The 114,903-nt window shown below is 38.8% G+C and overlaps 1 protein-coding gene across 1 annotated transcript; it reads right to left on the minus strand.

Moving 5' to 3' along the window:
• Positions 1–22,979: 22,979 nt before the first annotated feature.
• LOC148072703 (PDZ domain-containing RING finger protein 4-like) lies at positions 22,980–89,870 on the minus strand. The gene is made up of 8 exons (XM_087797103.1): positions 89,582–89,870; positions 46,543–46,796; positions 41,409–41,511; positions 34,549–34,647; positions 31,439–31,501; positions 29,657–29,758; positions 28,131–28,259; positions 22,980–25,562 (listed from the first exon to the last, which is right to left on the minus strand). Exons 1-8 carry the CDS (start codon positions 89,648–89,650, stop codon positions 24,102–24,104), a joined length of 2,280 nt encoding a protein of 759 aa, XP_087653229.1. The 5' UTR covers positions 89,651–89,870; the 3' UTR covers positions 22,980–24,101.
• Positions 89,871–114,903: the final 25,033 nt, after the last annotated feature.

Genomic DNA, 114,903 nt, shown 5'->3' on the forward strand with positions numbered 1-114,903 from the left:
GAAGTTTGATTGCATTTTTTAAAACGAGTTAACGTTGTATTTAACTGCTATGTCCTGTATTTTATCCTTTTATCTGATTTGACTGAATTGAATCTATTGTAGTGAGCTGCTCTATTGTGAAATGTTGAAGTGGTTTTTCACACAAATGTTTTCTGACAGAGGTGTTGAACTCTAAATAAATAAATATTATGAAGTCTCAATAGAATGATTTAAATGCAGTGCTAGCTTGAAAACCTATTATCTATATTGAGGATTAATTCAGTGGAAAGAGCACGTCAGTATTAGAGGAAATCAATGATGGGTATATTGTGAGCAGTAATTACTCTCCTTGTCGCAGAGATGAATATTCCCCAGAGTTGGTCTTAAATGGAGTTAGAACAACTCTCGGGTCAGGAAGGTTAGGACCTCATTGATCCGAAGGATCATTTACTTGAGTGAAACGAAAGAAAAGATCTTCGAAACCTTCCTAAGTTAATGAATGAAACCAGAATAAAGAATGCAACTAAGAAATTATTCTGATGGATTTCACATTTTTAGAGCAGAAAGTTCAAGTTAGTCTTCTCCTCTGTGACTCATCAAAGCATTTGTTATCTTTCTTTCATGTCACTATTAAAACTTTATCTCCTTCATTGACATTTAAATCTCAACAGATTTTCTCACCTAATCAAGATCAGATTTTTGGAAAAGCTTTCCAAAGAAAGAATTTGGAATGTTTGTAATGAAAAAGGCTGTGGTACAATTTGAATTCCAAAACATTTAATGTAACCCTGGCCAATAGATCAATGTTTTCAACAGCATTTCTACATGAAAACAACAACGCTTGCTTAAGTCATTCTCCAAATGTTGTACCAGTATTTCAGAGAAAAGGGAGCCGTACCTAGAGCCTTCAGCGTTTCACAAATAATCTCATGCCACCCAAAGGTACTGGGGTTAGTTAGTGTTGACAGCTCATCTTCAGCCTCATATTGAAGGTGAATTATAAACTTTTAATGTCACCAACATGTCTTGCATTGATATGTTTAAGTGGGCAAATCACTCAATAATATATATTGTTTTTGAAATGAATACCTTTCCAGCATAAAAATAACTTTACGGATCTGTCTATTCTAAATGAATGAATGGACCTACTTTTAAGTCGCTTTAAGGGGGTCTCAAGACTTTTATGCTGTAAAAATGCAGCAAAAAACATTTCAAGTAGCAACAACTTGTGAGCAATTGATTGGTCTTTAGCAAAAATAAGTCCACAATTTCCTCTTTCTATCCAGCTGTATGATATCTGTTTAAAGCCTCACACCGGCAAATCAAACCTACCAGAGAAATTGTGGGATCACAACTTCACTATCAAAGGTCCTTTAGTTGTCTTCTGCACTGAATGTTCAAACTGATGGATTATTACTCACAAACAAGCATTTTGTTTGTTTCAGATATGCCGGCGTCTCTGAAAGGGACAAAGTAATTTGCTTGTTGGCACAAAAGCAACCTTTCAACTCATATGCTCACCTCACATAGTACCTGGGGAAGGAGCAGAATCAACAAGCTCGTCTGCATTTGCATATAGATTGTTCTTCCGTATTAAAGCATTGGGAAAGAGATAATCCAACTTCTGTGTCTGCATTCCTAAAATCGGTCGGCCTCACAACTCCCTGATCCTCGACTGATCAGGATGCAGAGACTTGTGCCGCAGACGCAGTTTTAAATGAGATAATTAGATTATTGTAATGGACGCACACTCAGGAATGCTATTTGAGAAGTTACAAGTGTGATTACGGCTAATATTTTAAGAAGACGCTTCCAATCTCAATCTGCGGCTCAGCCTAATGTTTTGTTGTGATGCTATTTGTACGTCAACTTCTGTTAAGTATCAGAAATATATCCCCTATTTCAGCTTTTCCAGGATGTTTCAGGATTGGTCAAATAGCCCGTCTGTAGCAGTGAAAGACTCATGTAGGCACCATTTCCGCCAAATGTGTTGCATTAAGTCACTGCAGGAGAGCTGTGCTGAGCATGACTGGCGGCAGGTGGGGGAGCAAGTAGAGCACAGACCACCTGTAGAGCTGTGCTGAGAGTACAATCACAAAGTTACTGTAGCGACTTTAACAAAAAACAGTCCAGGTTTTAAGGCAAAAAGTGTTACAGTTTGACAAAACTTCTCCACATTTCTAGTGGTGTGTTTGAAAAAATGATCATTCATAAATCATTTTCTACCACTTATTCACTTAGCTTTGTCTCGCAGTTTCTACAATCTAGACGCAGCTGATGCATTTGTTTACAAATCCTGCTACACATTTGCTGATCATTAACTGTGGCTGGACTGTTGCAAAAGTCACGTGCGCAAAAGAGCATTTTTTTTAACTTGTGTGAAGTTTGTGATGCTTTACTTGTCAGTTTTTATAGATTTGAGCGTAGTTATTCTAAATTTCACATTTACAAATCCAGTTACACATTCGTAAATCGAGGTACACGCTTGTGGATCTCTGTACAGTTACATGTATATATTTGCAAATCATTTCACTCATTCACAACGGTTAAGCACCAGAAATAGCTCCATACATCTGGATATAAAAATATATACATAAAAACTGAAAACACAACACTGAAGTTAATCCAAAAAGCATATCTTGTACAACCTCTAAAATAAAGTACAGAATCAGGCTCACTTATTACATATTATCATTAATGCAATTACAATGAACCAGTAAACAAACAGTGTCAGATTCATTTACAATAGACATTGAAATGAAGTGTATTGATTCCAAGAACAAGCTTTTGCATCGTTGTGGCAGACAATCTGTAATTAAACTAAAGCTGTAAATGCCGGTTTCTATCCACATTTTAAATACAGTCTGCTGACTCTTGATGTCATTTCAAGTGCTCTGCTGGGTTGTTTGATTATGTTCTGCCCTCTAAATTGATGTGAGAAATAGGAGATTGAGTGTCTGGGAATGGCTTTAAAGTGCCAAAAACTAAGAGAGAATTTTTAGAGACACTAGAATGTTTTAAGTGAACATTTAATATATATATATATATATAAAATGTTTTTGCCATCAAGTGTTTATCTGCCATCAAGTGTTTATCTGCTGAATGGTCCAGTGTAATGTTTCATTTTTCTAGTATTTTGGTTTTACTAATATCTGGAATTTATATCTATGTTGACCACTGCTCATGCAGTGCACAACTTTGTATTAAAAATACAAGGAACATATTCATATTATGTATTAAAAAATAAAAAGTATAAAATAAGTTAACAGGATTTATTTCTGTCCCCAAACATAATAACAAAGCTGGGTGAAAGTTGTGACACTTCCAACATCCTTCCTCAAATTCAATTGCCATGCATGAATACTAATACACTATCTTTTGATGTTGTGGAAGCCGTTCTCTATTATTATGCCAAGTATTTTTAACATTCAGTCGAGGCTGCAATCAAATCCCGAGATTCTATTTAATATGTTCTGTGCACAATCCTCATGGAGAGGAGATATGACGGTTGTCTGGTGACAGAGGGAAATGAACCATCCTGCGTGTTACTAGAATTTTACAAATTTAATTTGGGAAGTCAATCATGTCGGCATCACCGACAATTTACTTGTGATTATAGGGATGAATCCAGTGATTGTTTCTAATCATCAGTTGTCGTGAAATAGAGAACAACGGTGCAAAAATGTGATGCAGCTGTGATGCATATTGGCCAGACATTAACATTAAACATTGGGGTTAGTTTTTAGCTTAAAGAGCATCAGAAGTGTTGCTAAAATTTGAACAAAAAAAAAAGTTTTAGAATCCTGATATCTGATTTCGGGACAACGTGGACAATTAGATTCACTGTTTCACTAATCATTGTGTTGAAATACTGGATCAAGTGGCACCTGTGAAATCAAACTTGACTATAAAGAAAAAACGGTGACCTTGGACAAATGATCTCCTCAGTCTGAAGAGACTTTGTCGAAAGAAAAAGTGAAAGTCCACTAAACTTGAGGTGCACAGACTTCTGCTTAGGGATCTGATGTCCTCATACAATGAGATGATGGAAACTGTCAGATCTGATTACATTCAGAAACTGGTAGCAGCAAATAAGAAAAACCCCAAACTGCTTGTTTGACTTGATAAATTATGTTGTGTGGCCTGCTGCTCCAATCACCCCTGTCTTCTGTGAAGCTGACAGCAATGCTTTGATGAGATTTTTCACTGACAAAATTAAATTGATCAAAGAGAAGATTGCTTCCCTTTTGTGTGGAACCCCTGCTGTCACTGAGCTTGTCTCCACCTTGTGGTCCTCTTTTAACATTGTAATTCTGGACGATATTTTATTATAAGATGAAACCTTCCTCTTGCTCGTCAGATGTCCTTACATGTAGGCTCTTTATTAAAGTGTTTAATGTAATTGGCCCCTGTGTTACCAAAATGGTAAACCTCTCCCTTTCCACAGGGTTTTTTCTCAATGCATTTAAACATGCCATTGTGGAGCCTTTAGTCAAAAAGCCAGGCTTAGACCCAACTGACCTCAGTAATTTCAGGCTCCCATTCTTGTCAAAGATCTTGGAGAAGGTGGTGTCTGAGCAGTTATCGTTGTTCCTGGATCATAGCAACATCCATGAGAAGTTTCTTTCTGGCTTCCGCAAACATCACTCTACGGAGACACCCTTACTGAAAGTGTCCAGTGACATCATGATGTCGGCTGACTCGGGTAAATTCACTGTCCTGGTTCTCTTGGATCTGTCCTCAGCCTTTGACACAGTTGATCACCAGATCCTGCTGAGAACACTGAGGGATAAAGTGGGACTGTCTGGGTCTTTGTTACAGTGGTTCTCGACATACCTTTCTGGGCGCAGTCTCAGTGTATCTCCAAAATAAGGTCTGAATCTTGTAAGGTCCTTTATTGTTTTTGCTGTACTTGATTCCCCTCAGTAAAATCATTGAGAGATTTCCTGATGTTTCTTACCACATTTTTACTGATGACATCCAGCTCTACTGCTCTTTTGATCCAACTGAGCCCCAGAGGCTGAATAGCTTAGTCAATTGCTTGCTAGAAATCAAACAATGGCTGAGTGAAAACACTCTACAGCTAAATGTGGACAAAACTGAAACTCTTGTGATTGCTCCTGATGATAAGGTTCCAGGGTTGAGTCAATACTGATCCTGAGGTGCTGCGTTTGAAAAAGACATGTCTTTAGTACAACACTGCAGAAAACTGACCAGAAACTGTTTCATTCAACTGAGAAAAATCTTTAAACTTAAAATGTTGTCACAACACGAACTGGAGCTTGTAATCCATGCGTCTGTGTCTTCTCGTTCAGACTATTGCAACAGTTTATTTTTCATGTCTTAACAAGAAGGAGCTGTCTCGCCTGCAGTTAATACAAAACTCTGCAGCCGCTCTAGTAGAAGAACTCGCATTTCTCCGATCCTTAAAACTCTTCACTGGCTGCCAGTTTCTTTCAGGATCAATTTTAAAATTCTGGTTCTTACTTTCAGAGATATTCATGGTCAGGCTCCTCCTTACATCAGTGATCTGATCCAGCCTTACACCTCAGCTCGGGCTCTGGGGTCTGTGGATCAGAATCTACTGATGGTTCCTCGCACACGGTTCAGGACCAGAGGAGAGAAATCTTTCCAGGCTGTTGCTCCTAAGCTTTGGAACGATCTTCCTCTCTCTTTGCTCTTTCAAGAAACATCTTAAGACGTTTTTATTTGTTCAGGCTTTTCCTTGATTTTCTGGAATTCCTGTGTTGTTCTCTGTGTTATCTTGATCTTTTAAGTATATACAGTATTAGTATTAGTATTGTTTTGATTGTTTAAGCGCTTTGTGAGCCTGGTCTGGAAAAGTGCTCTATAAATATAAATTACTTACTTAATTCAAGAAAAATCTTATTTGTTCAGGATTTTCCCTGATTTTCTGGGACTACTGTGTTTGTCTTATGTGTCTCGGCCTTTTATAGTATATCGTTTTAACTTTGCATTGTTCTTGATTGTTAAAGCGCTTCGTGACCCTGGTCTGAAAAGGCTCTTTAGAAATAACCATTACTAACTTACTTACTTATAAAGTAATTTTTTATGTTTCAAAGTTGTGTTAATGTGATTAAATGCTGCTTTTCATGTGTATTAACATACATACTGGTCAATCAGTTATTGATATTAGGGTTATCAATGGTAGAGCCGACTGGTTTCTAACCAACATCTATCCATAGTTTAGGTGTCTATTTAAGAATCCACATCGATACTCTAGCAGTTAACCATAATTCACTTGGTGCTCTTGACGATTTGCTTAGGAGACAGTTGTGAGAGACTGTATCCTCCACAGCAGTACACCGACACCTGCAAAACAGAAGTATTTGTTCATTTGTGTGCAGGATTTTCAGCCACCAGATCGATACTCATCATACCACCAGGCCATTTCTCTTCTGTTCAGAGCAGATTGAAGTGACACCAATTTTGATCCCTTTTTTTTTGCACCATTTGCTAACCAATGTTTTTTCTGCGTTTCATTGTTCTAACAGAATGTAACTCTGTTTTCTGGTCTGTTCATCATCTGTAGCCATTTTGACCACTAGTCTAAACTAATAAATAGATGTTTGTTAGCTATACCTAGATATATTAACAGGCGTTCTTTATATGGAAGAAAATAAATGTTGAATTGACATTTAAACATCCTCACTGCTCTCAATCTGTCATGGGTTTGTTGGTTTAGCTGGGGAGGACACTTGTTTAATTTCGACAGGTGCCATTTCCCATCGCTCATGCAGCTGCCAATGAGCCTGTGTGCAAACATTGAGGGAGGTTTCATATAGGAACAGCTGGTGAGAGCTGGAACACGAGCCAGTGAACTAGCAGGGCCTCTGCTCTGCGGTACAGGGACTTGGTCATCCTCGGATTGGATCTCCTCTGGGATGGCCTGACAGACTCTCTGTCTCAATTCTAAAGCCTGCTTCATACCAGAACCACCTGCGCCCTCAAGACTTCATCACCAGAGCGATTTAACTGGGCAAATTGACATTTTCATGGACATGTTTTGACAGGTGGAGATAGAGTTAGCAATTTGTGGTGAGCATCAAGGTCTAATACTTTTAATACCAAAAATGAGTTTTTTTTTATTTTTATAACCATAAGAGACTTATTATTTCATTTGCTGAAAGTAGAAAATAAAACTTTCGATCAGGGGTGTGATTCAGATTTATATGACCACTGCTCTCGTTCTCTGTTACATTCTATATTTTGACGAGAGATGTACAAAATTCATACACCACCCACGTTATTACTTTATTAGCTTTAATAGATCCATTCTCTTATTCTTTCATCAAGTCTGAGATTCATTAAACACCTAATGAAACTTTTATACTTCTGTCATTTGAAAGGCGAGTAATATGGCTTTAATCTTATTTCTTCCAGAAACTTTATCTCCAAACGTCTTGTCATGAGTTGTCCCTAATTAAAAAAATATATATATTATCTATTGTCATATTTTATCTCGATGATATCGCCCCTGTGAACCACAGAAGGTTATTTATGTTGCTAATCTTGCGTTTTTATGAGTTAACTTCCTCCAGGAGTGCTCTCATAGGAAGCGAAGAGTGAAAGAGACGGGTGGGAGATACTGAAGAACCGGAAGTGGCAGCAATGCACCAAAAGCTTAATTTCATCCTCTGTTTTAAAAGAAGAAAACGATTATTGTTTGATTTTGCTTTCAAATTGCGCGGCATAAATGATGAGAGAACTCACAGAGAAATACAAATAATGCAGCTTTTAACATGAAGGTGATCATTCTGGTTCTTGAAGTAAATACAGATGCTCCGTGTAAGCTTGGCATCAATTAATCAATAGTGATACTTTGGAGATGGCAGCGTAAAGAACTGACTTAAAAGCTTTAGGAGGCTAATTATTCATATGATTTACTCAGGGATTTATATAGAAAAGTGTAGTTTTTGTTTTGCTTTATTTTTTTAAATTATTTTTCATGGATTTCTACAATAGGTGTTGTCGAACAGTTTCAGTTTTAAGCCAATGTTTATGTATGTTTTTATTGTATGTTTTGTTACTGTCTCTCATTATGTGGTCCTTTGTTGATGTGTACATTTTGAATTTCACTACATATAGGACCATGTATCTGTTTTGCTGAAAAAAAAAAAAAGCTTTAAGAGGGAATAAAAGCACTTGACTGTACTGTGGGGTGATTATATTTTTAGAAGCACTGCCACTATATCAATACTATATACAATACACAAATATTTTCGAATTAGTTTGTGCTGCTTGTATACAAGTGCTCTCTTTATTTTGGAATAATGGTAATTGGTTGTGTTCAGCCTATAACAATGTGACACTGAAGGGAGAAAGTTGAGCTTCAAGACGTAAGGATGGAGGATTGGTGAAGAATTTTTTCTGCACTAATGAGAATGTTTCTTGCTCTTTTTTTTTAAGCTACTTTCCTCAGTATGCATTTTAGCTGACTCCACATCTACCTGACATCACTGCAGTCCCTCTTCACTTCCCTCCGTTGCGACATGCACAGACTAACAGCAACGCAAATGAACCGTGCTAAAAGTTACTGATAATAAATCAAAGCTGGCCTCATTCGAATGGCCTTGCCTGTTTAAGCCATTTCCCAGACTTGCCGCTCGTGCTCCAGTTTTTCCTCAGCCTCAATCCACTCTAGACAAATCACTGGCTCGACTGGAGGTCCTGGCCAGGTGCACCACCATGCGATGTCCCAATAAAGCGGCAAGAGTCTGGGGATCTGGAAAAGAGATTGGGCAGCAGGAAATAGGGCATGTTAGAAGATGAGCTTATAGGGTTTTGGGGGTGTCTCCTTGCAAACACAATAGCTGTTTGTTTCCATTAGGGGACCAAAAAGTCTATATAGCCCAATGCTAATGCTCCGCCTCATGGCTAAATCAAAAGCCTTTTCTTTAGGGGGTTGAATGCGTCTGCGGAAGCACCAGGCGGCGGCTTCCTGACGCCAATAGAGGGAAACTGGTAAACAAGAATTAAATGCTGCCTAGTGTGCTCCTCGGCTGCCGGCGTGACATTTCTGCTCCGTGAGATTAATAATGAAGGAGATTACAGGCACCTCAATGGGGACACACAAATGAGACTAAACCCGGCAAGATTATTAGAAGGCTGACAGCCCATGTCAAATAACGGAAAGCTCCAGACAGCTGTTGTAAAATTAATATTTTATGTCATTTCATCGAAGGCCCCACGGAGGGATCATGAGGATCAGGTTTGCTTAGTATCGATAGAATTGAAGGGCTTGTGAGCGGAGAAGTGCGGGATTGTTGTTGTGCCCTGAGTGTTTACAGATGTGTGTTGTTTATGCATCTCATTGAACTATATTAAACACTTAAGGTGGGATTCACAGCTGTGCCGAGATTTTGAGAAGTGGAACTCATATTTAAGCAAAATACAGGGGTGAACGAGGGCACGTACAGAGGGTAACGTTTGGTTGATTTGCTCTGCAGGCTCGGTAATTCTCAATGACAGGACCTGGTGAATTGTAAGCCTTCAAGATTCCCGAGCCTCCCTGGCATTTGAGCATGAAGCTGGATGTAAATATCTGGTGACGGCAGCTGATGCATGGTTGTGTCAGGCTCCGTCTGAGTGTAGCTGAAGGTCAGTCAGTGTTGCAGCACAATGTTCATCATGATGAGATGTTTCCATTGTGGCGATGCCGGATAGAATTGTCTCCGCACATTTGCTGAACACATTTCATTTCCTCACACTCTGAACCCCATAATGCTCTCAGCAAAGATGCAGCGGGCCAGAGAGTGAAAGATGATGGTGGCGAGAAGATTGTGTGCTCGTCTGTTGCAATTCCTAGTGCTATGGTTCGAATGTTATTTTACAGTTTTAAGATACAGATGTCAGTAAACTAGTGTTAAATTACTCTTAAATATAATAATAAGTTAGACAATAAATTATATTGAAAAACATACCTGGACACATGCACAAACATTTATATATTTAAGATACTTTACATTTTACAATTAAACAAATTGAATGTTAAAGTTATTACCTCAAAAACAATACAAAATAATACAAAATCCTGATATTATACCAAGACTAATATTATGTGGATAACTTGTTTTCTGTTGTATGTTATGCAAGGATAATTCTTCTTGCTTGTTCCTGCAATCCCAGACACATCACATTATTTTATTTTATTCAAAGAACAAGATCAGAGTATGGATGAAAAGTAGGATGTGACTAATAATTAAAAATAATAATACTAAAGGTTTCCTAAGAGTTGCAGGAAAACGAGTCAGACGAAGAGCTGTTGTGTATTGACTATTTCCGGAGTATAGACTGTGTTTGTTTTGTTGCAGTAGTTAGGAAAGTTTGGGGACAGCAATAATGGATGATAACCATTTACATAGTTTGCTCTGTTGGTTCACACCTCTTAGATGTGTTTATCCACTGTGAAGCCGGGACAGGCTGAGCAGAATAGAAAGGTCACCATCACTCTCCTTTTTAATTTGTTTAAAGCAGCAGAATCACAGACAATAGAAGAGCATATTGAGTCAGCAGTCTTCTGTTTTATAAAGCACATATGTGGCCCTGGTTCTGTTAAGCAGGAAGTAATATACAGATGAATGACCAACAAGGACATGCTGACTACAGCTGTGTTTACTATATGAAAATGAACTTGTACTTTTATTCATTGTATTATGTTTTCCAGACTGATAATCTGCTAATTAAATCCCAATTCAACAATTATCTGATCTGTTTGTGTCTCTGCTACACAGTTGTGTTGACAGCGTTTATACATGATCATCATCCATCAACACTTTCTCAATGCTTTGTGGATTGTTTTGTTTCAGCATCTTTATTGCAGCAAATATACTGTTAGCTGTAAGTGAAGGGGCCACACAAATCTTGAGTTTATGTTCAGGCTGAAATAATTCGACAGTAGCCTGAACGTCTGGAGCTCTCCACACACACAAACGCTTACAAACATAATGCTATCACAAGACGCATCTGCACATTCCGGAATATCCGTCTTCTGAATTTTATTTCCCGCTGCTGTAAAGTCAGATGAAGGTAGATATCACTCTGTTTGTCACAAGATACTGAGTATTTTTGACAGCTTTATGACTCAAGGGTTATTTCCCATAAATGTTGTGATGGTTTTATGCATCAGGTTTGTCTGATGATGATCGGGTTTTCCAGTTGTCAACCAAATGTATGTTTAGAGGCAGACGAAAAGAGGATGTAGATATCCTGGGAAATCAATTTTATGAGTGTATATTATGTAGGTGATGACTTCCCTTCCACTGCCTGTTTTACACTTAATAAGAATCAACCCTTAGACAGACTGTTGCAAATGTAACATCCTTTAAAACTCACTGTATAACCATTTCTAATGTATATTAAAAAAAACATTATTTGTGATGAATCAACTGGAGATTAACCTATTAAATCCATTATAAGCAATTATAAGCAAAATTTCTTTTGCATTTTCAATTTGTTACACAATACTTTCTATTTAATCTGTAATAAAAACATTGTTACAAACAAGTCTAAAACGATCCTGTGAAAAACAATTGAACATACAATTACTTGTTACATGTTTTAATTTAGACTACAGCTTTACATATGAAGAAAAAAAATACTAACAGTTATTCATTTAATATATTTAAATGAAACTTATGTATATTTTTGGTTTTCTGGAGTTATTTTCCTTATGCTAAATAATCATCTTATATAAAAGCCGAGGACATTTAAATTGTTTTTAAACTCAAGATTTTTGGCATGCTTTCAAATTTTCACATTCACATTTTTATTCGTCAATTGTGCTTCTATAATTGTTCTTAAATGATAGTACAAGACTTACTTACTTCACAGCTGTGAAATTCCAGGTCAGCATTTATCATCCAGTGGCCAGACAGTGACAATCTTATATATACAGCTGTGTTTTTCCAAAAAAGAACAAAAATAACCATCAGGTATTCAGGGCTTGGATTTGGAGTAAAAGCTTTATTAAAATCCAGCACTGGCTCAAATATAATAATTTCATATGTTGCTGTGGCCTTTTCTTCAATATTGTCATCAATATGTTCTTCCGACTGAAACCTTTGTGTTGGGAAATTTCATGTCTAGGCTTTTCTTTGATTCACATCAGAAAGCGGCAAACATAGGAAATTAAACAGGACGCTGATATTTGAAAGAAATACTGAGCCCTTCGGATCATTGGTGGAATTAATCCAACGGCCAACAATGCGAACACACATGAACGGCTATCAGGTCCCACTGTGTTTCAGATCATCAAAAGAAATATTAGCTGAGCTATTCAGCCTGCACTGTTGAATGAAATCCAATTTATAATGTGCCTACAAGACCCTTTTTATAATAATATGAGGTGAGCATGAGCACGTGCGAGGATGAGATACGGCCACAGCTGAAAATATGGGTATTAGAGAAGGCGACCATTCATGTGCACCCTACATTACACCCCGAAAAAAAGGCTTACTTTATCAAATAATGGGATGTTGAATGAGGAACACAGACGACGGCGGCTATAAATCCTGCCATGACATACACTCTTATCTAGTCTTTTTAAACCTCATGATAGATGTCTGACAGATAAATTAAATATCAAATTAGCACAAAGGTTTCTATTATTTTAAAGTAGAAATGGTGTTTGCTCTAGTTTCAGTGGAGCCATTTCTCACTTTCTAAAAACTGAATACATTCTTTAGTGCTGCATATTTTTATGTCATGAAGCGAATGCCTTTTTTGAACAGAACAATAGCAGTAAATTGATGCAGCGGCTCTGAGTGGCGTAGATGCTATGAGGAACTCACCGCTCACCGAGGGTGGCAGGATCTTATTGTGTTATTTTGGAGTCGACATACAGGCGGTTTTCAAAGTTGTCGGATAAACTAACTTCATTTCAATCAGGAGAAACTTATACACTTTAATCTGAGAACCGATTGAATCCTTTGGGTGAAGTATAACTGATTTCGACAGTTAGATGCGGAAGAAAGAGTGAATGCAGGATTGATTGGAGAACTGAAGCACCAGATGTGTCGTAACTTATTTTACAAGCTACTTGGGAAGAAGTCTGGATCATCTTTTTGGGGCTTTTATTTCACAGGGTAGAGCTTTGACTGAAATTCTGCATCAGGATGTATAGGCTGTTGAACTGCAGATCATCAGAAGGGGCAACCGGTTGAAGCATAATTATGGACCGATGACTTTACTAATTATCGATATTAGTTATGGTCTGGTGAAGCTTCATGGAGCAGTGTCATGTTGTTTAGAGGTCAGTGGGTGGCGGCATCACTTTAAAAATGATGTGATGTTTCATTAGAACAGTTGTTCAAAACAAAAGGAAAACAGTGCAGAGACCGGCATCTAGTTGAGTCTGAAAAAAATGAAACTGCTTCATGAAGCTTCATCAGACCATCACTAATGGATATAGCGTCTGTGAGGTCATCCATCTGTTACTGAAACACAGTTTTAAAGTCTGAATTGGTGGCCATCTTGGAAATGCAGTCTTTTGGTTAAGCGGCAGAATCAGGACGTGTTGAATTACGTACGGGTTTAGTTGAGTCTACAGTATGATCACCTTGACCTAGAGACAACAAAAGGGATACCCCGAACACATTAGTTTTAGGGAAGAATCGCAATAAAATAATTGTAGCCTTTAATTAAGTAACGGTTGGAACTTCTGCTGTAATGAGGCTTGTGAAGGTTAATGTCAAATGTCTAGTCAATCAAATTTAGAACTAAGAAAATATAATAATTATAATGAAGAAGGGGAAAACTTTCTAGAGGCAAAGAGGATTGTTTTGCTACAATTTTAAGCCCATTAATTGGGCTGTTTGACACTTTGCTCTGGCCTCAGAAATCTTTTATGACATTTTTATTCTCCAAGTACAACCGCCGGCGACTTGGAACCAGATTCATGGCAAATACATGTCGACATTTTGTCATCACATAGTCAATCATGAAAAAATATTCAGCTCTTCCAGTATTATAATAACTTGTACCGTGTAGTTCACTAAATCTCATTTAAATATGTGTTTTACTTTTAGCCTGGAGCATCTTTCATCGATACGTGCGGAGCATTCTGCTAATTTTACATTTTTTATGGGATCGCTTTGTTCTTTTGAGCCCCCGTATCCCCCTGGGCTTAATAGAGAAAGGAGAATAGGGCACACCTGAGGCTTCTGACCTCCAGTGGTTTCTCATTATACCACTGTAACTTACAGCATAACTGCAGCAGCTGAAGGTGGCAAAGCTGAGTAGCTTTCATATTGTATTGAAATAGGGTTTTCTACTAGAGTACTGCTTTTGAACTGTTTAAGTTTTTGATAGCACAAAAAGCATTTACCCATTTTGAGGAAGCCATGTGTGAATATATTTCTGTTGTGTTGTTTTAATAGTGCCTGTGAATCATGAAGCAAAGATACCTTCAACCAGATAAAGCTAATACATGGTAGTAATGGGCTGATGAAGCTTCATGAAACAGTGTCATTTTGGTTAGAGGTCAGTAGGTGGCGCCATCAGTTTAAAAAAGGTGTCATGTTTCATTAGAACAGCTGATCAAAACAAAGGGAAATAGTGCAGAGACCGCCATCTAGTCGGCTCTGGAAATAATGACACTGCTCCATGAAGCGTCATCAGACCATCACTATTAAATGATAATAGTTGACCCAGAGCTCATCATCATCATCATCATTCCTCAAAAGGTCATTTAGCATGAAAATAACATTTCTGAGAAGATGAACTTGAATCAAAAATGAGTATTACATTTTAATGTTTCATCTTCTGCTGGGTTGTGTTTGTGAGGCAGGAATAGAACATTCATGTGTGATGTTGCGAAATACATAAGTCAGGATCCTTGGCTGGGCTCTTAATCAACTTTCCCACTATATTCTAGTAGTTAGTCAACTTATACTAAAGTTAAAAAATGATTTCCCTGTTTAAAACTGGGAATGACTTGAATTTTTGTTATAACTTATAACCTTCCTTAAAAAAAAAGAAAGAAATGTATATGTCAACTTTGCTGTCTAAATTGTAAAGTTTTACAGTACTTTTATTACTTTTTCATTAGGTTCACCAAAATATTAATCTGGTGTTTCAATAGAGCAATATGATAGCTGCATTTTTGGCTCATTGCACAATAATAGTGTGAGATATTTGGAGTTCAATATAACTCTAAATATTTGAGATATTTGGAGTTATATTGGCATATAACACTCAGCAGAGATACAGCAAATTAGTTTTTTTTTATTACAACCTTAATTCTGACTTGAATGAGAGGAGAGGTGTGAATGTGGATGGGTAGGATAATAAAAAAAACTCCAAATAAGATACACAAACCCTTTAAACATTTACTCTTCTTTTTTTTCTACACAGAGAATTCAAAGCAAAGTGACTGATAGTGATTTGTGAAAAAACAACAACATCATCATTAATCATTTGTTTCAGAGGGAAGGTAAAACACAGACCAAACAAAGATTATATTCCATCATTTAAGGAACCAGAAATGGACACAAAGTGCCTAAGTTAAATGAAAGTAATTTGGTCGACTGGCAGACAAACAAATATATCATCAGATGTGTAGCTATAAGTTGCTAAAACCTTATCACGTCTTCCTCTTGAGTCTCAATTCACTAAAAACTACTGAAGAAATGAAAGCTACTTCCTTTATCACATGCAGTAACTTTTTTGTGTGTCGGGTCATATTCCGACAACACTTTCCATCTCAGTAGTAATTTGATCAAATGTTTGACAACCTTGGAATCTCACAGGCTATTGAGGAAGTAAACTAGAATTTGCACAGCTATTTTCCCCCTAAGCTCATTTTGCCTTGGCTCATTTTTATGAAAGAAAAAAAAGAATATTATTATGTTCTGAGTAATCATTTACTATATTATCATATTTGTTTTGTAATGCCTTACACTACTGTCACAGAAAAAGCATTATTTTACTTGAAGTCACTTGAGCAACACTTTTATCTGACATGTAGCGTTTATGAATTTGTCTTTTTAACTTGTTATTGGTTACGTGGAATAAAACGATGATTTCAAAATGAACCACAAGAGTTTTGGGTGATGACTTCGGGGAAACATTTTCAGTTTGTTACTAAGGCCAATGAGACGTAGTTGTCCGAAAAGTCACCTTCATGCTCAGAGATTCTTTCTAAGATTTCTATTGTAGGAGCTGAGCTAAATTGTGTGGCCTGTCGTCTGCTTCACCCTCAATACTTTCCAGATCCACTTGTGAAATATAAAGTGAGTTACTTCATCTAACAGGCTGGCTCTTTAATGAAACTTTATTTGATGTATGTATCACTAAACTCTCATGAAATATAACCTCTGAAATATCAGCCGTTACATTTATAATCCGAACTTTGCTGCTAATGAGGCGAAGAGAGCTCGAGAGTGAATCCACCAGTGTCGTGTGTGTGTGTGTGTGTGTGTGTGTGTTGGTGTGCACCAGTGTGAGAACTGCTGACAATATCAAGTCACCCCAAACTTTTCTTCATGACCCCAAAAGGCTTTCTGAAACAAACGCAGTAACCTCCATGACTTCACGCCTCCAGTGCTGACTTTCTTTTTTCATTATGAAACCCAGTGCTGTCAAACGGTCTGCAAAGTGGTATGAAATCAGTAGCTATGAATCATAAAGCCTGCACAGACTTGACTTACCATTGGTAATAAAGAATAACGGCACACTTTCAGCCTCAAGGTCGGCCTCTGTGAGCAGGAGGCGGCTGCCATTGAATCACATTTGCTCGCATCCATTAAGTTAGTTCTATAGGAACACTAACTAATCAGAGTTCAACAAACACTGTCTAGCATGTGCCTCTTCACGCTGCTGTTATTGACATACAAGGCTTTATGTCACTTGTCAGAGCACAAACACATCCCTTTTGTGCAGCAGATGTTTATAAACAGTATGCTTTATCCTTCTGATACCCTAATAGGAGGACATTATACAGTATTTTGACACACTGTGAATGTGAGAAGACATTAGAGAAAGACTTTTCATTTAAGACCCGCTGTAATTTATTTCAATCTGTTTTTCCAGTTTAAACGTCCTCTCTGATAATCAATAACTTACTATGTCGTAGTTGTAAATGTTGTAACCAAAACACGTTCTTGCTTCAGATTCGATAAGAAGGTATCTCTCAAAAAACTTTAAACTCAGTCCTTCCATCTTCTACCACTTATCCGGAGTGGTATCAACCAGAGCAAAGAGGCAGGAGTCATAGTCTCCTCAACAACATCCATCTTTTCCTCACTTCCAAGATGTTTTGACTGAGAACCATGGTCTTAGATCTAGAGTAGCAGATTGTCAACCCTCATCTACAGTATACATCTTATTACCAAATTAACCAAACCATGATTCTGTCGACTGTGATTGAGGAGAATTCAGTGCATACAAATTATGAACAGAACTAGCGATGAAGGGCAGACCTGGAAGACTCCAACCTTCACTGGAAATCTCTTAACCTATAAAGCCTAACATGGTCTAGCACCAACATACTGTACAATAAAGATCTAATACAAACTTACCAACCCTCTAGGACCTTACGATCCTTAAACTCAGATCTATTAGTTATACCACAAATCTTTAAGTGTAGATTTGGAGCCAGGGCCTTCAGTTTTCAAGCCCCTCTGCTGTGGAACCAACTACTGGCTTTTGTCTGGAGGGCAGACACCCTCTCTATGTTTAAAAACAATCTTAAAACCTTACTTTTCGATAAAGCCTATAATTAACCTAACTGTTTATCTTAGCTGCTATAGGCTGAGAATGCTGGAGGAGTTTTAGACACCGAGCTCTGTACATCCTTCTTTTCTGCATTACATTCATCACCTGTGCAGTTTAAACCCACACTTTTTATTTCTCTCCCGGAGCCCCAGAGCTCCACTCCAGAGCTGCTGCTGATCCAGGATCTTCACCACATTATCAGATCCCGTTTTCTCTTCAGCACCTCCATGGACTCTTCTATACTCTCCTCTTTTCTCTCACTCTATCCTCCCTCACTCTTCTCCTTATCCATCTGTCTACCCCCCCATCCTTCCTCCCAGCCGGTCAAAGCGGCAGGCCGTCAACAATGAGTCTGGTTCCGCTCGAGGTTTCTGCCTTCTAAAAGGAACTTTTTCCTCGCCATAGCTCACTGCACACTGTTTCGCTTCTTGCTCTCTGTTGAATTGCTGATATCTGTTTTTCCCTAATCAACTATAATAATAGTCTTACTTCAACTGTAAAGTGTCTTGAGATAACTTTGTTATGATAAGACACTTTAAATTAATTGAATTGAATTGAATTGGAAATGAGTCGGACAAAAATTTTAGTTTTTTTACCCATTATCTCAGAGCCCCCCCACAGGATATTCAAGGAACACACTCCAATACCTTCTTGAAGTCCACAAACAGAATAGAACTGGTTTAGCAAACTTCAGACGAACATTCAAAAACGCCAATGAAGGTTAAGAGCATTTATCCATAACTGGAAACTAAACTATATTACTCCTCATAGGTTCTACTGTGGGATGGACCTTCCTGTGTTTGGAACACATCCCCACACGTCCCTAGTCTCAACTATCTTTGCATCTTCTCTTTGTCTTCTTGTAAAACCTGACATGTACTGACCACTATGATTCATTATTAGATTGATATTTGGCAGCAATAGTTGAAGAGACATTAGCAAAGTGGTCAAAAAGACAAGACTTATACAAAAGTAACTACAGCTCTCACCCATGGTCTATAAACGTCTATTAAACTAAGTCTTCTTTTGGTCCCAACAATCTTTAAAGGCTTCATTTGTTCTAGAGTGACTTTAGTCGAGTGCTACAACTTGTACAATCACTGTAAATGAAAAGTACTTGAAGAAGCCACATTTGTGTCTACTTAATGATCCCTACAGAGGTGCTATTACCGCAGAGTCATTACTCACCAGGCTCTGCAAGCGTGCTGCACTTTCAGTTCACTCACCTGCAGAAAAGCCTCGGAGCACTGAGGAGCTGATCTCTGACCAGTTGAGCCTCCTGGCAAGATTCTCATTATCCACTGTGCAGGTGTTCAATTACCCAGAATGCAACTAAAAGGATGTGCATCAGTTGGATGCTGAACTTTATGTACCACTGCAGAATTACTTCAGCCTGAAGTTTTAATGAGAGGTATATACAATTAGACAAGTGATCCGGCCTTGTGTTTCCTGGTTGTTGCATGATGAAATACACACGACCGTTAAACTGATGAGCCCACCATGACTAATAAAAAAGCCTCATCAAGATTCACAACTTCACCGACAATAAAGAAACACCAGAGAGGGAAGAAATCAGCGTTTCATTGTGTAATAAATGTAAAACCGACACTGTATACGGACTGCAGCACATAATTCATTAATTCTCAAGCGAGACAAGAGTAAATCATATTAGAGCCTTCTAGACGCACACGCTGACCTGCAGCTTATGAATACAGAGAGACTTTGCTGCAATCCTAATGTGGTTCATCGAGAGGGTGAATGTCAGATTGCATTTGTACAAAACATTGATTTGACACAGTTGACTGAGCTCTGTTTCACTGTCACCTTGTTCATTTGTTGTTGCTGTTTAAAGAGTACGCCGGCTCCCTTCTTTCTTGCTGTGCCTCACGTGTACTCATGCGTTACTTGATAGTTAAAGTCAACCACTTGTTCGGCACACGTTGTTTATTTCGGCTAATAAGAACACAATAATGAAACACTACTTTGATCAGCACGGTATCACACATGGTAATATGAATGACATCAGCCATTGGTTATGAATATAAATTAATATTTTACGAATTATAAGTAGCCTGAATATACTGAAAACAAGTGTCTAACAGACGGTTGTGTGGACATGGCCCAACAACAAAGGTAGGCACAAATTTCGTGGGCTGGATCAGTGGTCCCAACTAGTGGTCCCCACCCCAGTCCTCGAGGCACAAAAAGAAAAAATAATAAATATAATTTCTTATGAAAAATATGTTATTTTCCCTGAAGTAACATTCGATTGTGACTCAAGGACAAGTTTTCTTAAAAAACAGACCAGTTAACTTGTGGAAAATATGTTTTATATGATGGTTTGTCATGAATATAATGCCCACATCTAACCGCTAAATAACATCAACAAAAAAAGGTAAAATTCATATAAAAGAAATGATGAGTCAGCAACAGGCCTACACTGGTCTATCCTCATTAAGATGGTCCCAAATAGAGTTTGTGTTTGACAAATTTCTGCACGTTTACAGGAACTTACATTAAAGTACGTTACTTCAGAGAAAATGTTCTTTTTTCAAAATAAAACACCTTTCAGACAGTAATAATCAATACAACAGGAATGACTGTTAATTATGTAGTTTTTTTTTCTAAATTTAATAAAATTTTAATTTTCAAAGTGTCAAATAGGTGTCAAAGTTTTCTCAAGACACTATACAACACCATTACATGGGAAAAGAAAAACAGGTGCTGGAAAGTCATAATTCGCAACAGTGGTGAGGAGACAAGGGGATTGAGAGAAGAAGAGAAGATAGAAAGAGATTTGAGAACAGTGTAGAGCAGAGGCAGCCATGAGTGATGAGAGGGCCAGGGTGATGATCCTGGATCCAGTGGCCCTGTAAAGGCAAAGTGTAGAAGATGCATGATCCAGCGGCATGTTCCAGATGTGCTGAGAAAAGGGTGGAGGACAAGGACTCCTGTAGAGAGGCCCAATAACAAATGCTTTATATACCGGTACTGGGCCCTGCCCCCGTGGTTAGGAACCAGTAAATTAGAGCTTCTTGTCAAAATTAAAAGATTGTTTGGAAATTTAAGTTTCTCTCAAAAACAGTTCTTGCAGTTGCCTGTTTATTCTGTTACTCCTTTGCACTGGATAATCCAGACGACTCACGAGCCACACTCTGAATACCGTAGATGGTTGTGATGCAGAACAAGAGACGAAACAAATGATTTCTCTTCTGTGGATATTTTCTGGCCGCACGATCTGATCATTTCATTTATCTTGATACACCTTGAGAGGGTTTTGCGTCCGGCTGGAATTTGAAGTGCTGACTTTAATTAGCTAATAAGTCATCATCTCAAGTATCCATGATCAGGCATCCTGGGAAGTTGTTAATGAATCCTCCTGAAGGATGATCTGAGTTCTGCCAGCATTAGTACATTTGCTTTTTATTAGGTAAAAAAATAAGCTGAACCAATGAGAACACATTTTTAGTTTTGAATCAAAGTTTGTTTGCTTCAGTTGAGCTAATGCTACTTAAGTTAAGTGCATCTTAAGTGCTGATTGTACTTTTTTTGAAACAACATTCATTTTGAGCTCACTTTCTGTCCACAACATACCAGAGTGTACAGGCGGTCGTGTGAATATTACACACCATTACACACCAAGGGATGTAATGATTCATGCTTTGGTTATGGTTCACTTATGTACTCATATTGGTCGGTAAGATTGAGATTGTTCAAAGACTGATATCACTTCCCTGAAAAAACATGAGAACATCATTTCAATGTTGTGTTAATACACAACATATCCACACAAATGTAATGAGTACATGACTCAGTTATGGAGTTTGAGGAAATATTAAGCGAATACTGTCAGTAAAAGCCTGATGTCCTTCCAGCTGGCATGGATGAATCTGTAAATAATATCTATTGCAATAATGATCTATTTATTTCATCGGTGCAAACTTCGAACAGACGCACTACATATTGCACATTGACTCACAAGAATTATTTGCAATAAGTCCTTGAATTATGTCCTGAAATATACACAGGTTTTCTTTGACAAAGCTTGTCATATGTGTATGATTTGAAATAATATATAGTAGTCAACACAGTACAGTACACAATGGTTGGCAGAGATGAAAAACATTACACAAAGCTGTGATACAAATATCTCCCTTGATGAGGTTTAATTTAAAACATTATTTTGTGTTGACTTGCACAGAATCTTCCCTTTAACTGGAGGATGCAATTTTAGGAGACCCATGTGGTGCTCAAGATTGAATTTACCTATGTTGCTAAACAAGACTTATGCTAAAACTGAGAAAAGTAATTTGCAGTTAGAAAGATTTGACATTGTTGAAGGACACAAACCCCCAAATATGTTTCTTTGTGTGACAAAACGGTACAAATAAAGCTTACTCACAATCAGACACCCTGTGAGTTTAGGTGAGAATAGGAATGTAGTTTACCCGTTGACCTTTAGCTCAGCTCTTCCTGCATGTAGACATTGAACCAAGATTGAACATCCCACACCTTTAACAAAAGAACATTGCATGTTGCTAAAACCGACTACTCTCCGATATAAGAAGGGTCGTGGGTCCTCAGTTGTTTTAAGTTTGCAGAAAGAAAAGCAAAGCAGAAAGAAATGTGAAGTTTAGCTGCTGAAGGACCATTAAAGGTTATCAGACAAAAGCCATAGCAGGGTGATGGTTGTGCTTGTGGATTCGTCGGAGATGAGCTGTGGCTATCTCACTGGCATTTCTGTCACTATTGGTATTCGAACTGTGGGGCGGCAGCGACAAATGCCATGGCTGTCACGAGCTCAGCTTTAATTACACCTGGCCCGGTGATACAGGCTCACAGGAAATCAGAAAAGTACCAGTATCCAGTACTTGTGGTACAGCCAGTATATGCTTCTCAACGTAATAGTCCAGATGATTTATTGTCAAAGTCAATTATTTACAAAGAAAAAAAGTTTTTATTTATCTGGTGCATTGGTTAAAAGTCAACATTAACTTCTCTTCAGTGTTTAAAATGTTAAATCTGAATTAGGTTAAATTTGTTCACTATATTACTCATGTGTAGTATCAATATTTCATATTATAATTGTCATTTAACCATTCCACGCCTCTAAGACACAAGAAAATAGTACTTTGAAATAATGGATGTTGCTCAAAAACATACCACTACCAAATACTGCAATATAAACAAAATATTCTTTAATGATTGTATAACATCTTGAATATTATAAGTTAAATGTTGGAATAGAAAAACAACAACCAACATTTTACCAAAAACCAATAATTTATTTCTTTTCACCATCATAACACATTTCAACTGGATACAAATTTGTCAACTACTCATTACTCAAAATTAGACATTGACCCAAAACAAATACAGGAATTTGTTTAAAATGTCAAATATACAATACCCAGATGGTCAGGAGGATGAAATAAAACCTTCACTGGCTGAGTCCTGCTCAGTGGCAACAATCCTGATGGTTTGGTAAAGTAGATGCCGACAATATGAAGTCATCAGCATGTGCTGGAGTCTAATACTGAAATTACGTAATTTCGTAATTGGACAAAAACACATTTCGAGTCACTTTTTCTACTCTGAGTTGTTTATTCAGAACCCCTTAATTTCCACTGTTTTTGTTTTCAGCACTTATGATGATTTTGGGACATCACATACTTACAATACTCTCGCCAGAGATTGATTCTGCTACATTCTAGAACACTTTGAAGTTTAATTCAAAGCCATGTTTTGGGCGAAGATCCAGTAAATAATGAAAATAGAATGAATTGTTTTCAGCTTCTCCTAGCTACCAGAGTCATGGAGCAACAGAACATTTCTAATCTTGAGGATGGCCAGTCGATTGCCTTGCAGAGAGACACAAATGGTCAAATAAGAATGACATACATGTTTTGGAACTTTTGGATTTGAACCTTGGATAATATAATTGAAGCACTGTACCGCATTTTATCACCATTCAAATATGTTATAACCATAAAAAGATTATCCTTTCATTTCAATTTCTAGTTAAGGACCAAATAAAACTGTATTTTCTTCCAAATTGTCATGATAACATTTGTGTTTATGGTTCCGTTGTCATTGAGATACAAAAGAATATTCGTCAGATGGATAGTTATGATACAAATAAATAAAAAACGGTATACAGTATCAAAATAATTGTATTGCTCGATTCCATAGAAAAACATTTTTTCAGTTTTGTGTTGTGGGAAAACAACTGTTAAAATGAGTAAAATGCTGCGATATCACTGACAAACTCTGTACAAAATGCTTTTCTTGAGTTACAAATGTGAAAAATATTCCTGTCATCCTCATAAAAACGCCACCTTGAACGAGGCAAATATATTCTACCAATCAGGTAGAGAGTGTTTATCTTACACAGTAGTGACTGAGAGGAAGGCATTGTGTACTTTGGCCCCTTCAGGAGCTTTGGTACCATGAGTCATCAGCTCCTGGATGGTCATCCAATTGTCCAGAATCTTTTTGTTGCGCTTCTTGTTCATCTTCTTGTGGCTGAGCTCGATGATGCTGACCTCCTTGCGCCCTTCGCCGCTGCTCTGAGGGTTCTCTTTCAAGCTCTCCAGACGACTGCGCTGCATGAACTCTCGCCTCTGCCTCTGCTCCTTGGCTCGGACCAGATGCTGCTTCCTCTCCTCTTTGCTCCAGTATCTCCCCATCTTCATTTCGCTCATGGCGTCGTCGTCCGTGGTCATTCCTCCGCTGCGCTCCTCCTTGATCTTCAAGGCTCGCTCCCTGAGGATCTTGTCTCTCACCGGCCTCTTGGTGATGTAACGTGTGCCGTCACTGCGGATCTTCACCTTCCACTCCATCTTGGGCTCATTAGTGGGTCCCTGGGGTTCCTTGCAGACGCTGAGAAGGCTGAGCTGGCTCTGTGCGTACTCCACGGCCGAGCGCTCCTGGATCAGCTGCATGTAGCTCTGGTAGTGGCGGGCGTGCGCCGGGATGGTGGCTTGTCGTTGCTGGGCACTGTGTGACGGTGAGAAGTACGGTATTTGGGAAACTAGAGGTTTGAGTTTTTTCCTCCTCTCCTCGTCAGGTAGGATGGTTTGGTCCGACCCGGAGGGGTTGCTGTGGTCGGGGCTGCTACTTTTGCCGGCGAGTTGAAGGAGACACCCGGGCGTGGGGCTCAAGTTGATGGAGTGGCCGGTGGCGAGACCGCTGCAGAGATTCCTCTGGTTGGTCACGCTCACCATCCTCTGCATAGAGTGTTCAGGGGATCGGTCCATCGCCAGAGGGGTACTCCTCGAGCTCTCTGCAGTGTTGTAGGCACTGGAACTGTCTTTGTCAGATTTCTCAAGCCTCTCATTAATGTCCCCTAGCTTGGTCCGTGTCAAGTCACTCCGGTGAAGGCTTTGGGTTTTGGTAGAGGGAGCAGAGAAGCCTTTCGAGGGCGACTGCTTCCCCTTTCGTAGTTTGTGCGCTTGCATGATGTTCTGACATTCAAGCTCGATGCTCCTCAGCTCTTCGTTGAGCATCCGGAGCTCGTGCTGGACCCCCCCCTGTTCCCCGACGCTGCACTCGATGGTGCTGCGGCGGCTGTAGAACAGGTCGTATTCACCACTGTTGCGGATTTGACACTTGAGCTCCAGGAGTTGCTGGAAACTGTCGCCCTCCATCTCCTCCTCGTCCTCCTCCAGCCGTGTCGAGCCCGTGCTCCGGTGAGTGTCCCTGTTGTCTCTCAGGCACTGAGACAAGCGCTTCTGGATCTGGGCCAGGACGTTATTCTCAGAGTTCTCCATTCTTTCCCTAAGGTTGAGTCCATTGTCCCGGTACTTGTGGAGTGTGGAGCAGGTGGGCTTGTCGTCTTCTGACCTCTGCAATGAAACAGAAGAAAATAATAAGTAAAAATGTGTGAGCTATAAGGATTCTATGAAATCCCAGCAAAGTTTAACTAGGAATATAAAAGAGTTGATCAAATACTTGTCTGTACTTTAAAGAATAAATCAAAAACCAGACGGACATGGCTTGTCAACCAATTTATGATCCATATAAAATGTGGGGATATGAACTTCAAAGTGTACTTGAGCAGATACCGTTATGAGGGCGGTTCAAGATGGGGTCGCCGCTCGGCTGAAACAGATAGAGTCTGAGCACATAAGTCTTAAAAATTCCCTTTTTTCGGTTTAATTGAATTTTTTATTTGTTAAGGCAGGTTCTTTCAACTCCAGACGGGTACCTCTGTTCTTGAGTTTAAAATGGCTGATGTAACAACTGGGTAGTCTGGTTACTGATTTTAAAAGTCAGAACAAAAATATCTAAGGCGGACAAAAAGACATTCTTCTTTACGTTTGAATTTTTCTTGACATTTAAGTAATGAATGTGGACTTTGACAATTATGGGAATCATCTCTTTAATGATAAGGAGTATCTACATTTAATTTGTCGTTTTTCAATATATTACAATATGTTATCACACTATGAGCTGTCAAAGTCAAACACTTTTATTCACGGAAATAACTAAAGTAAAAAAAAAAGCTGCGGTCAGTGGTTGGAAAAATAAACGTTACTAACAAATCATATGGATACTCGTCCACCATTCTACACACATGATGGATGCAGATGAAACATTGTTCATGGTCCAGATAAATATTACCCCGCAGTTTGTATCATAATCTGGTCTGGTAACTTTCATAAGTCTCCAAACATCATTTGTTTTAACCCTTCTGTTATCTCAGGGTCAAGGTGACCCGAAAACAAATGTCTTTATGGTATCCCTTGTGTTGTCTCTGGGTCAAAGTAAACAACCTCCATCACTGCATATTTATTTATGGAAGCCAGGAAGGGTCATTCATCTTGACCCTGAGATAACACAATAGATACCACAAACACATTTGTTTTCGGGTCACCTTGACCTCGAGATAACGCAAGGGTTAATAATAGTTGAATTAATTAGGAAGAATTACTTTTGTCCCACATTTTTGCCAGCAGAAGTAAAGTACTACCAAGCTCTCAATATGCAGCAAACATTACATTGCACACAGTCTTGCGAATGTGACCTGGAGCTATTTTGTATTCCATCAGAATATGTATCCTGCTTCACTGGGCAGTGCATATAGAAGGACTGAGATGCTTCTCCAGTGCAGCAAAAAAAATAAAATAAACACATTTTGGAATAAATTAACTTAAAGTTAATGTTTAAATGTTGGTTGTGACTTTAAAGCTGGGATTTACATTTACACTCATGACATTATTGTTGATTATATGAAACATTAAGAGTGTTAGTTCACCCTAAATTCACTCATTTTCTACTCACCCTCATGTCGACTAAGGGTTGGCATTCTTTTCAGAATAATATGTTCTCATATGTCAATTTTAAAAAGTGACTGGCGCCCAAGCACAAACTTCCTTAAAAAAATTCAAATAAACCTCTATACTTTTCATATGTAATGTCCATCTTGATGAGAAAAAATGTAATGTTTTAGGCTTGTTTGTGGCAGATGTTTATAGAATAACAGGAAGTAGGAACAGAAATTAGACTCTGGAAGTGGTCAAGTCTTTTTGGAGGAAGTTCCACCCTGGGCGCTCAGTGGCTACATTAAAATGAAAGTTAATTTTAAACTGTAAAAAAGAACAGATTTCTCAGAAAATAATCCCAACCCTTAGGCGACATGAGAGTGAGTAGAAAATGAGTGAAGTTTGAATTTTGGGTGAAATAACCCTTTACTTTAAGCTGGTTAAGTTTCCAACCCAATAACTCCGTGGCTAATCCACACCAAGAGCATCCTTCGGTCCAACAGTGACGTGGGTGCAGCTGGCTGTGGATGATGGTTCAGGGACAGTATATAAAGTGAATAATAGTGTCTGCTTCATTCGGAGGAATATTGTGTGTTAAATATTTCATTAGCACGGGAGGCCTAATGATTTTCCTTGTCTCTGGGCTCCGCGCTATCAAAGTTTAAATCCTTCACATTTGGGAAACAACAAACAAGTCACTGTTTACGATGCTACGACTTCAAACAATCTGCAACATCAGTTGTGGAGGTTTTGTGTGGAACTCTTGTATACACAGTTATTACTTCTGGGATTGCTCCTCTTTGCTTTCCAGTCTTTGAAGTGGGATTAATATGCATCACTGTCGGCCAACAATCTTTTTAACAAAAGAGAATTCTGAAACATGATTATTAATATTTGGAATGGAAATTGACAATCTTTTCCCTCGTCATGAATATTTCCCACTCAAGGTCAAATCAGAAAAGTTTGATGCCGTCTTTTTTTTTTGGCAGAAGTCTATCCTCTGTTCGGGTGAATATTGACTTGTGAATAATAAAAACGGTGATTCTGAGATAAGAGCTGTGTATTCTAGTCCGTCAGACAGCGAGAGTTCACGTGTTGCTCATATTCTCATGAATGCAGTCACCCACATACTCGTCTCTGCCGTCTGACCTGCTCGTGCTCCTGCTCCTCCTGCAGAGCTGCCAACTCCAGCTCCTCGCGCTGCTGCTCCTCCAGCATTTCCATCTTCAGCTGCTCCAAGAACTCGCTGTGCTCATCGTCCAGCCACGCCTCCTCAAGCTAGACGAGTTCAAAAGAAACCATATAGATTCAGAAAACAATTTATAAAATTGCACTTATTTCTCCGGGTGTCTTGTATGTGACACCAAAACCTAGCCTCTATAGGAAGTCTTGTCAAATGAAACATCTTTCACAAGGAGGGAAGAGTTTAGGTTTGTTGGTAGCAAGAAGTAATCTCTTTCTGTTGTACAAAGTACAGCAGTTGCTCCGCTTCATTTTAAGAAGCCAATAGAAGCCAATACTTGTAAGTCCTTGTATGACAACATTTCCTCTTAGTCAACTGCCTTGGGTTTGGTTGAAGCAAGCTACATCTTAACCCTAGTGTTATCTCAGGGTGACCCAGAGGTCCGAAAACAAATATGTTGTGGTATCCCTTGTGTTGTCTCTGGGTCAAGGTGAACGACCTCCACCACTGCATATGTATTTATGGAAGCCAGGGAGGTCGTACACAATACCATACACATTTTTCTTTTCAGGCCACCGGGTCACCTTGAGATAGCACAAGGTTTTAAGTCTAACTTTTTAAAGACTTTCATCACCATTTCATAATTTTGATAAGTTTAAATAAAAAAGATATTTTTTTCACATCCCACAGATTTCTTTGGCAGAACATTTCCTGAATTTGTTGCAACAAAATTCCTGAAAGGATTTTTACTATATTGTTTTTAGTAAATACAGTTTTTTGTCAACACTTTAAACACACAAAAATAGACTATACAAATGGGAAAATACTGGAAGAATATTATATATCATCCTATCTAATTTTTTACATTTATTCAACAAATTAATCTTGACATTTTTTCAGTTAAAATGTCATGTGTTGGTTTTAACAGGTTTTTCTAATACACCTCTTGTGGGCAGTGTGTTGAATAGAAGAGCCAGTCCTGAAAGAAGTAATTTGGTGAAATAGTTCTGAATCTTGACCCTCAGCACTCTTTTATGTCGATGTTTTTCAGGAGCAGTGCCATGACAAGAGACTGGTCCTCATCTTTAAAACATATCTCCCTAATAATAACAATTTTTAGCCAATATACTTGAATAGGCAAAGACGGCCACCTTTGACCTAGTCACTCTGCACCATTCGTCATCTTCTGGTGGGCTCGATGGGAGCTAAATGGAATCCATATCTCAAAGCTTCAGATTTTACAATTACAACCCGTCTACTATTGCTGCTGGCTCATCTGCACCGCGGCAGAGTGCCTTACTTATATCGGCCTTGGGCCTGAACTCACTTCACATTAGCATGCCATTAGCTTTTATGGCGTACTGTTGGAAGTCAATTACAGTGGCAATACATAAAGATAAAACATGATGAGACGTCTCAGCGGTGGGGATGGAAAGAAGAGCACAGCAGACGGATACAGTAAACTCACTTATATATATAAGTCCCGTCTCACCTGCATCTCCGGTCTGGCCACCAGCAGGACGATGGTCCGACACTCGTCGTTGGACAGCGCAGCCATCGCCTCCTCTCTGTCCTGCACATCCTGGCCGTTGATCTGAAGATGACAATCATAAATAAATCATTGGTGTGCTTGAGGTGGAAACGATTTCCAAAAAACACAACCTCCAATACAAACACTTTAAAAAACCTGTAGAAAACAGTTTGGGTCGAAGGGGTGATTTCTCACAGGTAATTGTTTGCTCCTCGTGCTCCTATCTAATGTGAGGCAGGACCCGCCGTGATTATAAATGTGCCACTGGCTGTGGGCAGAAGCAGCTGTTGTGTTGACCAAGTATACGACTATGTACATACATCCAGCAGTACAATTAACTGCCCAGTGACAGGAAGCGTCCATCTTTTTGCTGGCAGAGTAATGGCCCTGTCACCGGCGGATAATAGCGCTACAGTACTGGTCTGCCTCCAAAACTCACACATACACTCTAATAACTCAAATCAGGAACACATGCTCCATGTTGGCCGGCAATTAAAGGAACAGTGCTTCCTCAAAGAGATTCATTTCTTGAGCATGTATTCCTCTCTACACATGCACAGGATTCATAAAACTGAAATTCTTGACCGTACATTGTGTATTAATGTCGTCTGAAAATGTACAAACAAGCAGAAAATGCAAATCGGTTTGGTTTGTACTTTGTTGTCTTAGCGTAAACTGTTGTTTGTTTTATTACTTTCCTCTTCGATTCTTGCCAACACAACAACTTTTGAGCTTGTAGTCTCCTGTTTCTTTATTGTAATTACCTCATTGTTAAAGTGATATAAGTAAAAATATAAGATGAGTTTGTTTTTGGATTAGTAATTCTTGTTTTAAACTACCACAAGAAGGTTATATGATTCTCCATGTTTATCTATCCGTCATCATGATGATTATTAACATTTTATTTGAATTTTTGCTAACGTGCCAAGGAACAGGTGATTGCATTTAGTAGTTATTTGACACACATAAACAACATCACTCCGTCTTTAGTCCAAAACAAGCTGTGCTTGGGTGTACTGTGTTGTGCAGGTGAGTACCAGAGTTCCTGCCCCTTGCTTTCCCAATGGACTCACTTAGTAGTGTAACGATATTTCAAATGCTAAAAATTGTACCCAATTGAATCGACAAAATAAATATATGGCAATTATTTGGTTACCAAAAAACATATTGAATCCCTAAATAGATGTAAATGATCTGTAAAGTGCTTTTTTAAAATCCAATTTTTGTAACATAAATGGTTCAGCTCATCAGGAGATCATGATGCATCAATATCATATTATATAAGTTTGAAAATACTCCACAAGCTATGATACCATTAGTACCATGGGAGAAATGAATGGAAAAAAACCCAAAACAAGCTAATACATGTATAACAATAAAATGCACCAACACAGTAGTACACTGCAGATGTAATTGTTTTACTTGAATCTTAATGTATATATTAATGACAATACATTGACCAGCAGAAGGAAGCAGAGAGCCATTGAACCATAAGATCTTGTGGTGGGACTCTTGAAAAACCCCCGAGTGCTCAGTGTAACCATTAGGACTGCCAGGGGGGCATTTCTCCATCTCTAACAGACACAGCAAGGGAGTCTCCCCCTGGCCCCCTTTAATATGGGGCCATTAAAAATGTATGTTTTCTCATGCTGGGAGAGTGAGGTTCGCTGTGACGAATTAAAGAATCGTCTTGGTGTACAAGATATTCTTGAGGGATCCACTAGGGGGCTTTTGCAAACGTACCTGCAGAATACGATCTCCCTCTCGGATTCGCCCGTCTTTGGCAGCTATACTGTTGGGACAGACCTGAAGGGAAGAAATAAGAACAATTTAAGTCTGGATAAATGTTTATTTTAATTGAACCCCAGAAGACCCAAGAGAGTGCGAAGAAGCTTGATATCTAAAGATAGAAGGTAGAACATAGAAGCAGACACTTCTGGTAGTGATAGTCTGATAAAGCTTCATGAAGCAGTATCATTATTTCCAGAGCCCACTAGATGGCAGTCTCTGCTCTATTTTTTTCTTAGTTTTGAACAACTGTACTAATGAAACATCACATCATTTTAAAACTGATGGCGCCACCATATACATGTAAGGTGTCGACAAGAACAGCAGCCTCTCCAGTAGCTTCGCAGCAACAATCAATAACGATCAATAATCTTACTCATTTTTTATTAATATTCTTTATTATAATGTTTTCGCTGGATACTTTTGAACATGGAGAGAATTCTCTTGTTTATTCAAGAGAGGATCTGCTGTCACTGAAGTCAATGGCACGGGCTGGAGATCTTCATAATATCCCAATGGAACTTCAGCGGCGGTATCGTGGATGTAGAGCTGCCAAGAGAATAAAGGCTAAGCTAACGGACAATCGGAGACATCACAGACCATCTATCCCCATGATCACGATGGGGAACGTCAATTCAACTCCGAGCTAAGTCTCGTCCAGAAGTATGTAGTAAGACGTTACTGCCATTGTTGGATGCATCAGGGACAACAGCGAGGACGAGTACAGGAGTCTGACACATGACTTTGTGGACTGGAGTGAGGAGATCACTGGACAAACAACTGTCCATCATGGATGATGACAGTCATCCTCTGAACACTGTCATCGGTGAGCAGAGAAGCAGATGGAGCACGAATGCTCCTTCCCAGATGCAACACTAATTGACTCAGGTACTCATTCATTCCTCGTAGTCTGTTTGGGGGCAGGAGTGGAGTGAAAAGATGATATCCCATGTTAATCTTTGTATCCTTTGTGTTTGTTATTTTTTCTTTGATCTATGTTCTTTATATTAAGACTCAGATTGCGTAATCTTGGACTTTCTTATTATTACCCTTTTTGCTCATTCTTGTTTAAGAATCTGTGTTGCTGTGTGCTGGCTGGAAAAACAATTTCCCGAAAGAGACCTCCAGAGGGATCAATAAAGTTCATCCATCCATCCATCCATCCATCCATCCATCCATCCATCCATCCATCCATCCATCCATCCATCCATCCATCCATCCATCCATCCATCCATCCATCCATCCATCCATCCATCCATCCATCCATCCATCCATCCATCCATCCATCCATCCATCCATCCATCCATCCATCCATCCATCCATCCATCCATCCATCCATCCATCCACCCACCCACCCACCCACCCATCCTTCATGATTGCATCACAAAGCGACTGGATGTGAGAGATCAGTAACATCCCGCTTAAAAACGATTCATCTCACTTCATTTGAAAAATGTATATGTTGCCGGTGAGCTCATCTGTCATAACCGTAAAGGACTAAAGTTTGTCAGGTGAATCTTTCATCTGCGCTAGTAAAGCCAGGGCGTTAGGGGAGGATGACGAGCTTTGGTGCTACATCATGGTCATTGTCTGGACCTGAACACAGGGACAGAAAGCTCTTTTAATCTGCCATGAATTATATGTAGCTGTGTTTTCAACATCGTGAGTTACAGGTGCATCTCATTTTAAGGAATAAAATAAATACAAACTATCCTGCTTGTTTAAAAAAGAGGTTAGTGGGAACTTGTGACAACTTTTCATATCCACCAGGTAGCTATTAAGAGAAAAAGACTGCAGCTTAAAAAAACTGTTTAACTTTGACCTTCTATGTACTTGACTCAGTTTGTCTATTCTCCTGCAAGATCAGAGCCCCCATTACCTCGTCTAACACCTCCTGTGTACAGTGACATTCACCCCCTCATTTCAATGCTGCACACTTCCCCTGGGCCTCTTTGCAGAGCAAACTCTTAAAAAGAATCACACAGCTAAGATTTATATTCTGCTCAGCTCTTAAAAAAACACCTTTCAGGGGCTCAGTCATCTTCAAACGAATGTGAGAGAAAGTTGAGGAGAGAATTTTCTACGCTTGCAACAAGTGAATGGTTTTGGTTGGTAGTAGAGGAGACGCTTCTTTTCTATTAATACATTTGACTGACTGTGATTGGTGATGTAATAAACCGCTGGAGACACAATTAAAATGAAGACACAATTCTTAAGCAAATATATCCATAGTGAACATATTGTTCTTATATGTTTCCTTACATTAAAGAGGTTGAAAGAAATGCTCCAGAGCTGCTTGTACAGCGGACCATCCGTGGGCATGACCAAAGCACTTCTTTCATCAACAAATCAACAGAAATCCCGAGCAGACGTATTACCTCAACAGTACTTCTTTTGGTCAGATGTTTCTGCGTATATTTGATCCAATTTTACTGTAAAAGCTCATCACCGAGCTTCACTTCCCAGCATGTTGCTATGGTAACATGCTGGGAATATAATAAACTCGATTAGTTGGGGCGTATTTTGATATTCTGAGTTGCACTTCACATCGACCTTTCTCTTAAAAAATGAGGAAATATTTGCCGACATTGAGAACAAATGTTCTATTTCAAACGTGTGCACAAAACTTCTTCACAGCCTCAAGGAAACTCTTGAGATGGCAGAAGATTTTTCAAAGCTAATTATTATTATTATATCTCGCCCTCACGTCACCCTTCTGACAACATTGTCAGAGCTTTCACTGCACTTAAAACACATTCTCCCCCTTCCTAGTCTCCTACATCTGCTCTTTCCAGCCGAAGAACGCGGGAGATAATGAAAATAAAAATGGATGTGCAAGGATCAATAGATGGACAGGGATTGAAGTGGTTGTCTGTTTTTCAAGCACATAGTGTTGCATCAACTCCATGAAAAGTTCAACATGAGTTTGATTGATTGTTACTGTTCATTTATTCAGTTCAGTTTGGTTTGTTCTCCTAATCCAACGAAACACATGCAGTTTACAGACAGAATGTTGTTTATACAAAATCATTAACTCGACAAGTTCTGGTCTGACTTCAACTCACCTCGCTCACATAGATGGCCACGTCTTCTTCCTCGTCTGTCCGATAGCACAGAGTCAAGCCCAACTTCTCTTGGCTGCTGAGTCGACACAACTCCACTTCCTGAAACAAAACAAAAAATATATATATATGAATACAATGCAGCCTTCATTTTCTCCACAACCCACAGAGGGAATCATCCTAAGAAAATTAATAAATGTATGAATAAATGAAATACTTTTTGGTCTAATCACCAAGTGATTGTATTTTAATGTGCTAAAAAAAACAGTCATATACTAATCTGTACTCGTAACACAAACTCAGTGTAATTTTATCATCATACTAGGCCCCTTTTTAATTTGTTTCATTAGGTTTGGAGCCATCTATTAAAAATGTCAATGTCTTTGCTAAAAGGCTGTCATCGGCCTTGGATGCCATCAAACTCACTCATTAACTCGCTGAAGGAAGGGACATGCAATTCTCTTTGAAATGGCTTCACAAATTCTGTGCAGGAACAGCAAGAGAACGAGATTAAAGACCAGGTTTGGGACATGCCGGAAATGCAGAGGAAGCTCCCTCAATGACTACCAGTTAGTTGGGGAGCTCTAATTGGATCATGTTTTTCTGATATGAAGTTGTTTATTTTTTCCAGGCTTAATTTTCTCTGTGGAATAGAATTTCCAAACAGTCATTGAGCCTGAATCACAAACTTTATCTGAAGTTCAGGAGTTTGGAAGTGTTTGATGATGAAAGTCATTCCGCCGCTTGCAGCTCTCCATCAGTGGGCTTTTGATAAATGTCAGAGGACCTCAAGTTGTTTTTTTCTTTTAAGCTATTGCCAAGTATGTAGAAAAATTCAGCTATTAATAAACTTCGAATATGCAAATATGACTGGATAAAAACATTGGATCCAGTATCATGAGCTCCCACAGTGTCCCAGGAGCAGAGCTCAACAGCGTATTGAATTACAAATAAGCAACCCTGAAATCCCATTGCATCAGAATCACTAACAGGAATCATTAACAGCACCAAATAACATGTAACGTCCAACACATTGAAGCCTGACATTTGTCGAGAGATATAATCATTGTGGGTTAACATTTTTCTTTACTCCTGGACTTGTCAGTCAGGGTCATAGAACATGTTTACATGCCATAGAACATGTTTGCAAGAGGTCCACTTGAACTGACACATGCCAACAATGGATCAACTAGTGTGAGCTCCTCATGTTAGTCGTTTGAATTCATCCTCTCGTTTTTTTATTCGTAGATAAATGAGGATAGGATTGTTAGGTGTAAGGTTTATCTTCTGGCTCATTCTTACACTACAGAATGTGATGCCAACTTGATAGAAATTCACCAGTTTCACCCTTATTTCCTCATCAATAATTGTAACTGCATTGCAGCTAACTTAAACCGATTTGACTGTCCAATCCTTCAATTTCTTGCTTAAAAGATAACATCGATTTACGGTTAATCCCTAAACAGCTAATTCTAACCGAAGCAAAGATAAGCGCCATCATCTGCGAACAGGGTGACACATATCTAGGCAACTGACTTCTCTGACAATGTAAAATATAATGGAATATATATGAATTGCCAGGTGCTTTAATTGAAAGGTCAATTGTTCAAAACTGGTCTGATCGATAATATGTCAACACAGTATATCTGAAATCCCAACGCAAAAAAAGAGATGTAGTTGTGCCAGAACTAACACTGCCCAGCCTGGGCTCCATCCCCAAATTGTGGAGCGTATCGAGGGTATTGGAGGAAATCAAGTGTGAAATGGCCTCTCCTCCCAAGGTCTTCATTAGAGCAGAAACACAGCGACTCTCAGCAGTAGGAGTGAGCTGGTTGAGTGGAGAGGACAGAGGGGTAGAGAGACGAGACCACAGCAAGAGCCCTGGTGGGGTTTAGGAGGGGTCTGACGCACAAACAGAGAGATTCATTTCCCCTCTGACATATGTTGCTTCGATGGTTACACTTGTCAGATATTGCAAGACTGGAAGGGAAGCAGAAGTATGGACAGGGGAGGGTCTGGAGGGGGGGGGTCAGAACTACCAAGTCCCACCTGGTGTTTCGGTCATTCTGCTATTAAAAATGTCTTCCAATTCCCAGGGATGTGATGAATAAAAATAATTAATTACTGCACGAATTCAGCCTTGATCCTACACAATGCATTGTTCCGCACACATGGGTGTCCTCCTCGTGGACCCATCAGTAAGATGATGAATCATCGCCCTACTGCCAAATTCCATTTTCCTACGGGACCACCCTCTGCTGGTAGTGTCTTATTGACCTTGTTGTTTCTCACTGGTGTATCATTGGAACTAAAGTCAGTATTTGTATATTTGGGTAAAGGTGACGAAACATTTTACTGTTGGCGTGTTAGAAAACATCGATACAGGGGTATATAGCTATATTCTTTTTCCACGATTGTGTATCTATATTTGAAAACATTTTTTATTTTCAAAATTGGTTTATTTCTTACATTTTTCACAATAGTTCTTTTGTGGTTAATTGTTCAATAAAGGGAGTGTAAAACAAAAAACAATTCGTTTTTTATTTAAAATTTTCAAAGCCATCATTCTTGTATTGCAGTTAAACCTCAAGAATAAAGAAGGCATGACAAATCATTGCATGCGTAACTGATTATAACCTCATTTTCTAAGGAGACAGCCTTACTGAAAGTGTCCAGTGACATCATGATGTCTGGGTCTGTGTAACAGTGGTTCTCATCATACCTTTCTAGGTGCAGTTTCAGTGTATCTGCCAATCAGGTTTGAATTGACGCATCTGTTGTGTGGAGTCCCTCAGGGTCCTTTTTTGGTCCTTTATTATTTTTGATGTACTTGATTCCCCTGGGTAAAATCATTCAGAAATTCCTGATATTTTTTTACCACATTTTTGCTGATGACATCCAGCTCTACTGCTCTTTTGAGCCCCGGAGGCTGAACAGCTTAGTCAATTGTTTGCTAGAAAAATCAAACAATGGCTGAGTGAAAATACTTTGCAGCTAAATGTGGATAAAACTGAAACTGTGGTTATTGCTCCTGACGATAAGGTTCCAGGGTTGAGTCAGTACTTCTGATAAACCTGGGTGTTGTATTTGACAAAGACATTTATCTAGTTCAACACTGCTGAAAACTAACCAGAATCAGGATCAATTTAAAAATTCTGGTTCTTACTTTCAGAGCTATTCATGGTCAAGCTCCTCCTTACATCAGTGATCTGATCCAGCCTTACACCCCAGCTCTGGCTCTTAGGTCTGACGATCAGAATCTACTGATGGTTCCACGCACACATTTCAGGACCAGCGAAATCCAGGTTGTTGCTCCTAAGCTTTGGAACGATCTACCTATCCCTCTGTGCTTCAAGAAACATCTTAAGACACTTTTATTCGTGCAGGCTTTTCCCTGATTCTCTGAGACTCCTGTGTTTGTCTCGGTGGTGTCTTGACCTATTAGGTATACATTTTATTAGGGATTGTTTTGATTGTTTAAGCGCTTTGGGACCCTGAACTAGAAAAGCGCTTTACAAATATTACTTACTTACTTTTGGTAAATAGTTTATCGTGTCATATCTGTGACGATGTGAATGAACTGAATATAAACAGTGTGTCCCCACAAAACACAATGAAAACCTCAGGACTTTTGTCGCGTGGGATTGTGAGAAGCGAGTGCAGCATTTGAACTCTTTACCTTAATATATATTGAAGTAAAAAAATCTAATCATCAAAGCAATTGGAATATTGTTTCATGGTTAGTTGATTGGGCAGAGCTATGAATTTCATTTGTGCGGTGGAAGAATAAAGCACCACCTTCAACGTTTCTCCTCCACCCGATGAGATTCAGGATTTTAATAAACTTTCGGGGAATCAGCATCAAATCCTGGAAGATTAGTGCGTGAGGACTGCGAGTAGGAAGAAAATCCAATCATTAGCTCAGTTAAAAATGTTCCTAATGAGCAATCACTTCTGTGGTTGGTAGAGATACCATTAACGTGGCACATATCCTGATGCAACGAAGCAGTCATGGAGGTAATGGGAACCACGGAGACAGCGCACACTTAGCATACCAATTTGGTGTCAGAAGTTGTGGGATATGTCGGTGGGATATATTGTAATCACCTGCAACATTCGTGCAAAGCATCTTGAAAATAAACTGCACAGATCGAGCAGATGCTGATCTTGTTCCAGGTTTTCTCTGATTAAGTGAGACATAAAGCTCGAGGCTTCTTAACGACAACCGTGTGTTTTACACGAAACACACACACACACTATCATTGTTGTTCTGAGACTCACTTGCGGAGAGAAAAACATCCCCCTCGCTCAGGTTGGTCTTCTAATCCAGCAATCTCTCTCCGTGTCTCAGATTTCCTTTTTTCAAACTCGAGCTCTCTATGACGAAATGGCTTTACTAGATTGGAGCTGACAGTGAATTAATGACCACGATGCTGTGATTTCTGGGAGGGATTTGTGCGCCTCATCAAAGCACATGGGTCGCTGTGATAATAATCGCCTCTTTTGATTAGCAGTAATTGAAAACGCAGTCAAACGCGTGTAGATGGCTGCATGTGGCAGAAAGAGAGGACAGACCATCTGAGCTGGAAATACTTCATTTCACCAAAACTCGGTGGAACTAATTCGAGACATGGAGACATGGTAGCGAACAGGCGGATGTTCTTCAACATCAAGGCCTCTAATATATGATGACTGTGTGGTGTGAAATTCCTGCTGTGAAGCCTGGCACAGCCATTAATGGAGTCAAACATCAGAGACAGTTCAGGTCAGGAGGAAAATGCTCATTTCTTGTCTTTACAAATCAATTAACTGAGCAAAACTGTGATGTAAGACCTTAAAACGTGTTGGAATTGAGTTCATAGATGACTGGGGAATCATCTGTCAATCAAAGAAATCTTTGGAAACAACATACCATTGACTTGAAAGGCAACTAATGTGTTGATTTAAGGGTCTCTTAAATTGATCCTGGGCCTTTCTGTTTGTGCAAAACTGTCTTTTAATTGAATATTTAAATTAGAAAATGTGCTTAAGCCCCGCCCTCTGAAGATCTTTATAAACAGTTATTACTTTAAAACGTCATCATGATGAGAGACTTACTGCATCTTAGAGAGGAAGAATTCAACAATTAAATCATGTAAGTAAGTCAGGAGAGTTGCCTTTTCGCGTTAGTTGCCCTTTAAGACAACAATTTACAAACTATACATAACCATAACTATGCACAACCTCCTCCCTAGTCATTTTATTTTTTTGCCACTTACGATTTTTGCCCGCTTTTTGTAATTATATAATATAAGCTTTATAATAATATAATAGCTATAACTTTTTTAGTGTCGTTCATGAAAATGAATAGTTCAGCATGAAATTGGTAAAAAGCAAAACTAATTATGTAGTGCAGTATTTGTTTTCAGCTCTTGCTTGTTTGATTCTTGCACACTCCTTACGGTGACCCAGCCTATTTAGTAACCCTTGTGGTGTCTCTGGGTCAACGTGAACCAAAGGCCTGAAAATAAATGTGTTTGTGATATCCCTTCTGTTGTCTCTGGGTCAAGGTGAACAATCTCCATGGTTTCCAGAAATATATATACAGTGGTGGAGGTTGTAACTAACCTAACTATTGCTCAAGAGGACCAGAAAAGATTATAAAAATATATAAAAAGTTTTCCACTGTAAAATATTATTTTTTGTATTTATATACTGTATGAATGTATGGTTTTTTATTTCTCTGTATTTCTTTCAAAACTGATCTGTTATATCTTATCCTTTGAACTTGGACTTTTTTTTTTAATACCATAAAAGTCATGGGTTTGTACGTGACTTTCAACCAAGATGTTGTCCCTCACGTCATACACACATTGATTTATCTTAACCTTTTAAGTATATATTTTATTGAGTATTGTTTAGGCGCTTTGTGACCCTGGTCTGGAAAAGCGCTCTATAAATAAAAAATACATGCGACACATAAAGTGTATGACTTTATTGTATATAAATGATTAAAGTAGCAACAGATTAGGTCTGACTTTCCTAGTCATGATACCATTCTGCTCTTCTTCTCTTTTCTAAAAAAAATCATACTGACCATTGCAACCTAAAATATATGTTTCATCATGATTAAATCACTTGAGAAAAGAGAACTGTTTGTTTCGTTCACCAAGCATGAAATACAGCATCCGTGTAGAACATTGTTACAGTAACATCGTTTTCGCAAATGCCGATGATGTGTAAGTGAGAATTTCATACATTACATTTGTTTTCATTTGACATGTCTGATCCACATGAGCGCACAAAATCTTTTCAGGGTGTAGCGATAGACTCGGTGAGAGGAAGCATTTGAAAACAATTCCCAATGAAACGAGTGAGCAAAGGAGCACAATAATCATCACGCATTGTACCCGTGTCTCTCAATGACTCGGATATAAAGCACATTAGATCAAAGCGAAGACTGGAGATGGTTTGTTTGTCGCTTCTAGTCACTGTTGCTTCAGATCTCTCGCAGGTGTTGGTTCATTATTCTCCCTGGTGCATGGATGTTACACCATCCCTAACAAATCGTGCCTTATTTTAGCTCGGATGAATACGAAGACAATTCTCATCAACTCTGTAAGGAAGACAGAGTATTTTCTGTGATACTAAAACTTGCACTCATGAAGATGTAATCTGAATTTGTATCAATAGGGGGAACTTGGGCTTAGTTAAGGAAAGCATGATTGGTTTATAGAAAACCAGAGTTTGACTGGTTATACCAGGTTTTAACCGAGGGTTTGTAAAAACCTGCTTCCCAAAAAAATTGCCCCATGTCGTTTCATCATACTGTAAGACAACGATTGTGTCCTGTGAACATGCTCACACAAGCGTGTGGATCTCACCTCGTACTCAAACTCATCTGCTCGGTCCCCGTCAGCTGGCACAGGAGAGAAGTAGTCGGTCCCTTCATAGTAGTCCTGGTCCATTGTGTGGAGAGAATGACAGCTGTCAAGGGAGAACAGGAGACAGAGAAACAAATTTGGGCGTGAGTAAGATCCTTATAATTGTCTTTCAAAAGCGTTAAATACTTCAAGTGACAGGATTTGCTCGGCTTTGTCTTGACTGGAATCGGTTGAATAAAGGATTTGTCAGGGGCTTTTGACTGCAGCTGGAGTGTGTGCGATAAAAGGGAAGACCCTTGTTAATAACAACACAGCCACATCATTTCGCCTCCTTCTCTCGACAGACAAAAACCCACCCACATTGTACAGCGCCACTCCATTGTGGCTCGCGAGGGTCCGGGGGAAGCATACAAGGCATTGTAGCGTCTTCGGAGATAGCAGAATCTGTGCCACACAAGATAGTGGCAGCAGACGAGAAGAACGGAAACCTGTTGTACTTCAGGGGGAGTCTGATGACTTTAAACGCACCTCAATCTTTCACTGACGGAAGCCGATTGGTTGATGTCACAACACTTTATTGATTCATGACAAAAACCAGGGAACACAATTACACATTTACAAGCAGGAAGAGTCACACAAGTAGCTATAAAAGCGTGTTAGAATTTTGCACCTGATATCAGATGAAGAGCCGAAAATAAGACTTTTATGGAACAAATTGATTAAGTTTCATGTCAGCCTGTGGCTGTCGGCTGCCAATAGAAGGTTTTTCATTGTGTCCCTTACCTTTTTTATAGGCCCATTCGCTTTAATCCTCTTGTAAACCATTCATGAGGTACATTTGTGAGCAGTTTTACTCGTGCCAGAGGCAATGTTTACTATATTTACACTCGTCAGTGGCTTTAAGCAGAGAGCAGGTGGATCGCTCCTCACACCCCAGGCACATAAAAGATGATTTTTACAGGCATTATTGATATTAACAATCATTTATGCCTGACATTATAAAAGAGCATTTATATCCTTGGTTTTAACCATGCTGTAATAAGGCGCCTGCAGTTTAATACGACAGTAACCCTGTAATAAACTGGCACTGTGTCTGTTGGTGCCTTAAAAAGCACTAAAAATCATGGAACAGTAAAACAAGAAAATATAGTTGGATGACATTTTTAACTTGACTAGCTCAGCTATTAAGTTATTTTCTTTTATTGCTGCTCTTCTTAGATACTGAAAACTATTGTTTGCAAATACTATCGTATCTTTTTTCTTTATAGACTATGATCTGTCAACCCAGTAAAAGTCCAGTGTGAGCTACTACAAGAACATCTCTGTATATACAGTACAGGTCAATAGTTTGACCAGCAACAAGCTAAACAAGTCTACTATCTGAGCTATGCCGCTCCTAAACTTGATTCTGTTCTGACAGGTATTTTGATGCATGACGGGAAGTTTCTTTTTTAATAGAAGGTATAAAAATTAAGATTGAACAATTCCATATTTTCTTTTGAAAATAACGGATTTCTATATTCTCCTACATTCCACTATCTAAGCAGTTGTGGGGAAAAAACTGTCTTCAAAGAAATGAAAAATAAAAACTACTGTGTAACCTAAAATGTTTTACTTTTTTTTATTCCCAAGAGATGGAACCTAGATATTCCTTTTCCCTCACAGTTTACTGCTCCTGTGAGATGAACCCAATACAAACTAAAATGTCAGATGTGGAAATAATGAAGCCTTTTTTCCCCTTTGTTGTTTTTCAGGAAAATCTCTGGCTGATGCTTTCAATTCCCAAGATTGTCTGCAACACATTTTTAAGCTTCCTTTCAACAAAAGCAGTAAAAATATCTCACTTTGAGATATGGCCGTGCGTGCAGTCCCTGAGAGATGCACGACTATCTGCGTACATCACGGCTTGTTTGTGGAAAATCCTCTGATTACTAACCCACACTTTACCAGCTCACAAAAGACTGAATTTGAATAGATAACATTAAACATAATGAGACATGTTTTCTCTCAGTGGCTCCTGCCTGACCCCTCTTTCTAAGAAATTATTTAGAAGTTGACAGTATAATTTACTATTTCTGAATGATTTGATTTTGTTCAAGTACATTTTAAAGATCTGTCCAGTGGCTATTGTACAATCACAGTTTAAGGTTATTAAACAGGATAGGATTCGGTTTAGAAAATCGAAATAATTCAACCCCCACAGCAAATAAGGTTTATTGGCAAAAATGTACAAATTAGCAACTATTTGCAATAAACAAATCAAATGAGAACAATTCAAATGGCTCTCCAAATTAAACAAAAAATTCCACTTTTAATGACCACTGCCAGAATTATTCAACCCCCTGAATAGAATTCCTCATGACAGTAGATATTTGCAAATCAGGTGTCGTTTCAAGCTCCCCTGATGCAACCAATAAAGGTCTTTGTTAGTTGCACCAGGTGAGCTTGAGATAAAACACCTAAAATACCTATTGATGGTGATGTTGTATTGCATGTTAGTAATATGGTTAAGTCAAGAGAATTGTCCAAAAAGTTCAGAGAATAGATCTCATATAAACAAGGAAAAGGTTAAAAAAGATAGTAAGGCAACTGAATGTTCCTAGAGATACAGTTGGAAGCATAGTTCGTAAGATTAAAGTGAAAGGAACACTGGCTACACTACCTGGACGTGGCAGAAAGAAGAAGTTATCAATGGCTGCTACCAGTGACCTGCAGCAAGACTTGGTGCAGCAGGCACTGAGGTTTCAGTGTCCACAGTAAGGTGCGCAATAAATGCTGAAAGGCTCCATGCCCGAATTCCAAGACGTACACCACTATTGACCCAAAGCCACAAGAAAAGTCGGCTCCAATTTGCTCAACACTATATTGAAAAGCCAAAGAGGTTTTGGGATTCTGTTATGTAGAATGATGAAACAAAACTGATGGAACTTTTCAGGCCTATGGATTAGCGGTATGTCTGGAGGAGGAAGAATGAGGCATATGCGGAGAAGAACACCCTGCCTACAGTGAAGCATGGTGGTGGATCAGTGATGCTCTGGGGCTGTTTTGTTTCCTCTGGCACTGGAAACCTGCAGCATGTGGAGGGCAAGATGGATTCTATCTAATACTCTCTAAGTATCAGGAAATCCTGGGAGAAAATGTCATGCTGTCTGTGAGGAAGCTGAAGCTTGGACGTCATTGGACCTTCCAACAGGACAATGATCCCAAGCATACCTCAAAGTCCACCAAGGCTTGGTTTTAGAAGAAGTCCTGGAAGATATTAGAGTGGCCATCACAGTCGCCTGACTTGAACCCCATTGAAAATCTGTGGTGGGACTTGAAAAAAGGCTGTCTCAGCACGCAAACCCAAGAACATCAGTGAGCTTATTCCCAAGGAACGCTGCCAGAAGCTTTAGACTTGAGACTTTAGACTTTCCTTTATTGTCATTGCACAGAAAACACAGAAGTGAAGCTGGCAATGAAATTTTGTTGCTTGGCAACCGTTAAAAACACAGCAGAGAGATGTATATAAAAAGTATAAATATAAATATTAATAATTTAAAAATAGCGTAGTATATACAGAATAAATAAATAACATCAATATTGCATATAATAATTAATGTATATAACGTATAAATACAAATAAGTTAACAATAGTGCTAATATGTTATAAATAGAATAAATACATAATATTTTAAATAGTGCATAGTTCAAGTTATATTTAATTCAGCAGTCTGATGGCCAGAGGAAAGAAGCCGTTTCTAAATCTTTCTGTTCTGCAGCGGATGCTGCGGAACCTTCAGCCAGACGCCAGGAGAGAGAACAGTCCATAGAGGGGGTGGGTGGGGTCAGACAGAATTCTGTCTTTCTTGTGTCTGTGTGTGGCTATGCATCACGTTTGCAGCAGGTCATAACAGCAAAAAGGTGCTTTACTAAGTATTAAAGTTCCTTGTCATGGAGCGGTTGAATAATTTTGACACTGCAGTGGTGATTAAAAATTAGATTTTGTGTTGTATTTGGAGAAACCACTTGTAATATTAGTTGTGTTGAGCTATCTAAGTTGCTCTTGCTTGATTTGTTTATTGCAAACTGTTGCTAATTTTTACATTTTGCCAATAAACCTTGTTTGCAGTGGGGGTTGGATCATTTTGATTGCAACTGTATGTCTGTGTTACAGTTTCGGATGAACAGGCGGATCTCAAAATGGAAACTGATAAGTTGATTTATAGGTTTCCTCATTTTCACCTCTGTCTGTCCACCTTATTTAGGAATTTCCTGTCAGGACTTAACAGCAATTCAGCCACCACCCTAAAGTGATATTTCACCCAAATTTCAAACATCTCTTATTTTCTATTCACCCCCATGTCGACTGAGGTTTGGACTTATTATATTATTTTAGAAGTCCGTTTCTTTTTAGAGCTATGGACGAAAAATGTACATCAATTTCAATTAAGTGTCTGGTGCTCTACTGACGAACTTCCTCCAAAAAGACAAACTTAAAATCGTCCAAGTACCTCCATACTGAAGTATTGTTAGGGGAATTTTTTTTTATATTTCTACCTTTGAGTACTTTGGAGTACTTCCGGTGTTATTCATATTCTTTTCTATTTTGCCACAAACTATCTTGAAATATAGAACTATTACATTTTTTTGGAAAATCTTCTTGTCAAGGCTTCAATACAAGCTGACAACCACGAAAAATTCCACGTATGTATGAATCTTGAATCTTGAACATTACAGACGAGCAGTATGGAGGTATTTGGACGTTTTTAAGTTTGTCCTTTTTGGAGGAAGTTCGACATCTTTTTGCAGGAAAAATAATTCCAACCATTAGTCGACATGCGGATGAGTAGAAAAATTGATTTTGGGTGAACTATCACTTTAACATGTCTTTACGATCCATAATAATAATTCATGAACTTCAGTGGTTTTCCTTCCCTTCTACTTTGAATAATTGTTTGAATCTCCACTATTTCTTGTCCGACATGTGCTGTGTCTCTCATCTAAATGTGTCAAGAGTCAGTCCAGGAAGTCTTTACGATGCAGAAATGACCAGTTGTAAGATGACGAGCCGTCCTATAGATCTCGGGGATAGGGCCTGAAAGCCGCCATTATGGGCAACTCGGAGTGGAGTGTAAGGAGGAGCTGGACTCACCTGTCAGAGAGCAGGAAGGGACAGACGTCAGGCACTGGGGGGGTCGAAGGCCGCAGCTTTGCCAGCGCCATAATGTGTTCGAAAGTGATGTCCGTCTGAGTGCACACATCAACCACATGGATTTCCTGAGGGGGGCCATGCGGTCTGCCACTCGGGGTCCGCCTGATGACCTGAACCACCACGGGGTCCTTGGCAGGCCGGAAACTTTCCATTGTTTCCTCATGACTGGACTTGGACAATTCTTTTCCATTCACCTGAACAGAAGAGAAAACAGTGACTTTTAGGAGAATGACTTAAAAAGAGGAGTTAGATTGAGGGCATGCTGTCACAACATTTGAAGCCAACACTTTTGAGCTGGTCTGTCAGGGGGAAATAGAACAGCTTTTTTTTGTGCTGCAAGAACAAAGCCCCAGTGGTGTAGAAACAGGAGTCAAAGGAGGAAGGTAGAATAAGTTCAGTGATGGTGAAAGGTGCAAACATAAGACAGGGATTCAAGATACTCGCTGTTTAAAAGTTTCAATAGAAACTAACTCTAAAACCCTGATTGCCTCATGCCATAGTTTTATAGTCCAATAAGAGGAGAAAATGTTTGAAAAAGCCTCCGATATGATCTCATCTAAAAAAGACGGTCCATAAAATTTCTACTGCAAGTTTGGTCGTGACATGATTAAACAGATGAACACGCTAGTGGCCAAAAATGTTGCTGCAATGTTTTCTTAATGTTGCATCAAAGCGTTGGATCCACGGAGTGAAGTGAATATCCGAGCAGATTGAAAACCATTTGCGCTACAGCTGGCACATATAAAAGAAAAATCATTGCTTCATTTAGCACCAGTAATTTCTGCTGCCAAACCCTGTGGCGGCAGAATACCTCAGAGAATATACTTCCATACGAGGAAGAGAGCGTGAGATCATAATTTGGAAAAAGATTAAAAGTAGGAGAGAAATAAGTGGAATAATTGCACTCGCTCTTTAATTCAAACATATTTTAAGGGGATGTTTTGCTTGCACTGCAAATTTAGGTCATTTTTATTCACGGCTGGTCATGAAAGTATAAGCCGCAGAAGAACATTTAAATCATAATCTTCTGATAACAACAGATATGTATAGTATATGTTGGTTTATAAAAGATTCCGAGATATTATTTAGGATCTGTTGACTAGACAAAGAGAGAAGGAACCGACAAAGCAGCAGGAAGACTCCCAATTTCAAAATTAAACAACTTCCCGAAGGAGACCTCCTGAGGGATCAATAAAGTTCTACCTACCTACCTACTCTTACAGTAAAGTGTCTGAACAAATCTAGTCAAACTCTAGCCTCAAGTTTCGAGTGGCAATAATTGTATTTTTTTTATAAAGAAAGATTTATTTAAATTGCTTTAGAAAAAGTGAATGGGCCACTCGCTCTTTAAACCAACATTTTGAGAGGAAACCATCTTGTTAAGCAGAGAGATGATTCATTATTAAATGTCAGAAAGACACTACTTCAGAATCAACGTCTCAGTCAACTTCATCAATTTGATAAGAAACATGTTAATTAGATCACCTTTTTTCACCTTAGTGACCATTATGAGTCAAGAAATGTCTTCTTTTTTAAACTGTGACTGGTTAACGTTATAGTCGTTGGGTTACAGTCAAAAATAACTTGAAATTGAAACTTAGAATATAACAAATACACGTACAAAAATGTATTACATACATCTTAGTGAATAAAGTTGACACTAGTCTCAATACATTGATGCTAGTGCTGAAGAAAAGTTTGAAAAGCCTCAGATCCATGTTTTTTTAAGACATATATATATATTTTATATAAAACAAAAGTCTAAATTATTCAGTATGGCTTCATAGCTAGATACATGTTCAAAGTGCAGGCACTAAGATTGACTTCTTGCCATACAGTAAAATAATAAGAACGTTCACAACACCTTCATTTACATTATTTAATTATAAGGGATAGAAAATATTAAAACTGCTGAGAACAACATACATCTGTATATTTTTATATATTATTATATTTTATATCTGTCATGTTGGTGGAACCTGAATGATGGATAAAAAATTAATATATGAAAAATAACATTGTATATGAAACATTATTAAGGATTAATACTGGCAGAACAAGCAGCTCTGTTTGTGTCTTGTATATGGTTAATGTAATGTTTGAATTTGAAAGATTGAAATTCATGTGGTCACCCCTATGATTTTGTCCCCTCCCTTAGAAAAATGTGTTGCTCATCTGTTGTTCAATCTCATCTCTTGAGATCAATTTGAGATTCTCATATTCATATCATTCTGTGATCATTTGCTTCTCAATTAGTTCTCTAAAGGGACCCTTAGGAGCAAGAAATAATCGAAAAAGACACCAGGAAGACAAAGGAGGTTGAATTGAGAAAACCATTGGAGCGACACTTGAGAAGCAGGATAAACAGAGGAGATCTCATTATTGTTTCTCCTTGATCTCAATTATGTCTGATAACCTTTGAATGAGAATTAAAGAGAATAAAATAAGATGAATCTGAGACTGTTATGAGGCAAATCTGACTATTAAAACTGAAGTACTAAATCTCATCTGGAGCTGGGATCAAACCCACAACCTTCTACCTTCCATTGGCCAACGGCTACAACACTCCATACTTGTACTTTAAATGAGAATGATAGTCTTGCAGTGAGCACTGTGCATCACCTGATCCAGGCTGTATTTGAAAAATACAAGAACAAATTAAGAATACAATTTAAAAATTCATTATCTTTAGTAATTAGAAATGACAGTAAAAACAATACTAAATATTACAAAGTTGAAATACTTGAATTCCCATCCATACAAATGAGAAACCACTGATTTGGTCACTAGTTTCATAATAGTGCAAATCTAGTAAAGGGCTAATATCAAGTAAAGTGTACATTTCTAGTAAACAAATGTGAACCATTAGAACTATGGCATTAAACTAACTTTTATTTTGAAAATAATAAACAGGCCTGCTCTGGTCCTGCATGTGTTGACAAAGGCTTTCTTGAGCTTATATTGAGATTCATTTGAGAGCTTGCACTCTCAAGAGAAACTGAGAACTGAAATAGTGAGCAGTGAGAGACAGTATTTCTCACTGAGATATAAATAAGATCAAATTGAGAAATATTCAAAGGTGGCACAGTATGTCTCATTTCTACCTAAATTGAACTCATTTATATCTAGGAGATGTAAATGTGACATGAATAAGATCTCATCTTCAATTTTGCTTTGTTGTGTGCTGTTCTAGTGTGAATACCTTATTTCCATTCTTTGTTTGGCTTACCTTGTGCCTGTGCATGTTTTTATCTTGTGAGTTTTTATCTCAAGTGTGTCTCTATTGACTCTTAAGTTATTCAGTCTTCCTGAGTTTGATCTCTATATTCTTCATATTGTGTTTTTGGTATAACCCTTTGGTCTTTGATATGAACCCCTGTGATCTTGGATGCTTCTTTGTTGAACTGGAATCTTTTTTTTTTGTTCTGCCTTGTGAATAAACCAGTGAGTATTTTCAGTCTTTGCTTGTTGTTTGGTTGCATCACTCTGTGTTCATAATTTACATCTTGAATAAAAATTCTGCAAAGTTCTTTGTTTCTAGAAAACTAAAACTAAATGAAGTAGCAAGTGAGACTTTAACATGTTAACAATAAAAGCCTCCAAGAGCCACTTCCAACAGTCCATATCCATGAACAGGTGAGAGTCTACATGAGCCTCCAAATGAACAATAAAGTCATAGAACCACACAGAGAGTTTCTATTCTCAGGGAAAGATATTTCACCGGCGCTGCTGAGTCTTAGTACATTTGTCACATTTTCTGAGAGAAATCCGCATGTTTGGAGAAGCGCTGCAGCAAATGGAGCCTGAGTGCACTAAATCCTTCAGAATTTCTGGCTCAGCGTGGATGTTTTATTTTGACTCGTTAAAGTTACTGCCTGCATACATCCCTTATCTGAGATATATACGACTGGACAGATGGTGTCCTTTAAAAACGTCCCCTTAGTGCAGCAGGGAAATCATAGTGCCTCGAAATTTAATGCCACAGGCGTGGATCAGAGGTGGAGGGAAAAACCTGGTGGTATCCTTTCCGCTCTCTGTGAACTCTTATAAAACCCTATCACAATATTTTTACCATGATTCTTTTTGAACAACAGACAGGAAGTGTGGAAGATGAACTTTGATCTGGCCTCCATAAACCTCCAACAATGACCTTCCAAATCCTGTTACTTTTCTGCATCAATATACTGCAATAATACAATCTATGTTTTAACATATGATGACCAAGCTTTGGAGTTTGAATTAGACTTTAATATAACTGATATATGATGATACTAGACATTGCAAAATATGAATCGGCTAATGACACTTGAATAAAGTCACGTTGTTTGCTCCAGTAACGGCATTAAAACAAATGTCTTATTATGTCATGAAACAGTTACAAGAAGAGTTTTATGTTTAAGCTAAAGTTAGCTAGACTGACTTCACTTGTTGTAAGATTACATTGTAAAGTTGTTAAATGTTGAATCCCTGATGATCCACACTCAACAACAATCATTTTAAAATGTCTTTAAACTCACTTACAAATCTGCATTTGTCACCGCTGCCTAAGAGTTTATTTATTTATTTTATCTTTCTGCTTAATGCCCCATGAACAGAAAATAATCACATTTTGAGTGAAACAATGGACAATGGATACCTCACCACAGGATGAACACAGCACTATATCCTGTAATCCTCTTTTTTCACTAGTGAATGTATGACAATTAAAAAGAAAATTGGAGTAAATAATGGTAGTGTGTCAAACACAACAAATGGCTCATTGTTGTGTTGTCCAGAAAGAGTCTTTACTCTGACGTGCTACAATGAACTTTACCTTTATCCATTGAGTTCATTGCAATTTTCAACATTTCAATTGCGGCCTTAGTTTAAATCTTGTAATGAGTCAAAGTTTACTTTTAAATTGATCATTTATCACCAATATCTTTGTATGGCCGACTGAAACGTTGCTGTGAGCCAAAGATTGCTTACTAGGATGAAAGCGTGATAATTGTTTTTGCCCTCAATATAATTTTTATAGAGCCCAAGAACATACTAAAATCATAAACTGCTTTATAAGCTGTACACAATGTCCAGCACAGATAGTAAAACAGGCGATTAATACAAAATTAAATCTACTATTCAAAGCATCTTGCATGCATTCATTAAATAACAGCTGTTTACATGAACTTGTGTGACATCTTAATTATAAATATTGTCATATCAGCGGGAAACAGGATTGAAAACTCTGGCGTAATAAAACCTTGGACATCCATACGTCTCGCCAGCGCGAGTTCATTTTAATGATTGTTGGAGACTTATAAGAAGTGTTTTTAAAAGCCATGCTATTGCACGTTTTTGTGTGCTTGCTGAAGCGCTTCACATAGCTAACGTGTGACTCCAGGGATCCCCGGGAAGCAAACAACACATTTCCTAGGCAATAACACCGGCCACGTAAAATCCCTGGGCCCTTGTTGTGCTCCCGCGCCTCCTGATGTGACCTTTGTTTGTAGCCATGTTGCATTAATCACCTGAGTAGACGATAAAGTGGGTCAACACGGCTCCTGTGCAACTGCAGGGCAATTTAAAGGAACAAAATCCCCGCCTGGCAGCATCTCTGAACTTACTTAACATCTATTAAGTCCGATTTTTTTTAAACCCACAGCACTTATTAAGCTCTGCTGTGTCCATCAGACTGGAGTTCTGTACTTAAGAAACATGAGACACTAGAGTAATTAGCCTACTTGAGCGTGTTTTCTGTTGTTCCTGGACTTCTGTGGCTCGGCTGGTCTGCAGCCTGAAACAAAAGGAGCTGGTCCAGACAAATGAGACCGTCTATGGTGTTTGACAGTCCTGCAGAAAAATGATCAAATTTCCCGGCTCTCCCTCTGGATAGTGTGTCCAGAGGCTCCTCCTCCTCCAAACCTTGGTACCCGATTATAAGGAACCAGGAGTAAACATGTCAAGAAAGAGAGGAGGGGGTGTTTTTTATTCTCACGACTGCTTTTCATGAGAGCCAGATGGAACAATTAATCTCCAGTCAACACAGGAATATAAAGTGGTCTTAACTCTTGATTGAGGGACCCGGCTGTGTGCTCTTGGCTGATGTCTGTCCAGCTTGAGCCCGTTGTCTGAGTCCTGTGTGACAGATGGGAATATTTTCTGTCTGTGGGCTTCCAGGATATCATCACTCTGAAGGTTTGCCATCGGGCCTGTCTCAGAGACTGTGTGTGTGTGTGTGTGTGTGTGTGTGTGTGTGTGTGTGTGTGTGTGTGTGTGTGTGTGTGTGTGTGTGTGTGTGTGTGTGTGTGTGTGATTGTGAGACACTTTTACTGAAAACACTGGCTTTATAACAAGCCAGCATGCCAAAGACAATGAGCGTGACAGTATAAACTACCTGCTGGTTGACAGTCTTTGCCCTACTATTGCTTATTGCAAAACAAGCTGTGGAACCAGCTGAGGTCATTCATTACTGAGATTGTATTATACCCAATGCTATTAAATCAATTTTACAACATACAACACACAGATCTTGCTGATAACATCACACGGAAAAACTTGTGATATTAATAAATGTTATGAATGAAAACAGATCAGAACCATCAAGTTTGAGGCCCTTGTTCTCAGTAATATTTAGCCTTATTAATGGGAAGTAATGTGAAAACCCAACTCTCCTGACTCACTTACATGTTTCAAGTCCCTCATCATGATGATGTTCTGAAGCTATTACTTTATAAAGTTCTCCCCCGTCTGAAATCTCAGCGAACAAGAGGTTACGAGAACGAAGCCCATTGTGATGTTATAATGAGCTTCCCTCCTCCTCCATCCAGCTGTAATTACACCCCACTATGTTTATACAACGAGTCAGTTGAAGGTAGACACTTCTGGGATTGATGACCTGTGACTAACCTTGGTGCTTCACCAATCACATCTGAGTGGGTTTGGTTATGGTGAACAAGATTAAATCTCTAAAATACAAGGGTTTTCAGTGGGCGGGGCTTAAGGACATTTTCTAATGTAAATAATTAAATTAAAGAGAGTTTTGTACAAAAAGATTACAATAGAGGTCCAAGATCTATTCAAGACACACTTAAATCAACACATTAATTACTCTTAAGTGTTAGTTACAGGATGGACCTGGATGAGTCATCTATAGTGTGACATCACACAATAAAAGAGCTGAGTCAGAACACACAGGCAGGATGGTGTGCGTCATGAGGCAAAACAAGCACCCAGTCTACACAACAAACTCAAGTTCTTTACAGACACTATTCATTTCTACATTTACGAGACAAGGAACAACCACAAACATACAAGGATGAAAAACTAAAAGGCAGTTTATTTGTATGGTGTCACCTGGGAAATTATTCTTTATGATTGATCATTTTGCAGCAAAAATGCTTTTTTAAACTGACATTTTATCGATTAATTGATTAATAAAGCCTTTTGTTATAGCAATGGACCCCAACCACCGGCCCTCAAGGGTCTGTGAGGCATTTGTTACTGGGACAACAAGACAGAACAGATCATTTTCTAATATATTTTTTACTGATAATTACTGTCCACTAAGTGTTATAGATAGAAAGAGACCAGATTCTCTTCTCTCTTGACACATTCAGATGCTTGCTTCAGTCAAGATTATAATGTATCTAAAGTAGCAAAAATGCATAAAAAACAAACTGTTGGAATTTGGAACCATGTTGTTGTAGAGAAAAGTAGCCCACTGTTTTTGCTGATTCATTCACTTTTAGTTGTTATCTGCCATACCTAAAAGACGGATCTTTGACGGATTCCTTCATTTTACATATGGCCAAAAAGGTTTGGGCCCTATGGTTTACCACCTTGAACGTTACCTTTATTCAATTATTTGAATAAATCCTCATTATTTTAACCAGAGCTAATACGAATAACCAACTATTTACCTCAACGTGTTCTAACACCAGCTCCTGAAATCGCTTTCAAGTGTTTTTCGAGAGTTTCCACAATCTTGGTCAAACATTCACATGCAAATGAATGCAGGGAAACCAAATATGTTGTAAGAAATCATGTAGCAGCTGCAACATTAGTGTTCTGTCAGCCTCACATAAAGTCAACAGGAGTTATGGAAGGAAACAAAGGTGATTATTCAGAGACCATTTGCATGAGACAAATTGGCTGCGAGAGGAGCCGATCAGGTGAATGTGGTGTTGGGAAAAGAAATGGGTCTTGGAATGAAGGAGCTGGACCAAGACCCATCTGCTGGCTGTTTGCTCATGGGTTTGCAGCAGCTGTAGCAAGAAGAGAAATGTGTTTTCATTCAAAGCCCCCCAGACGATCACCAGCTTTCCTCACAACAAATGCACTAAACCAGCTTAGTGGAGTGTAGCGAAAGGATGGAACCTCTTCCCTTTCTTTCGGATTCTCTGGTGCAGAGTCCCACATTGACAAGCACAGGCACATATTTTGTGCTTGTGACACAGCTGAGTGCTTTGTGCCTCAGCAACAGTAAATATCACACATCACTTTCAGCTGGTCAGATGCTCCAGCAAACAATTGACCAAGATGCCAGGCAAATAGTCACTTCTGGAAACTTTTGGAACGTGTTCCAAGACCCAAGAGTCCAGATTCAAAGATGGCAGCCAAGCTAACAAATGTTCCCACCAAAATGGCTAGTCGTTAGTGAGTTTCGGTGATCACCATGATTTATTATCGCAGATTAAATATTTAACAATTGAAATGTGATTCTAATGAACATTTCCTGATGGGACATAATTCATAGCTGCTGGATGTGAACCTGGAAAAATGTAATAATATTCTGATATAGTAATAATTTAACATAGAAGTAAGAAGAGATGTTCACGCGATAGCTACATCCAAACTCCTCAAGCTCTTCTAGTTGCAAACTGGAGATATTAGTCAGTTTTAACTTTTTAAAGGTTGGTTGACTGGAAAACTGAACCCCTTCAACTTGCATCTCTCAATGCAGAAGGATGGTTTATATCAGCCCTTCATCAGCTATTTAAAAACCTAAAGTACATATGTTGTTCTCTTACTTTCTTACTCAGCTGATTAACACTTCACTTGGGCTGGGTATCACACTTGGTGCTTTGGAATAACCAACTGAAATGCATCTGTAGATCTACTTGCATAGATTTATATATCACTGGGATGCACCTTATAGCACCGTGAGTGAATAAGATGGCCACCACGTTCGTCTGCACACCATCACCATTATGTATCCAGGTATCACTGTGCTCCAACATCTATACCCTAAGAGCTACTTTTTGCACTGATGGACATTATCAATGTTCATTTTATCTCAAGAAAAACTGCTAAGGTAAAACCAGTAATTATTCAATTGTCTTGTCACTTGTTTGCATGTGTTTTTTGCACAAAACTAAAAAAGAAAATCTTACAATAGTGTGACGAGTTGAGGATGGACAAAGGAGGCTGAAGGCAGGTTTCTGAAGCTTTAAGCGAGACACAATGGGACGCTCACATCTGAGTCCACATCTTCCGACTCATCCCTCAGGTTTCCACCTCTCCTCAGGCGTCAGCTATAGCAGTGCTTTTGTCTCAAACCCTGCTGACGAACATCAATACGCTCCAAGGCAGGATGTTGTGACCAAAAGATCATCCCGGGCCCGTTTATCCGTCCCTGTGTTCTTCTTCCAAGGCACAATTTCAGGAGCCCAGACAGAGCCAGCAGCATGTCGTTTATTACTGATGGAAGTGATTGATGTAGTAGCAGGAGCAAAGGTAGCTGCAGGCGTACGACTCTAATAGTCCATTAGCTTTTTTATGCCTTCAAATTAACTGCATGTATTGCGTACTGACACACAAGAGGCGCTTTGAATCCTAATGAAATCTTTTGTTTTATGTTTCATAGTGCACTCAGCTCAATGCTAACAAAGTTCACTTTCTGTGCCTCAGCTGCTTCACACATAAACACGACTTTCAGCTGCACCGGCGAGAGAATGAGCTGCACTTATCTGCCTGCGTAACCTTGAGCAGTCTGTTTAGCGTCTTCGCTGAAACACTGCTAACACAATCCTTAACTCCCTGCGTGGGGTTACCTGCTGGTTTGAGTGGCAGCCTGCAGGGTGTTAAGTGTATGCAGGCAGATGGATGCAGACTTAACATGTAGGTCACTCCGCCTCAGGAGTGCAGCACTTACTACCATTGATTACACGCCTGTTTTATCATTTCATCTTTTAGGATACGACACCGAGAGACCTCTCGGTGTGCGGAGCTGTAAATGTGAGAGCTGGACACTGAAGCACTGATAGTGCTGCAGTGGTGCGAGCGGACAGATTCAGCTCTACAGATAGAAGAGCTGCAGCCACTGAAGCTATCAGAGAGAACCTCAAACTACTGGTAATCCACATCCACTTTCTTTTGCCTGCATGTAGGTAGTTGCTCGATTCTCAGCTGCTATATGTGTGTTAGTACAGAGCATGAAGTTCAGGGGCCTTATGTACCAAGAATTGCATGGATTTCCTACTAAAATCAGGTGTACACACAAACCCAGAAAATGTTGCACAAAATTATTCAGATGTATGAATCTGTGCGCACGAAACCAGCATTTCCTTTTTACATCTAAATAAAAGTGGAATTCAGGGCAGATATGTTCATCCTTTTCCCATATGTGACATTTTTCTCTATAAACCGTAAAAACTAAATGGAAACGTACTTTTAAAATGTATTTAGTACATTTTTAACATTATGAAAACAAGAATAAAACTGCAAATCTAATACTTTTAACACTAACTTGTCATTAGGATAGGATAGTAATCGAGCATCCCTGCCCTTTTTTTTTTAGAACTTTCCAGATCCAGTTGGATTTTTATCAGCTGATATCCTTCCTGAATTATCTGTTTTCAACCACTTGATGTTCATCCACGACATTTGCTCAGTGTTTATGTAGTGTACTGTAATTCAGCAACATCCAACTCATACTTCACCAGACCTGTTTACCAACGTATCTTTCCCACGGTGTGGCTCACTGTTAATCCACCTCACTTGGCAGGTACTATATCCACTCATGTAACTGGAGACACGTGTTTGTTCATTTTTGATGTCGACCTTTATTTTGTCTGAGCTGGGATGCATGTGTGTTTTTAAGCTCTTTTTATTTTTTGTTACAAATGAACTTTCCCTTGGAAAAGTGCCTGCCATCATTTTGGACACAGGCACTTGCACTGGCCTCTAGATAACATCCAACCTCTGACACCATTTGTCACGGAGAGCATTACTGTTTTAACCTCATTGAAACCAGGCTTTCCATGAGAAAACTTACACACAAATGTGGATGATGTTAGATGTGACAGTGATGTAACGTTTCATTTGCTCAGGAGTAGAAAGTCTTTAAAAGTCTGGACTCTGGTGTTCAATTTATAGTTTATGCAGAAAGGTCCTTTATCACGTAAGATAAATAGTTGAGGGAGAGCCTCGCAATGTGTTCAACGAGGAGGTTGCAGTTAAATGAAGTAGAAAATTGGATGAGTATTCACATTTTTTGTTTGTCTATCCAATCATGGTTGTGGAAATGTTTGCACCTAGGGACCATGAGTTAAAGCTAGATAAAATACTTTCATGTTTAAAACTTGTGTAAGAGTTGTAATGGAGAAATTGTTAATAAAATAACTTACGCATCCGTTCAGTAAGTCCTTCATTCATACAATAATTCAAAGCAGTTTTTTCTACGAAGCACATGTGTAACACTATGACCACATATAGTCAATGTCTCGTGTTCCGAACTACAAAAGAAGAGGTTTGGCTTAAACGTGAATTTGAGTGACAACATCTATTAACCACAAGTCTTCAAATAATAAACGGCTCTATTTTGATGGAAGTTTGTCAAGATAATGTCCCTGAAATCAAATACTTATCCAGAGTTTGCGTCTAAGATTACACAATGATAAATATAACACATTAGAAAAGACTGTAACTGGACATTTGCATGAGCGTAACAACGTCCTACAATTCTGAATGTGTCATGGTGAACACATGCACGACATCAAGCCTGATGCTCACTCCCACAAACCACCATTAAAGACACTTTATATGCTTCTAATTAGTCTATTAGCATATCAATCACTGTGGCTGCTCATTTGTTCTGCAGCCATGACAGCAGAAGACAGTGATATCATTCGGTGGTCTCTCAGCACCAGGACCCCCCTCAACTTGGATTTGCTTTTTTTTAAATCACCTGTTTTCTGAAGTCTTCAATGGTAAACATGTATTCACATCTACTGCTATATCTAATAACCACACAAAGATCACATCACTCACATTAATCACATCTTTCCTACATGGAATATCTGTCTCGTGAAATTAGATCATTTGAGAAAGCTCTTTTACAATGGGTTTGTCGGAATGAGATTATTATTTTCTGAATGCAGCTGTGTTACGGAGGTAGACAGACGAGCAGCTGAGGATTATGTGTAAAATATTTACAACATAAGGAGCAATCCATCTTTATAAATGACTCCATGGCAAACTTCTGTTTACCATTCATCCGGCAACCTCAGGTATTGTGCAAAGAACAACGACCCGTCATCGAGCCTGACTGATCCGGACCACCATTGCAATACAGATGTATATTTGTGAAGGTATAAAACATGTTTTACTATCCTCATACAAGACATGAGAACAGCCTTTGTCATCCTTCTCACACACTAGACTTCCCCGTTTTAAAGATTTCCTACTTTCATTCTCACTTCTACCTTGACCTCTCATCCAGTCCCATTGCTGTGTTGAGTCCAGCGGTACAATACAGTGCAATATTTATGGAAAACGTTCATGAAATGTCAAAGTATGACCCTTTGACTTATTTTGCAGTGACTTGGAAAATAAACACATTTAAACTCTTGGACTCAGTTATTTGTTTTAATACATTAACAATGAGTAGTGATGGTCTGATGAAGCTTCATGAAGCAGTGTCATTATTTTCAGAGTCCACTAGATGGCATTTTCATTCTTTTTAACTGTTCCAATGACACATCACTACATTTTTAAACTCATGGTGCCAACTACTGACCTATAAACCCCTTCTTACCTGACAGATCTCCTACCCATTTATCGCCACCGAACACGCTCTTCCCTCAACCCCATCATCAGGACCAGATAAGGCATCATACGGGACAGAGCGTTAGCCATCGCTCCCCCCTACCCTCTAGGACTCCTTCGCCATGGCTATTCGTAACACTGATTCACCGCCATCTTTAAAAAATCCCCTCAAAACCCATCTCTTCAATATCATCTACAACACCTGATAAATTCATCTCTCTTTATTTTCGCTATCAATCTGAGATTCTCAAAACTAAGACTTGCTGAGGTGTTTCAGTACGTGCTTCTTCTTTTCCTGGTATGAAGCAGTATGGATTCCCGCCTACACTCCAAATGTCTCATTTCAATAATAGGTGTCAGGATAAAATACGGGCCAAAGTCCGCTACAGTTCATCCCTTATGAGTGCATAAATCACTCGGCGACAGTCGCCGCTACTGTCTGTGCGTCTCAAACGCTCCACTGACATGAAACTAAGAGAGAAAGCGCGTGAGCCACTGGGGAAATCTGACAATCCCCTCAACATCTCTTCATGAACCAATGTACGGGCCTCTGTTAACCCCTGCAACCATATAAAACTCACACTCCACGAGGCCCATGGGTTCTTTTTCACATTAAAGGCTCGGCACGCTGCTGCAGGGGGTTTTATACTCGCAGAACATTTGATGAATTCTGCCAATTTCCCTCTGTGAACACCAATCTTGTGTTGAGGACTTCTTTCAGTCTGCTCCACAAGTCATGCCCAGCTCTTCAACACGACCTGAAGTGTTGTTAGAATAGCTCATCACGTGCTTTATGAAACAAAAAGCCATCATTCAAATGTTCTTCTGACCAGAGTCCAGATGTATTTGGTCTTAAAGGCAAAAACCTTTTAAGAAAAATAGTTTAGATTTATCTGATGGTTCACATTTTGTGATGGAAGCCAGCAACTATTCGGAGCTGACAATACAAATTCAGAAGAACAAAACTTCTGTTAAATACTTCTTATATTGTTTATCAAATCAGTATTGGAGACCTTTTGGTCGTATGTATGCACTGGACAAATCTTTGGCTCTTTCTCTCTCAGAGTCTAAGTCCTCCCTACAGGGAGGAAATGTTTTGGGTGGCATAAGTGTGAGTATCCCATAAACACCTGCATGAAAAACGCTTAAATCAGCGTATGTTGGAGCTTCAGGTGACTCTAAATCCGAGCAAACAATAAATGTTCTACCAGTGTTATGAGATTCCATGGATATAAAATGTCCCCAAAGATGGAAGATTAGACACTTTCTGGGCCCGTATCATGTGGCGTTGTTCCCCCAAAACATCATTTATATTATCGCTCATATTAAGCTATCACACATTTTCATGAGCAAGCTGTCAGACATGCAGCTGCTGCCTCCCACCCACAGACGCACAAGTTCAGCCGAGTCGTAAAAGAGTTGAATATTCTGTCAGAGCTGTTTTCTAACTTCAGTCCGTTCGCGGCAAGATAATGACGACATGATGATCTAAGGAATCTAATACATCTGTACTTCTACTCTGAAATCTTCAGATGAGGATTTTCTTTAGCTCAACTGTATCAAGTGTCCAGCTCCTGTTTTGTATAAAATCACATTTGCGTGAAATGAGATGAGTTCAGCGTTCCATCTTCATAACCATCAGATTATGGCTGAATGCAAGATAATTGTACAATTCCATTTTGGCAGGATTATAAAATCCTGCAACAGATTCTAAATATGATTGGGGACTGGTGGAGGCAACTAAGTGCTTAGTTAATAAGCTTGTTCAAGGTTAATGGTACATGCACGGTATATTTGTCGAAGAGATTTAGAGATGCACTGTTAATCTCTGTGCTTAACTTTTCAAATCCAGCTACACAGGACCGGCTTTTAATGCAAAATAGACGGAAGGAAATCGAATTAGAGTGAACTCGGCACTTGGCTGGATGAATAACTAATGGATGAACAGCCTTCCCTTCGGTGATAACTGGTAATTGGTATGAGGGGCTGGAGCTGTGGGGGGAGCCGGAGGAGGCTATATGTGCTCTGCAGATCAGCAGAATAGAGGAGCTGGCGTGAAGAGACATCCTGAGGAGTAATGGTGCCGTCCATATGCTGACTGAAGAGAAATCAGGTGGCTGCTTTCACGGCTTCCTGGGCAGACATCGCCCAAGAAAGTTCTTGTTCAAGTATTTTAGGCTTCAGTGACAGATAGTTGAAATGGAGAGTTTTGTGTTACTTTATCAGCTATATAGTACACAACGCCATGTAATGTTGTATAGCAGTGGTGCCCAACAACAACTTGGTCGGGGCCCCATACAGGTCCATGAGGCCAGAAATGCTATTTTGTATTTTCTGGTCAATGTACATAACTGCTAAATTAGACCGGTCCACAGTGAATACAAGTTATTATATTCTTATATTCTTAATTCCTGAAAATCCACTACAAAGTTTGGCCAAGAAAAACTTGTGTTATGTTTCAGGATCAATGCAGGTAGTTTTGGTGTGAAAAAGCTTCATGAAGCAGTGTCATTATCTTCTCTATCCACTAGATTGCGTCTCTGCACTATATTTGTGTATAGATGGTGTCATCTTGTTCTTCCTCTTTATGTTCTTCTTATTTTATTTTTTATGTATTATTTTTTATTGTTTATGAAAAATTGCTGGCTATTGTAAAAAAACAATTTCCCAAAGGAGACCTCCTGAGGGATCAATAAAGTTTTACCTTATTTCTTTGTTTTCAACAGCTGTTCTACTACAAAATGTAATTTTTAAACTGTTGGCGCCACCTACTGACCTCTAAACAACATGACACTGCTTCATGAAGCTTCATCACTAACTGCAGGTGTAAAAAAAACAAACAAATGAAAGCAAATCCATGTAGGTCCAGCATGTATGCACCCTCCGCTTTCGATCCCAAAAAAATGAACCAAAGAGCTGCTTTTATGGTCATTAGGTCGACCCATTGATCAGGAGGGCCACGATATCAGAATCAGAAACTTGTATGGCCAGTGTTGTAAACACAACACAGGAATTTGTTGTGGTGTCAGTACAGAATAAAACATTGAAATAAGATTATGTCCGAGTAATATTTAATTTCACAATGATTGAGTAAAAAATTGAAAGTTTCTCCTCTGAATGAGCAAATCTTGCTTTTTAAGACCACTGACCCACAAAAGAACAATGATTTACTAAGTAAGTGAGTAAGTAAGTATGTCATGGTTATTTCTAAAGCGCCTCTCTGGAAAGCCTGCGCAAATAAAAATGTGTTAAGATGTTTCTTGAAAGAGTCAATAGACACAGAGGGAGAGGAAGATCGTTCCAAAGCTTAGGAGCAACAGCCTGGAAGGATTTTTCTCCTCTGGTCCTGTAGTGTGTTCAGACAATATGATGTTCTCAAAAATCTTTTTAGTACACTATGGTCTTTTGAAGAAATGTACACCAGGGTTCGAATTTCACTGCGGCAACCCAACACTTGCTGTGACGTCCTCCACACTTCCCGTAATGCCCAGAAAAATGTACCCGTGTTTACGGCAACAACTTTCCGTGACCGCCCTTGGCTTTTGATTTGTTAATAAATACTGTTAGTGTAATTGTTTCGTCAAATGAACATAATAAAATCGTCCCGACTTCACTGTTATTTAACATTTTCAACTGTTCAGTATCTAACGGTAAAAGTTAAACAACATGGGCGCAGCCATTCTGGAAGCTTGTGTCAAAGGTTAACTGACGATGGAAACAGCCGAGCAGTTCCGAGTGATACACTCGCTACGTCAGCGTCTTGAAGGACGACAGGAAGAACTTTAAAAATGCAGAGCAAGGAAAGGGTGAAAAAAAGGGAAAGACGAGGAATTACAGGCTATTGGGAAAAAATGTAACAAAATACTCAACTTTTTTAGGTAAGTTTATTTAATTGTTTAAATGCAGTGCTAAAAGTATTTAGTGGTTCGTTTGCCCTCAAAACTGGCCAGTTCCTGAAATCTCATTATTCATTTTACTTTTACATATAATCCAGTGATTTATTATCATGTTCTTGTAATTCTCATTACTTAAACATGTATGTCAGGAGCTTTTTTATACAAAGCGTTTTATTTACGTTCGTGAATATTTTTTATAATACATATTTGTTATAAATGAATAATTAACAAGCAGTAGAAGCACAAGATGTTAATGCATAGCTGATATGCTAAAATGACATTATGTCAAACCCGAGTGCATTATTTAAAAATGTTATTGGACTATTTGTTGTAAGTCAAATGAATGACTTATATGAATATATATATATATATATATATATATTGAAGTTGTCATTTGACTTTCTTGTTTGTTTTCAATTGGCGTTAACAAGAGCATGATATACCGTATATATATATATATATATATATATGTACACATTTCCTGTGGTGCCCCTACTTCAAAAGAAATGTTTGCCTTGGTGCCCAAAAATGTATGCTCTTCTAACCCTTGACCAGTTTAAATTTGAAGCCTGGCACACCATAATAACTTGTGTTGACAGTGATGCATACAGTGAACAATCACTCATATTTCATCAAATACATTTTCTAATTTGACTTCTTTGCGTTTGAGTGACTGACAAGATTGGGAGCAGATGGCACCAACAACAAACACCAGTGTGGTTCACGGTGGTCTGCAAAGAGCATCGAATTACTTCCTTCACATTTAATATGCTCATCCCAGCAGCAGAGGCAATTAACACTGGATAAGCACTATTTACATAAACCCAGACGCTCGCCTGATCACAACAAAGGCCTCCCGTCTCACTTCCCTTCTCTCTCTCTCTTTCTCTCTCCAACTAGCTCTTTGTCTTTGCGAGCTGTCGCTGTGGCGGGATGGAATGAGAGTGGAGGTCAGGTGTCGACGGGAGCCGTGCCAGAGCAAATAATAAAGCAGTATTTGAAAGGTTGGTCCCTTAGCAGTTGGCCAATGAGCTGCCTGTTAGTCATTAGCTGTGAGATAGGTCAGGTAGTGGTGATGAAAAAAAAAAAACCTCTGAGGGAATTATAGAAAAGAACTCCATTACACACATTACTACTCACTCATAGTGACTCCTTCAAGGAACATCTTAAGAAATGTTTATTCTTGCAGGCTTTCCCCTGATTTTCTGAAACTCCTGTGTTTGTCTCAGTGGTGTCTTGACCTTTTAAGTATATATTTTATTGAGTATTGTTTAAGCGCTTTGTGACCCTGGTCTGAAAAAGCGCTGTACAAATATAAATTACTTACTTACTTATATATATCAGCTTTGATCTTCTGGTCGAATCCAAGTAATATATGTGTAGTTTTACTTGTATCTTACTACACTAAATATACGTATATGTTGTTTTGCATTCTATTTAGTACATAACATAAATTATGCCTGATCCACAGTCATTTACACTAGATCAACATTTCTTAGCTTTAATTCTCAAACAGGAGAGAGCTTCTATTGTTTTGAAATGCAAACTTCAAAAGCGTCTGCTAATATGGGAAATGATTTGAAATCCATATAAAAAGTTGCAATCTCAAGTTTAGCTTTAAAGGTTCAGTGGCCCCTAACTTAGAATGCTAGGACAGAAGATGTTTGATTCTTTCATCATTGAATGTCAATATTTGATGGCAGTCAGCTGGTGTCACGGAGGCAGTTGACAGATTGTTGTTATGTCACCACATGAACACACTTTGTCTCGTGCGTCGGTTCAAAAGGAAAACATGAATATGATGCATTCAGAAAAGGCCTTTTTTCTCTGATAAGGACATACATCACTCAACGAGGGGAAAACTTGGAAGGATGGCAGAGCTGTCCAATTACGACTGCATTGACAATGAGACATTGATGAAGTTGCCGATGATAATCTCATCCTTGTAAGGAGCAGCGGCACAAAGCATGATTAAACGGAAGGACATTATCTTCCAAGAGTCATCGCTCGTGTAATCAATCTCCTTCAAGGCCCCCTGCTGTGTCGCTCGTGGTGCGGCGAGAGTGCCAGCCAGAGGTTAGATGGGTGGCTGCCGTGGTTTTCTTCAGAAAAACCAACTCGAGTCACACTTGTCATCATGTCCCGCAGTCAATAAACAAAAGGAAGGTATGAAAATTGGATGCAATTTAGGGATTCCAACTGTGTCCTGATTACACAGTTAGGATGAGAGAAGAGCTGCCGTAACTACTCAACAATTAGGATAACTGTTGGATGGATAGATCTAGAATTCAGTCATATATTATGGACTGTTCTCAAAGGTAGGGGACTTTGTTAAAGCTATGAGACCACATTAAAATACTGTAGTCTCCGGAATATATGCCTTATTTTGTGTATCTTATTTCATTATTTAATTCCTATGTTGGCATACCACTGGCATTAAAGGTTTCCAACTGTGGTTCTGCTATGAGTTGTATCAATAAAATGTAAAAAGGGGGATACAAAAGTACACATATTGGTCACACCCCTCACTACAAATGTAAATAATACATACTGTGTATATCTATATATCTATATATCTATATATATATATATATATATATATATACTTTGTATATTCAAGTAAAGCAGCAGTAACATGGCTAGATAAAACAAGACAAGGACAGTCACCTGCCCATATGAAAACATTACCTAATTTTGTCTTCTTTTAGCATCTCAGCTGTTTCTCACATTATTCTATGTGTCTTACTCTTGTGCTTCCAGCTTAAGCGGCTATGAAAAATTGTTTGAAATATCGACATTCCAGAAATTGAAAAGTAAGTAAGTAAGTAAGTAATTTTTAGTTATATATCGCTTTTCCAGACCAGGGTCACAAAGCGCTTAAACAATCAAAACAATATTCAATAAAGTATATATTTTAAAGGTCAAGATAAAACTGATAACACAACAGGAGTTCCAGTAAATCAAGGAAAAGCCTGAACAAATAGAAACGTCTTAAGATGTTTCTTAAAGGAGTCAGTAGATCCATCAAGCGCAACTAATGTGTCATTTAAATTGGTCTTGGAACTCTATTGTACCTATTGTACTCATCAGTACGTGTCTGTTTGTACAAAACTCTTTTAATTAAAATATTTACATTAGAAAATGTTCAGAAGCCCTGAAAACTGAAAAGAATTGTTAACCATAACCACGCCCACTGTGCTGTGAATAGTCCAGGATCTGAACCGGAAGTATCCACCTCCAGGGGACTCGTTGTATAAACAAAGCTGGTGTGATTGCAGCTGGCTGGAGGAAGAGTAATGTCCATTATCACATGATAATTTCTCCGCTCTCGTAACCTCTCGTCAGACGGGGGAGAACTTTATAAAGTTATGATCAAGATGAATAACTTACTATATCTCGGCAAGGAAGACTTTAACATTTGAAAAAAGTTACCCAGGAGAGTTAAGTTTATATTAGTTGCACTTTAAGCACTATTTGAATATTGAGTATCTCTAGTTGCCTCTTTCGTAAAACTTTCAGCAATAACTCAGTGTTGCTCTTCAACAAAGACCCTCAGCAACCTCCAACAAAACACAAATGACTTCATTGGGAAAGTAATAAAATAACCTGTCAAAACATGCCTGTATGACCCGAGGTGTTGCACAGTAAATGAGCCGTAGCATTACATGGCTTCTGATGGAGAATACATTAATAAGAAACTACTCCACCTGGCAGTGCTAATGTATGCACGAGAAAAAACAACAACAAGCAACTCTTTTGATGAACAGCTGGCACCATTGTGGAGTCAAGAGCTTCAAGTGGAGGGAGGAAATGATTACCAAGCGATGAACTTCCTGATTAATGATTCAGCCGTTTCTTGGAAGTTTCTTCGAGGAGAAAATGAAAAAAAAAAAATGGTGTTGATGAACATATTGAGCTTATGGAGTGAGTCCATCTTAGCACTCACTCACTCCCAATGTTTTGACACGAGAGGGAAAAACGACAGAACCACGTTCACTGATTGCGGCGAACAGCCGGAAGATCTGGGCTGGTGCGTAATGTGGTAATGGTATTCATGTGTGCTACGGTGGGGGGTGTTCTTCGCACTGTCATGGGAACCATAAGTAGGCCACGTATGTGGCGACTGGGGTGGTGTGTTTGGGGTCTCCTGCTTTGTCAGGCTCTGGTTTCCTCAGCTAATGGCGCTAATAAAGCATTGTTCATGCCAGGGTCTGTTCATTTATTCTCATTCTGGAGAGCGCTGGGGGACCACCACTGCAATCTGCCTGCACTCACCAGTTAATACCGTGATAGATTGATGGTCGGGTGCATAATGGAGGTTCTTGGTGCATGATATTGTTCACAACATGAGTGTACTTCTACGAGGATTTGTCTAGCTACTTCACAGGGCAATATTAAAAACAAATCCACTATGATCCTGTTGATATTATGTGTTTATTCAGCATCTACACTTGACTACAGTTCTGGTCACTTGTGGCCTTAGGGGAGGGTCCCACACTCATGCCAGGAACGGAGGACAGATGTTCTGACTCCCCAACACAGAGTGGTTGTATGGTTAATGGCGCCAGTAGGAGGGTGTCGTAGGAGGACATGATGTCAAATTATATTACCCTGTAAACCTTCTTTCTTTCCAATTACACCTCCTTACAATCAAAGTAACAAATCTCGTTCTGATTTCTGTTGGTTTAATGACATCTTACAGAGACGTAGGAGCATTCTAGACATAGTGCTTTGATCTAATTTATCACACAAGTAAAAACAGCTAACTGGAAATAGCCTAGCACTTTATTTGTTCCCAACATCCTTCCATCACAAATGAAATGTATGGGTATGTAGAAGATGTTTAGAGATACTTGAGCATGAGCCTGTTGACTGGCTTCCATAGATGAGATACAGTATATTCCACATCTACAATCATTGACTCTGGTCTATCATTGTGCTCTGAGGTTCATCAGTGAACAATGTAAACTGTTTGCCATAGCTTCTGTGACCTCTCTGTCTAAAACACGCTTCACAAATTGGATGACTATGTTGTATAAGACTCTTCTCGGTATGATCCCCACCTATTTAAGCACCTTTTTTTTTTTACAAACCAGAAGCCATTATGCCTTGCTTTCAAATGATGTTTTGCACACATCTGCTCCACGTGTTTGGACCTTAATGGGAAAAAAAGCTTTTAGTTTCTCTGCCCCATCTTCTTGAAATACTCTCCAAACTGAACTTAATTTCAAACTTTTATTTCACTGGAAGCTTTCTGCTACATTTTAAAACCGAAATCCACTGAATAGTGCCCATGTTTTTAAATTGTTACTGTAAACACAACTCCTGGACTTTCTTTGTCGAGTATCTCTTCAGGTTTTTCAGTGTTTGTTTTGTTTTCATTGCCTGCCTTTAGTTCAATAATATATGTGTTCTACTGTCGTCCTTCTGAAAGAGTTATTGATCTCAAAGTTTTAGCTGCATTTAACCTGTTACGATTTTATAATCTTGTATCTGATCAACCTGCTGTGCCTTCAGGACACACACCTGAGCCAGTGCGACAGCGACGGTTAAATAAGGACAGAATAAAGCATGACATCAGTTGCAGTCGAGGACCTGATGGAACCTCAGAACAAAGATCTCAAGCAGACACAGCTACATCACTCTTGGTTAACTGAAGACATTAACTCTAAAAAATAAACTTGCTTTTAAACTCTAATGTTCAATGAACTCCCAGACATTGAATAGAATGACCTATTCAATGTGTCGCTGTTGCACAGCAACTATCAAGGACATGTGTTGGAGCTATTTAATAGTACTAACAGTTATAACAGTTTCAATAAGTGTGAAATTGCATATTCAACACCTCTTAAACCTCATTACAATGGATACATTTCACTTGGCTTTCATTGATTTTATGAAGTCAAAAGAACAATCTAATTGAAGTACGAGATACTAATTGGATTGAAATGCATTAGGTGTTCAGTTAAAGTAAGCTAGAACGGCTATTACTTCTTCGAAAGGGTTCACAAAAACCTTACATTTTTTCACTCAGTAATGCTGCTGCTTATTATTGGTATGAGGAAATACAACCCCTTCTTAAGAATCCTGTACGGAAACTGTTAGGTATTTTATGAAAAATAATAAGTATTTAAAAAAATAAAAAATGATCACCATTTTCTTTTGTAAAATAGGTACATTTGAAAAAAATTTCAGAATCAAACTCCATTCCCTCAAAAATTAAAATGATTGCGCAATAAAATACAATACTGTGATTTGGAAAGTTAATAAATAAGGTTCAAGACAGTAACAGTTAAATTTGAAACAATTAAATAATAAGTTACCCAAATACAATCAGAACATATTAATGCACAGAGTAATTACAGTATAAAAGCATTATATAACAATGTTCATTCTCATATTAAGATATCGTTGCTAGATTTCTCCAAATTAAATAATAATGGATGCAATATTTATTAAAGGTGCTTGTCTTTCTTTTGAATGCACAATGTTTCTTTAAAGGTAGACATCTGATTAGACCCTTCAACGGCTGAAGTTGAAGAGTGAGAAGCTTTCCATTAAAATAGAATAAAACCCAGAGGTTTACTGTATGTCTTTTGAAACACTAAATATTGTCACAGAAGTTTTCCAGAAGCTTGTATCTTTAAAGATAAAGGATCAGAAATACCTTTAAAAATGAAGTACCGAAAATAATGTACTAATTGGGCATAAACAAAAACAAATGGAGAGTGACCTTTGTTTTGTTAAAAGTTCAGGTATGACGTTGTTGTATCAAGAGTTCCTTCAACAACTTTTTCATTGTTGGCTTCTCGGGGCTTTAACGTCATCTACCGTTTGATGACTGTTCAAGCACGGGTCTATCTTGACTACAAAGATTCCTATTTGTCGTCTCTCACTGTAAAAGGAGACACAAAGTTCTCAACTTATATCCCATCATGTGCTGGATGTGTGACTTTTCTGTTTCCTGATCATGCATTACAATCAAACCAAAACTTATGATTTTATGTTAAAAAAAGCAATTTAACCGACTTCCCCTTTGTTCTCTTACACCAGTGTTCATGACTGGCAAGACGTGAGCTTCATTTATGCATGGTCTTGGCAGGGATCATGACTTCATGTGGAGCCAATGTAACACTAGGCTGAGACCAAATGGCTCTCTGGTTGGAAGGTGGTGCATTGATGGATGGCATCTGCTCCACATTCACCTAGTGTTTTATAATTAGATGAGCCAAAGAGCTGAGGAGCAAAGCGTCTGTTCCTCGCTGATTTTTCGAATGATTAGAAGTCGTGAACACACGCAGAGAAGAAACAATAGATGGAGACCATTAATGTGAATAATAAAACGCTATTATAACTACAGTGAGTTCAAATGATATACTGTTAGCGGGTATTTAAAGTTGGAAGTGAGAAGGATAATTAGTCCCAAGCAACAGAAGCACCAACTGGTTAAAGCTTGATAACATCTGGTCCTTTCTACCAAACAAACATTTAGCATTAGATGACAACTCTGTAGCGGATGGTCACAGATGTCCATCTGCACAGTGGCTGGCAAAAACAGAAAACTAATTTCCATTGAAAGAAAACGACAAAAATACTACTCTTGCTCGTCCAACCGTTCACATGGAGCTAGTTACTTGTCTAGTTGATATTACGTTTAGTAAAAGAGTAACTGTTGTCGGCCTCTGCTGTTTCATCATATAATTAACCGTACAACATTTCAACAATAATAAATATTTATATATAAATATAAATATTATTGTATGATTCAACTCAAATAAAGAGTAAAGAAGATCAATCTTGAATGCTTACTCAGCTGTTTTTATCATATGTAATGCATATTTAATATGTCATCGTTGATTGTAATTCTACAGGCTTAGTAAAATCTGCTTGCACTGGCATTATTGTAGCGACTTCAATTATTAATTACCTTTTAACAATAAAAAATGATCTAAAAACACTTTGAATACATTGGGGGGAGGTCTTTTTCACAAAATGTTCAGAGGAAAAATAGTAGAATACAAGTTTGTTTTGTCTGGTCTTTCTCATATCTACTGGTTTATTGTGTTTGGTACACACAATGTAATGAAAAGGTTAATTGTTTTAAATGAATGTTATAATGCGATATTTTCAGTATTCTATACATTTCTATACCTTTTTTTGCTTGTGTTAAAGACTAAGGATGAAGTAAATGAAATCAACAACATTTAGATGAGTATTTGTGTCTTGTTAGACTCTTTGCAATCTGCCCTGTAGTTCCAAAACCATGAAGTTACATGAAATGGTTAGTGAAGTGCAGGTGGAAATCCTGTCGAGTCCTTCAAGGGATGTTGGCGGGCTGATAGTGGGATTAAATATAAAAGCTGGAATTGACTTTCCAATGAACCCACCTGTTTATTGTAAAGATAAATCATCCATTATACATCTGACGCTTCAGTGCTCTTCTAACATATGTTGGAGGCAGGATTTGTCACCTGTGACGTAAATACTCATTTCAGCACCTCATTCTGCTGATTTAAGTCAGAATAACTCAACTGAATGATGTCACTTAAGAAGGTGTATGTAGAGGAAAGCAGACATTTAGACTGTGTTTTGAGCAAGAAATGGTTAGATTGGTTCACATAAACGGGAGGGAATTTGGATTCTCATGAAGAGCTTGACGCAAAAAATTGGCCTTTTTTAATGTGGATTTATATGATTTATAAGACTGATGTCCTAATCTTCATGCCGGGTATAGCATCATAAAGCTGTCATCTTTGAAAAAGTCATATGACTAAGATGGTTAGAATATGATGATTTCATTTATCTATCCCCTTCGAGGAGATCTACGGCAGTCAATGATTGTAACTCAGGGAAAATATTGACTAATTGCATCTTAAACTAGCCTCTTTAAATGAAATATGAATCTAAATGTGTTTTCAATCAATAAATATGGAACAAAATAATGAAGGATAACAAAAATTAATAAATAAATAAATGGATAACGAACATGAATTTTATGAGTCAGATTGTTAACCTCATTATTTCCTTCTGCTGAATGGCGTTTGTGGAATTTACATTGAAGTAAAGCGAGAGATCTCCAGATTAAAATGTGGCTCATGACTGATGTTAAACTGTTAAGTTACTATGACTTGACAACGCACTGCTGTTTCTGTGTTGTGTGTGTAGTGTAAGTAAGTAATTTGTATTTATATAGCGCTTTTCCAGACCAGGGTCACAAAGCGCTTAAACAATCAAAACAATATTCAATAAAGTATATACTTTAAAGGTCAAGATAACACTGAGAACAACACAGGAGTTCCAGAAAATCAAGGAAAAGCCTGAACAAATAAAAACTTCCTAAGATGTTTCTTAAAGGAGTCAGTAGATCCATTGAACACAGAGAGAGAGGAAGATCGTTCCAAAGCTTAGGAGCAACAGTCTGGAAGGATTTCTCTCCTCTGGTCCTGAACCGTGTGCGAGGAACCAAAAGTAGATTCTTAAAGTAAAAAAATAATGGTGAAGTCGTGAAAGATCTCAGACCCGCCTTATGTTGTTTCTGATTGGTTAATATTGCGGTTAACATTAAGTCTTCTGTGGTCACCTGGAAAAGGCAAAGCCCATAGGAAAAATGTGTTGCTCATCCGTTGTTCAATCTCATCTCTTGAGATCAATTTGAGATTCTCATGTTCATATCATTCTGTGATCATTTGCTTCTGAATTACTTCTCCAATGGGACCCTTAGGAGCAAGACATAATCTAAAAATACACCAGGAAGACAAAGGAGGTTGAATTGAGAAAACCATTTGAGTGATACTTGAGAAGCAGGATAAACAGAGGAGATCTCATAATTATATCCCCTTGATCTCAATTATATTTGAATTAGAATCAAAAGAGAATAACATGAGATCAATCTGAGACTTTAATGAGACAAATCTGAGAAGTATGAGCATTAAAAGAGATCTTACACAATGTAGTCCAGAGCTGGGATTGACCCACAACCTTTCAGGCCATGGACCAAAAGACTAAAATCTGAGCTAAAGCTATGACACCATATACCTGCGCTACATATGAGAATGATAGTCGCAACACCTGGTCCAGGCTGTATTTGAGAAATAAAAGAACTAATTAAGAATGCAATTTAAAAATTCATTATCTTAAGCAATTAGAAAAGACTGTAAAAAAAATACTTAATATTGAAAAGTTAAAACAGTAAAGTATTTTCACAGTAGATTCAATCAATTTAAATGAATCAATTAATAACCACTCTGTACTTCATTTTTTTTTTCTTTCTTTTATTTCAACTTGAATTCTCATCCATACAAATGAGAAACTATTTTCATAATAGTTTAAATCTAGTTAAGTGCAAAAATAAAGTAAAGTGCATTTGTCTAGTAAACAAATGTAAACCATTTGAACTATGGCGTTATACTAACTTTTATTTTGAAAATAATAACAACCCGCTCTGGCTCTACATCTGTTGACAAAGGCTTTCTTGAGCTCATATTGAGATTCATTTGAGAGCTTGCACTCCACTAGAAAAGAGAAACTGTAAGAGAATCTGAGAACTCAAATATTCGAAGATGGTACAGTACGTCTCAAACCACTTTTGTTTCGATCAGTGCTCATTTATATCTAGAAGATGTAAATGTGACATGAATGAGATCTCATCTTCAATTTTGCTTTGCTATGGGAGTGGACCAACGTTTATTATCATAACAAAAAGAAATATAGGCTATTGAATGGGCAAATCTAAGTGTGATTAATGTCATGTGTGATGTGAGAATGGCTCAAATTGCGTGACTGTCATTCTTAAAGAAAGACACTTGATAGCTCCGACAAGTTTCATTTAACTGCTAAAGTAAAAGTAAATGTTACTTTTTTTGCAAATCAATATGATGTGAAGCACAGAGGGAGTAGGACTCAGTGACTGAGGGAGTTGTATCTCTCCTGCCTGGTCGTAAGAGTCTTTACATCATGAAAGCACCCGGGGCCCTGCAGAGCCATGGACGGCAGTGTCAGACGAGAAAAAAGGTGTAACTCCCTCAGTTTGTGACTGTCAAATTCAATTGTGCACAAGGAAGAGCAAGCAAGATATATATACACCCGAAGGAGCAAGGATATTGCCAAGCTGTGTGTTTCCTGAAATACAACTCTCCCTCGAGCTAGGAAATCTTGTGGAAAACACGATTTTAATGTGTGCAGGTGCAAAAACACACAAACAGCTAAACAGCACTCCAGAAGAGGAAACACAGATGTCGGCAACAGGAGGTGCTTCCTCCTTCCCTCCATCCTTCCAATGCCCTGGTGAAAACACAACATGATTTCTGCTCAAACATATCTATAAATTTACACTAATATTGATTCATTCTTTGTCCTTTAGGCGCTCATCTCAGAAAATAAAGGTAGTCCCAGGTCGATATTATTCCTGTAAACATTCACAATCGGTGTAACCTTCATAAATCCTCATCCTTATTCACATTTGAAAGAAGTTAGTTTCCTGACAATCCATGTTAACGTCCTCGACTTTTATATGTGACACAGACCAATGAAAGTCAGTGTTAGTGACGAGCCAATGACAGTAATGGACTCAGAACCGCCTCGGCAGTGACCCCTCTACACGTCCTCTGTCCCTGACTCGGAGTGGCACACACTCCATTTGTTTACTCTAAGACAGCCCGATCGATGCACAGTGTGAACATCTAGAAAATACTGTGACTCGTTTATTTGTGCACGGAAGTCACTGTGCATTAGTTGATGTGTTCTTTCCCACCACAAATCAACAGAAATTAGGTGAAATGGCTTTTTCTAATCACAATTAACATTGTATGCTAATCCCAGTGCATGAATTCACTTTCTGTCGACTTCATTTTATTGTCTACACTGCTATGACACAATAAATTGTCTTGATAAATAATTCATTCTTATTTAAGATGAGATGAAAATATGATGAAGTCTTCCAATTTTGTTGGTGAAATCTACCCTTAATTCATGGATTTGAGTCGTTGTTTATTTGGCTGTTGATTGGTATCATACAAACAGAGAGTGTGTGAATAGTTCTGTCTTTGTGTGCCCTGCCCCCCTCAACCCACATATGGGATTAAGCGGGACGTAAAATAAAAGAATGAATGAGAAGTTGCGATTATTAAAAGCAGCAATGTTCGTCATAAATAGTAATAGACATATTTTATGGAGTCAAAAGAGAGTGCCGAGTGTGACAGTAGCAAACAGACGAGATGAAGAGTCAGAGTTAAAGGTGCTCAGGTTCTCAATGGGAGTGAATAGAAAGAACAAGATCAGTGGAAGAGCCCATCCTAAAAAGTTCAGAGACAAATTAAGAGACGCCAGACACGGTTTGGTAAAGGAAAATAGTGCAGAGATCGCCATCTAGTGGACTCTGATACATATATATAAATAATGACACTGCTTCACGAAGCTTCACCAGACCATCACTAGTTATAACTCAACACATTGCCCTCTCGCTTCATTCACCCTCATGGGACTTGACTTTTCTTTACATCTTTCTGTCAATGAAATTCTTCTTTAAATCAAGAAAAAAAAGTGAAATAATCGATACAAAGAACAAACACTCAAAAAAGATCCTGCCCTCTAAAATAACTCTTATTTACAACAAGGCTTTTTTCTTTATTGTTCTCATCACAGAGTCCGTGTCAGCAATCTTCAAGTCTTTTTTTCATTTCAAATCCAAATTTGACTTTTTCAGCACCACGAGGCAGACAGACAGACGTGCCCCTCCTCAGCATGTCAGTCTGCGAGATTTTGAGATGGTGAGAGAATCTGGGTTGTGTAGGAGGTGCCGGGTTGACTACGATGCTGCGGGGGAGAAAACACTGCCGCCTCACAATGATTGAATCTATTTCCTACTGTGCTGGAGAGCGTATCACGACGGGACGTGTTGTTAAAATAGTTCAGCTCTTCTTCTGCGGCTCCTATTGAAATGTGGATCAGAATGACACGCACGAGATTGACTGCGATAAACAAGAGTCATGTAGCAATTTAAATTCAGCGAACTCTTCCGGTAAGAAAAAAGGAGTAAATCAATGGACCTGATGGATCTTGACTGTGGACCAACTTGGATTTTATTTCTTGATCTGCTCAACTAACACTTGCTGAGGTGAAAGAAGGTGTTGGGAACGACTCATTAAAAGTGAAGCCTCTGGATGTGTGTCAGTGTTTCATTGTGGCACTCGTGGAAACAACCAAGCTGTAGATCTGATCTCCACTGAACGTCTTCCATGAAACTCTTTCACTTAGTCACATTTGGTCAGTTTGAAGTTCATATATCTTTACACCAACTTAAGATTGACTTAATCAAAACAATATTGAATAAAGTATATACTTTAAAGATCAAGATAAAACTGATAACACAACAGGAGTTCCAGAAAATCAAGGAAAAGCCTGAACAAATAAAAACGTCTTAAGATGTTTCTTGAAGGAGTCAGTAGACTCCATCAAGAGCAAAGAGAGAGGAAGATTGTTCCAAAGCTTAGGAGCAACGGCCTGGAAGGATTTCTCTCTTCTGGTCCTGAACCGTGTGTGAGGAACCATCAGTAGATTCTGATCCACAGACCTCAGAGCCCGAGCTGGGGTGTAAGGCTGGATCAGATCAGTGATGTAAGGAGGAGCCTGAGCATGAATAGATCTGAAAGTAAGAACCAGAATTTTAAAGTTGATCCTGAAAGAAACTGGAAGCCAGTGAAGAGTTTTAAGGATCGGAGAAATGTGAGTTCTTCTACTAGAGCAGGTCATAATTCTCGCTGCAGAGTTCTGAATCAACTGCAGGTGAGACAGCTCCTTCTTGTTAAGACATGAAAATAAAAATATCATCATATGGTGATGTGAAGGCAACAGTGGAGTTCACCAGATGTCCTCGGACTCTGGTCTTCAGAGGCGGTTAAATGTGAGTTCTACCATCCTCCCCGTCACACTGCTGTCAGAGCACACTTATCAGTGGAGCTGCAGGGTCCGTCTGCTGACCCGGGGTGCAACACCCTGTGTGTCTGGCTCACCCGAGGGCCGCCGTGACACCCCACACCCTCCCCTGAGCCGCTCTGCCTTCACCTTCAAAGCATCTCTGACCTCCAGCGGCATCGGGATGTGCAAACACACACACACCTGTCAAAGAAAACCCACACCGCCCGCCTTCACAGGACACATAGACTAAAAAATGAAAGTAAGAAAAGACGCGCGAGAGAAGAAAAGATTGAAAAAAAGCGAGTATGAGGAGTAGTCTTGCTGGGAGCGCTCGCACGCATGAACCCGAGGCTTTGTCACCCTTTTTATCAGCTATAGATCACGCAGGCAGCACCTTGGCTGACACCATCCCATTTCTCCAAATGTCAGTGGAGATGTTGCCGCTGATATCAAACGGCTCGGGGGGAAAGTGGACGCCAAACACATTGTATATAGTCCAGATAACAGAAAGCCTGTGTAGCCTGTCAGACCTTCTGTCATCTTGCAATGAAAAAAAAATCCTCATTTTCTTCCCACTCTTGGTCATACTACACTATTAATAACTTTTCTTGTTTAAAAAAAAGGGATTTATAATGAACAAAATGAAGTGACAATTCAAGACATTATTAGATTGTATTGTGTTTTTGTATATTATTGTGTTTTTGCTTTATTCATATGTGATGTATTATGTAAACTGTCTGCATCTTTGTTGAGGACTACAGATGGAAAGTAGCATTGTGCTAAATCTGGTGCAGCCATCTTTTTAATGGAACTGCACATAGTCTTTTTAAATAATAATAACTTAAAAAATTAAATATCTTAACCACATGTTGCAATCTCTCAAGACCGGGGGGCCAAATATGGCCAGAGAAGTGGTTTTATGTGGCCCACCAGATAGTTGGCTAGAAATAAAAGTACATCTATTTACACATAGATATCAAGACCTTTAATAATAAAAGTTGAATATTTTGAGAATTTATTATCGCGGAACAGAACCAAACAAGAATGTTGATCAAATCGTTATATTTAAAGAGTTAAATATATAGTGAGTGACCACAGATCTGATTGAAAAACAGCTCATCCGACTCCCCTCTCACAACTAATGCCTCTTATTATTGCACAGAGAGCGAAATAAACACCTCACCCAGGCCAGTCATAGTGTCTTCATTTATTTGTCTGCAGCAACTAAACTTTCATAGAAAAATATTTATATCAAAAGGTTTGGCATTAGTTAATTTAACATGACTTAATTTTACATGCATTTTCTTAAGATTGTCATTTGAATGACAATTATTAGGTTATCTAAGTAATTGCTTTTTATATGAAATTTTATATTTTTGTTTTCAGTTCATTATGGAAAATGTGTATAAAAAAGGAAATTAATTAGTTACACTTGCAACACAGACAGACTGTGATAGTCTGATGAAGCTTCATGAAACAGTGACTTTCAAAGTCCACTAGATTGCGGTTTCTATAACAACTGTTCTAATGAGACATTTAATATTTTTTAAACAGATGGCGCCACCTACTGACCACTATACAACATGACACTGTTTCATGAAGTTTAATCAGCCCACTACTAAAAACAAACTGAAGCAACACATATAACCACATATCAACACCATAGCTTCTCAAGACAATATTATAACGAAAGTGACCACTTATCTTGAGATATCAATATTCGCTGCTCGTCTGGGTTAGCAGAATAAACAAGCGTCTTCTCTAATTGCTTGTCGATGTGAAAAGAGATGAGTTAATGAGCGCCCTTATGTCTGCTTAAACACTGATAATCTGCAAAGAGCAACCCCCGGATGCAGATGCACAGCCTGCTGTGAAACTCACAGCTCTTTATTTTCACTAGTGTTTGTTGTGAAAGGCACAAGCTGTCAGGCCTGTTCTCATCTCCCGCTCACACATGCTCCAACACACACTTACGGACAGAAGTTGGACAGAAAAAAAACATCCAGATTTTCCCCTGAAACCTGCAACAAACACATTCATATTTACAGTAAACAGGCACAGATGCAGAGAAGTATGGACCCATGTTCTCTCGAACATGTTTCTATGAATAACCCATGTGAGATGAAGTGAGCAGTTGGTGGTCATAATTTGTTCTTCACACAAGTAGTACAGTGAGCAGCAGGTTTTGTTGCTTTATCTACTAAATTCAAAATACTGAAGCAGATCATTCATGGCCATGAGAAGTTCCTCTGATGGCTTCAACAAGAACATGTATGTTGAGGAGATTTAAAGTGATAGTAATCCTCCCACAAGCTACAATCATGCCCTGCTTTGTTTATACAACGAGTCCCTTAGAAGTGGAGACTTCTGGGATTGATGATGCATAGTGACAAATGCTTGATCACAGCAGATTGGGTGTGGTTATGGTAAACAAGATTTAATCTCCAGAAAACCAAAGTGTTTTCAGTGGGCGGGGCTTAAGCACATATTCTAATGTAAATATTTCAATGAAAAGAGATTTTTGTACAAACAGACACATACTGATGATACAATAGAGGTCCAACATCGATTTAAAATACATTTAAATCAACAAGGAAATTACCCTTTTTTTAAAAACAATAACTTGTTATTCCTAAAATTTGATTATTACATTCAGTACTATAAATGTATGTATTTTATTTGCTAACTAACTGTGTTATTATGACTACTTGGACTGTATTTCTTGAAATCATGTTGCACTTGTTTGTTTTACCGTAAATAACAAAATCTATCCCTATGATATGAAATCCAAATATCTGTTTCGTGTCTATTCTTTCTCTAGACAGGTTTTGAATATATATATCAATCTCTACCATTTAATTGTATTGATATAGAACAGCTTCATCAAGCTTGTATGGTTAGTAAATGATTCCTAATCCCATTAGTGAATTGACGGCATCACTAATCGATGACTAATAGATGATTAAACACGTGTGAAGACGCCTTCGGTTTTGACGCCTGAAAGCTTTTCTCTGCTTATAAACAGAGTCATCTCGCAGCAGGTTGAATTGATTTGATTGATGTTCTGGTTCACTGGGAACCTCGCGGTGAAGCACTCTGGCATGCGCTTCATCCGCTTCTTCGCTCTCTTTGTCCGACTGAAGTTGACGGAGTTTGATCTTGATGAGCTCACAACAATAAAAACCCTCGGTGTTACTCAGAGATGACGACACGCTGATGTCACCCCGATCCCTGAAGACTCCCCCCTTTATCCCGATGAACCACTGAGGGAGCAGAAATTGAAAAGGGAGGGGGCAGAGAACGACTTTCATAACCTTAAAGACCTTGTTTGCGTCTGAAATTGGATTCATTTTCCCAGCACATGCATTAGATGATTACCTCCGTGAATACATCAGTGGCAGGCAAAATAAATTCTCCAACCACGAGACACGTTCTTACGAGCAGCTCGTCTGGGGAGAAACCCAGAGCAAGCTGATGTGGTAGATAAAAACCAGCTTGAAGTGTCCCGTTGAAATGACTGAAGACGTGTAAGTAGACGCAGATTTGATGCAGCGGCAAAGGTCAGCTGGTTCTTATTGAGATAAGGAACAGATGAAAAGGAAAAGGTCAGTTCATCAGAGCACTCTGTAATCCCCTCTGCTGCTCCACACCGAGCATTAGTGGACTGACTGATAACCGTCATGGACTGCAGCCTTTTTTGGGGGGGACTTAAGCTCACCCTAGGACCAAGTGAACGTCCATATTGTACCGTCTATGTGGCCAGAAACATTTTGTTTAACTTATTTCTATCATCATTATCATGTCGTAAGAATAATTTTTCAGTAGCAAAACATATCCTACTTTGTTTTTGTCTGCTGTGTGATGTCAGGGAACATTGTTAGCGTTACATACCGGGTCTCTGCAGTGGATTTACTTATGATAATGAAGAATTTTCTAGTGAGAGATAACAGTGTTTTATATGTTTTTCACAAGAATAAAGGGTTAGCTCCCCAACTGCGACTCTCTGGAGGATCAAAGGAATGTTTGATTCGGAGGATAAAACAAATGCTGCAGGAATCTTGTCACTGAGGATATTTTCTCATGAATTAGTATTCTCTGACAAAGATCGGATGAATCTCTGTGTCGATGTTTTCGTCTAAATCTTTAAAATGTAATGTCAACTTAAAATAAAAAGTGTAAATTTACGTTTTAAGTATAGTTTGAGGCATTTATTCTGGATTATTTAAGAATCTTCGTTCTAAAGAAGAAAGTCTTCAGATAGTAAGAAGAAGCTGCAGTATGAGTGAGAACTAGATTATACTGTATATGTAGAAGACATATTCATGTTCAGGTTTTGTCTCGCGACCTTCAGAGGTCCAGAAGCCTCTTCAACGTCGAGCGAGGCATCTGTGTAGCTCATTTAGGATTCAAACCCACTTAGCTGACAGCGATGGAATCTGGTTAGAGGCGGCAAGAGCATGCTGTGTCCGATGATGAACCTGCTTCATTTCCTAACATCATCTATTTGTGTTTCCCTCGTTCGTGTCTCTGCCCGAGTGAGTTGCAAAGATGATGGACCATTGTGTTCCTCTGGAGTTGACAGAGAGCAGCGATGAAAGTCAGGATTAAATTCAGAGCTAATTTCTCCTGGTGTGAAGCCAAGATGAATCTCCCTCCCTGCCTCGCCTCGCCCTCTCACTGCACACCTATCGATTCTAATGGCTGAGAGACATCCTTCAGAAGACATAATGGGACAAGAAGATGGATGAGGACATTTGTAGCCAACAGTCTGAGGGAGGAAGGTGCCGGTCGGCTGAGGAAGAGGTTTCAACGGCCCTAATGTCCCGTTGAACCATCAGCAAACAGCACTTATATATTGTATATATGGGTATTTCGACAGTAAAAAAAGGTCCTCCTTAAAAGTAAGCTCTGTTAGTGCATCATTATAGAACATGTTTTTTTAATAGGTAGCATAACCTTATAGTTACACTCCTCAAGATCTATAGATATGTCAGAACTTTGGATCATATTTCAACTGCTAACTGCACTTTCCATACACATCACTCACGAGCACGGTGCTAACTAAGCAGCAAATAAAATGCCACTGCACCATCATCCATCAGGTGCAGCATTTCAGCAAGCCGTGATCCATGCAGAGTGTTCCGGAGGAAGCTGCTGCTGGTGATAGCTGCTCAACCTTTTACTAAATGCATATCCATTTCACACATGGTCAGCTGGCTCACAGGTGCAGCATTAAGTCCGCCGTGTCCACCTTAGACCTCCTGCACACCGTCGCCTTCAAGTTGCTGGAACGTGGAGGAAGCAAATATCCATCTCGCTGAAGGATGTCTCTTCACGCCGAGAGCAAATGGGTTCCATATCTGCCTCATTTCCCCAACGCTGTCGAGGCGGTCACACTAATGCCGAGCTCATGGTCGGACCCTGAAGAAGAATCATTACATTTATCCTAACGAGTACAACATTCAATTCATGAATACACAGTTAGAAACTAGACAAACTAAGTGTGGACGTTGTTACAGTTTCATTCTAATTCACATGACTCAGTTGTTTACACCTCATTGAGCCCAGAACCTGTTTTCCATGTGCTTCTAAGATGAGGCAGAAAAAGATTATTTTCCTGCATTATGAGAGTTTAAAGAGAATAAATGTGAAAATAGGTGATGTGACTGAAGCCAAACCTACTTAGTCCCTGTCTGTTGTGGGATTGTGTGTCCCTGGAGTTACTTTGCATCCCTATGCCTTAGTTTGGCAGTCTTTGTGGGTCAACAGTTACAGAAAAATCAAACTAAAAACCTAATGTGTAAGTGCTTTTATGTTCAGAAGTGTTTTGTTTGTGTCAGGAGCAGAGCAGGGATTCCTGTTTTCCTCCTCCCCCACCTTTCCTCATGGGATTTAGTGCAGGACAAGTTTGGCGCGGAAAAATGGCAACCTTTTTTTTTTTTTTTTTTTTTTTCCCGTTTTTATTTTTATTTTATTTTATTTTATTTTATTCTATTTTATTTTGTTAATAGTGTTAAATTTCTTATTTTTGTAAATAATTGTATATTCTTAAGATCGTTTTTATTTTATTTTGTATTATCTCTTTTATTATTTCTTTTTCCTTGCACTTTATTTTTTTAAACTGCGCTGTTGTGAAAGTGTGTTTCCCCTCTGGGGATGAATAAAGCTTTTCTATTCTATTCTTTGTGACTGTCTTGCTTTTTCCATGAAAAATTCCTGTTTTGTTTTTACAAAGTTCCTTTTTTGTTCTGACATTACTGGCATTAAATATTTTATAAAGTAGACCTGCTGTTTCATATCATTTTGACTACTTCATTTCGAATCTACTTTATACTCAAACACAACTCACTCAAGTTCCTTATTTTCTTTTTTTTAGACAGTTTTAATTCTTCTTGTTGGATTTTCAAGTTAAAGGGTTAGTTCACCCAAAATTAAAAATGTTCTATTCACCCTTAGAGTAAGTAAGTAAGCGATTAAACGATCAAAACTATACTACAAATATATGCTTAAAAGATCAAGACACCACCGAGACGAACACAGGAGTTCCAGAAAATCAAGGAAAAGCCTGCACGAATAAAAACGTCTTAAGATGTTAGAAGACTCTATAGGTTCTAGACTCTATCAAGAGCAGAGGGAGCCTGACCATGAATAGATCTGAAAGTAAGAACCAGAATTGTAAAGTTGAGCCTTAAAGAAACTGGCAGCCAATGAAGAGTTTTAAGGATTGGAGAAATGTGAGTTCTTCTACTAGAGTAGTAGAGTAGGAGCCGAGAGACTGCTAGAAACACGCAAGTATTGATATAAACTATAAGTATAATAAATATATGCGTTTTATAAAAGATGGACATTACAGACAAGCAGCATGGAGGTATGGAGATGTTTTGAAGTGTGTTTTTTTTGGGTGAAGAGCAAGACAAAGACAATTGAGCTCTAGTCGCTACATTGTTGCCTAAACCTTAAAAAAAAGAATAGATAACTCCTAAAAAAAATCCCAATGCTTAGTCAACATGAGGGTGAGTAGAAAATCAGTAAAATTTGGGAGAATTATTACTTCAAGGAATTATTTTTTATCGCTATATAGCTCTTTGATAAAGCGCATTCAATTATTAAGATCTTATTACATCATCACATTTGTTTGAGCATATTTAAGTAAAATAAAAATATACTATACATATCAAAAAACATATTTAGCTTAAAGTATATTCATATCGTCATGCTTACAGTTACTCAAGTTATATATTTTTTAGGCCATATTTACATTTTTTTCTTCCATCTGTCTTTTGGCTTGAGGGTCCCTCAGAACAGTCACCACAGACTCACACTTGAGATGAATATACTATATTAATAAATGTCTTCGTCTTATGTTTTTTTTCGTCTCATATATATTATTTACAAACATAAGTTAAGAAACTTTATTTTTATTTCTTGTGTTACTATATCAATAAATGTCTTTGTCTTATATAAAAAAAATGTTCTTTGATCTATCAGCTGATCATTTAAACAAGATAAAGGGAGCATTAATAGATCAACATGCTGCTGGAATTATTCCGTGCTGCTTCATGTATTTCCTCATCAACAGCTGCTAATTAGTCCCTAAAAATCCTCGCATCACTGGGTTCCAGCGGGTCAGGGACGGAGCGTCACCCTCACAAGGGTCTCACCAACGCGATGGGAATTACAAAGCTGTGCTTGTCCAATCAACTCCGGCGTGTTGTTGTCTGCGGAGTGACTTAAGTGGCACGCTGGTGGAGAAATCAAGTCCTGGTCGGCTCAACAGGTTCATGCTTGAAGAAGAAAAAAAAACTGTACGTTGATTGGAAAGCTGACTGGAGTGGAATCCAGTAAAGTCCAGGTGTACAGGAAATTGGAGTGTCAGAGGAATCGATGGAAAAATCAAGGAGAGCAGACAAAGAAATGGAAAAAGTGGGAGTTTGGAAAGTGACAAAAGGGGAAAGGCTAGAGGAGAGTATCCCTCTTGTCTTGTTGCTCAGGGAAGCTGATACCATAAATAAAAGATGTCAGTAGTAGTGGGATAGCTTTGCAGGCCAGCTGAGAGAGGTGAGCCCATTTCCATGCAGAACACCCACGGCCGTGAGAACAGAGGGGCGAGAGCGAGAGACAGAGCCGGCTACTCATAAATCTCCCGCAGCTCGTGGGGTCAGGGTGAAGGAAAGAGTGTCAAAATTGTTTTCGGGGTGCGAGAGGAAGGGGGGGGGGGGAGTAACCAACCACTGCGACTGACTTGTGCTCCTCAAATCAAACCTGCTGCAAGGCCGGTCAGTCACGCTGTGACACCAGCGAAGCACTTCTGCCTCATTTGCATTCACACTTTTGCCAACTCAGCATTATCACCACGAGAGAGCGAGAGAGAGAGAGTCTGACCTGAAGGCAGAGACACTTAAGATGAGACAAATCAGAGGAGGCCATTAAAGGATGGATTAGATCAGATATGCAGAGAAGAGGATCAGACCCTCATGACAAGCGTCTTGTGACAGCAGTGACAGCAGTGACAGCAGTGACAGGCGGCGCTGCAGGAGTTTCCATATCCGCCTCCAAAATAAAGTCTGTCCATGGTCTGTAGCTCGTTTCCCTCTCCAGAGTTGACGTAAGCATGTATGCACACATATTCATGCCCTTGTTAGCCAGGGGCTGTGTTTGTTTACAAGGGAAGAAACACTACAGCGTCGTCTTCATTCAGACTGTGCAGCAACACAGTCACAGCAAGATCAACTAACTTTGAATATTCCACCTCACAGTGCAAACATTATGACTGTGCATCATTTCATTTACAACCATTTCTAGATTGCGTAGATATCATTTACTGTGATAGTTGTGAGAGACAAACAAACAAACTAAGAAACAAAAAGAGGCTTTAAAAATAATAATTATCATTATTGTATTCCAATCAATTAATGTGTATTCTATGTAAAAATATAACATAAAATAACTTATTAGTATTACTACTTACTTACTACTTACTCATATTTCTTTACATTATGTCAAGTATAGATGTATTAAGAGTATCATAAAGAAAAAGAGAATACATATAAATTCAATGGTTAGGTGTCAGAAACATGATCAATAACTAAACGTTTGAGGGCTTCCATACAGGACCATGCTCAAGGATGATGGAAGGATTAAAGGAGAACACGACAGAAACAATCTCGAAATTGCCACTGATCACTGCAGCTCTCAAGTCCCTACACAATTCAATAAATCAATAAAATGTACTTTGAAGAAAAAATATATAAATATTTTTAAAAAATAAAACATTTTCATAGATGATCAATTTAAAATTAAAATTGTAAATAAAAATGATCAATGCTTAAAACACTTAATTATAAAAAGTGACAACTACAATATGTATATTGTTTTAAGATTTTCACAATTATAAAATATATATATATTTAAAAAACGAAATAACGACAAAACTAAACTTAACAAGAGACGTACACGCTGGTGCGCCCTCGTGTGGAATCATCGGGTAATAGTGACAACAAAAGACCTCAATGTTACCTTTTTACTACGAATGGAAAATACTTTATGTGACTTAAACAAAAGTTACATGAAAATCAATTGTGTGAAGAATTAAAAGTTCATTTTTGGTATGTGGAAATGAGATCATTTTCAAGTCATGTCAACCTCCAAAATCCTTTGCCTCTGAACTAAAGAAAGAAAGGTTTAAAAAGACACATGAAAATAACTTTCAAATCACACCTCCATCATCCTCTCAAAGTCCACCTGTTCACACTTTTAGTTTAATCCCTGCTTTGCTCCTTTCACCTCCCCACCAATAGTCAATTCCCACCCTGGTGTTTATCCTCCGCTCTCCACATCCTGGCGGCTCGACTCCCACAGCGCTGCTCAGAAAGTCTGGGCTGATGTGGAGCTTCCATACAAAGTATCCTCCTGTACCAGTGGGTGGACAGACGTGCCTGAGAGATCCTGTCAACAGCGAGCGTGCTCTTGGAGACGAGCCCACTTGAAAGATACTGATCCCTTCCACTAAATCACAGGAAAAAAAAAAAAAAGTAGTCTGCACAATTTCCTAACAACTGACGAAGAGAGAGACAGAAAAGCCAGGATAAGCACCTAGACAGCACTATTTTGACGCCCCTTAAGAGTGAATTAAAGGGCCGGTTCTGGCCTCTGGACAATTGTTTTTTCGCAATTTATCGCAGATTTTAGAAGAACCGTCTGACCATCTGTGCGGTTGTAGGTCCGTGTGCTGGAGGAGCTACGGTGGAATGTAGGGGAGACAGTTTAAGTCTAATGAATGCAGAGCGTTGTATAAAATGTCTAATGAGGCTGTGACTACAGCGGCGTGACGGCGCCACTGAAGGGTGGACGGCGTGTGAGATGGTGGTGGGCGGCGGGGGGGTCACTTTAAGTGCGTGTCACAGATATTATGACGAAGAGCATCGGGGTTGAATGTCAGGATTAGAAGTCCACTCTTGTACTGGAGTGCTCATCAAATAATTAATCTTCAAATTAATATTCAGCAGTAGCAGACGCTCTCTTAGCAACCAGACGCCAACATTTGTCTCGCCTACTTTTTTACCGGCTTCAACGCCACGAGAAGGTAAGGCACGTTAAACATTTGGCGTCGCCTTCATTTAATTGGATCGTTTCCAGACTCGAACGGAGACGACTGTCAACACGCTGCAGATCCCTCGGCACACACACACTCGAAAAGAGGACTTTGCTGTGTTTATTTACTTTTCCAAAGCTGAAGAACACACAGTTGGAAACGACTTGTCCTGCTTCAGCTCCAGCCTGCTGGCTTCGCTCGGACTTCACACGCTCAGTACAAATCTCTCCAACTGCTGCGCGGACCGACGAGCTCTCGCTTATTTTTTCCAGCCAATGACAGACGGACTCAGTACATACTATCCATCCCAGCGTGGTCACATGGGATTTAAAGTCAACTTTTCTTTCTCAAGAAAATTCAACCAGAGATGCATACTGTATATCGACCATGTCTGGCTTATATCGGAATGTGCAACCAAGTTACATTCCACAATTTTCCCACTAGTATGATTGAATATTTCATCCAGTCACCACATTTATATGCTCATAGATGTACCTTTCACAATAACACAACCCTTACCTTCTTCAAAGGATCGTTTCCAACCACCTATTGAAACGAACCACGTGAAAATCATTCCTGTGACACGGTTCAGAGAGGAGAAGCATAATGACATGACTTTAAATCATTGCATACCAGCTCTGTGTTGTCAAACATCTGTCTCGTTTCCAGTCCATTAGTCAATACGAGGAGCGACAATGTAGTTCTGAGGATCATGAATTCAATGTAAAGACATGAAGCCGAAAAAAACAAGAGTTTTCTTAACACACCTTTATGACTGGAAAATAATGGAATACGCTTTTCTTTCAGTTATTACCGGAGATTTGCTTTGTTCTACGTCTGTAGATAGTATTCTTGCCATGCTTGGGAAAGCCCGTTTGTGTAATCGTTGTGTAATCCAAGTTGAAGACAAAAGTAGGATATACAATCTAGCCTTTAAAGCTTGTTCTTCTACTGGGCAACAAAGTTGACTCTGAAACTAAACATGCTTAGTAAAGAACCAGACCAGTCATTTTTACATTTATACACATAAACTCTTCTGTGTTTTTCAAGAAAATTAATAATAATAACTAATACTCTTATATGGAGGCACCTTCATTGCCACTCAAGGACACCGTACAACAAAAACAAAACCACTTTTTTTTTAGAAGGAGGAAAGAATCAGCACCGTACGACAATACAAAAGTAGTAGTAAAGTTCCAAACACTGCCTTTGACCTTCGACATAGAAAGATAGTAAGAGTTATCTATGTTTAAAAGCAATCCTGAGACCGTACTGTATTCCAGATGAAACCTGGAGATCTTTCTTATGAAGAACATAGTTCAGCCCAAACGTCCATGACTTTGTTACCATGAGCCCTCATTGAGAAACTCTCGAGACTGAACTGTCTTCACAGCTGCATCCAAACATCTGTGAAGAGGGAAAGACTGTACCTAAAACATCCTCCCTGCATCTATTCTGAGAGGCATCTTCCGACGAAGAAGCGGCGGCAGCAGCATCAGCAGAGAGTCATGAATCACACACAGCACCGACTCAACGAGGACGAGCGTCAGCTCACCTGAGCAATCTCATACAGCAGCTTGTAGTGTTCCTCTCGCTTCTGTAACGTGCACAGATTGCAGCCCATTATTGTGGAAGTGCCAGGCGTCCGATTCTCCCCGAGTAGGTGCACGGACACAGAGGGTCACCCTCCACACTGGAGCGCCGGTTCTCATCAGTCACTCTTTGGCGAGCATCCCTGACAGGCGTCCCGCTCACACATGCAGGCGGAGAGGCGTCAGTTTGGGGGAGAGGGAGCTCCCTCGCCGAGTGGAAAGGGATGCGTGTTGAGATTTGGAATCAGCCTCAGCATCAGCAGGTCTTCTCCCTCCTCTCGGCTCCCTCAGACTCGCACATTCACACACTCGCGCACCGGATTTGTGACTCTCTCCCGACCAGACACTCCCCCCTTTTTCCACTCGGGAGTAGCGGAGCACATGACTACGGTATGGTAGCGGCTCATGAATGTTGGAGCAGAGAGCTGGGATATTCATGAGGGAGGCGGGAAGGGGGGAGGAGACAGCAGGGAGAGGGAGAGCGAGCTTCCACTGAGGTGCAGTTAAACAACAACATCCTTTGTGTGAGCAGCTCCTGCACACGAGCTCGACGCCGACGTAGATCCTCGGTCAGGACGGATTCAAGGGACTATTCTCAGGTGTTTCTGGGACTCTCAGGTGTTGACACATTTAAAAAGAAAACATAAGGATTGAAATTTGTATTTAAATAATTATCTCTGTCTGATACTGTTGAAAAAAGGAAATATTTGAGTAAAACTACCATGATGGCAGAAATGATTAAGTTGTAAAAATGTGTTCTTTTACAAAAGATAACTTTGCAACTATATACTTGTTAACGTTTTTATTAAAAATTCTCTTCATGAGACATCAATGACCTCTTATTGTTTTTAAAGAACCGCCATCAGCTCTGCATTTTGCAAAAGATACTTATAATAACATCAGTGAAGTTATTTTAGACTTTAGACTTGAAGATGTTCATTGTTCATTGTACATTTTTTTTATCTCAAGCTCTTACATTAATTTACAGTGTATCTGCAAATTACACATTTCAAACCGTATACACTTTTTGTATGCGTCTTACACATACTATCATACAATCTTCTACTTTAATTGTACAGTTGTAGACTGTAATCAAACTATTTTCAACTGCAATCCAACACTTTCCAACTCTAATAAAACAAATCTGAACTGAAATTAAAAAAATAATCAACTTAAATCAAACTATTTTCAACTGCAATAAAACAATTTACAACTATACTCAAACAGTTTTCAACTGTTATCCAACAATTATTAACTTTAAACAAAAAATGTTCAACTAATCCAACCATTTAAACTATAATCAAACTATTTTAATCCATACTCAAACACAGTCCAACTTGAATCAAACCATTTTTGTAATCAACTAATTTTCCAGTGAAAGTAAATATTTATCAAAATAAAGATTTTGGTTGAAATGCATCATAAAAGCGAACATGGGAAACATTGAAGTGGACATAGTTTGAATAAAACATGCTAGTTTAATGGAGTGGATCTTTATTGACTGGTATGAAGAGCAGCTGCAAACAAGCGGCACCAGAGGTGTCGGTAATAATGGAATAGGTGTTTTCCTGAAATTGCCATGGAAACCCGGGTCACAAACAGGAAGCTCCACTAACGACCAATGATTGTTAACAAATTGGACTCCCAGCCCAACACCAGGTCTTGCGTGGAACACGGATAAAAGTAGATGCACACGCGTTGGCAGGCTTCTGGGCATCCCATCCCCGGAGACGCCCTAATCCAATTTTCTGGGCTTTAATTTGGCTCCTGTGCCTTAAGGCTAGCCAAACAATAAGCTACATTTCACAGCACTATAACACTTAATTCCATCGCTCCTTGCTACCAACCGCTCCTCGTCCCCATGAATCCACAAGAGCCGGATTTCCTTTAGTTGCCAGGCAATATCAAATCCACCTAGTGCTGTTCACTAAAGTGTCAATTTTACATCAGTGCATCTTGTCGGGGTACAGGGAATTGATATTGCGTCCGTGGAAGCAGTGCAGTCTTGCATGTGCTGCAGTGAACTGGGGAATAAATATGTCCGCCAGATGCTTTAGAATTAGCACATTAAGAAAAAAGCTGTAGCTCCTGTTAACACAGTTATTAAGTGAAGGGCTGGTGTGGCATGCATCATGTTAATATTTAAATGTTGTGTATGATAAATGTGTATATGTCGTGCATTAACTATAAATACATACATCTTACTGCGTACAAGAAACACGGTCACACGTGTTCACACTGTTCAGACAATTGGTCCAGCAGCTGAGAGTGAATGCAATATTGAAGGCATATCTAGATATACATATTTGATCATTTCATTTATAATTGACATCTTTACAATTGTTAATATCAACCCAATTGAAGAGCATTATTTACTAGACCTACATTCGAGTTTGAAATCTAAATTTGAGATCTTCTAACACACACATTAGCAAAATGTTCCTATGAAATAAACACACTTGAAGAACGCCAGTCTGGAGGTCTGCTAGATATCTCGATCTCGATATCTGGCTGCTAGTTCCAAAAGTTGGGAGCAAAGTTTTTCCTGAGTCCTGCTGGCAAATATTCACTCAACAAATTTCCTCAGTGCATCATGAAATGACATCACTTAATTGGTTTTCATAATTCTCTCTTCACGATATGGGATTGGTTACATCGTATCAAGATGGATTTGATACCTCAGACGTCAACCCCTCTGCCTATCGACCTGCGTTACATGTGTCATACTCTGTTAACACCAGTGGTGATCACATCTTCAGAGCCGCATTTTAATCTGTAATTAAATACCTATGAGAGTAGCAAATACACAGTAGGTGCTGGATCCGGTTCCAACTGGAACAAGTTGTGTCACATTAATGGGTTATGTACGTAATGTGATCAGTAATTTGGTTATTGGACAAATAAAATCCTGACAATCTGTCCACTCATGTGGGCTGTTTAATGAGAGTCTTGTGAGTCGTAACAATATGTTCACTTGGGTGTGTACACCACTAGTTGATCCGCTGTATCTTGCAACTAGATGTGCACACATTCACAAGGAACACTTTTTATCCTTGGTAATAATATTTTCATACACGTTAACAATATTTGTACCATAGTATGAATTTAAGGACATACCACATAGAGGTTAGTGCTTGATCAAAATGTTACAGTTAGGATTCCGCATGAGGCCAGTCCTGTATTGCTTTTGTGCTCAGCAGTGGTGGGCCTAAACATGATCAGAAAATAAATTACATTTTAATTTAATTATTATTATTATTAATATATTTATTTTTGTATTTTGTATATTGTTTATTTTCTATAAATATGTATTAAATTACTCCATATAGTCTTTTCTCCTAATTTCATTTCTTTCCTCTTGCTTGAGCAAGTTGCACTCTATGTCAGCGCTTCGGCAGCTACTCTTCTCAAAGCTGATATACTTGCATAGCCATTTTCAAGAAGGACTTTTTAAAAGAAAGCTGGACGTTGTTAAGAAAGTTATGTTAACTCCGAGACGAGTCTTCCACGAGCTTCAAAGAATTTATCCGCGAGTAAATGCATTTTTTTCAAAATAATGTTGCGCTTTATGAGATCAATAGTGGTGCTTGTGTGTGTGTGTGTCGCTTCAGTGTGTGTGCAGTTGGTGCTGCAGCACGCAGTGTGTGTGTGTGTTTGTGTCTGACGTGCGCAGTGTGTGTGTGTGTTTCGCTGCAGTTTAATGAGACTCGGATTTTGTTTCCTAACTAAAGACATTTATTCTGGTTGATTTCATCGGTTCTCATTCCTGGGCGTCAGAGACGCTGCTGACGCTTTGGTCTGAGCTGTTGTGTGTCGATCACTGATATAAACTCTCAACGTGACGTAGCTGCTGATTAAATTCTATCTGTTGTTGTTCCTCTGTGTGTTGTTTTGTTATTAAGTTTTGATGCAGAGCGTGTGTTTCGTGGCCATGGAAACCACACAGACTGTAGGCGGAGTGATATTTTGATATAATGCACTGATTTTCACTTGATGATAAACTTCTTATTGACCTATAACAGTACACGCTCAGATCTCTGTGGTGTATAAAGAACCTTAAAGTAGTTATTGATTTCCTTCAAACGTGCGCCGCTGAAGTTCTATGTGTAAAATGCACGGCCTGCCACTGGTACTCACAATGGTTTCCTGTGGACACTCTTGTATTGTCCCACAGTAAGATAAGGCACAAGGAAAGAAAAATTACTCTATATTATCTTCAGAGCGTTTGTTGCATTCAATGATCTTGCAATGAGTTCAGTAACATTTCAAACCATAGGCCGAATGTGACGTAGGAAACTTTCACATGCCACATTTGGAATATAAGGAATAATAGAATAGAGTGGAATGGATGGATTTGTGGATATACGGAAGGATGGATAGATGGAAAGATGGATGCAGGTGTGTATGGAAAGATGGATGAATGAATAGATGGATTAATGGATGTGTAGATGGATGGTGATAGATGATTGAATGGATGGATGGATAGATGATGATGGATGGATGGATGTGTGGATGGGTGATTGGATGATGATGGATGAATGGATGGATGATGATGGATCGATATTTGTGTGGATGTACAGATGGATGGATGGGTGTGTGGATAGACAGAGGGATGGATGGGTGTGTGGATGGATGGACGGCTGTGTGGATGGACAGATGGATGTGTGGAGGGATGATAATGATGGATGGAAGGCTGTGTGGATGGACAGATGGATGTGTGGATGGACAGATGACAGGATGAATGAATGGATGATGATGGATGAATGGATGGATGATGATGGAGCGATGTTTGGATGGCCACCATTGGATGGATGGATGTGTGGATGAACAGATGGATCTGGGTTTTACGGCTGGATGGACAGATGGATGGATGTGTGGTTGTACAGATGGATGGACAGATGGATGGATGTGTGGATTGATGTATGTTTCGATAGATGTATGGCTGTGTGGATAAAATAATTAATGGATGTGTAGATGGATGGATGTGTGGATGGTTGAAGATGGAACGATGGATGTGTGGCTGTATGTATGTTTAGATGGATGAATGGATAGATGAATGTTTGGATGGAAGGATGAATGGATGTATAGATAAATGGATGTGTAGATGGATGGATGATGATGGAAATAAGAAGGGATGGATAGATAGCAGATGGATGTGTGAATGGATGATGATGGATGGATGTGTATATAAAAAGATGGATAGGAAAGTTCCCTTGTACCCTTTGAAGTTTATTTGATCAGCAAAAACAAGTCGAAGATAAAAAAGAAGACTCCGGATCAGAAGCTGTGCTCAGTGACCTGTTCGGTGAAGATGCTCATCGGTCACTCAAATGGTCTTTCCCATCATCTGTGAAGCGAGACTGATACTGTAGCTTCTCCCTGCGGTCAAGCAGCACCTCTCCATATGGCCGGGACAGTGAGGGATGGCTCTTGAGCAGGGCATTAAAACTGATAACAGCTCTGCCGGAATACTCGATAGCTGTGCTTTGACATCTTGACAGCGACATCTAACAACGCTGCACTCTTACAAGACCACAAGGCAGCACCAGCACTTTGCAGTTTCATTTAGTAAAATCCTTTATTGCCCAAGAGGGCAGCTCTTAATAGAAGAGAATGGAGAATTTATCGTTGTGTCAGAGCCTGAAAGAACATTGTAGTAGAAGTTATGATCAGTTAGAAATATACATTACTTTCCTGACCACAATTTATTCTTTTACATTAACAGAAGAAATTATATATATTTTTTAAAGATTGATGGCGAGTTATTCTGTCTCCTACCAATGTCCTTTCAAGTTCCCCACTGTCCCCTCCGAATGTCCGGCCTGTCATTTATCATCCGTTCTGCCCTTTGGCTGCTCAGCTAGAAACAAGCCCTCAATCGTGTTCATTCTCTCAGCTAATGGGCCTCACATGTCAAGACACAGGGAAGTGAACCGTTGCACCATTTATTAAAAGAAAATCTTCAATTGTTTTCCTGACACAATCTTATATTTATTCTACCAAGAACCAGGCGTACAACCTTCAACCAAGATAACAACAATAAAATATGATTTCTCTTTATAATTGGAGACGGCAGTGAAACACTAATGATACATTTGAGAAGTCAAGCTTTATTTTTGACTCACGCTGAACTGAAGATTCTAACAATTAATTACCTGAAAATATAATTACAACCTATTTATCAAACTGAAGAAAGGCAACGGTTATTCTGTGTCTTGCTACACTCTTTTTTCCGAGTATTAATTTCAACGATCACAAGACGAGGCATAGCAAAGGTAGCAAGGACGGGATAGGACCAATAATATTGATAATTAACATGCAAGAGCAGCACACTAGGAGAACTATTACCTACTCTGGTTGTAATTGAATATATCAATAGTAAAAAAGAAAAAATACTACTACTTCAATATAGGTGAGAAAGGATGTGAAATGCATTTCTTTTTTTCATTGTTTGTGATTAATAATATATGACTAAGGTTAACATATAAGGATTTAATTATCATTTTCAATAAAGGTCAACATTGAACTCTAGATGTTCCCTAGATGAGATCTCAGGTCATTGATCGTAACTTGAGGTAATTATTGAGTTGTAACATCATAAACCTGTCATCTTTGACAATGACAGTCACAGCTGAAATATTACTTTTGGATGATTAATTTCAGCAAAATTCGACATTCAAATTTACTATTTTACATCTTGAACCTGCCATTTTTAATTATCTGAAACCTATTAACAGGTCAAAAATCTATTTTTTTTAAACAATTGATAGATATGGCAAAGAATAAAAAATAATAAAATAAAAAATAATTTCTGAATAATGTCCATGTTTACAAAAGATATACTGTACATGTCACGATTTAAGTAAAGCCACTATCTTTGATTTTCAACAACAAATGTCATAACTTCTTTACTCATTCATTCTGTTTTATGACCACAAATCCAAAAACCCCTTGATACAAGAGGCAGAAGTAACAGCTACTTATTATCATTTTGAAATTAACTTTAAGATGACCACTTGCTCTGGTATCTTAAATGAAACGTTATCAACTTTAAACAAACATTTGCACTAAGATAAGACGTGCATGTCTTAGAGTCGCGCATTTAGACCCTGCTATTAAAAGAGATGTCTGGAAGTCTCAATTATTTCACTGCGTCTCAGCCAACATCATATAGGATACATTTTGCATGATTGCAGAAGTAATTACGATCCATTGTGGCTGTCGATCACTGCTACAGTCTGGATGAAGATCCTGTGACTGGGTGAAAGCAGGACCCAGGGTCCATACGCCTCACACCATAAGTGGGAGGGGAGACAGTTCCATTTAAAGGAGAGAGCCGAGATCTATCCAAGATGATGAAACAGACGTCTCTATGACATGAGTGTTAACTGTAACCTTGACAACGAACCAGCATCCAAACAGCACTTCAGATCAAATATGCAGTTACTGCAGTGATCTTAAGTCAGTGGAAATGTCTGTCAGGAATATTAAGCGTCCCCCCACGGTGTTTAATACATAAACAGGTTTAATCGTTGAGCTCTGGCACACCTGCTGGCGGGAAAAACTCTCCGGCGCGAGCGGAGAAGATTGAAATCCTTTTCATATCGTCGTGCAGCACAAAAGTGATTGCCCACTGCCTCTTTGAAAGCGAGTGTCCGTGTGACCTGATTTGGGGATAATTAAATGAGGCTCTTTTATGAATGAATCATTATCCCAGCATGAGCCTGTGATGACAGCTCTGACAGGAGACGCTCCAGCATCCACACGCCGATGCACAGGTGGTTGCTTCAAAGCCGCCGGCGACGATCCGTGGGAAGCCAACCAAAACATCTTTCTCAGTGACAATAAATTATTAAATAGGATTGAATCTTTAATTCATGTGGGAACATGATCATGGATATAAATAGCAGCAAGTTGTAGGCTGAGCTGAATGGTAATGATTCCAATGTGCGACTTGACGGACAGCCAGTTCAAAGCCTGGAAACCAAATGAACACAGTTGATTTCATTTAAACCACTATTTTATCTTGATTGTAATATCACAATAACTACACACCAAACTGTCTTTGAAGTTTGAAATCAAACGCTTTCGGACCAGATTTCAATGTAAAAAATGATTACCATGTTTCAAATCAAAATAAATGAAACAAGACTGTAATTCATCAAGACAGGTATATATGTTGCAGAGAAAAGGGTTAAACAAATAATACACACAATAATAATAATAATGAAATAAAATGATTAGCCGATATATTGTACAGTAACAGTTCAGTATATAAACGATAGGTAGCCCCTCCCAAAGATATGGAGAACGAAAAGGCCAAGATCTTGTTAGACAATATACAGGCCGACAAAAAAAACATTGTGATCATAGATGAGCAGCAGAGAAAAGCTGCGGCTTGGTAGATGTAACCATCCTGAGTGATTGCAACATGAGGAAGAAGGAGCTCGAAACAGGAAATATAGTGACTCGAAGAAGGCAACAGTAGTTCCAGTGAAAGTACCATTTTGGTCGATTGGGTGTGATCTCAGCGCATAAGAAGGTCCCAGAGGATGACCAAAATGGTACTTACACCGGTGGTTATTGGAACACATGGAGCACCGACTCCTGCTATGGAGAAGTGGCTCCAACCGATGCCTGGATAAACATCAGACATCTCTCTCCAGAAGAGTGCGGCCACAGAAATAGTTAAGAGACTGTGCAGAACCCTCAAGCTCCCTGGTCTCCAGTAGAGGACCGTAGGTGAAAAAGATGAACAGTACCTACCCCCAACTCGGGGGAGGGGAGTGGGTCATGGAAGAAAGCTCAGTACTTCCCGCACAAGGTACTTTTTCCATATTTCTAGAGGCATTTCCAGGCCAAGATAACCTGGGTCTTGCCTGTGGTCACATGTAGAACATACCATTCTATCAGATCTCTCCTGGAGCCTACTCATCTGGTTCCACTCAAAGCGGAGAAGCAGTGGCTCTACTTCGAGCCTGTAAGAACAGGCTTTTACTTCTATCTCTAAGGGAGAGCCCAGTGTACAAAGAACTCACTATGACTGCTTGTTTTGGTGATCATACGTAAAGCGATTTGGAGCATTAATAATTTTGACACAGGAAAAATACATTTTCCAACACTTATGTTCCACTTAGCAGAAACTTACATGAGTCTTCAGCTCACAGTTGTTGGCTTCACATCTTAAGCCCTATTCGCACGGTAAAAGTATTACCTGGGGACCTCGATGTTCTGTAAATGACCCCCACTTCTCTGCGTTATTTTAAGTGCATTCATGGGTGTAAAAGGAGCGCTCTTACTAAAAGACTACTAAAAGAGAAAGTTAGTGGAACCAAGCATTCTTCATTTAGAGAAGGTTTCTCAACTTGTGCAGACACTCAACAGCGAGAGCGCTGCCTTGCAAATAAATTTGCCCCAACATTATTCTTACAGAAGAGAAGAGACACAGTCTGTTACAGTAGTGTAACCGAGCGTAATCGTGTGGCAAACAACAAGGCTGGAACTTAGTTTGTAGCTGTGCAGCGCGCACGTCTTCTTGACTTTTGTCTAGTGGAACACTTACCCAACAACAATGAACTCGATCTACTTCCTTTCAACCTCTTAAAAACAAAACAGTGTAAGTAAATATTAACACAATCCGTGAGTGCCTAGAAGTCCCTTACAGTGGCATAATATGCGGCATTCAGAATTACAAACACTGACGCCTGGATTCACACAGGACTAGTATTATCACCCGTCTGTGTTTGGCGAATTACAGTTGGTAATTTACGGCAGAATTATTACATTACAAAACACAGACATGGCGCATTCACATGGGATTAAAATTCAGACATTCTCCGTAATTATCATAAATTACCAGATGTCCCAAGGTAATACTTATCCTGTGCCAATAGGGCTTTGGTCTACACATCTTCAGTAAAACGTACTAAACTTCAATCACTATTACCCATCAATCTGTCTTGATAATATAATATAAGGCAACACAAAATGTGGGTAACGCAATAATTCTGACATGACTGAAATCAACAATCACAGACACTAAATGAGTTTTAACCTAATGTTTCTCATGAGCTAATGTAATGTTTCATCAGCACAAAAGCTAAATGTTTCCCTGGATTATTACCTAAGTTAAATGGTGGCAATTTCCTCTAACAAAAAGCAGCAACACGTTTAAGTGTCAGACCATTGATTTCACACTCAATCCAAGCTGTCTGAGGACTCGTCAATATGGAATCAATAATGCTTTGATTGTGGATGAGAGTTTTGTGCTCCTGAAGAGAGAAGCTGAATCTATAGAGACAATCAACTCAGAGGGCAAACGGGTTCGACTCCATACCAACATATCTGGCTCTTATTCAGCCCTCATGCTGATTCCAGCTGGAAGAGAAAAGCTGTGTTCTCTTATTGTGTTTCCAGCAGAAAGACTTTGGAGGCAATGTCACCGATAGGTCAGCTCATTTCAGAGACACAATAGCAGTGACCTCAGGTTCTCTCACAATGTCATGATGCAACGGAAACCACACTGAGCGGAGGCACACAAGTCTAGCTACACACGAGAACATAGTTTTCTATGAAAAGTTTCAAATGTTTCCAGTGAGCTACAACTAATCCAGGTTTAATGAAATTATTTTTTAAAAAGCAATTCAAAGGCTGATATTTAAAGGGTGTGATGTTGGACTTCCAGATGAAGCTGAAATTCAGTTGATATCATAAATATTATAATAATATAATAAGAATTGTGTTTGTTCTCACACCAGCTTCTCCCTCTACCGTCTCTACATTCAAGATTCAATACGCCTCAGTAGCACAGAACAATTTCCAATTCCCCGACTCTGCTTCCTTGTTGAGCAGTCGGAGGATAAAGTCATTGGCGTGCCCGAGGACAAGCTTAAAACCTCCACCTAAGCAGCGATGCTCCAGAATGAGAATGTCCCCAGATCTGATGGTAATAACAGACCTGCAGTTGGATCATACTTGTTTCGCTGTCCCAGATTAGTCTGGAATTATGATGATACCCCGGGGCCCAGAATCTTATTTTCCGTCCCTGTGATAAGTCAACAAAGCTGGCCGAACAAAACGAAAAGAGAGAGAGAGAGGAAGAGGATGATGTGATTTAGCATGCTACGCTGCATGTAGGTGTGTTTCCACCTTTATTTAGTGGGCCGGATCAGATAATGTGCGAGTCTTAGAAGTAAAAGCACCTTCATCGTTTCCCGAGGCAACTGTTTTATATGCATCTATTTGGCACCAAAGAAAACATTTAATTACATGTGGTGTTATCTCGTTCTCCACACGACACAAATACGAAACACATCGAGCATGTGTGTGAAACAAAAGACACTCTGCTGAAGATCTGGAGTCATATTGAAGAACAGCAGGCCATACACTTAAAAAAGGTGATTTAAAATCCTGTACAATTATTAACAATGTTCCCGGCTATGGAACTGATCCCAGGCAGGGTAATATGGTGTTAATGCTGGTCAAAGGAAGGTCTATATTGTGCCTCATGGCAATGTTGTTCCTGATAAAAGACATTAGCTTTTAGATAAATGCTAACACCTCTAAAATTGAGCTTCTTCACCGTGGTAAGAAAAGTAATGTTTTTTACACAATGAGGGTAAGTCTTTCCTAAAGATACTAAGAAACCCTACAAATATTTTTCTAAAGACATGCAGACTAGGAACATGGTCGTTTTTGGTACCATGTTTTGATGGTACAGTAAATTAAGAAATGATGTGATGTTTTATTAAAACAGCAACTAAGGAAAATAGTGCAGAGACCGCCATCGCCAGACTCTGATAATAAACAATAAAACAACAATAATAAAAAAATGAAAGGACTTTGTTTCAATTTGCGAAAAGCGTCGGCGATAGGGTTCCAACGGTTGCAATCATCATTAAAAAGTAGTAGAAGAAGAAGCTGTCCATTTACTTCCAGTAAGTGTCTAGCGGCAGTGATTGATTTGAGACAGTACTACCCAGTCTTGAAAAAAATTGTCAATTACATTTTCAGTCGAGGAAAGTTGTGATTCAGAAAGGTTTGAATAGAACGATTTAAATTCCTTGTTAATATCATGAGGGTCACTAAGGGTGTTGTGTGAAGTTTTAACTGCTACAATATTTGAGTATTTTTCATGACTTTTTTTAGGGCCTGTAAGTGACTGGGCCTTGATCCATTAAAATAATATGTTATTCATACTCTGTGCATCACAAATTCAGCTCTTTGTCTAGTACGGAATTAAGTTCAGATCTTATTATTACTATTCTTCTTTTTGTCGCCTCCAAATAGTTTGTTTATTGTTGAGATGTCAATAGAGAGAGTGTGATTTCCAACTCCGTTATCTGAGGCAATCTGCTTTTGTTTAAATGTGATGAGAATGAGATTGAGGAGTTCCTAATGCATCCTTTGATAGAATCCCACAATATTCTTGGATGGTCTACTGAGCCTTCATTTAAATTAATGAATTGTTATTTTCCAGAAATTTACAAAAGTCTTGATTTTTAAGAAGCATCACACCGCGAGGTTCCCTGTGCAGAACCACGGAGAGTACAATGGGCTGAGACGATTCTGTGATCTGAAAGAGCATATGGTTGAATCTTTTCATTTTTGATGTTGGAAAAGGCTCCCAATGATGAAAATACATAATCTATATGTGAAAAGTTACGATGTCTTGCAGAATAAAATATATACTGTCTAGATGTAGGATTGATTACTCAAAATAAGTTTACTAAATGAGCTAAGATATAAATTGTTGTAGATCAGCAGATGCACGTAACTGTGTTGTAGTCGAGCGCTGTTCAGATTTATCCACGTTTAAAGCAGCAAAATAATTCATATCTCCACCAATAATGAGAGAGAAACCCTTTAGTTGTAATAATGTTTTTGTTAGTTGAGGTAGAAATTCAGTATAAAAGCATATTTGTTTCCTAATACTTTCATTTTGACATAAGAAATCCTGCCATCACCACTATCATATTTACCAAGAATGTTTATTTTTAAGTTCCTTTTCAGTACGATCAAAGTTCCCCAGCAGCATGGTATGCAGCTACATAATAAGACTTGTTTAAAAAAGCGGTTAACACAAGTGATTCTTGTACCATCGCTATGTCAACCTGGTGTCTCCGCAGATGATCAAGACAAGCTGTGCCTTTAATCTTTCCATTCAGGCTGTTTACATTCCAGCTGATGACATGTAAACTACTAATGCTGCAGCAATGACTGGAAATAAATGAAGATATTTAAGTAAGTAATTTTTATTGATATAGTGCTTTTCCAGACCAGGGTCACAAAGCGCTTAAACAATCAAAACAATTCTCAATAAAATATATATTTAAAGGTCAAGATAATACTAAGAACTACACAGGGGTTCCAGAAAATCAAGGAAAAGCCTGCACAAATAAAAATGTCTTAAGATATTTCTTGAAGGAGTCAGTAGACAAAATCATTTAACAACAACAATAAAGAATAGTGCAGGACTATATATAAAGAGAGATTCCCCCCACCATGTCGCCAGAAGCCGCCCCCCCATCCTCCAAACAACAGGAGATCCCCCAACCCTTAGAATAATATCAAAAGCAACAAAAAAACAGCAAAACAGAAAATGGAAAGTAACGCTATGGAACAATTATTTGAATGGCAACAAACAACCAAAAAATAATAATATTAATAATACTAATAATAATCTGATTTTAACAAATACAGGGATCAACATAAAGTTTATTTTAGAGACTCCACAAACATCTTAGCCTCCTCAGATGTGTTGAATATGTGGCTCGATCCTCCAAGAGTAGCCTTGACTATGGCTAGGTAGAGCAGGAGAGTGCGAAAATCCAGCTTTTGCAGAGCGTACATCGAGTCAGAGAAAGCCATCCTCCGTTTAAAAGTGCACGGGCAGTAGTGAGGACTGAAGCAGATGGTTCGCCCCTCCATCTCCACGTTATCGCCGAGACCCTAAGGATTTTATCTCTGTCGGCGAAGCGAAGAAGTTTTGTAGATGAGTGTGCGTGGAACAAAGCGGCATCCTGTCATCCTCCCTGGGAGCTCCAAAACGGTTTCGCCCTCATTATCTCAACCTGTCCGATCCCTGGGAACCATTTCGGGATGGCAGCGGACAGGAGAGAAAATGAATGCATTGTTTCAGCATTTTCAGGTATTCCATGCACAACGTAAATTGTCTCTCTGGGCTCTGTCCTCCATGTCGGCGATCTTTTCCTCAAACTGGCGGCGCTGTGCGTTGAAACGAGCGTCCACCTGTGCCCACCGGCTCTCGCCCTCCTCCATCTTTTCCATGCATTTAGAGACGTGAGCTTGTGTTTCAACAACTTCACTGCGCAGGGGATTCATTTGTTCGTCCACAAAAACTTGTAGTTTAGAAGTCAGTCACTAGCTCTGCTAGTTATCCACCTCACGAGAAGAACTTGGTTGTTTCGCAACCGCTTTCCTAGCGTTTGTTGCCATCTTCAGTATATAAAATATGTCCCAAAGTAGTTCAAAAAGTATTCAAAGCATGAAAAAAAGTAGCGATGTCCATGAATTATAAGGAAACAAGGGGTAATTTGGCCGAGCTCCTACATCCCTTGCTTGGTCACGTGACTCCTTTGTATAATATCGCTATATTATTTGCAAAAATATATCATTCAAATAATTAAGGGAATCTTTTTATTTCCTCCTTATTGTGGTTGATGAAACTGGAATATCTCCTGGTAAAACTTTACGGTCATATTGATGATAACTGTCCTGTTACCTCTAACTATAGTGTCATCTGATCTCAAGCCTTCTTCTTACAAATATGTCCCTTATCCATCCGGTGACCCACCCATGAGAAATCAGCAGTGCATGTTCTTGATCAAATGTATCCTATCTATAAGGGTGACCCCACAGTATCGCCCGTCAGGCATACACAGGGGGATTACAGGCTGTCCCGTCAGATAAATGTCCATCAGTGTCGGAAAAAAACAGGAAAATACTATCATTTAATGGAGCCCGATTTATGTTTTCAGGTCACCAAAGGTCAACATTGCCCTTGTTTATTTGGCTGAGGAGATGTTCCGGGAGCTTCTTCCTGCCAAGACACAGTTAATATAAAGCAGATAAATTAACAACCCCCTCTGGCTGCCTTCTGGGAATAGTTTACGCTTCACAGCACATGGCAGATTGAAGCAAAGGAGAACAATATTCACAAATCAGCCAACGGTGATGAGGAATGTGGCAACAGTCTCTTTCAAAGAACCTCTGTTCTCAAAAATGAAATCAGATTTATTTAACCGACCAAGACAAGATGACTGTTATGCAATTTCAATATTAGCAATGCTACTTGATAAACATGAATTTTAAAAGGGTTCATAGGAACTTCTCAGGTGGAATTTATTGCTGCCACAAGGGCAGATTCTCAACTATTACTTACATTTTATTAATTCTTTTCAGTTTATTTTATAGTGAAACTATCCCCAACTGACGTTGAACAATTCTATTTCCTCATCATTCGTGTTGCTCAGTAGCTCATCTGATCATTTCACATCATCTTGTCATATAAACCCAGGAAGATTCTACACCCTTCAAGCCATACATACAATATATTCAGAGTTATGACATTAATTTCCTTGAACTCTGATTAAAGAGAAGATCATTTCAGCATGTTTCACAAGGTAGCTTCAGGTGACTTTTGAGCATTAATAGCTGGAGACATTTATACAAAGATTTGTCCCTGTCTTCATACTGAAGAAAGTTAGATTGGATGTGTCAATCACACCATTACTATTTGCACATAGAAAGCCACAGGTTTATAGTGTACACCAACGATGGATAAAACACAAAAGCATGTTTTTTTAAATAACGGTAAACCTGACGCAGAATATCAACTGAAGGCAAAAAAAATGCTGAAATCTCATATTGTTTCTTTTGAAAACTAAAAGAACCTGGAGTTTTAAATAATTCAGTATTATGTTTTTATTTTAAGTAAATGCTCAGAGAAGAATAAATCTATCTAAACAAGCAGCAATGCTAATGATGCTATTCTAACAATAATGTTTTTGTTGTGGATGTATCATTGTCTGAAATATTTTTATTTATTTATTTTATGGTTCTTTTGTGGGGCACGAGAGAGAAAGAGCATTGTATCCATTTCTACACCAGCAAAACACATTTTCATAAAACTCTCTCTCTGGACCAGTGACCCAGGATTGAACATTGTGTTCTTTTCAATGGGCATCATCACATATTAAATACCAAACTATAAAAAAAAAAACATTTTTGTTGTTAGTTGTAAACCCAAACACGAAATATTTTGGCTAAAAATGATGATCATTTCTCATTTTATATTATCAGAGGCTAAAACTAAATTCTGGATCCGACCATAATGTAGTTGGCTTTTTCACGATATTCCCCGCAGACAACACACATAAAGATTTCAACACACCTCAGACACAGGATTACCTTATTGTATACTCTTATAAGATATACAATAGTTGGGCTTTAGCCATCTTTGTTCTGGAAGAGCCAACAATATTAATAAAACCGACCAATGTTTGTGCTTTTTTTGGTTTATCAATGAAGAAGACTCCTTGTCAGATATTATTTGGAAATCTCTATACTACCAGGGATTGGTCAAGGGCGGATGTTACAGTCACAAATTTGACTAAATAAATAGAAAAAAAGTGTGTCAACTGTGATATTTCAGAGCCCAACTGTGAAGACTTTTGGTGACACGTTTGATTTCTGTCACTTGAGAAAATGTGTTTGAAGAAGCAGAGTCTGGAGCGTCGGAAACACTTTTCAGAAGAGTTTTTTGATGTCGCAGACACACTGTCATTCTGGGCTGTCAGACCTCAACATTAAATTGAATCTGTTCTTCAGAGGATGTCAGAATCTGAGTTTTGAAGCGCACAAGAACCAAATGTGTGACAGGAGTGTCATGTATTACAGCAGTGCATCCAAACAGTCTTGGTATCTACAGGAGATGTAAGATAAATGATGGCACAGCTCTCATCATACATATAGAAATAGGACCAATACAGTTTTATGAAAATATAAAACCTTTACAACATATATTTTACATGGATAAAAATAAAGTATGGTTTCTGGATTGCAGATTTTTGATGTGCTACATCCTCTGGTGGTGATGAAAAACAAACAAATAATTAATAGTTATATTAGACTTCTTCTTCCTATTAGAGTATTTAACCATTATTCTATCGGTATAATGTTCCCATTAGGAAAGGTAAAAAAAAGCTGCCAAAACATCGGCAGTATTTTCATTGCTCTCAGTGCAATCCAAACTTATTTCCCACGGGACTCACTTCATTTCTTAAAGAAAAGCAATTTTGGTTGGTGAAACCATTAAAAACGTTTTTTTTTCTAAGGCCTAGTATACTGTGGGTGGGTATTGCTCTTCCAACCAACTTGTCCTCTCACTCTATAGCTGACAACAACAACAAATATTTTACTTTATTCATTCTTAGAAAGACAGATGAAATGTGTAATTATCAACTCACTCTAAATTTATTTTTTTGAATCATATATTATCTATACATTATTTCATTTATAGCCATTATTTGAGTATTGATAAAAAAAATATTTATTGTAAAAGACAAGTGAATCTGACTAAACTGTGTCCTTCACTTGTAACCATGTACCATGACCGCAACATGTTCTTTTTTTCTGTGAAATCAATATACAGTCATATAAAGCATACGAAACAAAATAAAAAGGTGGCATTAATGCCTCGGTAGAATGCAAGATCTTACAGCTGTGATACTTGTACAGAATAAAACATTGCTCAAGGAAGAAAAATATCATTGGCTTGATGGGCAATTATATATAAGAAATCTGACATGCAGCCATTTTTCTTGCGGTATATGGAAATGAAAATGAAACGAATAATTGCATCAATTCGTATTTTCTCTCCATATGTCATAGATAAAACAAACAAAGACTCTCGTCTGGACCTGGGTAATTGGTGTGTTTGCTCGGTACAACAGAAGGACCCTGATCTTTAAAGAAGGTGCAGCTCCCTCGACGATTCCGTACAGGAAGCCTACTTGCCCCTGAACGCAACCTGCTCCTCGACTCACATCATAAAACTGCTGTTAGCTAATACTCTGTGTTTAATTTCTCATTGCACAGGTCACCCCGGGGTGGACCCACCAGACCCTCCTGACAGGAGATTTACAGCCGGCCATTCTGTGGACTAATTGCCCGACTCTGGTGAAGTGAGGTCATCTCCGGCCCGCACACCTGACACAATAGAGGATAAAGCAGAGGGCAGACACCTTGAGAGGCTCTAATGTTCGTCTGGAATATGAAAGATTGAAATGACATTTTCTGTTCAGGTCCAGCAGACAGCAGTTATTGCCTTTATTTAATCGACGCAAATACAGTCAAAGTAGGCATGTTAGCGTTAGTGGAGATGTTATGATCCCTGATATACATCTTATCTCTTCACTTTGGATTAGTTTGTGAATTATCTTCCTCTCTAGCTTGAACAACATCATCACCTTCTGACTGTCAATCACGTCCTCCTGTGATCAAGCAGATTGAGGCACGCTCAAGATGTGAGACTATCGGCAATGCAAGCAGCTTAGATGGATAGATACATGACAACGCCACGTCAGGAAGGTTACAGCTTCTATCTCAAAAGATTAGCTCTGGAGTGAACATGGCTGTCAAAATTTACTCACATTTAGATTCCAGAGACAGCACACGAGTGATGCTGCTTCACGCCTCTGTGCTTTCGCCTCGTATCAAAGTACACAGACTGTCATTTAGTTGACGCACAATATTGTGTGCATTTTAAGTAAGTAAATCATATTTGTATAGCGCTTTTCTAGACCGGGGTCACAAAGCGCTTAAACAATAAATACAATACCCAATAAAATAGATGATTAAAACGTCAAGACAACAGTGAGAACAACACAGGGGTCTCAGAGAATCAAGGAAAAGCCAGGACGAATAAAATTGTCTTAAGATATTTCTTGTTTTATAATTGTATGAATCAAAAATAATAAAAGAAAATATTTGTGGCAAAAAAAGCACAACTAGAAATATTTAAATGTGTGGCCTGTGTTTTTTGAAGGAGTCAGTAGATCCATCAAACACAGAGGGAAAGGAAGATCGTTCCAACAGCCTGAAAGGATTTCTCTCCTCTAGTCCTGAACCGTGTGCAAGTAACCATCAGTAGATTCTGATCCACAGACCTCAGACCCGAGCTGGGGTCTAAGATCAGTGATATAAGGAGGAGCCTGACCATGAGTAGCTCTGAAAGTAAGAACCAGAATTTTAAAGTTGATCCTGAAAGGAACTACCAGCCAGTGAAGAGTTTTAAGGATCGGAGAAATGTGAGTTCTTCTACTAGAGCGGGTCAGAATTCTCGCTGCAGAGTTTTGTATTAACTGCAGGTGAGACAGCTCCTTCTTGTTAAGACATGAAAATAAACTGTTACAATAAACACAAACGCATGGACAACATTTTCCTAAGTTTAGAGATTTTTCTAAGTTGAAGGAAACAGTTTCTCAATCAGTTTTTTGCAGTGTTGAACTAGAGATATTGTTTGATTTCTAGCAAACAATTGACTAAGCTGTTCAGCCTCTGGGGCTCAGTTGGATCGAAAGAGCAGTAGAGCTTGATGACATCAGCAAAAATGTGGTAAGAAACATAAGGAAATCTCTGAATGATTTTACCCAGGGGAATCAAATACAGCAAAAATAATAAAGGACCCAGAACAGAACCTTTAGGGGGTTTTCAGACCTAATTTGATTGGCAGATACACTGAAGCTCTGTTGTAAAAGCCGAGTTAAAAAGAGGAAATGACATGATCTGACCACCACTCATTGAGGTCCGGGCAGACGGCAGCGCTGACGTGTCATCACACTCAGTGGTAGTGATTGTTTCTACCTTGATAAAGTTTAGTGTTGTAATAAATTACTGTTGTGATTTTGAATTTTAATGACTTTCACTGGCACTAAAAAATCCTTTTGTGTTTATAACACTGGCAGTGAAAGCGTCTGATTCTGATTCAAATATCTGGCTTCAGCAGTGTATAATGTTAAATAGATAGATAGATGGATAGATGGATAGATTTTCCTTTATTAGTACCACAACATCAAACATTCTGAAATATATATATACAGTACCGATAGGAAAAATGTGTTGCTCATCTGTTGTTCAATCTCATCTCTTGAGATCAATTTGAGATTCTCATATTCATATCATTCTGTGATCATTTGCTTCTGAATTACTTCTTCAATGGGACCCTTAGGAGCAAGACATAAAAAAGGCACCAGGAAGACAAAGGAGGTTGAATTGAGAAAACCATTTGAGTGATACTTGAGAAGAAGGATAAACAGAGGAGATCTCATAATTTTATCTCCTTGATCTCAATTATATTTGAATTATAATTAAAAGAGAATAACATGAGATCAATCTGAGACTTTTATGAGAAAAAATCTGAGAAGTATGAGCATTAAAAGAGATCTTACACAATCTCGCCCGGAGCTAGGTTCGAACCCACAACTTTTCTGGCCATGGACCAACACTCTACCATTTTCAACGATGACATCCCATATTAGTGGTATATACTGTATATGATAATGATATTCAATTCATTTCAATTAATCAATTGATAACAAAAATGTTCTTCTTATTTGTTTATTTTTTCATTTCTATTTGAACTTGATTTCCCATCCATACAAATGAGAAACCAGTAAATTGGTCACTTGTGTCAAAATAGTGCAAATCTAGTATAGTGCAAATATCAAGTAAAGTGCAAACATCAAGTAAAGTGCAAATGTATAGTAAACAAATGTGAACCATTTGAACCATGCCGTTGAACTAACTTTTATTTTTAAAATAATAACAGGACCCACTCTGGCCCTACATGTGTTGACAAAGGCTTTCTTGAGCTCATATCGAGATTAATTTTAGAGCTTGCACTCTTCTAATTTTTGTTTTGCTGATCCACTAGAAAAGAGAAACTAAGAGAATCTGAGAACTCAGATAGTGAGCAGTGAGAGACAGTATTTCTCACTGAGATATAACTAAGATCAAATTGAGAAATATTCAAAAGTGGCACAGTATGTCTCATTTTTCTCTTAGTTGAGATCAGGAAAAGAGACAACTGTGAGAGAATCTAGAAAACTTGCACAGTGCTCACTGTGAGTCTTTATTCTCAGGAGAGACATTTGAGAAGAATGAGAAAACCTTTTGTCTCAGTTAGTGCTCATTTATATCTAGGAGATGTAAATGTGACATGAATAAGATCTCATCTTCAATTGAACTTTGCTATGGGTAAATACACCTTAAATATACCTTAATATATCTCTGTATACTGGTCATGACAATAATAACTGTATTCAAATTAAATTACAATTACGTTACAATCCCTGCTAAAAATGGACTTGAGCACGACCAGACACACACACACAGAAAAGGAAGAATAAACCAGCCGGGTAACAAGTGCAAGTGATTGTAAACAAACCAAAGACATCAGCTGAACTTGTTGCTTGGACAGAAAAAGCTCCACAGACGTCATCACAATCACAAGCAGCCCAGGTGAACGTTCATGTTGACAATATTCAAGTTATACTCAGAGAGAGTTGTCATGTTTCTGGCAGCAGAGGAAGTTGCAAGGAAGAAGTGTCTCTTCTACTCTTGAGGCTATTTTCAAGACTGTGGATATTCCTTTTTGTCGTGTAGGCACCATGTGTTCATCAGTAAACAGTAAATCAGATCACAGATGGAATTCAAATGTAACACACCTAAAGAATGAGAGACACCTAATCCTTATGTTTTTTTAAATTATTATTAGCATACCTAGCTAGTTAGTTGTTGTTGTGGTTCATTAAATATTGGACCTGGATGGATGGATGGATGGATGGATGGATGGATGGATGGATGGATGGATGGATGGATGGATGGATGGATGGATGGATGGATGGATGGATGGATGGATGGATGGATGGATGGATGGATGGATGGATGGATGGATGGATGGATGGATGGATGGATGGATGGATGGATGGATGGATGGATGGATGGATGGATGGATGGATGGATGGATCTTTACCAAGGTATATTACACTTCCCCACAATGTATGCCTCATTAATACTTCTATAGACATTAGAACTAGTTAACAATAGATTGTAATTGCATCAATTAAGAATATAGCTTTTTTAAAATGAGGTGTTCCAGAGCCTGGTTCTTCTTTGCTTAATTGTAATTGATCCAAATCAGCCGTTATTAAATCCAACAGTGTGTTATTATTTTGATGCTCCTATTATATGCAGATGTTCTCATCAGTAAGGAGCGTCTCTGACTTTATCACCGTCGGTGACCCATCAAACCCTCTTATTAACTTCAATCCACTAATCACACAGACCACTTTCCCAGAGCCAGACTCCCTCCACTAGAGAGCAGAGACAAAGACTCATTAACCCAGAGTGCTAGAAAATGAGGATTCCTCACATCAACTCAGTCAGGAGCCGTGAAATATGCAGCAGGCGCTTGACTTGAACAGGTGTGACACTGCCTCACTCTTCTGCAGCAAGCGTGACAGGAGGCAGAGGACGTTGTTTCCGAGGAGGTGACAAAATTGACTCAATCTGATGTTTTTTTTTTTTACAACTTACTGATGTTAAACAAACAGATGTAAAAAAACAGCTGGTTCTTTTGTTATCTTCATCAACTCACACCCATATTAAGATGCCACACTTCAAGCAGACACTGTAAGGTACGAGTTACACCTGAAATCTACTAGTGCTGTTGATATTTTGTGAATCATCCAGTCTAATTGTTTTCCTTGTACTCACCATGTGTATTATTCCTGCAACGTTCCTATGAAATAAAAACGCATCGAAATAATCGCTGAAACAGTCTCTACAATGACGATGTAGTCTCAACATTTTTTAATCAATGTTTCAAAAGTCAAGCAGATCAATAGAACAGGTCGTAAATTAGAGGCCATTAAATTAGATTTCCTGCAGCTGTCTGGTAGGAGGCACAGAGCTGTCAATCACTGTTCTTCCCGGCTGCATTTGGCTTCCCCTGTCATTAAGAAAAGAACAACCAGACCGTCTCATCTATTCTCCACTGATTTGATTCTATTGGGGAACACAGATATATGATTTTATATCAGGCTTGGATACAGATGATTATAACTCGAGTATGTGTCATTCCTGGAACATGTTTCAGTATTAACAGTAACATTACAGTGATCGCTGTTGTTAAAACACACTGTTGTGTACTTGTTGTTCACGACTGCGCCCCACCGAGCTGGGATGATCTGGAGGTCCTGTGACTCTTGGATGAAGTAATAGGAAACAGTAGGTAACTAGAAATAGACAAAAATAATATACAAAGTGTGGTGTTGAGGGACTACGTTTTCTATAGTGCATGGCGCATGGATACATCTCAATGTGTGTGTTGTGTTATTCTTGGTCCAAAGCTACGGCTAAAGACGTGTGTAAATAAAGCTCCTACACGGAACTCTAGTCTTGTTTTTAGGAGAATTTTAACGTATGGTTGATACTGGAGTAATAACAGAAATCAAGGAACCAACAGAGTATGCGCTTCAATGGTACCAGTATCAAAGAATAACAAGGAGCAGCTGAGGATATGTGTTGATTTGAAGAACCTCAAAACAGCAGTCAAGAGGGAAAAGTATTTGCTACCGAAGATAGATGACATCTTGCCAAAATTAGCACATGCCAAAATGTTTTCTTTACTTGATGCTGCAAGTGGATTTTGGCAGATACTTCTGGATCCTGAGAGTGCAAAGTTGACATATGCCATAACGCAATTTGGGAGGTACTACTTCAACCGGCTTCCATTTGGAATAACAAATGCTCCAGCTTCCAGCGACAGAACAGCTGAAAGAGCTTGATGGAGTAGCTGTATACATGGCTGACATCCTTGTTTATTCGGAGTCAGAGGAGCAACATGAGGAGATACTTCAAAAGACTCCTGACACCTTGAGGAGAGCAGGCCTAAAGCTGAACAATGAGAAGTGCCTTCTGCGACAGCTCTTGGGACACCCCATTGACGAGAATGGAATACGTCCAGATGATGTGAAGGTTCAAGCCATCATCCAGCTGGTTGAACCAAACAATGTGCCTGACCTCAGAAGGATTCTGGGGATGCTTCATTACTTGGGCAGGTATCTTCCTCACCTGTCTGATATCACCACAGCCCTGAATGACTTGTTAAAGACTGATGCAACATGGACACGGGGTCCTGCACAGGTTGAAGCCTTCAAAAGATTGAAAGTGTTGATCACACAAGCTCCTGTGTTAGCTTATTATGATGTGAACAAAACATTACCGATGCCAAGAAGCGCTATGGTCGGATTGAGAAAGAGTGCCTTGCAGTGTGGACATGTGAAAAGTTTAGCAGATATCTGAAAGGTCTAGATTCTAGACCGACCAAAAACCACTTGTACCACTTATGAACAGCAAAGATTTGGACTTGGTGCCTATGAGGTGCCAGAGACTGCTGATCCGCACGATGAATCCGGTGGTAGAGTTTGAACCAGGGAAACAGTTAGTCGTGGCAGATACACTCTCTCGACATCCACTGGTAGAAGTTAAACAATGGATGGGCCGGATGGATGGAGGCGTATGAGGATGAGACAGTTGGCCAGTTTCCCCTGGAAAGCTGGAACTGATTAAAAAGCAGACTCAACTAGACCCAGAGTTGATGTTGGTCCAAAAGTTAAAGATGGATGGCCGTTTATCTTTGATTATTTTTATATTGAAATTTTGCATCTGGCAAAAATTTCTTCTGACAGTACCGTTTCAACTTGAAGAACATCTTTGCAAGATGGGGTTGTCCAAACAAACTCATAAGTGACAACGGACCACAGTTTTCAGGTCAAGAGTTTGCATTTTCAAGAGCTTATGATTTTGATCATATAACTACAAGCCCACCTAATGCACAGGCTAATGGTGAGGCAGAGAGGGCAGTGCAAACTGCAAAACAGATTCTAAGACAGAGAGATCCATCACTAGCACTCTTGTCGTACAGAGCCACACCTTTATAGGTGACTGGAGTCCAGCTCAGTTGATGTTGGGAAGACAAATCCACACAACTCTTCCAACCATTGAGACAGAAACTGTGACTGAAAAAACAGAAGCCACAGAAGAAGATCCTTCTCCTGTCAAACCGGAGAGTCCTAATGTGTTGAGAAGTAGCGAAAGGGAAATAAAACCTCCAGAAAGATTTAAGGAGTTTGTGTAAATAAATGTTCGGGAGAGAAATGAAATGTGGTTATGGTAACACTATGTCTCAACAGACTCG

Source organism: Callionymus lyra, chromosome 8 (assembly GCF_982586985.1).
Source record: "Callionymus lyra chromosome 8, fCalLyr1.hap1.1, whole genome shotgun sequence".
NCBI classification, from domain to species: domain Eukaryota; kingdom Metazoa; phylum Chordata; class Actinopteri; order Syngnathiformes; family Callionymidae; genus Callionymus; species Callionymus lyra.

Bases quoted from the DNA above. Each gene is read 5' to 3' on its own strand.
- LOC148072703 (XM_087797103.1), bottom strand. From the start codon at position 89,650: ATGGGCTGCAATCTGTGCACGTTACAGAAGCGAGAGGAACACTACAAG. The intron at 41,512-46,542 runs GTGAGTCCAGCT...CTCCCTTGACAG, and splicing joins CCCTTCCTGCTCTCTGACAG to CTGTCATTCTCTCCACACAA. The intron at 25,563-28,130 runs GTCAGACGGCAG...GTTTCATTGCAG, and splicing joins AGGAGCAGGAGCACGAGCAG to AGGTCAGAAGACGACAAGCC.